General features: G+C 39.0%; 5 protein-coding genes across 6 annotated transcripts; 4 read left to right on the top strand and 1 right to left on the bottom strand.

Annotated features, from left to right (window-relative positions):
- Window positions 1–3,945: 3,945 nt before the first annotated feature.
- On the top strand, window positions 3,946–31,085 carry hspa14 (heat shock protein 14). The gene is made up of 14 exons (XM_023293098.3): window positions 3,946–4,095; window positions 5,844–5,924; window positions 7,392–7,474; window positions 8,347–8,395; window positions 11,429–11,534; window positions 11,612–11,702; window positions 11,816–11,920; window positions 17,236–17,397; window positions 21,671–21,826; window positions 25,179–25,281; window positions 25,470–25,685; window positions 27,219–27,383; window positions 30,742–30,809; window positions 30,885–31,085. Exons 1-14 carry the CDS (start codon window positions 4,039–4,041, stop codon window positions 30,961–30,963), a joined length of 1,521 nt encoding a protein of 506 aa, XP_023148866.2. The 5' UTR covers window positions 3,946–4,038; the 3' UTR covers window positions 30,964–31,085.
- Window positions 31,086–33,301: 2,216 nt separating this feature from the next.
- Window positions 33,302–36,913, bottom strand: prl2 (prolactin 2; the record flags this gene model as incomplete). The annotated part of the gene is given in 4 exon segments (XM_023293101.3): window positions 33,302–33,822; window positions 35,402–35,581; window positions 35,929–36,036; window positions 36,680–36,913. Coding segments are annotated over 4 exon segments (717 nt in total), but the record flags the coding sequence as incomplete, so codon positions are not given.
- A 6,413-nt stretch (window positions 36,914–43,326) lies between these two features.
- Window positions 43,327–71,410, top strand: rint1 (RAD50 interactor 1). 2 transcript variants are annotated; one of them, XM_035940991.2, is made up of 15 exons: window positions 43,327–43,595; window positions 46,449–46,574; window positions 48,443–48,549; window positions 49,816–49,989; window positions 50,139–50,279; window positions 51,353–51,542; window positions 53,583–53,693; window positions 54,222–54,447; window positions 55,854–55,991; window positions 56,248–56,342; window positions 59,346–59,450; window positions 62,378–62,598; window positions 63,860–64,040; window positions 66,385–66,503; window positions 69,904–71,410. In XM_035940991.2, the coding sequence occupies exons 1-15, from the start codon at window positions 43,359–43,361 to the stop codon at window positions 70,115–70,117; spliced, it is 2,385 nt and encodes a 794-aa protein (XP_035796884.1). In that variant the 5' UTR covers window positions 43,327–43,358; the 3' UTR covers window positions 70,118–71,410. The 2 variants fall into 2 exon arrangements, with proteins under 2 accessions (XP_035796884.1, XP_023150098.1); XM_023294330.3 differs by having other exon boundaries at window positions 48,434–48,549.
- Window positions 71,411–76,000: 4,590 nt separating this feature from the next.
- LOC111584966 (magnesium transporter protein 1-like) lies at window positions 76,001–97,465 on the top strand. The gene is made up of 10 exons (XM_035940990.2): window positions 76,001–76,224; window positions 76,631–76,800; window positions 76,877–76,994; window positions 85,062–85,202; window positions 85,360–85,500; window positions 88,787–88,876; window positions 92,140–92,203; window positions 92,849–92,923; window positions 95,630–95,720; window positions 95,833–97,465. The coding sequence occupies exons 1-10, from the start codon at window positions 76,144–76,146 to the stop codon at window positions 95,846–95,848; spliced, it is 987 nt and encodes a 328-aa protein (XP_035796883.2). The 5' UTR covers window positions 76,001–76,143; the 3' UTR covers window positions 95,849–97,465.
- Window positions 97,466–98,947: 1,482 nt separating this feature from the next.
- igbp1 (immunoglobulin (CD79A) binding protein 1) lies at window positions 98,948–107,356 on the top strand. Its single transcript, XM_023294332.3, has 3 exons — window positions 98,948–99,447; window positions 102,289–102,621; window positions 106,771–107,356. Exons 1-3 carry the CDS (start codon window positions 98,971–98,973, stop codon window positions 107,041–107,043), a joined length of 1,083 nt encoding a protein of 360 aa, XP_023150100.2. The 5' UTR covers window positions 98,948–98,970; the 3' UTR covers window positions 107,044–107,356.
- Window positions 107,357–121,298: the final 13,942 nt, after the last annotated feature.

Genomic DNA, 121,298 nt, shown 5'->3' with positions numbered 1-121,298 from the left:
CAGCATATCTCTGCCTTAAAAGGAGGCCACTTTTGTCATACAGTGTGTGCTCTGAATGACCTGAAACAGCTGTTGCCTTCATATTTATCATATCTGGACACACTGTGACATTTGAGACAACATACGATATTAAGACTTTTTTGCATTTTTGACATTTTTGACGACATACAAAAATTTATTTATTTATTTATTTATTTATTTGGACGAGACAGTGCATGTAAATTAACATGCAATCTCATAATAGTTTACACAAGGTTGCAGTAAATATGCCGGATTTAGCACAAGGCTAATGTCCATCCGTTCTCCCACACATAAAAGAAAAAAAAATACAGCGTTGCAGATGTATAAAAAACAACATAGTAAAACAAAGACAATGACAATTAATACTGACTGGGTTAAACCTACCCTAAAAAAGTGCTACTATTTTAGAAAAGTGCTTTCTAGGCATAGCCTTTCATATGAAAAATGAAAAAAGATTATGATGTTTCTTTTATGACATTTTTCACCACACACTACACTGCACGCCTGTGTTCCTAGAAGGCAATTTGAATCGGTAAATTCAGTAATTAGTCAATTAATTGATTTACAATATTTGTATAACACACCGACATATGCATATAGCAAATTACATCAATGTAAAAGTCTAATTGTGTAAACAGCAAGTTTTGCTTGTCTTGTTGACATATTTTAGGTTAATGTTGACACGGTTTAAGAGCTGCTGATTATTGCTTGTATGGCAATCAAGAGAAAATACATCCTAATGTTTACTGATATATTCAGAGGGAGGGGAAGGGAAGAAATGTTTAAGAATTCAGATTAAATTAATTTTCTATACAAGATGTGTTTCAATAATCCCACAGTAAATTAAGGCCTAAGTAATCTAAGTAATTTGAAGACTAATGTAATCTTAAGGACTTTTAGCAGGGAAGAAGAAGACTGAGAAGAATGAATCAGTGGACCAGCAGCAGCATTATGATACATGTGATGTCTCAGGAAAATAAGTGGACTTAAATTTATTTTGACATTTACAATTCATGCACCTGAACATCAAATGGACGTAAGGCCTCCCACATGGAGCGAGGTGGGGAAGACTGTGAAGCAGGCAAGATCAGCATCAGCACCTGGGCCCAATGGAATCTCGTATAGACTCTATAAGAACACTCCCGGAGCCCGTAAATACCTCTGGAAGGTGATGAAGGTGGCTTGGCAGAGGGGAATGATACTGAAAGCATGGAGAAGATCAGGGGGTATTCTGATCCCCAAAGAGAAGGGCTCGTCATCCATCAGCCAGTTTCACCAGATCAGCCTGTTGAATGTAGAGGGAAAGATCTTCTTCAGTGTCCTGGCCCAAAGGCTCTCTAGCGTCTTGCACAGAAACAACTTTGTTGATACATCAGGGCAGAAGATGGGGATCCGGGATTTCTCAGGATGTCTGGAGCATGCCAATGTCATCTGGCACCAGATACAAACTGCCAAAAAGAACGGAGAGACCTACATGTGGTTTTCTTTGAACTTGCCAACGCCTTTGGTTCAGTCCCTCACAAGATCTTAGGGACGGCCTTCATGTATTTTGGTGTACCAAAGCAAGTCACTGATTTGGTCAAGAGCTACTTTCAGGATCTCCAGTTCTGTGTAACATCTGAGAGTGACACCACTGCCCGGCAGCATCTGGAGATTGGCATTATGGCAGGCTGCACAATTTCCCCTCTGGCATTCATCAGTGACTATGGAGTTGGTCATACGTGCATCTCGCTGGGTAAACACAGCAGGAACACATTGGATGGAACACAATAGAAAGTGTGATGCTTTTGTCCTATTTCCTAATCTTATGGAAATGTTTGTTTTCATGGTTGAGGCCAAAGAACATTTTACTGCCTTAGATGGACAATAAAGTTTATTCTTATTTATTCTATTGTATCATTAGTTAACATGAGCTCCATACAGTTTTCTGACATTACACAGTTGTAGAGAAAACACTGCTGTTCTATTTAACATTAAAAGCAGCAGAAAAGTACCACATACCTCTGTAGTACAGCGTGATGGTGGGTAGACCTCAAGAATGTTACTGTTTCTGAAAGAGAAAGAATCATTTCAGCAGATGTTTGTCTGAACTAAAGAACAGAGATATGAACTCAGAACTGAACTGAGAGATTAACATTCATCAGTAACAGAGTTCTGTGGTGGAACATTAACATAGATTTATTTATATCTGCTGATCATAACAACAGGAAGACAGCAGCAGTTAAAAGACTGTAATAATGTTATTGATCCATTATGATTTAATCATCTGTGAACTCCAGGAAACTTAGTTACAGTTAACTTATTTATGACACTGACAAACCTGACTTTGCAGCACTGTGAACACAAAGTCAGGAAACGTAACCTGATATTTACAGAACAACTTTAAAACATGATGTTAGAACATGTTTATTATCAGAGGTTCCAGTCTGATGTTAATTTACAATAATTTCAGCTACAGTGTTGTCCAGATGCGGAGAAGAGTACAAGTTACTCAGATGATTTAACACCAACATGTAGAGTTTATCTCCACTTATGGAGGCTAACGTTGTGAGCAGCAGCGTCAGTAAACAGGGTATGTCTGCAGAGCTGGAGGCTGCACGGAGAGGGCTGCACACGCATTTAGAGCCTTTTTTATAAGTTACAACAGATGATCACTAAAGTGCACAAGTTGCGGTTTAAATGCAGAACTTACTGTTTCAAAGGATGATTTCACTCAAAATACACTTACAATTTAAAAAAAATTTCAAGGAATTTTCCACTTCCATTTTGGCCCCAGTAAGTTTGTCTACAGAGTCGGAGGCTGTACTTTCAGGACCACATAGAGTTTTTAAAGGTTTAATACACCCAAATAGCAAATATTACAATATCGTGACTGGGTTGCTGAGACTTGTGTTAAGCAACATGAAATTTATACGCCTTTATTCATTGTGTTTCGGGCCATGCTTTTATTCTGAAGGAGGTGTGCACCGATACACGGAAGTGAAGTATTCTGTGAGTGTCGGGAATTGTTGGTTGTCGTTTGACGAAGTTCCTAATAAAGATGCGATGGTTATACCAGGGGCTGCACAGTGGTTAGCACTTTGGCCTTGCAGCTAGAAGATACAGGTGGTGAGCGTGAGTGTGATTGTTTGTCTCTATGTGTAGCCCTATGATAGACTGTTACCTGTCCAGGTGTCCCCTGCCTTCAACCCAAGTCAGCTGGGATAGACTCCAGCTCCCTCGTGACCCTAATGAGGATTAAGCATGTATAGATGATGGATGGATGAATGGATGGATGGATGGTTATAACTGTACCATGAAGAGGCCTGGAATTAATTCCTTAACTTGCATTTGAACAAATTGTGTAATTGTCATGTTAAAAATAATGAAATCATGCGTAATGGCCTTTGTGGTGTTGAGATCTCAAATAGCACAGTCTTAAAGGCTGGAGAGGCAATACACACGGGCAACTCTGGAGGCAGGTATATATTTATATTTATTACATACAATAACATTAAATAAAAATAAAAGTTAAATACACAAACACACAAAGGTAAAATAGCTTTATGACTCACTGACATGCATAAATATAAATGTTTATAACGTTATAAAACAAACAGCCCTGCAAAAATTTTAACTCCCACTCCTGCCACACTGACACACATATAAGAATCAAACCTTATTTAACGGTCTGAATGTATTTAAGAAAAATACTACTAACGCATTTGTTAAAATGAACTTTGCCTCCACCATACATTTTATGTGACTGAGGCATTAGTGCTAATGGAATAACAAAATACTAAGTTCTGCAATACTCACGTGGACAAGTTTTCTGCCTAATATTGTCCATACTCAAAGTAAGCAAATCTTGCTAAAGTAAAGTACAATCATCATTTTGTCATTGTTATGTTATAGTTGCTGGTACATTCACAGAAAGTGCAAGCTTTTGTTCTGGAAAGGTTCTACCGGAAGTTGTCCGTCACAGTGCGCCAACATCCGCGGTCACGTGATCCAACCTTTCCCGTTCACATTAGCAGCATGGCAGCGATCGGAGTCCACTTCGGTTATACATGTGCTTGTGTGGCGATATATAAGGTAAGCTGCTGTGACTTTAGCTCCCTGCTGCTCATGTGCCGCGCTCAGATCCATCACTTAGTCACGGATTTGATTTTAACTCTACAATTAAACGACAATGGCGGTTGTTGTTAAGCTGCCGGTAAACTGTCCGTAACACGATGGATAATTTCATGAACGATAGAACTGCAAAATCCTTTCAGATACTACTGTAAAAACACTGCGATATCCACATTTGCCAGTCAAAGTCCTACGTTAAAGCTAGAAAGTACGTTGCATTTTTCCGTGATAGGCACAAAGGCACAGTGCAAGATAGACCTGTCTGAATATAAATGAATGAAAAGGTAGAACCAATAGCACTCCAGATGGTTCTTGGTAACATTTAATGCAATGTGCCGTTTTGTTTTTAGAACAACTCACCGTGGGTCTGAAGCCTTGTATCGCGATGGATATAATTATATTTTAAAAAACATCCCTTCATGATACTGGTTGTAATAGTATTCATTCTAACGGTTGAATTTATCTCGATTTTTCCTGCATTATCTATTATTCACTATTGCTTAACAAATTGGATTCTAAGTGATTGGAAGTCACTTAGAATTTACTGCTTTTTTTCTTTTTTTTTGCTTTGATATTGCTGTGATTCAAAATCGTCCTAGGCCCTATGAAATTGTTTTGGGTATTAAATATTCAAAAACTGTCTTTGGATCCAGACAACAGAGTAACTCATAATAAAAGGAATCTTTGCTGCCCTTTAAGATATGTATGTTTGAAGGCACTGTTTCATTTTTATCTTGTATTGCTAAAAAGTGCATTTTTTCCCCTCTGTATACACAGAATGAGGTATAATGGCAAAGTGAAAGAATGTTTTTAGAAATCTAAAACTGGAATGTGTCATAGACAAAAGCATTCAGATCCTCTCATTTGGCTCTCTAAATTGTGGTCAAGTTGATCTTGTTTGCTTTAATTAACCCATTTATTTGACTGTTGTAGTGACTAGTGGCCTTGATAACTGTGAATTGAAAGAACATAGCAGGAAGGAACCCAGCAGTCACACAAACAGAGCTTCAAAGGTCCTCTACAGGGGTGGACAAACCTGACATAAGCAACAGCACACTCACACACTTCTTGTAAATGTATTCCCTTCCACGAAAAAGATAAGTGGAGGCTTAAATTGTCTGAAGAAAAATAGCAAAACTGGAAAAGTCTCCTTCGTAATCTTAGCAATTAACATCTGGTCTCTGTATCTAGGATACCACTATCAGTTAAAGCAAAAAAGATGCCATAGACTCCCATGTTCGTACAGTAGCTACTGACACTCACATACAAGGATCAAACCTTATTTAACACTCTTTTTCTTATTTTTCATAGTGTTGAGGTTCTGGGCAACACTGGTGTCACCAATGTCTTGCGTTTTTTTTTTTTTTTGTTTTTTTTTTTACACCTCGTATGATCCTGAGATCCTTGAACTTCATCCAATGGTGTAGCAACTGTTTTACAACTTGACTGGCTCAAGCCACTAATTTCCAGAAAAGTAACAAGGTCTCAAAGTTAAAGCAGTTGATGTCAATTCATCCCAACCTGAACAGCAATTTAGGTCAGGTGTGTAGTGCTTGACTTGTTCTTCCTTCAATCCAACAGGGATCATATGGCCGTTGACTGTAGGCCACCACAAGATGCTCCAAGGGACACTGTGAGAACCCTGGCAGAAACTACAATTATAAATCTGTCATTATTAAAGTGTGTGTGTGTGTGTGTGTGTGTTTCAGGATGGACGGGCTGATGTGGTGGCTAATGATGCAGGAGACAGAGTCACTCCAGCTGTGGTGGGCTACAGAGATACTGAGCAGGTATGCTTAACTTCTCTTCAGGGATAATTCTGTTTATTTATACCTGTTGTATTCCTGAGTAATGTGGCTATTGTGACTCTTTTGGCTAGCTATCTTTGCACTTCTCACTTCTGTTGTTGAGACTGCACGAAAGCGCTTGTGAAGCAAAGAGTACAAGCTCCCTGCAGTATTCAAAAGATGGGATTTTGCTAACTTGGGGGAGTACGCTATATGTGTCATTCTTCTTTTTCATTATCAGCATCCAGTTCATGCTTACAGCTGAATTATTCAACTATTTTTTACTGTCAAGTAGTTTTGACAGTGTCTGGACAGAGTCGTGTGTAAGTTAGTAGGGAGATGGCAGGACGCTGTACACCCACACATTCTAGCAAAAGCAATAGTATAGAATTACATCTAAGCTATTGTATGCAAGAAGGACTTTAGGAGTTTTACCAATGACAAGAGGAAGTTTAAACAACTTCAGGTTGGCTGCCTGCCCTTGATGTATTTTTAATAACCTGATTCTAACTCTGAGACAGCAGTCATTATCAAATATCTCTTTTCATTTATAGGAGCTTGATGACCTACAGCCTGGAGAGTCCCATAATCTGAATAGTCCTGTTGAGAACTTTTATGGCAAAACTAGTTGATTCTGCTTTGTTTATGGTTGCGCTGTACACACTGGGAAAGATCATTCATTAAAAAGAGGGCAGCAGGACAGGTGCTGTCATTTTTAACAGCATCAGTCCATTGTTATCAAGTTTAGTGTAAAAAGTCCCCTTGTCTGTTCACAGAGACAACGGATGACATAAATCATCTTATTAGAGTTCATGACTTTTGTCAGAAAACTTTTTCAACATCTTGTTTTCATCAGTTAGCGGCAAGTAAATGATTCCCCCAGCTATGGCAGCCAATGAGACCACAAATTGTCTTTAACAGGACCTTAACTGTCCCATTAACTTAAACTTTAAATGAGAATTCACAGCTTTCATCACTTACACTGCCAGTGACACCGTTTCGTGCCCCTTGCAGTTTAATTCACACTTCCATTATGAGTGCAGTTTCAGTTGTTACTGCAGGAACAGCTTTGACTGTTTGAGTATTTCCATTTCTTTTCATGTCACCAGGCAGCTGCGAGCCCATCTAAATTTTCTTCTGACGATTTTTTACTTTGGTTTGGATTACACTTGGTGAATGCAACATGCTTCTGTAGCATTGTAAGCAGTTGTTTTCTAATATGATATAGAATGTTGTACCTATCGTAGTTGTACTGTATCACCCTGTGCTGCACCATTATACAGTGCTTGTCAAATATTTGTGTATTGTGTTCTTTAGCTTTTTTATTGAGACATAAAAACTTATATGTATGTAGCCTGAGAGCCAGATTATTATTACATGATTGACAGATGTGTTCTGTAACTGTAATGTCTCCGTAGCAAAGTCGTTGTTGCTTTTGTGTGCTTATTGACAGCTTTTTCTCTTCTGCAGATTGTAGGTATAGCAGCAAAGCAAGGACGGGTCCGGAACGCTGCCAACACCGTTGTTAGAGTGAAACAAATACTGGGACGAAGGTGACATACTTACTATACATATTATTTACTAAAATATATATTTTTTCTGCTACATTTTATTTGATATGCCTTGTTGATGCAAGAGGTCAGAGGAGAAAGGCCAGGCGAGTTCAAATGATAGAAAGACAACAGTAACTCGAGTGACTTGTTACAACCATGGTATGCAGAGGACCATCTCTGAACACGAAACATGCCAAACCTTGAAGTCAATGGGCTGGGGCAGCAGAAGACCACACCTAGTGCTTCTCTTGTCAGCTAAGGACAGGAAACTGAGGCTACAATTTCCATGGGCTCACCAAAATTGGACAACAGGAGATTGGGAAAAGTTGCCTGTGACATTGAGATAGTAGGACAAAATTTTGCGTGAACAACATGAAAGCATGGATCCATCCTGCTTTCTATCAACCACTCAGGCTGCTGCTGCTGCCGGTGTAATGGTGTGGGTGATATTTTCTTGGCACACTTTGGTCCCCTTAGTACCAAATGTGCATTGTTTAAATGCCACACCCTACCTGAGTGTTGTTTCTAACCATGTCCATCCCTTTTTGACCACAGTGGATCATCTTCTGAAGGGCAAATTTTCTTGAAACACCAGTAACAAGAAGAACTTGTTACATTTACTTAGTAACTGAACAGCGGTTGCCAAAAATTAGCTACACAATGTCATTTCTGAGAACATTTGCACCTGTAGTACTTAATAATAAGTAGCCTGACTCTTGATTCAAATTCTTGAGGATGCACTCATTGATGATATATAGAACTTGAAATCAGCTAAATAATTGGTCTAATCACCCCTGTCACTCCCTGGACACCTGCATACAGCAGATATGTATTATATTCCTTAACAAGTCTTCCTGTCTCTGTCTGGGTAGGTTCAATGATCCAGAGACACAAACTCACAAAGGAGAGACCAAATGTCAGGTGAGTTTGTTGACAGATAAGGTCTGTGTGTTGTCTATGTACTTTTTAAGAATGTTTTATACCAAAATGTTTAAAAATGCTTGCTTTACAGCAATAGATTTAGTTTGTCTTTTTTCTTATTCTGCTCATACAGTGCTGTTGCTTCAGTCAGGCCTTATGTTTTTTTTTTTTTTTTAGTTTTGTCTTAAAAGCCCCATTCAGACAGGATTTAACCATTACGCTTGACACACTGGTTATTGTACATGCAAACTGGGACATCAACACAGTGCCCTAACCTGTTAGACTGACACATTAGGTGTACTGGACTTGCTGATGTCTTCTCCTAAACTGTAGTTTTCTGTGCTGAGAAAAATACAATATGCACCACTGGTATAACAGTAGAGGAGGTAATGTACAGGAAGTACATCATTTACAGTGATGTGATAAAGTATTTGCCTGATGGTGTCTATTTTCGAGTATTTGTCACACTTAAATGTTCCAGATCATCAAAGTGATATTTAAATTTATTTAATATTAAACAGAGAATACCCACAAAACACAAAATGCAATTTTAAATGATGTGTTAATGAAGTTTTATTGAAAACCGATATCAGTCCTGTGACAAAAGTAATCTTCAAGTTAATAACTGGTTGGTCTGCCCTTAGCAGCAACAACTGCAGTTCAACATTTGCAAAAGCTTGTGATCAGTCTTTTACATGGTGATGGAAGAACTTTGGCCCTCTCTTCTCTGCAGAATAGTTTTAATTTGGCCACATTAGATGGCTTTTGAAGAATGAACTGCCTTTTTAAGGCACCTGAATTGGATTCAAGTCTGCACTTTAACTCAGCCACTCCAAACCCTGTATTTGGTTCTTTCTGAGTCATACAGAGCTGGACTTGCTTGGAGGCTTTGGGTCATTTTCATACTGCATAAACCATTTGTGTTGAGCTTTAGGTCATGAATTGACAGGTGGATATTCTCCAGGATATTTTTCTGATAGAGAGCAGAATTCATGGCTCTGTTAATTATAACAAGTTATCGAAGTATAAGTTATTATGCATAATAGAATGTGGTTAGAATGTCCTTGTTAGTCCCAAATGATTTCAACTTTCTCAGTAAGTATTGTCTCTGATGGCGTTTCTTAAGGATTTCCTCTGTGTTAGAAGACAAACTCAGCAAGTTGTCAGAGGTATTTGTCTTCCTCCACAATCTCCACTGACTCCCCATGTCTGATGGTGGTGACTGCAACAGCCATTTGTCTCTGTTCAGGGGAATCGGTCACTATCATCTCCTTGGTCCTATTTATGTTGAGTTTGAGGCACAAATTCTCACACCACTTAAGAAAATCCTGTGGAGCCGAGTTGTGACGTTGTGAGTGACCAGAGAGCAAAGACATAGAGTGAGTTGGTCGATATGGAATTGTGTAGTAAGCCTCTCGCTAAAATGTGTGGCTGCATGGTGTTAAATACTGATGAAAAGTTTGCATACAGAAGCCCGGTTGAGGTGTTGGGGATTTCCAGATGCTTGTGGATGGTGTTCAGGTTGAGTATCTTTGCATCATCGGTCATGAGTCAGGTTGGTATGCAAACTGCAACGGGCCCATCAGCGGGCCAGTTACCTTGGTAATGTGATCTTTCATGATCCTCTACATAGCCTTCACTACCAGAGAGGTGAGAGCCACAGGATAGGAAGTGTTATCAAGTGTTTACATATGCTGCTGTCGGCACCACTCCGGTCCCTTTGCACCAACTGAAAGCTGGCTAAACTCACAACAGAGTCTGGTATGTTGTTGTCATGCCAGCGATCTTATGTTCCCCATCACAATGGAAGGAAGATATGGCCCATATCTCCTCTTCCTTTTCCACCGGCTCTGAGTCCCAGTATTTCCTCCGCAGTTCTTTGGCAATATCATGTCACTCCCTGTTTGAGCTGCTGCGTTGGAGCTCCTTTTTCCCTTCAATAAATGAAATCATCATTTAAAAAATGCTTGTTGTATTTTCGGGGCTGCACAGTGGTGTAGTGGTTAGCACTTTCACCTTGCAGCTAGAAGATCCCCAGTTCGCGTTCTGGCTTTCCCAGGATCTTTCTGCATGGAGTTTGCATGTTCTCCCTGTGCATGTGTGGCTTTGATTATTCTAAATTTAATGCGAGTGTGATTGTGTGTCTGTATATGTAGCCCTGCGATAGACTGGCGACCTGTCCAGGTGTCCCCTGCCTTTACACAAGTTAGCTGGTTAACCTCCCCGACCCTAGTGAGGATTAAGCGGTATATAGATGATGGATGGATGCTGCATTTTCTTGCATTATCCTTGTCTTATCTAGTTTGATGATCTGAAACATTAAAGTGTGACAAATATGCAGTTTTTCCACTTTTTTTCTGGAGTACATCATGTTTTCCAATTGTGGTAGCAGTCACACTGAAAGAGTGTTGGAAACAGGGAATCCCAATGCTTCCGCATTGATGGATCGTTGAGATGACTGTAGAGATAGACCCATTGACAGACTTGTACCTCCAGCTTGCTTCCTTTTGCAAATGCAGCTTGTGTCATGTTACAAAAATTGTGAGGTACACAATCTCTCAAAACAGCACTAAGGCTCACTGCGTGCCATCAGTAATGTCGTCACTCTTGGCATGGTACCACTGTGCTGTAAATGAGGCGATGAACATTAAGCCACCTAAATACAATAAAGGAATTTAAAAGTTTGCAATATCGTAACATGTGGTCTGTGATAGAATTGGACATTCTGCAGAAATATTGTGTTACCTGTAACCTGTAGGTGTCATACACTACAAGGACATTTCTCAACATAGAATTAAAAATGACAAAACTACCAGCAAGATTACTGTAAAAAGGAAGTCATTTCTGCTGTAATTTTTACTGAGAAAAACGTATTGGACTAAAATCACTGACTGGACAGGTATTATTATATTCATCACCTCCTCCCCTAAAAGAAAAATCCAGTTTGAATGGGGCTTTAGTTGAATTTTTTAAATTTTCAAGCACAAGTGGCTCTACTGAGAAAACAATCTGAGCAATGGTTGCTGTGTTCAGGTTGTGAACAGAGGAGAGAAGCCTTATTATGAGATTACAGCAGGAGAACACCCGCAGTATGTTGCTCCAGAGGACGTTGCTAAACTCATCTTCCACAAAATGAAAGGTAGTTTCAACACATTTATCACACACACACTCTTTGGAAAAACACAGGAGGTTGATTGATGTTCTTTGTTTTTACAGAAACAGCTCAGTCAGCTTTGGGTTCTGATGTAAGCGATGTGGTCATTACTGTCCCTTTCGAGTTTGAACTTAATCAGAAGCGTGCTCTGAGGTAGGCTACATTACTACCTGTTACAACTGTTCCACTGCTTTTTTCTGTGACTCTGAAAGTCTTTCCATTTGAATTTTTAATGAAGTCCACTACTTTGTGTTTGTTTTGTGCAGAGAGGCAGCTGAAGCTGCTGGGTTCCATGTACTGAGGCTGATCCATGAGCCTGCTGCTGCTCTGTTGGCTTATAACATCGGACAGGACGTCTCTTCTGGAAAGAGGTACAGCACTGACGAAAAGGAAGAGTAACGTGTTCCTGGTGCATGTTATTTTTATCAATTGTTAATTTGTTAAATGATTTGCTGATGTTGGTCTTTTCTTCAGAAATCAAGTTGGTCATTGCTCAGAATCAAGAGCAAGAGGGACTTTTCTTGGTTGAGAAGTTGGATAGAGATTTCCTGTGTTGTACTCCTCAGTTCTCATCGTCTTCCATTTCAGTTTTATAATGGTAAAAAAAAAAAAAAAAAAAAAGAGGTCACATTTACATAACATTTCCAGTTTGTCTCGTAAATACTATATACTTTAACTGAGTACATATAACAGTCAGGCATAACATTGTGACTAGGGCTGCAGCTTTCCATTATCTTAGTAATTGAGTGTTCTATCAATTATTCTGATGATTAATCGAGTATTCGGATTCCACGCTTGGCGTTACAGCATCAAAAGTAGGAGTGAGCGTGCTGTGCAACAGAAATAACCGTCCTGGTGGAACACGGGCAGACATCTGTGGTGTATTTTACATATGTAGTATAGTATAGGGGTATTCAACTAAAACTCAAAACCATGAGAACCTGACATGTATTTAGTTGGTGATGTAGATATCTCATAAATATGTTTTTATGTTTGGTCAGTTTAAACTGCTGGTACTGCAGCTGTCAGAACACAAATAAACTGATTAGTTCATTAGTATTTATTACAGAGAATATTCAATCAGTACCTTTAGTTTCACTTTGATTTGGTCACAAAGTAAAGTGATGTCCTTCATTATGGGACAGTGTTAGACCGACATGCACTTCAGTACAATATCATGTTTAAATATATGAGATTTGATAGTTTTATTGTGCAGCTGTCAGTTAGAAATAATCAGCAGCAATGACTGGTATAATAAACACATTACACACGTTTAACAGTTTTCTCCCAGCATTCCTGTCTTACATCATTTCCCAGTTGCAGCTTTTTACAGCCATAAATTTTCATATTCCTCATTGTTCTCCATTAAACAACCTGTTCACAGTCGGTTCATTTTGTGCAGAAAACGGGTCAAGTGGTGCATTAGATGCCCTTGTTTGTGCGGACGAATTTGAAGCTGAAAGTCTGAGTCAACAAAGACAGTTGATAACCACCTTCATACCTGTTAACTCTGACTGAGGTTTTAGTTTTTGTCGAGCCGACTCACACAAGGAAAGCCTGGATATTTTAAGTCCTTCGTAGTTCAGTCCTCTGATCTGCTAAACACTAGAAAAGCTGTGCTGGTTAAAATGGAAGCGTCCCGTCAAATTTAAAATTCCCTTATAATTAATTGATTATAGATCCAGGTCCGTATAGGATAGCGTCAGGATCCAGGCTCGGACCGTAGTCCACCAGTTCATGACCTGCAGTCTAGTATATAGTGGATTAAATGAAGCCTCGATTCAGACAATTTTGCCTTGAGGAATTTTAGCAGTCAAATTACTTGAATAACTCGAGGAATCGTTTCAGCCCCAATTATGACCACTGACAGGTCAAGTGAATGACACTAATTTTCTCTTCATCATGACACTTGTTAGTGGGTTGGAGATATTAGGCAGCAAGTGAGCATTGTACTCTCAAAGTTGAAGCAGGAAAAATGGGTCAGTGTAAGGATTTGAGCAAGTTTGACAAGGGCCAAATTGTGATGGCTAGATTAGGTCAGAGCATCTCTTAAACTAAAGCTCTTGTGGGGTGTTCCCGGTCTGCAGTGGTCAGGATCTATCAAAAGTGGTCCAAAGAAGAAACAGTGGTGAACCGGCGACAGGGTCATGGTACTCATTGATGCACGTGGGGAGCGAAGGCTGGCCTGTGTGGTTCAATCCGACAGACGAACTACTGTTGCTCAGATTGCTGAAGAAGTTGATGCTAGTTCTGATAGAAAGGTGTCAGAATACGCATTGCATCGCAGTTTGTTGCGTATGGGGCTGCATAGCTGCATACCAGTCAGGGTGCTTATGCTGACCCCTGTGCACCGCACCTTTTACATCACATGGATGTGTGAGTGTGTCGCTTCTCTGGGGAATACATGGCACCAGGATGCATTATGGGAATCAGGCAAACCAGCGGAGGCAGCGTGATGCTGTCAGCAATATTCTGCTGGGAAACCCCGGGTCCTCCATCCATGTGGATGTTACTTTGACACGTACCACCTACCTAAGCATCGTTGTAGACCATGTACACCTTTTCATGGAAGCGGTATTCCCTGATGGCTGTGGCCTCTTTCAGCAGGATATTGTGCCGTGCCACTAAGCAAAAATGGTTCAGGAATGGTTTGAGGAGCACAACAATCAGTTTGAGGTGTTGGCTTGGTCTCCAAATTCCCCAGATCTCAATCCAATCCAGCATCTGTGGGATGTGCTGGACAAACAGGTCCGATCCATGGAGGCCCCACCTATGGAGGCCCCACCTCACAACTTCCAGGACTTCAAGGATCTGCTGCTAACATGTTGGTGCCAGATACCACAGAACACCTTCAGGGTCTAGTGGAGTCCATGTCTTGATGGGTCAGGGCTGTTTTGGCAGCAGAAGGGGGAACAACACAATATTAGGAAGGTGATCATAATGTTATGCCTGATCTGTGTATGTTCAAAAACATATAAGCCACAGACGTGCATTAACAAAAGTCTTATATAATAAAGATCAATAGTAAAGATCACTTTAGCACTTAATTACACTTAATGCTAGTTCTTTTAGAGAGGCTATTTTATTTTTTTTTCTGGCAACAGACATGTACTTGTCCTGTATCTTTCAAGTAAAGACATCACACACTACATTTGCAAACAGCAAATAAACACCTAATTCAGAGATAACTTTACATATTAAAACATGAAGAAGTAGTGGGGTTTTCAGCATATTTAAAGAAACAAATACTTCATTACTTTGAAACAGATAAGATGAGCCAATATTATTCCCACAGCAGTGAAATTGCAGTGATACAGCAACAAAGAGGATAGTACAAAAATGTAGGGACATCAGTGGAAAAATAGAAATAAACAAGGACTATACAGAAATACTGTTGCTATTGTACAGATTATTCTACATGTAGAAATTCAGATATTGCACAGATTCCTCTGAATGTGCAAAAATAACGATATTGACATGGTTGTTCTATCTTTAGAAAAACACTGATTCTTCCATGAGAACAAAATACTGCTATTTAAGATACTGGTCTTGCACAAATTCTACTGATTTTGCACAAAGTCTTCAGTCATTAGAAAATACAGATATGGCATGGATTCTTGTATATGGAAGAACAATAGATTTTTGTGCACAGTCATTTAACTGTCCAGAATGTTCATATTGTGCAGATCTGAATGATATGCAGTGATGTTGCACTAGAGCATACATGAGCGTTTTTCTATGTGTGGTCTACTGGGAGCAGTGCTGGTTGTCTGACAGCCACTGGAAGGAAGGACCTGCAGTATCTTTCATTCACACGCTGTGGGAAAAACAGCTTGTCACTGAAGGTGCTGCTCAGTGCTGTCAGAGTGTCCTGCAGAGGATGAGACATGTTCTTCACCGTGCTGACCATCATATCCACTGCGTTGGGAGGTCATCCCATGACAGAGGTGAACTTTCTTTACCAGCCAGTTAAATGTTTTCGTGTCTGCTGCAGAAATGCTGCTGTCCCTGCAATAGCAGAGAAATCGCTGATGGCACCATAAAGTCAAAAAATGACTCTGCACTCAGAAAGACCTGGGTCTCCCCAACAGATGAGAGTCTACTCCTTTTTACTCCGTCAGTGAGGCAGAGCCTTGGCATTGGTTTGTCTGCCTGTTTGTCTCTTTGTTAGCAACATTACTCAAAAACGGATTAATGGATTTTGATGACATTTTCAGGGAAGGTCAGAAATGACACAAATACCAATTGATTAGATTTTGGCAGTGATGCGGCTTATAGTCTGGATCCACGGATTTTTCAAACAGTTCAGCCGTCAGAAATGATGCAGTGACTGAGCAGCCTTGGTGAAGTACTGCACTCTCTGAGTGCTTTTCTAGTTTGTACTGTTATCATTGTTGTCCAACCAGTCCAATTTCTTGCTCAGGTAAACAGCCAGGTATGTAGAAGATGCCACCATCTCAGTCAGCTCCCCAGATGTCCACTAGTGTAGGCTGAGTGTGTTTGCACCTGAGGAAGATCACCTGTTCCGTGGTTTTCCCAGCATTGATCTGGAAGTGGTTCTGCTGGCACCAGTCTACAAAGCCCTGAGTCAGTTCTCTTTACTTTTTATCATCCCCGTCTGCGATGAGGCCAATGATTGTAGAGACGTCAAAGAACTTCCCCAAGTGACAAGGTGACTTAGTTGTATGTGATGTCTGTCATATAAATGGTGAAGAGGAAAGGAAATGGAGCTTTTCAGTCATTTTTATCAGCAAAAATATTAATGACTGTAGCGCTACTTTGTGGAAAAAGTAAGTACACACACGTCCTCCTGAAGCTAGTTTTGCCCATTTTAAAAGAAATCTTGTAGGCATTTTGCGTAATTGTGCACTACTGAAATGATCACTCTTCAATGCAGAATTCCTTCAGTTGCAAGATATTTGTAGGTACTGTTGATTTCACATCCTTCCACAAAATTTTAGTGGCATTAAAATCTAGGCTTTTTCTGATTATAAATGCATGCACTTTTGTTCAGATCAACAACACTGTCACCTGCAGGTCCTGTGATCAAATATTTGGGCTCCTGAAGACCTCTTTTCACACCTATGTTTTGCTCTTTTGTTGAGTTTGCTGGGGCAGCTAGTTGTTGTTTTGTTGTTCATGTAAAACATTGAAATAACTACAATTTTTTTCCTGTCACAGATTTTGGCCCATCACCATCTGCAGTCGTCTCTTCAGTTGTTGATAGTCACCATTGCATGTCACTAACTTTGTTTCCTCTCTCTGCCATAGTTTGTGTTTTGTCCTTTCTGTAGGTGACTCTGGCTGTAGAGCTACCTGTTTCTGATCTGTCCTCACAGACCTTCAAATTGTTTGTTTTCCTCTGCATTGTTAGTCTGTCTTTCATCTCCTTTCATCCAAGGGAAACGTTGGATGTGTTGGGGATTTCACCTGACTATATGAAGTGCTTGAGCTGACATATGCTGTGAATTGGCGCTATATAAATAAAACTGATTTGAATTGAATAGAGTAGTCACCACTTTTGTCTCTTCCAACATAAAGTCATTAATGCAATTTTCCATGATTCCGATGTGGAACATTTCTTGTTTACTTATTGTTTTTGTTATATCCTTTTTGAGTCAATGGACTCATTATGGCATTAGAACTAATTCCAGGTGATTTGTCCTTATATATATTATGTTGACAGCCATGTCCTGGTGTACAAGTTGGGAGGGACGTCCCTGAGTGTAACAGTGCTGCAGGTCAATGGAGGAATGTTCCGGGTTCTCAACACTCACACTGACCACAGCATCGGAGGGGAGAGTTTCACCCAGGCCTTAGCCCAGCATCTTGCCTCAGAGTTTAAACGGTAGGTACTATGTCTGTTGCTGGTTTTTAAAGCTGTCTGTATAGTTTGTAAATGTTTCCTAACAAATGTGATTGTGGACAATTGTGAAAACAGTTATATTTAGCATTACGTTTCACTTTCATACAAGCTCTAGATTTATATGACAGATATACACCCAGACACCCACCTGACAGATGTTTACACCCAGTAGCTTTGATGCTACAATAATCCAAGACGTGTTCAGTACATATTTAAACTGAGCAGCCACAACATTAAAACCGCTGATGGGTGAAGTGAATAACACTGATCGTATCATCACAGGTCAGGGTTCTGTTTGGATATCTTTGGTCCTGACATTTCTAGGTGTTCCTATAAGATGTTGGTAATGGCACTTCCCAACACCAGCAGCCTTTCCCAGCAGAACAATGCACTTGGGCTGTCCTGATCAGTTGGCATAATCAACTGTCAGTGCTCAAAATGTGTGAGTTTTTCTATTGTACTTCATTGTAACTAATGTTTATTATTTGAGTATCACTACGCAATTGTTGTATGAAGGCATCAGTGTTTTTTGACTCCAGTCAATTGTCTACTTCACTTAGCAGTGCAGTTTTAGAAAACAGTGGAGGGGACAAAAGCTGACTTGGCAAATGTAATGGTTTATAAAGAACCAAGGCTTTGACAGTAGGGGTGTACCTCAAATGAGATATCCAAAGTTTAGATGGCACACCACAACAGCATTAATGCAATGCAACACCTTAAGAGAAACACCCAGGCTCCTCTTGGTGCTCTTGCATACGGTATTTTTACATGGCCAAACTTAAGGTTCTCCATTACATATATTTCTGTCTGTTTTCAGAGAGTATGACATATTGGTGGAAAAGGGGCTTATTAAGACTACATGTTAATCAAGCTGTTGCTATGTAATACTAAAATCCTTATTTTACAATCGTGACGATGTCTGACCAATTTAACATACACAAGAGCTGAAGACAACCAACTACAGTGAATTTGACTCGTATTTTTTCCAAAATTCTAAACTACAACCAAAGTCAGAGAGCAGTTGCACAACAAAGAAAAAAAGAAGTTGCTGTAGCTGGTCTGTGGTTTTTCACCTGAAGGAGGCTGACAGAGCCTTGGATTTATTTTTGAGTTGCACTGCCGACTTAAGTAGCATTTTTCATTTATTTTGCTTGTGATGGAGTTTCCGGCTCTGCTCGACAGTTTTGTGCTTTAGGAGGAAAATAATTGTTTAGTGGATTTGATTCATCTGTAAAATAGTTAGAAGGTTAATTAATGGTACAAAGGTTGTTAGTGGCAGCCCTACACTGTACCCAGACACACTGTAAAAACTCCTGAGGAACCTTAATAAGTGTCCAGAGGTTTGACCTGGCTTTCCAGTTCAGTTCACTTTGTTCTGAATGTTTCAGAGCAAACCCTCAGGATCCACTGCTAACATCCTGATGTGAAACACCTCAAGGCACTGTTGGATTCTGTGTCCATGCCCCAGTGACTCAAATCTCTTTTTTTTTCCTACAATATCTTTATTGTCAAGTTTTTATAAATTATCAACAGAACACAAATATATGCAAACACCCACACATTGCACCATCATAACTCATTATCTATATTTTTCTGTAATTTCTTAGCATAACAAAAGAAAATAATAATAAAATAAACAATAAAAAAATAAAAATCAGTAAGTAACGGTCAAGTAAATTAAAGTAATTAGAATCATGATATCAAAATGGAACATATAAAATACAAGTCATCTAGATACAGGTCAGATAGACAAATGCATTATTTTAAGCAGGTCTCATGTTCCCTTCTGTCAACATGGCCATGTATAGTTCCCAGAGTTTATTGAAGTCTTTTCCTTTGCCCTTGGTGATAGATGTCAGTCGTTCTAGTCCAATGCAACTCAGCAGTTCCTTTGTCCACATTCCCAATGTAGGAGTGTCCATACTTTTCCAACAGAGTGCAGTGGCTCTCCTGGCCTGTAGAAGTCTAAAGTCCAGCATTTATGTCTGGTTTGATGTTTATGAAAAGTCCTTTGGGTATATTCCAAGTATGCACACTTTTGCACTTGGGGGCACATTAGTTTTAAACATTTCTGATAGACATTTTAAGACATCTTTCCAGAATTTTTAAATGTATCTACATTTTCATAAACAAATAGAGTGACTTTTTCATAGTCCACAAAAGAGAAGATCCAGGCACTCATCGTTTGCAAATATGAGGATTTTTAATGGAGGGCCAGGAACATTAAAAAGCACACCAACGCGTGTCGGCTTACGCCTTCATCAGGATGTGAATACTCACAGACAAAGAGAGCACCTAATTATAGTCAATGTCTCCAGGTGTGCAGTCACATGACTGACAGGTCTAATGTAATACCTTTGTCAAGCTCTAGATGTAGACAATGGGCACAGAGAGCAGGAGTTTACAAGAGAATACAAATTTAACAGAAAAACTCAAGGTTTTACAAAAAACGTCAAAATCTTCATTGAGGCCAGGGTACACTGTGGCACTGAGTTCATGTATCCAGTAAGCTTCCCTCTGCCTAAGGCGGAGGACTTTGTCACTTTCAGGTTCAGAAAAAGAACTGAAGGACTTCCACCTCTATGTGAATGGTCTCAATGTTAACCTGAAATTAGATCTCAAGTATGATCTGAACTGTATACATTTTCTTGATTTGAATATTACAAAAGATGACCAAGGCAGCATTCATACGTCTATTTTCCGGAAACCAACAGATCGCAATACAGTGCTACATGCGGAGAGTTTCCATCCTCCTTGGTTAATTGACAATATTCCTAAAGGACAAATACAACGACTCAGACGTATATGTGACTCTGACCAGGATTTTATCAAGCAATCAAGGGACATGCAGGCACGCTTTGTTCAGAGAAGGTATCCACAGAAGCTGCTGTCTCAAGCTCACACTAGAGCGTTGTCTTTGAAGAGGACTGAACTGCTCACTCCCAAACCTAAAAATGTCCAAGCACAAAAGCCGTTTTTTGTTACACGTTACAGTAAGGAGGCTATCTTGGTCAAAAAGGTTATACAAAAAAATTGGGATATTATTGTGAGTGATCCTCTTTTAAGACAGGTGTTCCCTGAGCCCCCAGGAGTAAGTTTCCGAAGAGCTCCTACAATCAAGGACCGATTAGTTAGGAGCTATCTTCCTTCATCTAAACCCACTACATGGCTTTCCCGTCCAAAAGGGAACTTTCCTTGTGGCCACTGTAGGTATTGTGATAACTTGATAAAAACTAATACTTTTATAGATATTGGTAAGAGCAGAACTTATTTCATTAACTCTTTTGTCAACTGTCAAACAACCCATGTAGTGTACCGCCTCCAATGCCCATGTGGATGTTTTTATGTGGGGCTTACTAAAAGAAGGTTGAGGGATAGGGTGGCTGAACACTGCTATGCCATTCGCTCAAAAAACCAAAACTACCCCATGGCAAGACACTATATGGATATACATGACTGTAATGACTCTACTCTAAAAGTGTTGGCACTTGAAGTTATCACTATGGATGCAAGGGGCGGTGACAAAGTCCTCCGCCTTAGGCAGAGGGAAGCTTACTGGATACATGAACTCAGTGCCACAGTGTACCCTGGCCTCAATGAAGATTTTGACCTTTCTTGTTTTTTGTAAAACCTTGAGTTTTTCTGTTAAATTTGTATTCTCTTGTAAACTCCTGCTCTCTGTGCCCATTGTCTACATCTAGAGCTTGACAAAGGTATTACATTAGACCTGTCAGTCATGTGACTGCACACCTGGAGACATTGACTATAATTAGGTGCTCTCTTTGTCTGTGAGTATTCACATCCTGATGAAGGCGTAAGCCGACACGCGTTGGTGTGCTTTTTAATGTTCCTGGCCCTCCATTAAAAATCCTCATATTTGCAAACGATGAGTGCCTGGATCTTCTCTTTTGTGGACTATTACTATTGCCGTTTCCCATGAGCACCTTCGTATTGCAGGATACCAGAAGCTCCCTGTTATTTCTTTTCAGAGTGACTTTTTCATTTGAACATTTAGAGCAGGTGTCTGGGATTTTAGCTCAAAGCTCTTTTGGTGCCACTAGAGACACCTATGTGATAGGATGGTGGTTTTAATGTTGTGCTTTATGTGTGCATGAAATGATGAATAGAGCAGACAGAGAGCTCTGTAGATACACACAAACACACACACACCAGAACCAATGAAAGTGTGTTCAGACTTCTTGTATATGAGTCCTCCTAATCTTCCTGATGCCATTTGTCTGTGTGTGTCGTGCAGCACCTTTAAACATGATGTGAGCAGTAATGCTCGGGCGATGCTGAAGCTGATGAACGGCGCAGACATGGCCAAGCACTCCTTGTCCTCCTTGGGATCAGCCAACTGTTTTGTTGACTCTCTGCATGACGGCATTGACTTTGAATGCAATGTCTCGAGGTGAGCCGCTATGCTGACACCCTGATTACAACACAGCAAATGAGACAATGATAAAGATGGGATGCTAAACAACATGAAACAAGAATAGATGTGGATGCTGGATGGATTGAGGGATATGTCTGAGATGTGTTTCAGTCAATCTGATGGCAACTAAACGAGTCAACTACATATGTGAATACGCTTCCTGGTCGCTTATCCATAAAATATGTGCCTGGAAACTTACCAGGCTGGACCTAGTAACATTTTCATGTAGCTTTTATCACGGCATAAGTGTGTACCAAGCCGTCACATTAACAAATAGAAACACACAAGCAATGTACTTTGAGTGACATGATTCAAGGAAGGATTTTTCCACATTTCAGCAACAATAGTGTTCGTCCGAAAACACCACGGAAACGTGTGCAAAAATGACAACACACCTTTTTCATGCACTTTGCTCTACAGTTTCAAAATGAAATGTCTGTTAAAATGATACCTTGCTGCGATAAAAAAGACACTTACCGTACTTTCCGGACTACAAGCCGCTACTTTTTTCTCACGCGTTGAACCCTGCGGCTTATACAATGATGCAGCTAATGTGTAGATTGTTACGGGCGAGCTTCATGCCATCAATACGTTTAGCCTCATCACATCAGACCAATACAATTACTGAACAGGTCACATGGACCAATGAAACTGTTTGAATTAAATCAAACGCACTCATACTAAATTCTTCAGATCAGTCATTCTGTGCTTCATGCACACACCCTCATCATGGAAAACACACAAAGAAATGCATATGATGCAGCTTTTAAGTTAAAGGCAATCGATCTGCCTGTCGAAGAAGGAAATAGAGCTGCTGCACGTTGGAGTCGGCAGAGTGAAGAACTGGTTCAATGTGTTTTACTGCCACGTTGCTGGCGTGTTACAGGCACTGTTTGGAAAAAGCATTTATTTAATTAAAAGTAAAAAAGATCTTTCTATGTAAATATCTCATGTTTACAACATGGCCTATATATGTACAATTTTTTTTTTCTTTTTAAATTTAGTGTTTGCGGCTTATATTCAGGTGTGTCAATAGTCCGGAAATAACGGTATCTTAATATCATATTGAAGAAAGATAATACTCACCAATAATGAATGTAATCCCAATGTCTTTCCCCACAAGATGTTAAGAGAATCTGATGTTTGTCTCTTACAGCCATTTGGAATTATGTTACTCTACATTTATTTAATCCTTGCATTAACAGACAGCAGCAGGATTCATATGCATGTCTCCAAAGAAAGAGAGCTGCACACGTTTGCACACTGAACAACAGCACCAGTAAATAACTACAGTTTTATAATTAGAAATTATTGCCAAGAGCGGACCAGTCTTGACCACAATCAGACGACAGGTTCCACTGTGTCGGTCTACATGGCTTCACATCAGACGGATGAGCTGTCACACACAGAAGGATGGTTTAGTTTCAAGCTGTTTAGGACTATTTCTTCGTGCTTTATTACAAACCTGCAGCATCAGACTGAGCGTCACACCTGGTGAAGGTGTGGTGTCTTGTGTTTTCACCTCAAAGCGGGCAAAGAAACGATTAGGTTCCTCTGCCAGTGAGGCGCCACCGTCAGCTGTTGCGAGGTTGCTAGTCCTGTAGTGAGTGATGTGCTGGATGTCCTGCCTCACTCATCAGGGTCATTTTCCTTGATGTGATCCTCAGTCTTCCTCCTGTAGGCCCCTTTAGCCTTTCTGATGCCTCTCTTCATGCTGGCTCTAGCAACTCTTTGTAGAACCTTGACTTTCTTTGTCATCCAGGACTTCTGATTGAGGTACACCTGGATGTGTTTTGTTGACAGTTACATTGTCAACACAGTTCTGTTTGAGTACAGTCGATGAGTTCTCCTGCAGGTCCTGATGCTCAAAGATGTCCTGCAGGCTCCTACAGGCCATGTATTTACAGTTCTTATGGTGTATTAAGCTTTTCTTTTAAGGGCCTTGTATACTGGGGAGAAAAGTAGGCTATGTACAAGTGATCTGACTGACCTATGTGTAGAGGCGGTGTTGATTTAAAGTCTTTCTTGATGTTAGAATAAGATTTATCCAGCATGTTTTCCCATCTTGATTGATGTTTTGCTCAAATTTCAAGAGAACTCTCTTAAAAGCTGTGTGGTTAAGATCCCCAACTCTGATATGAGCTGCCTTTGGATATCTGCTCTGTTGAAAGATTATAGTGCTGTGTAAGTAATCTAATGCTATGCTAGCATTAGCATTCAGTAGAAAGCAAATAGCTGTGACTATAACAATAGCAAACTGTTGTGGAAGGTAAATGGGCCTGCACTGAACTGTCAGGGACTCCAAATCATGAGAACAGTGACTGTTTATGATTTTGACATTAGTGCAACAGTTGTGGTGAACTGCAGACTACATCTGACGGTGAGCCAACTGTATAATGATTTTGGTGGATGTAGCCTCCAAAATATGAAAACTGTTGAAATAACTGCTCTTTAAATTGTTTAGACAAAAATAAAACCTTCACGAAGCTACGACTTACTGCATAACTGATGCATTAGACTACATTAGTTTCAACAAAAGGATAGCTCACAAAAACTGCTGCAGATATTGAAAACTAGACACTACTGAAAATGAAATCACAACTGCTACATCTGAATGAGTGTGGTAAACACACAAACGGTTTGTTCAGAGCAGAATGAACAGGGTGTCCAAAAAAATTTGACATCATTTCATCACCTAATAATTTCTTTTAAATTTGTTTGCTCTTTTTGCTCAAAAAAGTGGAATCATTTTTGATTTATTTATTCATCATCATCATCATCATCATCATCATCATCATCATCATCATCATCATCATTATTATTATTATTTATAGCATGCAATTTCTTTCTGGGGGGTTAAAGGACTGGTCTGTATCCCACCACTTCCCACATGTAGAAGAACTCATGGAGAGAATCACTGAGGCTCTGGAGAACGTTGCACATGACATGCTGCAGTGAGTGTGGCAGGAACTCCACCACTGACTTGATGTGTGCCGTGTCACAAGCGGTGCACACATTGAATATCTGCAATAGCTTTGGAACATTGTAAAATTACCATCCCCCAGAATTTTTCATTTGAAATTGGTAGAATAAAACATTTTGTGTCCAAAATAAATCCTATTAAGCATCATTTCTCCTGACCATGTAGTCACTCTGACATGGACATCTCAAATGATGTCAGTTTTTTGGGACACCCTGTATAATAATGCTGTTTTGTCTTTATAAGAATCAGTAATCGTCACTGTTATGATATGCAGAACAATTTTTATCTGCATGCTTTTATGGACAAAGGGTAAATAAATTATTAAAGCTTCAGTTTTTTTTTCAGAGCCAGATTTGAGCTACTCTGCTCCTCACTCCTCAACAAAAGCATCCAGCCAATTCAACTACTACTGGAGAAGGCAGGACTTTCTGCCAGAAACATTAACAAGGTATGCTTTCATTAAATTTCACTGTTTGAAGTGACCCAGTTGTAGTTACAGTTGTTGCTATTATTTAAACAACAGCTGCCTTTTTTATGATAGTGAATTCTGTGAATTAAAAGAACGAGTCAGCAATAATAACCTTTAGTCCATCAAAATGCAAGATTCTTTTCAGATGTAGAATATGTATGTTTCAGGTGGTCCTTTGCGGTGGTTCAGCCAGGATCCCTCGTCTCCAGCAGATGATGCGTGAGATGTTTCCTGATGTAGACCTTCTCAGCTCAGCACCTCCTGATGAGGTGATTGCTGTGGGAGCAGCCCTGGAAGCAGGCTTACTGGTTGGCAGCGATGGCTTTGTCCTTGAGGAAGAATCTGTCACCGTGGATGTTTCTGCCGCTGACATACTAATCAAGGTATACTTGTCAGAACCTCACAGTATATTCTATATAATTGTAAACAGTGAAAATATCAACTAGAAAAGCACTCAGGGAGCGCAATACTCTGCCAAACCTGCTCCTTGGCATTGTCAGAAATGCAGCAGATTTTTGTAGAAATGCAACATTTATTATTATTGATAATCAGAAATCATGGCACTATAGAATGTGGCCATTTAATATAGATGTACCCACAAATAAAATGACGTTTCGCTGAGCACAGGCGTGCGTTATACATGTCTACGTTACGTACGGATACTGAATCGCGTGACCTAAATATGCGTAAATTACTCTTATAAAGGTCTGTTGATCAGTTCATCACTTTTGGCAAGCCTTTGTTTTGCTAGTGTTAAAATAACCATTCCCATGATTTTATTTTGAAGATGTATTTTTTAATGTTATCGACATTTATTTTTGGCACCAGTCCCGCGGCACAGGAAGTGATTATCTAAAAAGCGGGTTCTTGATGTAAGGAAGACACTGCCAAAATGTCTGAAAATTCACGTGAAGATGGAAGGAAAACTCCCCCACAATTTAACCAGTTGTTTCTTGTATCATTTCTGACGGAGAAGTCCTGATAAGACAGTTGTAGGATCAATCATGTGATCGTCAGCAAGCAGCTGACGTAGAGTTCACTTGTCATAGTTACAGTGACGCCATGCTGTCCGCTGTATCTGGCAATGGGAAATCTTTAACAAAGCCGTGGATCTAGACTGTAAGTTGCATCAATGCCAAAATCTAATCACTTGGTCCTTGTGTCATTTCTTACCATCCCTGAAAATTTCATCCAAATCTGTTAGTCCATTTTTGAGTAATGTTACACACGGACAGACAGACGGATTCACAGACAAATGTACACCGATCGTCACATAACTCCACCGCATTCCTTGGCGGAGTAATAATCTTTATGTTTGGAAGTGCTAAGCTGTAAATGTTTTTATTCTAAGTGGGTTTAACTCCTAATACCAATGTTGTATTTTATATATCATTTTAACAGAAGACAAATCATGTAGATTTTTGCATGTGCTAAATGTAAATGTTTTTATTCTCTAAGTTGGTCTGATTCATTATACATGTATATCCATCAACCACAATGTTAAAATCCTTAGCAGGTCATCCAAGTAACTGGCATTGTTCATCTTGTTACAATGCATGGCTCTGCTGGGAAACCTTTGATCCTAGCATTGCTTGGGATGTAACCTCACTGCATACCATCAACTGAAACATTGGCGTAGTACACCCTCCTCCATGGGAACAGCACTCCCCAGTACCAATGGCCTCCCTAATATGGACAAGGGACTCAGACACCACATGTAACTTATAGGACCCAAAGGATCTACTGCCAACACTCCAGTGCACCCCTGGCAGTTCCATGTCAATGCCCCAATTATTCATAGTGGTGTTGACATCATGAGTGGAATCTACACAATGTTAGACCAGTGGTTTTAATGTTGGTATATATAATATGTAAATCTTGTTCTTTTCTGTCTGGCTTGGTGGTGTGTGTTGCAGGAGATGGATGAATCTGGGGCTGAGATTTTCACTCCTCTCCTTCCATCTGGCACGCCTCTTCCTGCCCGCAGACATCACGTCCTGAGTGGAAGTGGGAAGCAGTCCTCCCTCGGTTTGGAGATTTATCAGAGATTTGTCGTGGAGCAGCCAGAAAAGCTATCTAAGGTATAGAAAATAATGAACCCTAGATGGAACGTCAGACCATTCCTACTACTAGTAGTACCTGGCACTGATGAGTAGTGATGGCTACCACAACCTGGTATTAAACAGGCTTCAGAGTTGAATCATTAAACTCTGTTATCAGCTTTACTGTTGCTACTAGACAAATTCAGAAAATAGTTTTTCTCTTTATTAATGCTACACAAACACGGTTTTGCACATTTTACCCACCGACGCTTTCTAATTTGTGTAATACGCATTTTTACTGTCTTTCAACCCAGAAGAGAATCTTCTGTGTCAAACTCTGTGTGCAGGTGGTGGAGCCAGCTTTTTCTCAAATGCTGCAGCTCGGTGCAGCACATACACACTTTCTTAGTGGCGTAGAGAAGTAAACGTTCAAAACTGTGGTTACACTTCACTAGAGTTGATGCTGACAGTTCTCATTCCCACCAGTGCAGTGCAGCAAGTCATTCAGGTGGAATGGTTGAACCATGGTCAGTCTGTACTAGAGCTGAAATGATGACTGTTTTCTCTGCTCATGGGAAACAGCACATGGAGATAAAATCACTTGGTTTCATCTTGGACAATTCTGACATTAGAGCACCTGATTTCTTTTCAGTCTGAGAGCACTGCAGCCACCGAGCAGCATCTGGCTGGTTGGTTTGTCCTGGTGCTACCAGTAAAAGAGTTAGTCTGGAGCCCTGACAGCCAGTGTGGTTACAGATGTTTTTCTTGTTTATTCTGAGGCTACTGGAAAAGGAACTATATTCACATACACTAGTCCGACTAACCAGATGTAGACTGCGGGTATAAACCTGCCATTGACTTCTATTTCAGGTGTCTTTTTCCTGTCCTTCTGCTATCTGCAAGACTAGGCTAAAAATTACCAAAATGTATGTCCCTCTGCTCTACAGTAATACAGCAGATAAACTCTCATCAATAAAACCAGTTAATGTTATAATTTCCAAGCTCTGCTGTATGAGCAAAACCTCTTTGGTTCTATCTGCCTTTTTCAGCTGGTGTTAGCATTGCTGCAACTATGCATTCTCTTCACTACACAGCAGCCACTCAGATGTATTAAACAAGTATATCTATATTGAATTCTATTCATTTATACAACACCAAATCGTAACACATGCCATCTCAGGGTAAACATTTTAAGGCCATCAACTGAAGGACAGCAATCCCTTTTGAGCAAGCAATCAGTCAGTCAGCAGGGTGGAAAAACTCCTTTGAACAGGAACAAATTTCAGATAGAACCAGACTCAGGGAGAGCAGCTGTCTGTGTTGGCCAGTTGGGGTGAGAGGAAGGAGGTGAGATAAAGGTTAGGGTGAAGGGAGAGTAAAGACAGAAAAAACTAGAAAAGCACTCAGAGAGTGCAGTACTCCGCCAAGGCTGCTCAGTTGACGTATCATTTCCGACGGATGAACTCTTTAATAAAAAATGACCTTGTGCTGAGCACAGGCGTATGTTATGCATGTGCACGTTATGTATGGATACTGAATTGTGTGTAAATTACTCTTATAAAGGTCTACTGATCAGTTCATAACTTTTGGCAAGCCTTTGTTTTGCTACTGTTAAAATAACTGTTCCCTCCATGCTTTTATTTTGAAGGCATATTTTTAATGTTATGGGCTTTTATTTTTTCACCATTCCAGCGGCACAGGAAGTGTTTATCTAAGAAGCGGTTTCTTGACATGACGAAGACGCTGCCGAAAAGTCCAAAAATTCATATAAAGATGAAAGAAAACGGTTCCACGCTGTTGCTGTCTAGCAAAGGATGTGTCTAAACTTAGAAGCACCTAGCTGGAATGGAGACGAGCTCTTACTGTGAAGAAATGAGTGAAGGACAGAAAGGTGAATTTGTGTTCAAAATAAGGCTGACGGCTGAACGTAAATAAAGGCTTTGTGAAACATCAGGAGCTTCACCATTGTCTGGCTGGGGTTTGCTATATTGCGTAACCTAAATATGTAGCGGACGGCAGGAATTGATGGGACTCAGAAACACCCCACAGTTTAATCATTTGTTCCTTGTATGATTTCCAACTGATAAATCACAGTCATTTTGTAGTAGGATCACAATAATGTGATGTCAGCAGGTAACTGACACAGTGTTCACATTGTGGTTACAGCGACGCCGTACCGGCTGCTATATCTCCCAATGGGAAATCTTTTACAAAGCCGTGGATCCAGACTATAAGCTGCATCACTGCCAAAATCTAATCACTTGGTCCCTTGTGTCATTTCTGACCTTCCATGAAAATTTCATCCAAATCCGTTTGTCCGTTTTTGAGTAATGTTTCAGACAGACAGACAAACAAATGTGCGCCGATTGTCACATAACTCTGCCGTTCCTTGGCGGAGTAATGAGCACCAAGAAACAATAAACACTGAGTAGGTTGCTCGAGCCAGTAATCACAGAACAGAAACATGCGGCTCCAGTGCTAGAGAGGTGCTCAGTGCATCATGAGAAGTCACAGACCTTTGCAGCCAATCATTTGGGTCCTGTGAGTTACAGGAAGAGGTCTCTGTGGATCAGGCTCATTCTGGTGAAAGCCATGGACACTGAACGGTAGTTTAAGTTAGGATTTAGGGAAGCGCCAGTCTAAAACCTTAATTTTAGCCTGATTTAGCTATTTCTTTACCACTTTTGATGTGTGTTTGCAGTCATTTCTTGCTGGAACGCCGTACTGCATTCAGGCTGATGATTTTAGGTTTTCCTGAATAATGTGGAGGCAATCTTTCTTTTTTGTTATTCTGTTTACCTTGTCTTCTCCAAACATATTGCTGGTCATTCTGGCCAAATAGCTCAGTTTTTTTCATTTGACTACAGAATGTTCCTTCAGAAAGCTTTTTCTTTGTCCATGTGATTGGCAGCAAAATTCAGTAGAGCTTTAAGGTGTGGTTTCTGAGGTGACAGCCTCTCAGACCATGGCAATATACACACACTCAGCTGTAGACATTGACACCTGTTTCCAGCAGCTTCTAATTCATAGCAGAAATATGGTTGACCCTTGAACAGTCTGACCAAAAATGTAAACTTTTTGAATTGAAAATGCAATCTAAAGCGATATTACAAGTTGAAAAAGTAAAGGGTGCGGTATACTTAACGGCTTGACGATTTGAATGTGAATACCTGCAGTTCATGCCTAAAGAACTGACAATATATACGGTAATTCTCTGTAAAAGCAGGAAATACCGGAAGCTGTAAATAGCAACATACTGTAGCAAGTTTATAGAAATGTGTTGAGAATTTGTCTGTATCTATAAAAAGGGAAATTGATAAAAAAAAGAATGATGAATTACTATTATTGATCATTTAATTTGACCATTTTTCTGCTGATTTGTGTATACAATGTACAGATTGTCTTTAGAGACCTGCAGCCCAGAGAAGAGAACCACAACATTGACATAGTGGTGACTATGAAAAGGTATGTTCCTTTCCGGATCAGTGCATGGGCCACTTCATGAGATAGCTGTGATATCACTGTTTCTGTATGTTTCAGGGATGGATCCATTCATGTTTCCTGTGTAGAACAGACAACTGGAAAGTCAGAGGTCATCACCATAACAGCAGCATCATGAAGCCACAGATCCACAGTCAAAACCATATTTTGGCACAGTGTTGTTGGTGCAGTTTTGTTTTTTGTTTTTTTCTGTTTTTCACTCAATAAACATAGCAAACTCAAACTAAATGGATAAATCTATTACCTTGTGGATTTCTGTACATTCTTAGAATAATGGTGAATGCAAGTACCTACTTATTTCCAGTCGGTATTTCAAAATTCTGTACAAAAGGGTTTGACATTGTAGACTTATCTGTCAAACACTACCATCAGGAAAGCATCTGATAGGTCCAAAATGTATTCAGCTTTCAGAAGTGTTTAAAGAGGCGCCAACTGGCAGCCAGATGCCCCTAGTAGTGACAGTAATGTTTTGATAGAGGCAACAATATTTAGTTTGCCATGGCTGAATCAATGTGGCTGTCAACATTTTATCTTACTAAAAGTCACTCATAACTCACAAATGCTGCATGTTCAGCCAGAGGCAGCAGGGTAGTGCAGTGATTAGTACTGTCGCCTCACAGCTAGAAGGCTCCTGGGCCTCTGTTGGAATCTTTCTGTGTGAAGTCAGCATGTTCTCACTGTGCCTGCATGGATTCTCACCAGATGCTCTGGCTTCGTCCCTCTGTCCAAAGACATGCTGAGGTTAACTGGTGACTCTAAATAGGCCACAGGTGAAAGTATGAGCATCCCTGATAGTCTTTCTCTCTGTGACAGCCTTGTCATAGACCGCAGACCTGTCCAGAGTGAACTCTGCCTTCACTCTAAGTCAGCTAGGATAGACTCCCAACACCTACACTCCCCTCCAAAAGTACTGGAACAGAATAGTGCTCAATGTCTATGTTCAGTTTCTGATTTGGGTTTTGCTGTGCAGACTGCATCTATAGCTAGAGGTATAACCAACATGGAAACCAGAGAGCTGTCTATGGGTGAAAAACAAGCAACTGTAAAGCCGAGTGAAGATGGAAAATCACTCAGTCATTCCACAAACATTGGCCATAATCAGTACACCCATTTGGAATGTCCTGAAGAAGAAAGGAATCACTGGTGGACTCAGTAACAGATGTTGAACAAGTAGAACAAGGGAAAACAGCAGCAGTTGATGACAGAAACATTGTGAGAGCTGTAAAGAAAGACTCTACCTCCAACAACCTCCAGAGGGCAGGAGTGAAGATATCACAATGTACTGTTGGAGAAGAGTTCAAGAACAAAAGTACAGAGGCTACACCAGAAGATCAAACCAATCACGAGCAAGAAGAACAGGAAGGCCAGACTGCAATTTTCCAAAAAAGTACAGAGATGAGCCTCAGAAATTCTGGGAAAAGTTTTATGGACTGATGGGACAAAGATGAACCTTTATCAAAGTGATGGAAAGGCTAAAGTTTGGAGAAATGTTTGATCCCAAACATACAAGCTCATCTGTGAAAAAGTGGAGGTAATGCCATGGCTTTGGCTTGCATGGTTCTTCCGGGACTGGATCATTCATTCATTCATTCATTCATTCAGCATTTAGCCTTTGTGTGAAAGATGGTGTGGTGTGAATATTTTTACTTTTGACATACAGATTGCAGTTCTCAGGAGTTTTACTACAAGAAGGAAATGTCACCATATGGCTTATGTGCTACACTGGCTTTCAGTAAGTATTAGAATTAATTTTACATTCATACTCATTTTAAGGACCTGCATGGTGTGAGACCCCAGTATCTGACATATTTGCAAACTGTGAATTGGGTAGACTGCTCAGGTCATCTGGAACAAAACGTGTGGTTATTTCCCAGGTCTACTGATAAAACTGCGTTGTACCTTTCTGCTCCAAGCTGCTGGAACAACCTACCAAATCACATTTCACATGCTCCACCACCACCAAACTTTTTGAAACCAAACTAAAAGCATCTTTGAAGCTGCACTTTAGTGGTCTGGTATGTCATTCTTCATAACTATTGCCAATCAGCATATTGCATCAAGAGCACGGAATGAAGAGGTGAATATTTTTGCTAGAATGTGGCTACACCTTTAAAAAATTGTTCCATGTTACATACTCATGATCTGGACTGTGTACATTAAAAGAGTTGTTGGAGATGGTTGCTCCTGACAACTACATTATAGGAGTTTGGGGATTTTGACCTCTGGCCACCAGTAACTTTCAGTGCATGTAAGGTGTATGAATGTTTTATTTGGACAGATCATCCTTTCCTAGGTGAACTTTAGGCGTCAGAGAACAAGGTATCATGTGGATTGTCAGGATTCTCTGTTGGCTTGAGGGTGACAGATGTAGTGCTTTGCATGGAGCCGTTTCTTTTCCTGTAGGTGTTTCCCAGTAGAAATGACAGAAAAAACATTTTTTCTTGAAATATTTATATATTATTACTATATTTCAACATGATATGCATTTTTAAGGAGTGTATCATGACATGTATTATTGTAAATCCATCCTGTCTGCCTTCATTTAATGTTTCCTAAGGATGGACTATATAATATCAGGAATTACAGACAGGATGGACAGAGTCTTTGGGTTCCAATAGCACTTCAGTCATGATAGAAGTGAACATGTGTGTGTCAGGTAACATCTGATGCTCTGTATATAGAAAACACAACAAAAACTACAGCTTTATCTGTGTAGTTCACATTTCCATTCTAATGCTGATATTTCAGAAGATTGAGCACAATCCCCATTGTTGTTCGGCCTTTAACATCCATGCTCCGGAACAATTCGACACTTAAGGATCTTCAGGTAGTTCTGGACCTTGTTAGAATCTCGGCGAAAGCAGTAGAGAAGATCATAGTCTTTCATGAGGCGCCACTCAGCACTGTCAGATGCCAGCAAAGCCTCAGGAGAAGCCAGGTTGCTGACAGAGTTACTTATTATTCCCAACATCTGCATCTAAAGCAAAAAGGACACACATAAGCATGGCATCTTCCAACCACTACTACTCATTTTCTGAAAGAAGACATGTCATGGTTTTTAAATATATACAGATTCTGGAAAAGAACAGGTACATTCACTCAAATGAGGTCTAAATACCAGATATTCTTTATAGAAATCTTTTATGTCTTGATTTTTACTGAATTAATATGTATTTCACTGGTTTAAATGTGCAATTACAAAAGAGAATCAATACATTTCACAAGAAATATAAACTAACAATACTCATACTAGACATCCCATGACCCCAGAAGACAGGGAGAAGAAAGTCTCAATGACTGGTCTGTACTTACAAGCAAATGTTAACAGTATGTCAGCCCAACATTTTAAAACTCTTGCTACAAAATAGAAAATTTGAGCACACAACAAAAGCACAGTCATAGAAATAATGATGTCAACTAAACATACATGTTACTAAGTTTATTTTACAGTTTTTCAGCTTATAGCAAGTCATACCATTTCAAGACATGTTGACAATGGCTTTGAACATTTGGTTTAATTAGTATATAATAGTATATAAGTCTTCACTAAGTTTTCAATGTTACCTGTTGCTCTCTGCTAAAACAAAGAAATTAGGCAGTAAGTGTGGTCTATTCTGTGCAGATTATGGCTAGAGCCAAATAATAAGTCAACTGAGACTGAACAGTGCACCTGGGGTTTATTGTGTGACATAAGGACCTTTTTCCTTTTCATTTACTTTGATTATGTGACCTGACAATAAACTATATTTTACTGAGGTAGAATGCAATCACACATTCAGAGCTTTGCGACTACAAAGTACTTTACAATCTGTCCTTTAGTTAGATTATGTTCATTTTGTCATTTCTTATTATAGAATAGTGTTACTTTTAAACTGACAACTAAACAAGGAAAGTATGATTTTACCTTGCTGACATATTTTGACTGTATCTGCAGTCTTCTTCAGAGCGTCATCTGATGTATGATGACGTGACCTTTTTATCACGTGGCCGATCTGACAGATCTGTCAGAATCTGTCATCACACGTCAGATGACGCTCTGAAGAAGACTGCAGATACAGTCGAAACATGTCAGCAAGGTAAAATCATACTTTCCTTGTTTAGTTGTCGGTTTAAAAGTAACACTATTCTATAATCTGTCATTTACTCATTCATACACCCCCATACAAATTCCCAGCTGAACAGAGGCAGAGGCCATTACAGCATGAACTTAAATTGTATCTGTAGAGATGTGAAAATGAGGACCACTACGAAAGCTTTTTGATTACACAATATATAAAATAAATGTACATTTAGGCTTCACTTAAAAAACAATGCAAATGTTCTTTCACAGACTAGTCTAATTTTCCTGTTGAAATTAATGTTTTTATTTGTACTAAGCTTACTTCTATCTCAACTGGAATGTGGTGTTTCAAAAAATAGAGTTGCCTTGTAAGATGTCCGCCTGCCACCATGAGCAACTTGAGGTTTAGTGTCTTACCCAAGGACACTTTGAACCGCTAACCTTAACATTAGTGGACAGCACACTCTATCACCTGAGAAATATAGACATACAGTACCTTCTCAACCACTTTCTGTACACCTTTGCGTAGCTCATGCACCATGTCACTCATTTCAAGAGATTTATTGGAGCTGAAGTTATTAAAGTCGTGGTGGTGAGCCATGCTCTGGTGGAAATGCCACAAAGGATCTCTCCATGCCACCAGGAGCTTTAGAATCACCTCCGTCAGTTCTTCTCTCTGCAGTGATAACAGGTGAACAAATAATGCATTTAAAACACAGTTCAGACTGTCCTTCAGTCATTGCAGTTGTGTGTCTACATTCATACCACTGATAGTTTTTTGGAATAGTAGAATGATGCGAAAATAAAAGTGAAAGGACACAATAGGAAAAAATTAGATTTAAGTAATGTAGATGATACATAGAAACTTTGGGAAATTAAAAATGTTTTCAACATCCATATGGTGACTTGTACATGAAAACAAAGGAAGGAAAATATAAAGGATGAGAGAATTCTCTATTCTTATTGTAAATATGGACAGTTGATGCCAATAAAAGGAGATGACTATTAGAAAGGTTAATTCACCGCCATTCTCTGAGCATTCTCTTTGCCATTTGGGGTCAGGATGGATGACGTGTGACAGTTGCGACTGACCCGGCCAATCTGATTCTTACTGGGCAGGAAGTAAAGCTCCTGACAGGAGAAACATGAATGAAATATCGGAGGTCAGGTGTCATCTAAATGTCAGCCGTAGCTAGAGTACAGAAGTGGTGAATGAAATAGTAGAATGGCCTGTTATCTATGTGCGTGCTTGTGTGTGTGTGCGTGTGTGTGTGTGTGTTGTGCCTTACTGCCTGTTTATTAAGTACATTAAGTCAAGCTAAGTCAGTCTAACAAAGGTAGAGCTTTGAGAGAATTTAATGAGGTGTTGATTCATTCCATTATTTTGTCCAACCCATGTAGATACATAAGAGGTAAAATAATGTAAACATCCTGTAAAGTTTAACAGGAAAACAGACAACATCCTCCCAAATAATCATACCAGTTCAGAAATTTGATCACTAACTGATCATTAAGGTAAAGCGGAGCAGCAGAAGTATTGCATTTTACTATTATAATAGACTGACTAGTTTTTGCTGGGTGTACCTATTAACTGGTAATTAAGTGTATTTATGCTGTTTCCTGGTTGAGCACTATGTATAAAAATGTTACATCATGTTAAAGGAGCATCTACGAAATGTCAGAGTAACACTTTCAAGTTGAACAAACAAACTTATTCATTGATAATTCATTTGTTAGAAAAGTATTTTCAGGTAATTTGCATGAGGAGACTTACAAACTCGGAGTGGAGGTCATTTGAAATGCCATGCATCCTGGCTGAGTGCTGAATGACCCGGTCAAACAGGTTGGCCAGGGAGAGAACGTGGCACCCAGCCTGGGCATTGGTGCAGAGGGGTGCTGCATCCACAGTGGTCAGCTTGCCACAGAACACCAGACAGACCAGCATCGCCCACACAGCACAGACTAGGAGGAACCAAAGACCAACGGAAGATCAAGAAAATAAATATGAAAACAAAACATTGATGAACGGGAAAAAAATCCAAAATTCACAAGTCTGCAACCTGAATTATATCTGAGTCTTTGAAAAACAGTCCCACTGAAAGTGTGGGCTTTTAAATAAACAGGATGAAAAACCAAGAATTAAATTTAAAAAAGACACAATGTTAACATGGAGTCGTTGTTTGGAGAAAATGGATGGGTTAATAGGAAGAGAGCAGTAAGATATGTCCAGAATGACAGTCCTTCCTGTTGGTTCCTTCATGCAAAGCTCTTAAATACCTGCCTGATCGGATGTTTCCTGGCATCCTTCAAGATGCGGTGGGGTTCCTGTCTTGTCTTACAGTGGAGAGCGTAGAAGTGTTTCTATTCAAAGACCCCAGAAGTTTTGAATGAGGGTCGCTGACTGAAAATTTCCCTTTTACACTTCGATATCAAGGAGAAGGAGGGAGAGAGAGAGAGGGTGGGGCAAGAAGTAAAACTGGCCACTTCTACCTACCCTGCTGCTCTCTGTGTGTGTGTGTGTGTGTGTGTGTGTGTGTGTGTGTGTGTGTGTGTGTGTGTGTGTGTGTGTGTGTGTGTGTGTGTGTGTGTGTGTCAGTGTGCACAGGTGAGTCAAAGAGAATATTATGATGAAGTAACCTTAAGTGTCCTGCAAGGGTGATGACATCATCAAACTACGACGTCATTCCCATGGAGCTTCTGGCTGTGTAGCAGTTGACGCTACACTAGCTGACAGTTGGTGAGTTGCTCCAGTACTTTTATTAATATTTGTATGTAATACAGACAAGACATTTTAGACAGTTTAATAAAAGGTCATAGAAGATAGGAGGTAAATACGAGCTCAGAATCACACCAAACGGCAGCAGTTAATAAATTACATTATGTTCAACAAGTCAGAAGAATAGCATCAGATACTTGTAGACGCGATCAGTTTCTCTCTATTATAGGCTATTAACCTGTCACCTGTTAGTGAGCTATAATCAGTTGGCTAATAGAAGTATGACAGAAAATGTAAAAGGTTATGAATTCCAAGGACAGTGTATGTTCATTGAAGAAGCTGGTGCATTACTATTGGGACAGTAGCCTATCACTGGTAGCAGCTATATTGTTAACAATACGACAGAGTTTCCATACATAGAAAATGCATATTGTACTTTTTTTTATGTGTCAGATACCCTAGAAGATGCGTTTGACGCTATCTTTGGGGGCACTTGAAGGCCTTGGTGTATCAGGTGAAGACATGAGACATAAATCATCTCCAGGAATGTATCACCAACACCATTACAAGCAGAACTTCAACTGTGCTAATGCAAGTTCAGCAACAGTGAGAAACACGTATGAATATGTTTTTTTTTTTTCAAACAATGGTAATCATACAGAGCACATTATATAAATAAAAATGGTTGTCCAACATAAAATGTTTATTTTTCCTATGTATGGAAGCTTATGGCCCACCCTGTACATGCACTTCTTGCAGTAATAGACACAGCAGCAAAAACTGGGATTTTAGAAAAGCTTTGATGAACTTGATTTTTGTTTTAACAAAACTTTCAGTATAAGATGTGTTGGAGATTTAGGTTTAAAAAAAAATACACAGAACACTGTGTAAAAGCAGACCATGCACTGTGTGTGTGATCATGAATGACAGCATCTGGCTTAGAGCATGAATGGCAGTGGCAGGAAACACACTCTGAGGCCACTCTGAGTGGACGTGATCAGTTTTAGTCCTTAGAGGAGGTAAAGTTTTAGTTAAACAATGTAGTTGCAATTCAAAAAATACAAAAAAAAAAAAACCCTTAAAGAATATTTTTAATATGAAATACTTGGACCCTAAATTAAAAGAACATTATTTCTGTTTAACTTTCATAACTGATTGAGCAGGTATGAATAGCTTTATAATAAAAACTAAAATATTGCTAAACAGAACAGAGTATTGGCGTTTCAAAATTGTTCCCCAGATATAACAAAAAAAAAAGTTTTTTTAAAAAAAATATGGACACATTTTTCAATTTTGAACCTCACTTTTTTGGCATAAACTTTTGTTTGGAGAATTTTCATGCAATTTTGCAAAATTTTTTAGGAAACTATCACTGCATTTGGTCATTACAATGACATCACCATGACCAAATATATCTGCTGAAATAGTTAGATTTTTCTAGTAGTAAAATTTGAATACCTTGACACACAGTGCTTAACAAGTTTATAAGACTACCACCCAGTGTAAGGTTTTTGCCTCCTCTGCCCTAAATTAACACTATTGCCCCTGCTTGAGTTCTGCCCGTCTTCCTCAGATTGTTGCATTTAGTTTTGGAACTTTCTTGCCTTCTTGCCTTTACCTGCTTCCTGTATTTTAGTTGTTTTTTTTTTTTTTTTTTTAAATCTGTCTTTGGTAATTAAGTTATTTTTGAATTGGCTAGGAATAAAGGTCACTTTTTGCTTCAAACCTGCTTTTGCATTCACATTTGAGACCTCTTCTGAGACATCCAGGGACTCAGTGTTCCCATTCTATCTTCAGGATCTAAAGACGACAGAAGGACCAGGCTCTCTTTCAGTGATGATTTAACAATGGAAATCATTGAAGATAAGTTTCTTTGACACCTTTACAGATACAATGAATCTAACTTCTACATCCATCCTTCTGGTCCATTAGCCTTGCTTCCAGATTGATCTGGAGCCTTAGTATGTTCTGTGTTCTATGCCTTGTATGCTTTCCTTTGCCTCAACAAATCTTTCTTCGGTCTTGTCTCTCTAATTCATTTCTTCCTTAATTTCCCTTGGTGTGTCACTGCTCTCTGTGATGGCATGGATGTGCGTATGTTTCACTCTGTGCAGGTTTCAGCAACGATCAGACGCTGGGGCTCCACGTGACACAGCTGCACGTTTACAAGCACACTTGCATATACATGGAGAAGTAGTGTTGTTGGGCAGATACTCTTGTGCTGTCATTTTACGACTGACCTGCAGAGTAACAGGGTGACTATCAGATTCATACATGGCCACAGGCCAGCACCCTCACAGACTTTGGCCTTTTACTCCATATTTACAGCACAATAATTTTCATCATGAAGACTGACCAGCAACTCAAGCTACCATATGTGGTAGTATGGGGTTTGGTTTATCTTTTTAAGAGCTATATATTCAATTGATAACTTTCGTGGTAAAATCAGCACTGTCACCTGATACATCGGTAAAGTTGGGATTTATTTAACTGTCAAAATACATCTGACATAGTGTATGCCTGATTTATTTGTGACCCTAAAAAATGTACACTACCAGTCAAAAATTTGGACACACCTTCTCATTCAATGGTTTTTATTTAGTTATTTTATACATTGCTGATTAATACAGAAGAGATCAAAACTATAAAAGAATGCATATGGAATTATGTTGTAAACAAAAAAGTGTTCTTCAGTTTTAATCTACAATCTAAAAAATAATACAAATAAATAAAAAGCATTAAATGAGAATGTGTGAGTTTGTGGTGTTGTTGTGTATTTTATTAAAACACTTTCCAGGGACATTTTGCACAACAATGGCACTAATTTCCTGTAGTACCATAGCTATCCACTTCAACCTGCCCATAACTAATTGTACACATTTGTTTTATGGTTTTTGGTAGATAATGTAACATTCCTTTGTCACAATGATGGAGACTGTTGATAGAGACAAATTGGATTGACTTTTTAAAGACCTCCTCCCATAAAATAAATACATTTACCTTTGCATTGTAAGGGCTTTATTGGAAATTACCTCTCTCTTGTGCCACAGGGCAGTATCTGTGTCTTCTCTTCAATTGATAGTGTGTCTTTTACTAAAGTGCCACCTGCTTGTTGTCAGTTCTTTCCTCAGCAGTTTGAGATCCTGCCTGTGAGTTATGTTCCACGTGTTCTTGTTGACTTTGGGGGTATGGTCTTTTTAAGAATATTGGTTTCAAATAGTGCAGTCTGCAGTCTATCGGGAGGCTGCCAACATTGTCCAATACAAACTGGCATGAACATATTGGAATAAACAGGTTCTGTTTTCTCCTGGAAGCTATATTTCCAGGCTGTCATTATGTCTTTGTCTTGTTGTCAGCTGCCTTATTCACACTGTCAGATATGAAAACAAGTACCAAACAGTTTGAAGCTATGTAAACAAAAAATACATTGCATCTTAACACATTTTAACTTATGGAACTTTAACTTAAAAAAACCCACAATGATCACTGAAATAACTTGAAACTGACAAAAGTAATAATAAACAAAAAATTACTGAAAATTTACTAATGAAAATTAGACATTGCTTTTGAATTGTGGTTCAACAGAATCATTTTAAAAAACAAACTTCCTTCCTGCTGCAGTCAGACTGTACAATCAAGCTCCCAGTAGCTCAGCTCACCTGCTTACAAACTGTGCAATAAAAATGCAAATAATGATGCTGTGTAATTTTGTAGGAATTTTGCTGTAAAAATGTATATTTCTTGTCCCCTGCAAAGATTATGTGCCACATGCAGCAAAGTAGCCCCACAACTTAACCCAGCTTCCTCCATGTAGGTAAAGTGTCCTTTTCTTTGTCTCTTTGTTCTCAGTTTCAAATTACTTCAGTGAACACTGTGGGTTTTTCCTTCTTTAACAGAAGAGTAACGACAATTTTGTCCAGCTCCTTAACTTCAAGATAATATTTTTTACTTCAATTTATTCATCCTCAGTTCTTCATTGACTTGGCCTATACTTGCCTCAGTGTTTAAGCTAGTGATGTGACTGTGTCAAATGACTGTACAACTTTCAGTAGGTGCTTTATGAACTCACCTTGTCTCACATTCTCAGTAACAGATGAGGACTACCTGCTGTTCCATTTGTAGCGACTGTTTCTGATATAAAGCTCGGTAATGTTGATAGATTTTATGTCATATTACATCTGAGCTATGATGCTAATTGCTTTACGGCACTGTTTGCTTTCAGGGATACAATGCAAATATACTCCAAACTAGATTCCTGGCTCTTAACAACTACAGTTAACTTAAACCATTTTAAACTGTTTTAGATGTGCTCACCTTTCTCTTGAAAGGAATTACTTAGCAGCTGTTTTTGCTCAGTTTGTTTCAAAAAGGTAGCTTTTGCAGTTTAGAGCATAATGATGCATGATATTTACTGGTAATAGACAATACTATTGCATTGCTCTGCTTCTAATGTTTAAATGTTTTGTATTTCTAATATCGTAGTTTAGACCACCTCAATTTATGGACGGGATTTATTTATTTATTTATTTCTCTTTATATTTACACATTTATTTCCTTATGTATTTATTTATTTATTTCTCTTTGTATTTACACATTTATTTCCCTATTTATTTATTTATTTATTTCTCTTAGTATTTCCCTATTTATTTCCCTATTTATTTATTTATTTATTTCTCTTGGTATTTCCCTATTTATTTATTTATTTATATTTATATTTACACATTTATTTCGTTATTTATTTATTTATTTATTCATTTATTTCTCTTTGTATTTACACATTTATTTATTTATTTATTTATTTATTTATATTTTATTGTGGCACTCCTGTGACTCCATATTTATGGAGTCACAGGAGTGTCACAATAAAATACATATAAATAATAAGGAAAGAAATGTGCAAATATAAAGAGAAACAAAAAATGAAAAAATAAATACATAACAAATAAATAAATGTGTAAATATAAAGTGAAATAAGTAAATAAGAAAATAAATGTGTAATTACACATATTTACACATTTATTTCCTTATTTTTAACGGATTTATTTATTTATCCTTTTATTTATTTCTCTTTATATTTATGCATTTATTTCCTTCTTTCTTTCTTTATTTATTTGTCTTTATATTTACACACTTATTTCCTTATTTATTTATTTCTCTTTATATTTACACATTTATTTCCTTATTTATTTATTTCTCTTCATATTTACACATTTATTTCCTTATTTATTTATCTAGATTTTATTGTGGCACTCCTGTGACTCCATACTTATATGTTTGACATCCCTGGTAAAAATAATCGGAGTAGATGAGTCGAGGTGGTGACGTGATCAAGGACGCCGGTGTTCTGATTGCACATTAACGATACGTTCTCCCGTTCTCAGGAGTCCCTACTTCCGAGTCTGTACTTGCCAAGTACGCAAGTACAGACTTGCATGACTTATGGACTGATTCTTCGGTGCCGACGTGGCCATAGTAAGGCAAAGATGGCCATGTTTTTAAGACCCGCGTACCCCGTAAACTATGCTGGTGGAACAAAGGTGGAGCAGTAATTACTAAACAGCAAGGTTGACACGTGTATCAAATAATTTTTTTTTAAATCACAAGTGGACAAGGACTTAATAAAAGAATATGGGCATACAGTGCTGCGTAAGCACTCCAGGAGGCGGTGACCGGGCTGCGTGGGTACTAGAAACGAGCGCCTCCTCCTAGCAGTGAGTGACAACAGTGGAGAAGGAAAATGGCTGCACCCATAACAGCACCGCCAGAGAACACCATGGAAGTGACAGATTACTTTGTAAAACCTGCTTACTCAACCAGACAAAGTACGGAATCTTTCTCAGCAGATTCGGAGGAACTACAAGACTATGTAGTGAATTTTCTGGACAAACAAGTTGGCAGCGAAACGCAATTCCTGACGAATGTTGGGGACCTGCTGGAAAACCTGACAGCGGAGAACAGCGCACTGGAAGAGCAGGTGAACCAACAGCTTTGACGTTTGTTTGAACGTATATAAAGTCAGACATCCCTCTTATCACCTCCTAGATTTACTAATACTTCGTGGGACCTCAATTTAAAGGAGATAGTTTTGCTCATTGTATACATCTAATAACGTCTCTGTAATTGGGCTAACTGTCTCACAGTGCTTTCTCTATAGACTATATGTACCTTCCAGATGATCTGTAGACTATTATTTTGAAGCCTCGAGTTGGGAACGTAGCCGTTATCATTTTGGTCATTTGAACCCGGACGGGATTAGCGAGGGGCGGATCTGGCTGAGAACTCGAGCACACTGGGTTCAGCCATACGGTAGAGGCTAGTCAATCACATATTAGCCATGCCCTAAAGCTACCTCACCGTCTATTTTCCTCCAAATTTACTAAATGGTCACCACGCTCTGTTAAATGAGATTTATTATTTTTATTATTATTATTATTATTATTATTATTATTACCTTTATGTAACCAGGTTTGTCCCATTGAGATCCAAGATCTCTTTTACAAGAGAGACCTGGCCAAGAATGGCAGTACATGCGGTTGAAAACAACAGTTTTAACACACAATCACATTTAAACATAGACTTAAAAATACAAATAATTAATATTACAAGATTAATTAAAATAAAACATTTGCTCTCAATTAAAACGTTTGCACTCCAAAAGCCTGCATATGATTGGATTGATCATAGCCTTAAATGCATTCAGAGAATCCAGACTTTGGAGTTTGAGCTCTGACCGCAAAATCGTCCATGTAGTTGGAGCAGCAAATCTAAAAGCATTCTTCCCCATTTCCGTTCTGATCTTAGGAACAGTGAAATGCAGAAAGTCCTGCGAGCAGAGGCTGTAGGCCCTATTATTCCTGATTAAAAGAGAGGATAAATAAGATGCGATCATCTGAAGAATAGCCTTATAAATCAAGACATACCAGTGTTTGAGGCTGCGGACTTGTAAAGACGGCAAATTTAATTTAGACTACAAGACACAGTGATGCGTTGAAGCTCCACAGTTTGTAATAAATCTCAAAGCACCATGATACACACTATCCAGGACGTGGAGGCACTGAGCGGAGACATTCATATATAACACATCACCATAATCAATAATTGGAAGAAAAGTTGACTCCACCATTTTCAGTTTCACTCTAGAAGAAAAGCAACACTTATTTTGGAAAAAAAATCCAAGTAGTAGTCCGAGTAGTATTCTCCTAGACTACTAGACAGTTGAACATATTTTTGCAACCAGATGAGTTGAATGCACCTGTCATTAGAACCTATTTCCAACTTTCCTTCACTTTCGGGACTAAAGGCTACATCCACTTTTCTATACAGTCGAAGTCAGAGTGTGTGTTTTGTGTGTATGGGAAAAGGTGTAATTATAGTCCCAGTTGCAGACTATGGCTACAATTACTTGTGTGGAATGGCACCAAAGCTTCCTTTGTTTTTGTTTATAGTTAAAGTGTTGTAAGTAACTTTAAAACAAACTAGAACATTTCAGAAGACTTTTGAGTGTGCCAATGTCACTGCTGCCAGTTGGTATGTCCTGCTATAATTATATATAAGATTTACAAAGTACTGTTTGATGAGCTCCTTCACAGAGATTTTGTTTGGACAGTATAGCAAAGGGTGAAGACATGAGATGGCTGTTTGTTTGGAAAAGCAGCATTTTTTTACAGCTAACTAAGGACTTAGCTAAAACCACACACATATGTTAACTTTCTTCCTTTAGCCTTGTCAGAGTTTTGTTCCTTTTGAAAGAAAAAAGCAACATGCGGCTGCTATAGATCCTTATACCACTGTTACCTGGGAAGAAACTCTTATTTAGAAGTTTAGCCCAACAGATATGGAGCCACTAAAAACACTACGGTTTACGGATCGTGATCTGGGACACGTTAGAACCTGTCTTTGCTTTGTTAATATCATTAGTAACAGCTGTGTGGATTTTCCTTGAAGCTGCTGTTGCATATATCCTGCTGATAGAGCTGCTAAACATTATACATTGCTGATGGAGGCAGCCATGTTTGGAGTCCTCGTTTAGTCCGGTATCAATCAGCCAGTCACCTGTCAGTCAGTGGTTGGTGATCCCTGCCTTTTTATTGGAAGAGAACGGAGTGGGGAGAAGACACAGACTGTGTCTGAAATATCCATTCACTCCCTACTATCTGCTCACTATCTAGGAACCACTACAAAGTGAACTATATTGTGTATGATTTATGAAAAAACATAAATCCTGCAGCAGTGACACTCACACTGGATGTAACGTGACAAAAAATGAATACATGTTTAACTATAAATTGTTCATGTAGATTAGAAATTGTGTGGTGGTCAAAGTTAACTCACTGTTTCCCAAACAAATTCTTCTTCTTTCATGTTTTTATGACAGGTGGTGTAATAAATTAGTTAAGCACTGTATGTACTGACAAGTCATTTGGGTTATTGATCTCAGAAAAAATGTTGCAGTGTGGATGCATTATTCAGCAGATTTGCATCTTCTCATTTCTTAGAAAAGGTGAGAGTTACAGTTGCAAGTCTATCACAGAGCAACACAGAGAGATAGACCAACCAAGCACAGACCCCAGGCCAAGATTCAAACCTAGGAGGCAACAGTACTAGCTAGTGCATCAGTCAAGGATATTTCATGTCTTTACCCTGAAAAGCTCCTTGTTTGCTTTGGCTATATGTTTAGGATAGTTGCCCTGTGAAAGGCAAAATGTTGTCCAGTGAGATTTGATGCAAATGTAAGCATACAGATCACTCCTTTATATTGCTGTACCTCCCCCGTTGCTTCCACTAACAGTAAAATCATCAATAAATAACATTTATTTGTGTCATCCAGGTTTTGACTGTATCCAGTTCTGTGCCTCCTAAAGTTTCTGAAGCACTGTCTGCTGCAGAGGGTTGCAGATCTTCCCTGGAGGACCTGCTGCAGAGAGAGCAACTTATTTTCAACATGCTACATCAGGTAGAGCTACCATTAATCATGCTAAATACTGGGGTCAGTGCAGTCCTTGTAGGTAACTGCCAGTACCCAAGGACAGATATAGTTAACTTAATTCAGCACATCATTCTGAGTCCAAACAAATTTTTCCGTGACACATTTATTTATATATTTCAGAATGTGAGAAACATCTAAAATCTCAAATAGGCAAAATTAGTGATCAATCTTACAGGCACAGCAGTGCAACACTTGGGCTTGAGTTGACCTCAGAAACAGATGTTGGACATAAGTGTCCACCACACTATAATACCCATTTAGAGGTATTTACAATAACTGTTCATAATGCAGTGTAAAATTAACAAATCGAAGTTACGTAAACAGAGTAGCAGATCAATAATTTGACTAAATATGTGCTGTGAAGCCTACAGGGCTGGTTTACATGTCTGCTTTTACAAGCGTGGCAGCAGCTTACATGCTAGAATAGCGTTGCTTTTAAACCGACAACCCAATAAGGAAAGTACGGTTTTACCTTGCTGACATGATAAAAAGGACACGCCATCACACGTCAGATGCAGTCGAAACATGTCAGCAAGGTAAACCATACTTTCCTTATTAAATTGCTGGTTTAAAAGTAACACTAATCTATAATAAGAAACGACAAAATGAACATAATCCAACAACCTTGCATGCTGTTCACTGTATAGGTGTGCTGACAATTTTACATAGTATTTTACATCATGCTTCCAGATGAGATGTATTGAGATTGTTGTAACAGATACCTTCCAACCTGGAATGCTCAAATGTGAGTTCACTAAAATCCTAATGACAAAAATGCTGCAATTTGCTTAGAGTTAGTCCTCATTTAAATTTAAGTTTTTATCTGCCTTGTTAATATGGCACTGTCATTTGATTAAAAATTGAGGTCTAATTTCTAAAGAACTAAAGCTTGTTAGCGCTCATCAGTACACGTGGCAAAACCTACTTCATCTGTACACTTGGAGTCCAGCTGGACCCCAGTAGTATTTCATCTGTTTCACATTTCTGTACCTTTCCATATCCTCTCAATATATATTTTCTTAAAACGTGTGTCGTCTATAGATACAAATATGAAAGAAACAATGAAATTATTATTGATGATTACTGACAGGTATTGCTTACAATATTAGTGTAAGAACTCCTGAATTGAAATGAAACACAATGCAACTGTAACAGTCATCACAAAAGCAGCAAAACACAAATATACATAAATAAAAGATGCACAGTTCAGCTGGGGTCCCCATGTACCCCAAAAAATTTTTCTATATATACACCACAAACCTGGTTGGAATCAAATAAGCTTTAGTGTATGAGATGGCAACTATGTGGGTGACAGCTACCTAAAGGGACTGAAAAATCCAACTTACAAATAAAAAAATATGACAAATTTTATACCCCTGGGGTCCACATGGACCCCAGATGTACTGATGAGGGTTAAACAAAAAAATGCGGTGAATTCATTATTATCTATTGTAACAACAGTGTTTTTGTAATGTGTTAGCCTTTTATTTAAAAAATGCTTTGTAAAAAATGTTTTTTCTCCATTTGTGGCGTTGGTCACAAGAAACAAAAAGGTTATATATGGTCATTCAGCAATGTACACAACTTCCAATGCTAAATATTTGTTTACAGTTCACTGCTGCTTTCCAACATTGTTGCCATGGAGACTATGGGTATCTTACATATGAGATGCAAAAAATTCTGTAAGCATTAAGAATCATTACTGATCTTAACTGTAATGCAAGTAACATTCCAGATTCTATTTCTCACAGACACTATAAAGTTCTTTTTGTAGCGCTTTTCTGAGTGATATATTGTTTCTCTTGATTAATTTTTCCATTTCCTAGCACCGACAGGTGGCTCAGCCTTGGATGGATAATCTTCGCCAGACATGTAACCAAGTCGACACTATAGAGAGACACATGAAATATCTGCGGTGCCTTCAACATATAGAGGAACTCAGGTACCGTAAACAGAAATAAAGAGATGGGGAGATGTGTGTGAACAAACATGGAGGAGGAGGTAGACATAACAGTGTAATTAAAAGAAGCCACCTGAAAGCAAAGCACAGCTTAGAGTATTTTGAATTAGTAGCCTGAGCCATTAATTTAAGTTTTAAATTTGGATAGACACAGGTAATAATCAGATCTACCACTATGCTGAACTTTGACACACAGGACTGTATACTGTAATTATTTTTAGAATGAATACACTTACAATCATGGGGAAGGTGATGAAGCTTATACATCAGACTTGGTGGCAGTTTTAATGGAATCCTGTTACAAACAAAATGTGAATCAACATTGAGTACTCAATTTCTGCAGCACTAAGGCAGTCAAAAAGAGCTGATGGCTGTATTCATACCTGGTATTAACATGTGTCTTGGATGATCCAATTATAAGCAGACAGCTTCCAATATGTCAGTTCCCACCATACAATACAATGTGTGTCATGCATTACAAATGACTGTGATTGGTTCTCACTTCCGTGCTGAAGATGCAAATAAACACATCATTTCTGTTTGAAAGACCAAATGGCAGAGCCCTGCATGGATCCAGTTAGCAAATGCACATCTGACACACGATTCAACACTTACGCTTCACACCTCAAGTCACTTCACACTTCAGCCTTCTACAAATTGAATGACTATCAATAGCCACTGGTACCTGACCTGATGCAGGGCTCTGCGAAATGCATTGTTGTTTTTTACTGGCCGAAGCCACGTCAGTTGTGTAGGAGGTCCTACAATGTGGCCCAGGACTGATTTGCGTACACATGACTAAAGAAACTTGGACATACGTAGCCCAGACCAACTCTGAATGTAATTTGAGTGATTGGATCTCAAGCAGTCCTGAGCACCTTCACGCCTGTGCTTAGAGCTGTCCTCTCCATCGGATCACTCAAGATGAATGATAATGCCAGGTGTGAACAGGATTGAAGATACCCACTATAATGCTTTGTACAAGGCTTTGCCTAGTATTGTTAACTTAGTTCCCTAAGCTGGTCTCCAATGACAGACTTACAACTTGATTTAAGTTAGTTGAAAAGAAGAATGAGGAATACATGAAAACATGAATCAAAGTTTCTCAGAACAGAGAAGCAGCAGAGTTAGTTCTGTCAACAACTTGTGTGTGAGAGGCTTTTTTTCCTCACACAAGCAAAACTATTTTGCCACCAGTATTGCACCCATGACAGAAGCAGTAATGTGCAAAGAAATGTTTTTTTGCAGTGCTGCAGTCCAGCAGTGTCTAATGACCAGCAGTATCCAGGAAGCCATAAAGGCAGTAGACAGCATGGCAGTGCTGGACTGTGGACTAAACCAGTCCGGATGTTCCCACCTCCAAAACTTCCTCCGAGAAACACTTTGCTTCTGGCATAAGATCATCAAGGATCGACTGGCCAGGTATGTCTCCCATCATTTCCCCCTCGCAGTCCTTTTATGTCACTTTGTGTCTAAATGTGGTATAGTTCAGAAATGCAAGATGCATAACGCATCGTCACACTACACTCACTAAGTGGGCTAAATTATCATTTTCTTGAATTCTTTCATAGTGATTTTGAGAAAATATTGGCGCAACTTCATTGGCCGATCATCTCCCCTCCTACTCAGTCACCGATACCAGCTGCCAATTATCAGGAGATCAGCAGCCAACTGGAGCTGCTTGTCACACAGCTGCTTGCCTTGCAGACCTCGTATCCTTCCATCTAAAGGTGCACAGAAGCTACAAACAGAAGCAATGTATTCTACAAATTATTTTAATATAAACTTATAGTACTCGCCACAATGTTTGTGACAAAGATGCAGTCAATTCAGTTACAAACAAAAACTTTATTTGTCCCATGGGGGTAATTTAAGAAACCTGTTTGCCATGTTCTCCATCGTTTTTAGTTTGTAATCAAAAATTCATATTTTATTACACTTTGTACCTTAATTTCAAGGAACCATAATTAGGTTACGCAAGTGTTTGTAGTCATTTTGGTGTGCTTAATTGTGTCATTAGTGCAGGTGTAAGCTTCTAAGCTTATTGTAATTATTCAGCATGAGTATTAGAGTTGTCCAACCAGGAGTCGAAGAAGCCCTTATTAGGCTGAAAAACAAGACTGAAATAGTAGGGCGTCCAGATAGCTCAACTGGTTGAGCGGGCGACCCATGAACCGGGGCTGGGTTCGATTCCAGCTCATGGCTCTTTGCTGCAGGTCTTCCCCCATTCTGTTCTCCTACTTCCTATCTGCCTGTCAACTTATCCTGTCAAATAAAAGCCAAAAATGGTCAAAAAATAACTTAAGAAAGAATAAAATAGTAAGCCACATTTGCCAGTCCATAAGATTACCAAATCATTATAAAGGACAATTTATGGGCACACATTAAGAAGACAGTGTATACTGGTGTACCCAATAATTGCAGAGAGATTGCAAAGAACACTCCTTTATATCCAATGCCATCTCCCTCCTAAACTCTGGAAAGAAAAGGCCATTATTTTCTTCTTTAGATTATTTTCTCAGTTTTTTTAACAGTTCATTTTTTGTTTTTACTGTGTACTGATATTTTCAGTTGGCATTTATGTGCTCTGTGTTTGATGTGTGCTAAATAAATGCATGTCCCTGCTGCCTAACTAATTGCCCTAATGTTGAATGATTGGTATCATTTTACACAGATTTTCATGGTCCTCAAAATTACATGATTAAGGCTTCCAGCAGGATTGCAACTAAGGACTCGCTGGCTTTGAAACACTGTATGTGCTTGTTTCTTTAACTTTCCCTGGCAGTGATGACATCATATCACAGAGGGCTTTGGCCTCATGTCAAGGTCTACCCTCAACCCAGCTTGTGTCTTCAGCCACATGTCTGTTGCAAGCTCCTCCCCTCTGCCTGCCCATCCAGATCATGCTGCTGCCACTCAGGAGGAGGTTCAAATACCACTTCTATGGAAATCGACAGACAAATTCCCTCAGCAAGGTCTGTCACACACAGAGCACCCATCACACCTAAGTGTGCGTACAGTCATAAATGTCAGACACAGGAACCAGTAACATTGACGTAGAAATTGCAGCTGTAATTCATCGGATACTTTGATACTCTAATTCTTTTAATGATAACTGTTTTAAATGCTATTTCAGTTCCATGGAAAACACATAATGGCATCGTACCTTTCTTAGATAAGTAGGACTACAAAGTACCAAGTAGCAACCAGACAAAATCCCTGCAAATCTCCCCATCCAAATCATAAGGACACAAATCCTGCTGACTGTCAAGGAGCACTTGAAGACTGAGAAAACCAAGCGTTATGCAATGTTACAAGAAGCTCTTGAAAACATTGTCACATCAGGTTTTGCGCAAGCGTATAGTGTCCATGCAAACTGTCTTGTTGCTGTTTGTTACAGCAATAGAGCATAGCAAATGCTAAGTTATTCTGAGAATCAGCTTTTCATTCACAATTGCTAAGGTGGTATCATTATAACAAAAGATTTTGTATTCATCTCAAAACAAATGAAATAAAGTTGTTACTAGTGGTCCCACACTATAGCGGTTATTGGGGTCTATGTCACCAGCTAGCACTGTAACATATTGTGAGCATGGGTTTCCATTTTCACCTAAGAATATCAGATAAAAGAGAAGGATGGAATAAAGGGGGAAAATATAATTCAGGACTTATTCATTATGATGGATGGTTTTTCGAAACATTTATAATATAACTGATTTTCAAATTTATGATACTCCTAAACTAAACTACACTACCAGTCAAAAGTTTGGACACATGTTCTCATGTAATGGTTTTCCTTTATTTTCATGACTATTTACATTGTAGAATCTCACTGAACGCATCAAAACTATGAATGAACACATGGATTTATGTAGGAAACAAAAAAAGTGAAATAATTCAAAACATGTTTTATATTTTAGATTTTTTGCTTTGATTACTGCTTTGTACACTCTTGGATTCTGTGGATGAGCTTCATGAGGTAGAAACTGAAATGGTTTTCCAACAGTCTTGAAGGAGTTTCCAGAGATGCTGAGTATTTGTTGGCCCTTTTGCCTTCACTCTGCGGTCAATCTCTTAACTTAACCAGGATGCAAAAAGATTCCCCTTATACATCTTACCATTTAAACCCACTGATAGTAGTTTAACTTATACATGTTACTAAGAAATTCGAAAACCTTTTCCAAACCAAGTTTGTCCTCCTCTTAACTCACACTAAGGATGATTTGGAACACTGGTCCTTGCTACATCTCTCTTTAGCTGCGAGAATTAGCTCAATTAAGATGAGTACCTTGCCGAAAAATGTATATCTCTTTCAGTGCTTACCTATTTTTCTTCTTATTGCAATTTTAAAAAAGATTGACAGCATGCTTCTATCTGTGGGTAAAACAAAACTCAGAGAATGTGAAAACAGCTTCTACAGAGGCCTAAACTGGATGGAGGTTTAGTGTTACCAGACTTCAGATACTATTATTGGGCTGCTAATCTTAGGATCACTCACTACTGCTGGCAGTAAACTTGATTGTTAAATGGTTTGGAAATCACCTCAGGACATATTTTCAATGTCTGTATCTTTCTGGAAAAACTAATTCACCATTCACCCCCACTTCCACTAGTAAGTCAGCACTCAGAGCTGATCTGTTCATAATTTTCCATTCTTTACACAATTCAGTTTCCATGTGTATAACCAAATTTAACATTTAATTGAATATCCTCAAGGATAGACTTTTTGAAAATGTGTTGGGTTAGCTCCCTGAAGTGAAATGATGTCTTTCCCCTTTTTTAAGTGGCTGTTCAAAACGGCTCTAAACACTACTGTCCTATAGTACATAGTTAGCAAAACCTTACTTTTAACTCTGAAAATATTGGCAAGTTGTGCAGCAAGCTCTAATTTGTTGATGTTGTTTAATATCTATAATTTTTCCAGAGAAAGATTAGTTTCACAAGTACAAAATTGTCATCTGTCAAAGACTTGTCTTTTTAACTTCATAATCATCCTCTATCTGTGCATTTTTCAGCCCGAGTGGTACCTCACGCAGGTTCTCATGTGGATGGGGAACAATTCAGCTTTCATGGAAGAAAAGATCCAACCTATCTTGGACCGAGCGGAGGCGAGCTTCAGTGCCAGGGTAAGCTGTTTCATTTTCATCCAAAGAAGTATTCTTTTTTTAAATGCAGTTTTTATCAGATCAAACTATTCTTCTGTTTTTCATGCTGAAAAGGCCATTGAATACTTGTGAACAAGTATTTGGACATGAGCCACAGGCGTGATGCTTTGTGCACTGTGCTAATCAAGACTACTTAAGAGTTTTACTTGCCTGTATGAATATTCTCTTTAAGTTTATTTTGCATCTTCAGTGGTCATTTCAGTTAATAGACAATTTTCTTACCACTGACGCTCAATTTCATTAGTAAGTCATTAAATGACAATATAAAAATTTTATTGGAAATAGTGATAAACCTGTTGCTTTAATTTAAGATTTCAACAAGAACTCAAAACCTTCCTCAGCATAGTATTTATTTCAGTCTGTTTATGATGTGTAGTTTCTATAGTATCTCAAGAAATGTTGCTGGGCTATCAACAAATATAACTGGTAAGTGTCTGTGGTCACCTGATTTTTAGCTAACACCAATTACTGCTTTGTGTTTGTGGGTAGGTGGAGTTGTGTCGTGGCTTGTTGTCTCTAGTCCAGGAGAAGGTGGCCAGCGATGCTTCCAGGCTGTTGTATGATGATGTGCTCTTCTGTCACTTGGTGGAGGAGGTGCTTCAATTTGAGAAGGAGCTACGAAGCAACCATTTGTACCCAGCAGTGCTGCCTGGTCTGCTTCACCTCCTGCTTGAGGATGCGGTCCTTCAGAAATGGCTCACTGTGGAAAAGAAGAGTGAGTTGTTGAGTATGAGGATACTTAGCTGCACAGTTAATGTATGTACTGTTGGCATAGTTCATTATTATTCAGCTAGCTTGCTATTATTAAGTTGACTGCAATTATGTTTGTATTACAATGAGCCCATGTTAGTTTTACTGTGCCAACTACACTAATACTTACTACATCAAGGAAAGAGTGCTTCACTCCTTCTGTCGTAACATGAATAGGATCATTTTATCTTCTGGTACCTGGTGCAACAGTGGCGCAGTAAATTTCTTTTACTGATGATAATGCAATCTCAACACACACAGAATCTAACCAATCATCTTCTTGCTGTAATTTTAGTAATTCAGTTACAGAATTGGTTATGTTTATTCTTTGCTTACTTGTGTTACATACAAAGTACTCTGTACACACATGGTAGACAAATAGTAACTGGTAAAATTTGCCAGTTCTTTCCAAAGATGAATGATTGAGCTTGGAGTATCAGAGTTGCGAAGTGGCAGGAGCAATATTTTGCACCCCTGATTCTGGAACTAAATCATCCATCCATCCATCCATCCATCCATCCATCCATCCATCCATCCATCCATACAATGCACACCTAGCAGCAGTCATAAAAATGTGTGTAACGCAGGTCCTTTGATGGATAGTGCAGTGTTATGCTGTCTCCTGATTGGTGACGGTTATTTTTCATATATGCTGCATGGGTGTGAGGGTGATGGGCTTCGTGCATACAGCACCGTGAAGAAGTATTTGCAACCTTGCAGATATCTTCTATTTTTGAATACTTGTCACACTAAGATGTTTCAGGTCATCAAACTAATTTTAATGTAAGACAAAGATAATCCAAGAAAACTCAAAATGTAGTTTTTAAATAATGATTTCATTAACAGGGGAGCAGTTCCACAAACTGGGTGCAGCCACAGAAAAGACACGGTCAGCCCTTTTTCTGAGGCTGGATCTGGCAACTTTAAGGACCATCTGACCTCAGCAATAAAACTGGAGCATGGACAGCTAAAAGCTCAGATAAATAAGAAGGTGGCAACCCATTTAACAAGCAAGGCCTAACATTCTAGACCCAGAGGTTTAACTTTCGCTACAGATATACCATAGCCAACTCATAATAAATTCATTATTTTTCGGACACAAATACATTATTTGGACACGTTTAGAGTTTAAACAGTAGAATACAAATGATTGGTATTCCTACAGCTTGCTGCCTCAATAACTGGTATCCACAAAACTCAATATTGAGGCAAAAAAAGCGCTGCAATAGCACCAAAATTAAGTTTCACACAGTATCCAATTGCATACAGATGTACCACAAGTCACATCAGATATGCAATCTGCATACGCTCAGTAAGTTTGAGTTTCAGTGGAATTGCATCTTTCAATACATTGTGTTTTCTTCTGTTTAGTGGCAGTGGAAAAAATGGATGCCATGCTGTCAGCTGAGGGAGCCTGGAGCTCTCAGTATAAAGATATCAGTGATATGGATGAGCTGAAGGCTCCTGATTGTGCTGAGACATTCATGACTCTGCTTCAGGTCATCACTGGTAAGACTACTTCTTTCAGTCATTCTAAGCTTTTCAGTACACTTTTTCATGTTGAACACATAAATGTTATACCTCTGGTTTTTGTTTTCCTCTCCAAATTGTCAGAACAGCATTTGTGCTATTATTGAGTTGACATGCCAGTTGACATGAAAGCCAGTCAACTGGCATTAAAAACCATGCCATGGTCAAAGTCACCAAGATCTGATCTTTTTTTGTGGATGCTTACTCTTTTTTTTTTTTTTATTGCTTTATTCAGAGCGGTACCGGGCCTTACCCTGTCCTTCTGCGCAATTGAAGTTTTTGGAGCTGCAGAGAGAACTCGTGGATGACTTCCGCATACGACTCACACAGGTAATATTGAATAACAAGCCCTCTAAAAATGAACCAAAGAAAGTGACTTCTGTAGCAATACTGTTAACGAAGGAGAGGCTGTTGAGGGAACATAAAGTGTTCTCACAGTGTGGTCCAGTACACCTTGGGCTTGATGGCAGAGACTGGTACTAAAAAAATGTGCCAAGGAAGAGGCCATAAAACAAACACTAACTGAAGCAGATGTCAGGAACCTCAAGGTTTTAGGTACTAGAGATAGAAGGAAGACCACTGCTGATCTTCAGTCAGAGATTAATGCTTCTAGATCAGAATCTGAGTTTCCAGAATGATCATAAGTAGACACCTAAGGAACAAGGACAATAGCTGCTATGAAGCCATTATTGAGGCCTGCAAACATCCAAAAATGTTCAATATTTGCCAGGGAGCACAAACACTGGACTGTAGATGAGTGTAAGGAGGTACTCTGGACAGACGAGTCCAAGTTGGAACTCTTTGTCAGCATTGTCGTGTACATGTCCACAGAAAAGCTGGAGAACATTTTGATGCTAGATGCATCACAGTGAAACATGGTGGAGATTCCATTATGGTATGGGGTGTCATTTGTGGAAACAGCCTGGGAAAATTAGTTAAAATGGATGGTATCATGAACAAGAAGGTCTACCAAAACATCTTGGTACATCATGGAATCCCTTCTGGATTGAACCTGATTGGTTTTGGGTTTATAGACCAAGAAGACAACGACCCCAAGCAGACTTCAAAGCTGTGCAGAGACTACTGGACCAAGAAAAGGGAATCTGGAGTGCTGGAACTGATGGACTGGCCAAGTCAAAGTCTAGACTTGAATCCATTGAACAGATCTGGGATTTATTAAATTCAAAAACAGATGGCACAATAATTTCATCCAAAGCAAGTCTTTGGGAACAACTAGAAACTATTTAAGTTTAATAACAAAAGAGACTGTCGAAAAGTAGAACAGAAGCGATTTTGGACCATTCCAATCTGTATGAGAGACTGAGAGTAAGATTTTCAAATGAACTGTAACTAGGTTTAGGTCTCTGGTTCATTATTAAGCTAGAGTGGTAGATTGCTGCTACTCCTCCTCAGCCTGTGGTTCAAGGAATATGACAGTTAGTATGACGAGGAGGAGTTGATTCATTTAGACTAACAAATTCTTCCTGCTGCAACCAGGTTTCAGTCAAACAGAACAAATCCGTCTGGTGATCAGTTATCAAATCATTTACTAACAGAGGTTTAGATGAGAGAGACCTAACATCTAACAGTCCACATTTAACTGTCCTGTTTATTCACTCTGATGAAATAGTGGTAATAATTTTATTAGATTTTTTTGTTTACTATTTCTTTTGTTTATTTTTGATTTGTTTAGTTTATTGAATTTTGGTGGTCGGGGGACAGACACAGTCTCAGTGAAGTTAACTGAATTACTGGAGGGTGACAGATGTGAGGAGACTGCAGAGAGGTGTGGAAGACTACAACTCTGCATCCTGGTCTTAATTCTGGATCACTCACTGTTTTAAACACACTCAAATTAACAACTGTATTTTCTCAGAACCCTATTTGGATGGTAATAATCCTTGAATTTACAGCAATAAATCGCACAGCATTTGGCATAATTCCGCTAAAGTAGATGTCTGTGTCTGTAATGCTTTACAAAATTTAGGAAATGATTCTTTTATTGTGTATTCGAATGACGTGCCAATGCAATGGAGGGAAGATACCTTGATTTTAATTCCACACAGGATAAATTATCTTGTTAATCATTTAAAGCAGACATTGTAAAAAAAAAAAAAAAAAAAAAAAAATGGAATGGCAATAATGTTCCATTCCTGTATAATAATTTGGCTTGACCTGGAAAGATAGGCCAAATTTCACAAACTTTGGAACAGTTTTTTCACTTTAAAGCAACTGGACTGCTCTTTTAGGTTCATGTAGATGTTTCACCTCTCATCCCAAAGACTTCTTCAGTTCTGAACTTCTTTAGAGGACTCTAGTTACTTTTTACTGAAGCTCCTAAGATTTGAATGAGTAGATGTGTCTACTTGTGACTTTACTTTATACTTGCCACATTGAAATAATGGCTGACCTTTGTTTTGTTTTAAAAACTAAATGATCCAAATATTGTAGGCTGTGACTCTCTAAAATGCTGATCAGCTTAAAATATTTATGTATAAACAATGGTTTAAGTGGAACCTTTTTCTAATGCATTATAAAGATAATCATCCATAAATGATTTTACGATTATTTAGGATGCACATTATGACATTGATTGTCATATATTAATGTGAAAAGAATGCACATTTTGTTTAAAATACTGGATATACAATTTCCATTCTTACACACAGTGTATGAGTGAACATTCTTCTGCCTCTGACCTCTCTACACTAAGACACCAACAAATGTAGACATCTATAGGTTGCGGCTTTGTTTTGGATGGTTATTCTATTGCACAATATCTCAGGGAGAAGTTTTAACACTCACTGATTTTCCATTCATCTGATGAAACAACAGAGTAGAGTGTAATAGATGAGTCTGATGTATGTAGTATTGAATGAAGTGTACATCATTTTACAGCTAAAGTAATCAGCCATCAGAAAGATTTGTTATTTACAATGCAGAGAGATTAAAAATCGAATTCTGCTTAATATTTTAATGTGATTATGCAGTTGTATACACTCACAGGCACAACTGTGGAGTATGATGGGCTGTTGTTTGGTTGACTCATTGTATCATATTCTAACATGTGAAGTCACCAGTAACTAGTTTTAAACTCCAAGTCGACTTGTCTTTTGTGGATTTTATTAGGTCCCGTGTAAAGTCATCAATTTTATGAACATCCAAGTCATGATGCAAGCATACACCTCTGCCTTCCCTGCAGTTTTGTCCATTTTTGTGTATATTTTACGATTTGACAGTAGTTTTTATATCATATTAATTGAATTGAAAGAGAGAGAGTGAGAAATGAATGAATGAGGCAGTGGTGGTTACCATGGTTACTGTTCTTTCCAGGTGATGAAGGAGGAGTCTCGCTGCCCACTGGGTGTCCGCTACTGTGCCATCCTTAATGCTGTCAACTACATTTCCACCATCTTGGGAGACTGGGCAGACAATGTGGTATGTGGGTTTTAGAAAATGTATATCATTTTGCCCATAACATGGGTAGAATTTGTAGAATTGATTTAGTCCCGACATTGCAGGACCATCCGGTGTCACTTGATGACACTGTGAGTCCATGTTAGAAATGTGAATATTTTGGTAAATATTAACATTTGGCACTATAGATCATATCACGTTCTAAATTCAGAGTCTGAATCAGTTAACCTATTGGGGAGCTAATCCAGCAGTTAACACTGAGGGTCTGAATGTGTTTACACTTTCTGGAATCTCGCAGCAAAGCTCAACAATATGCAGGACGAAAATGTGTAGTGTTGCACCGCGCAGCAACTGGGAATTTGTCAGGTAGGCATTTTAAAATAAAGCGTGCAGCGACCAGTAGGCCTGATCAACCTCCATTGCTACAGAACAGCTTTAAGTTGTTAGCCCATTTCTTGTTCCCTGAAAATTGCCTTTTTGTGTAATTCTGAAATGTATGTTATTTTTCAGTTTTGGGTAACCTTACCTTTTTTTTGAATAGACATATACATTTTTATAACTTAAAATTTTATAAAATTTGAAATGAGACATATAGAAAAAGTGATTTGGATGATTTAAAGCCTGGATTTAGTTCAGTTTTCCCACTGTATGGCACATAACATAGGCATAAATAGTTCAAGGACCTTCAAAAAGTTGAAAATCCATAGATTCATTGTTTTCATAATTTTTGAGTCTGATAAATGGTGTAATTTTGATGGGTCTTTCTTTCAGAATATACATTTTTATTTCTTAAACATATTTTTTTTATAAACTGAAAATTTGTAATTAAATTATTGAAAGACAGACAGATAAACCAATGCTAACAGTCACATAACTGCGCTAAGGCTCTGTCTCCTGGACAGACTAATAACTAAAAAAACAAAAATGTTTAATTTCTATGTATCTGCATTTTTCATGTCTTCTACATTCACAGACGACTGCAAACTCAAAGTGCAATTATAGTGATTATATTAAACATTTTAATATAATTTAATTAACAGGTGTGCCTTGTCAAGAGTCAGTTTGTGTAATTTCTTGCCTTCTTAATGTGTTTGAGACCTTCAGTTGTGTTGTGCAGAGGTAGGGTTAATACACACTGGATAGCTCTATTTGACTACTGTTGTAATCCATAGTATGGCAAGAACCACTCGACTCTCCATCATTACTTTGAGACATAAAGTTAAGTCGATCCAGAAAATTTCAAGAACTTTGGAAGTATCCCCAAGTGCAGTCACAAAACCCATCAAATGCTACGATTAAACTGGCTCTTATGAGGATTGCCCCAGGAAAGGAAGACCAAGAGTCCCCTCTGCTGCTGAGAAAAAGTTCATCCGAGTCTCCAGCCTCAGAAACTACAAGTTAACAGCATCTCAGATTAGAGCCCAGATAAATTCTTCAGAGTTCAAGTAGTAGACACATCTCTACATCAACTGTTCAGAGGAGACTGTGAGTGAATCAGGTCTTCATGGTGGAATTGCTGCAAAGAAGCCACTACTGAGGATGAACAGCAAGAATAGGAGAATTGTTTGGGCCAAGAAACACAAGGAATGGATGTAGCTGGATTATGTTCATTTTGTCATTTCTTACTTTACAATTCCATGAACTAGGACGAAGGGCCCTGCACCCTCTCGCACACCCGGGAGTCCATCCTCCAGAGACCATCGGAAGGCAGGACACGTGACCGGCCTGACAGACTCTGACAGATGTGTCAGGCCGGTCACCTGATAAAATGACACGTCATCAAACATCAGATGGAACATGTCAGCAAGTTAAAAACCATCTTTTCCTTAGTTTTCAGTTAAAAAAAGTAATGCTATTCTACAAGGAATGGACCCTCATTCAGTGGAAATCTGTGCTTTGGTCTGACGAGTCCAAGTTTGAGATTTTTGGCTCCAACCCCCATGTTTTTGTGAAAGGCAGAAAAGGTGAATGGATGGTCTCTACATGCATGGTTCCCACCATGAAGCATGGAGGAGGAGGTGTGACGGTGTGGGGGTGATTTTCTGGTGATACTGTTGGTGATTTATTCAAAATTAAATGCACACTGAACCAGCATGGCTACCACAGCATCCTGCAACGACATACCATCCTATCTGGTTTGCGCTTAGTGGGACCATCATTTATTTTTCAACAGGACAATGACCCCAAACACACCTCCAGGCTGTGGAAGGACTATCTGACCAAGAAGGAGATGATGGAGTGCTGCGTCAGATGATCTGGCCTCCACAGTCACCTGACCTAAACCCAATCCAGATGGTTTGGGATGAGATGGACCGCAGAGTGAAGGCAAAAGGGCCAACAAATGTGCAGCACCTCTGGGAACTCCTTCAAGACTGTTGGAGAACCATTTCAGGACACTCCCTAGCGCTGCTGATTGAAAGAATGCCAAGAGTGTCCAAAGGTGTCATCATCCTAAAAGGGGGCTACTTTAAAGAATATAAAATACAAAAGATATTCTGTTTGCTCAACACTTGTTTGTTTACGTAATTCCATGTGTGTTCTTTCATAGTTTTGATGTCTTCAGTCTTAATCTACAATGTAGAAAATAATAAAAATAAATAAAAACCATTGAATGAGAAAGTGTTTTGACTCGTACTATGTGCGTGTGGGTAAATAAAAATAAATAATACCAGAAATTAGAAGAGTTATCAAATGATTCACAATTTGTCTCATCAAACAATAAGTAAATAACCATGTGAATCTAGGCAAAGTTAATTGCCATTACTAAATGCTTTTCAAACTGAGACACATACATACGGAAAAGAACTGTGCTTTGCTCTCTATACCTTTCCTAAAATATAACCCTCTGTCATGTGAGAGTGAGCTGCATTGAGCAGTCAGAAAATGGCGATATTTGTTACTTTCTTACTAACAATTGTGTGTTTGACGTTTCCATTTTCTTTCTTCAGTTTTTCCTACAGCTGCAGCAGGCTGCAGTTTCACATGGTGAGGAGATGGTGCTGAGAGGCCAAGGTACGATGGAAGTGGGACGCCTGGCTTCACTGGAAGGTTCTCTGTTTGATGGTCTTTTGGCATTGCTGGATCGATTGAAAGGAGACATGTTGGGAAGGCTGCTGGAATGGACCATGAGAGAAATCACAGAAAAAGCCAAACCATACTGCCAAGATAGGTGAGAGCCTGTTGATGAGTACTTTATTAGTTGGTGTCTTTGAGCTTTATAGCGCTAGTTTGGGTAGCTCTATCCTCATAGTTTAAAGAAATAATACTTACATACCCTATGAAGGCTAAAATTTACTTTGTTGTGTAACTGATGTAAAGGCATTTGACAGTAGCACTGAGTCCCTACTGAAAGTATTTAGATACCTTCACTTTCTGAACAGTTTGTGTTGTAAAATGAATTTTTAATGGATAAAACTGACATTTTAACCATAATGGCTCCAACACTTTTAGTCTAAGCTGTTGGCCTACAGGGAAGTATACTTTTTCACCCCTTTCTGAACCAAGGTGTAATGTACGTGAATATGACGACATAGAATACATTCCTCAAAACTTACATCATTATGAATATTATCAGAGTGGCGAGAAGAAGGTGGTGTTTGGGCAGTAGCTGCTTTTTCTGCCAGTCAAGAGGAAGACTGTTGTAAAGAGCTATGTTGTCTGTCGGCAGATGTTCAAGGTAAGCACACTGATTATTGTTAATAAGATGTACTCGTATGTCAGTGATGTTAGAGATTGGCATCCACCAGCATCACGCACTTGACATATTATTTGAGCATTCATGTAATTTATGTCATTCATCATATCATTATAGTATATTAAGATTCTAATGCATTGTACAGTAATTACAGCTGTCAGATAAATGTAAAAATACAATATTTCCCTCTGAAATGCAATGGAGTCTTCATAGAAAATAGAGAACTTAACAATAAACATGGGCTGATATTTGGACTTAACTGTTCTGAATCTGTGCAGTATCAATAGAATCTGTTCAATATCAATATATATTTTTTAATAACGTGTTCTACTCATGGAAGAAGGGTTAGGGGTTAGTCACTGTCTTTCTACATAGAGTATAACCCTGTGCAGAATTGTTATTTTCCATTAACTAAGACTGAACAGCTACTAACAGACAGTAGAGCTCTTTACAATAAATTGTCTTCCTCTTGGCTGGTGGAGACAGCAGTTGCTGTACAGACACAACTACTCAACACCTCTCTGACTGTCTTCATGTCGATTTACATTTTGAGTAATGTCTTTTATACGTTCCTCCTCATGTACGTTACACTTGAAATCAAGCAAAGACTGAAAAGAAGGCATGTTTATCTCACTGTAAGTCTACAGATCAAGACTGCTGCTCTCTTTCCCTGTCCAAAGAATAAGGGTTGGTTCTAATTAATGAATTTCCTGCTTTTGTTCTGTTGTTCTTTTAGATGGTTGTCCCTGCCATCCCAGCATGACCAGTCTACCATGACCCTGTCCAGTACAGCATGTCCCATGATGTTATGTGTGAGGGACAGATTGTTGAACCTTCATAATGTTCTGAGTCTCTCACTGTTCCAACTGGCTTGGCAGGGTCTGGCGGAGAGACTTGACAACTTTCTGTACCAAAATGTAAGAGATGAATACCCAAAAACCCCAAGATACTTTTTGTTTTTTTCAAAACATAATAGCCACAAACTTTAACTTAGATATGATACAGGAAAGCTCTTTGACTTCCAATTCAAACACTGTGTTGCAGGTGGGTAGAGATGACTGCATTAATATTGACTAAAACATAGTGGCTCCAAGGTTCGTCTACTAGGCTGCTGGTTCAGTGTTGGGTTCCTCCAGTTTATGTGCTGAACTGTACAAGCAAGCTGCAGCAGCTGTCTGCAGTCACACCTGCAGTTTCTCCAGGAATTGCCCATTCTAGTTAGTGTGATTGGTTGCAATAGTGTAATTGCGTAGCAGTCAAGCTATTGTTATTTTCACTCGTTATTATAATTTTTGTATCATCTTCCGTGAGTTTTTTGACATTCAGTGACTCCAAAATGCTTGAAGCTAGAAAGATGGATCTGAAACTAAAATTGAAGGCATACTGATGACATGTTTATAATGTAAAAATGTCCAAAATTGTCAGTCTCAACAACTCATGTTTGAAGTAAAAATGCTAAAATCACAGATGAAAAGCTTTATTGTTTGAGTAACAGACCAACTAATAAGGATTTGGTCAGTGAATTAATTAATTAATTTTGTCTGACTCATTTGAAAATGCAACCCTTGTAAAATTGTCTGATGGTGATAGGCAGACTCTTACTTCAAATATGTCATCTAAGTTTGCTTGAAATAATTTTTATAATTATTACCTTATCTTGATCATTTTTTTGTGTACATGTTTTTTTTGTGGAATTAAAAGCAATGCAGTGAGTTTAAGCTACTTTACAATACAATTCAAAAAACTTGTTTTGTCCCCTGGAGGCAATTTAGGGAACGTAGAGCAGTTGGATTAACAAAAAAATAATTTAAGGTTCGGATTGAACGAACATAAATAAGTTCAGTGCCATGTCTGTGATGTATGGAACATGCAATGTCCCAATGCAAAGGGGGGGATCACAAGCTGGATGGGCAAGGAGGGGCCCGGTGGGGGAAGGCAGAGGGGCAGTGATGGCTGGGAGTTGCTGAGCTGAACAGCTCTGGGAACAAGGGTTGCTTACCTTGACACTCAATGAAGGAAAAGTTGAATGTCCTTAGGATGTTCCTGCTGACACAAAAAAAGAGTTGGGCTTCCTCGTTAGGTACTGCCGCTGCTGCTGGCATTTTCGAAAGATCTCCTCAGTAATGGAGGCAGTTTTGAATGTGTAGTCAAAAATTCATCTGCTTGCTGAAGAAGGTCATCACCATCTCTTCACCATCGCTGCAGGGAAGATTTATCACAACACTCCACCAACTCACGGAGTGCATGGCATCTGCATAGTTACCTAGATGACAGTGTGGGTGGGTAGAGCTGCAGTCATCAGTTTAGAGGATGAAGGGCACAGGTGAGAGGATGCAGTCCAGAGGGAAGCCAGTAAAGGTGAAGGAGAGTTTGGAGAAAGTGTTGACCTGTTAGTCAGAAAGTCTGTGGTTCACAGGATTAGCTGTAGTAGTTATTTCTCTGTAGTTTACTGAGATAAACTCAACAGAAAGCCAAGTTCAGTTCCATGTTGCAGTCAATGTAAGTTAGAAGTGATACAATGTCCTGGTCAGCCCAGAAACAAAACAAAAAATAATATTAAAACACTACATACATATATAAATAAAGCTGCTCTGTGAGTTGTCTGTTCAACCACACAAACAGTGACCCAGACGTTTAGTTTTTTCTTTTGTTTTTGTGTATTTAGTTCAGCTAAAGTAGCTTAAACTCCTACTTTCCTACTTAACAGTAACTGTTCATTGCAGCTTTTTCATTCATATTGCAATTGTCCCATCCCATTAATGGCATCCTTTGTCAGTTTGTCCAGCATTTCTTCTGATCATTTATTTGTACAATCAAAATGTTGCCTGTCTTATCACATAGACACCATTCTGGGGTAAACGTAATGTTTTGGTACTTACATGTACTTCATCTGACTCTTATGTCTCACAGCTGCCACGCTGTGTTCTTCGGTGCACACAGCTACATCTCTTAGGGATTATAGTGTAAATGATGTTTTAAAAAAAGCCTCCTTGTCAACAGCCACAGCATTTGTGCTGCACTCTGCTATTGTGAATGACAATTAACAGTCTTAAATAACATTAACAGTCTTAAACAACACCCCACTCGTATCCGTTTCTTTTCAGATAATTTTTGCAGTTGCTGGTAATGAAAAATAGACACACATAGCTAGTCCACTTGTTCTCTAGAGGCCTTTGCCGCTAATTGGCTGATTTACAGTACAGTATGTGGCTACTCCAGTATGCCTTTGATTGTCTCAATGTGTTCATGTGTTTCTGTCAGGTGATCCTGTGCAATCATTTCAGTGATGGTGGGGCAGCTCAGCTTCAGTTCGACATGACCAGAAACCTGTTTCCTCTCTTTGGCCACTACTGCAAAAGACCTGAAAACTTCTTTAAGCAGTAAGTATGTGTGTGTGTGTGTCTGGGTGCGTCTTCATGTGTGTGTGTGAGGCATCGTAATTGCATGTTTTTCCTACAGATTAATGATCTTAATAGATTAATACTGTACATGTACTTAATGTTACTAAAGCTGTAACATATAGTGACATATCTATCTATTTAATATGTCAAACATGAATAGAAAATAAATATATTGATAGTGATATTGATTTTACTGGTATGGTACTGGATCAAGCCAGGAATAATAGCAGTTGGACTGCTCTGATCACCATCCAGCAGGCACAGATACATTACACTGAGTGGCTGTGGCAGGCTTGGGCAGCCACTCTGCCATTGCTGACCCCAGCCAGGACTCCTGCCATAGTTGTCCTGTCTTCTGCAACTAAACATAAGTTATTATCAGATGCTGAGTCCGAAAAGGAATCCAGAACAGTGCTTGTACTACAGCGTACTTTTGCTGCTGTATGCAGCTATCACATAGTAAGACAGAGAAGAGTTTATGCAGTTTATCCTACTGATCATTGATAAAATATATGGAATTGCCCATCCTTTTTATGAATGCTGTTGAATTATTGAGTTGAATTTATTTTACATCCTTTTCACAGTTTCAGGCACCGCTAAATGAAATTTGCTTAAAGACATGTAAAACATCATGCAAGTTTATTGGTTAAATTAATATAAGCTTGTCAAAATATTTACATATGCAATTGGGGAAAAAAATAAAGGGACAGATTAGAGATTTTAAAAAATGAATTGTTAATCAATGAACTGTTATTAATAATTTACCCAGTTAAATGCATATTAACCAATACTCGTATGCAAAATGCTGTCTAGGTGACCTGTAGGGTTCACAGTGTTTACTAGTTGAACTAAACTAGTGAAAACCAAGATGCTTTTCAGTCACATTAGCTAAACAAAATGCTAATGACCAAGTGGGGAAGAAGCATGCATTGATGCTTACAAAGGCTCTCTACTTCAAAATACAAAATCTAACCAATCAGGACTCAGGATTTTGTCGTTATCCTATTTTTTGCATGCTGCACAGGAATTGGCACGTTGACTTCAGAAACTGTAATAAATGAACTGGTGTCCACTCGTTTAACTGGTAAAGATCTGTTTCACCATGCTCAGTAACTGGTGAGCTTAGAAAGAGTCACTAGTTAACTAGTAAGTGCTAAAATGTCCATTAGTTTGGGTGTGTTTGACCATAGTAGTTAACTAGTGAGGGACACAAGTTTTTTTTATTAACTAGTAAGAGCCTAAATGTCCACGTGTTACACAGGTTGGGTTCTTTTGTATTCTAGTTTCGCAAGTTAACCAGTTAAACACACTATCCTTGAACACACTGTCCAAAAAGTGTAACTACTAAACAAGTAATGACATGGAAAGCTGTTAAACATTTATTCAGTATCCTATGGAAAGTCATTTGAGCATTTATTCCGTATCTTTGATATCAGGCGTCAGTTTTCTCTCCAAGTGAGGTCTTTGCCAGCGCTGCTTAGACATTTGATTGCACTAGATCAGTATTTTGTTATCTTTTATTAACACACTACACACCATAGGGTTTAGGGTTGCTGTAAATAAAGGTATTCTTAAAAAGCCTCCAACTGATCCAGGTTTTTAACCAAATATGGATTAAAGATCCAGTATTTGTTTTTGTTTCCCAAATCCTTGAAATAGTTGTTGCATGTCAATTATGTATCTTTTCATTACAAATATTATGTTGGAAGATTTTCAATTAGGATTTACATTAAATCAACTAATTTCTGTATGTTAGTCCTGCATTTGACTCCAGTGATCATATTTCATGACATTTTATTCAGCCATACATTTTGTGCTTTATTATCAAGATGTCTACACTATTATTACTATGGAGCAGTGCTTTCAGAGTGGAGGCCTACTTATGGTTCCTAGAGATTCCAAAAGTATAAAGATGGGCCTATATTCCTCATATGGGGGACCAGCTTGGGTTTGGGAGGCAGACACCCTCTCTCTAATGAAGATAGGCTTGAAAGGTTTTTTTTTGATAAAACTTATACTTTGGACTGACTCAGATGATACTGAGCCGTTCCTTAGTTCTACTACTGGGTGCATCCCATAGGATAGCAGTGGCCAATGCAGTCCATCCATCCATGATCTTATCCATATTAGGACACTGTGAGTTGTGTAAGATTAACCAAACACAGGACTGTCACCAAAAAAGATTGAAGTGTGAGAGCTATTCTTTTTTTTTTTTTTTTTTAAATAATATTTTATACATGTTGATGTATTTTCACTTGCTGTTCTGATGTGTTGCCATTTTTAGTCACTGCTTTTGTTTATGTTTAAAAAAAAAAAAAAAACTACTTGGTTAAGATTAGGGACAGATTATAAAATACACCCTTGCAAACACCAACCACAAAGCTTCAGTTGTTTTCTAGATTGCTAGGGTGATGAGGTGTGCCACAAGAATACCCCCCGCCCCCAAAAAATGTAAGCATCTTAGAATTTAACAGACCTTCTTGTGAAAATAATACGTTTTGCAGACATTTTGATGGGATGAAACAGGACTGCAACGATGATCACTATTAGAAACTTCTCTCTGAAACAGTGAAAGTGATACCTGTTATCAGTCTGTAGAGCTGTTTCTAAACTCTACTTTTTATTTTATTTATTTGGTCAAGACAGTGCATACTAATTAACATACAATCTCATTATAGTTTACACAAGGTTGCAGTAAATACGGCGGATTTAGCACAAGGCTAATTTCCATCCATTGTCCCACACATAAAAGAAAGAAAGAAAAAAAATATATATGTATATGTGTATATGTGTATATATGTATATGTGTGTGTGTGTGTGTGTGTGTGTGTGTGTGTGTGTGTGTGTGTGTATATATAAAAAATACAGCGTTACAGACGTATAAAAAACAATATAGTAAAACAAAGACAATTAATATTGACTGGGTTAAACCTGCCCTACTATTTTAGAAAAGTGCTTTCAAGGCATAGCCTGTTGTAAAGTGCATATAGTTAAAGAGCCTGTTTTTAAAATATCTGATTTTAAAGTGCCTGAATTTAAAAGGCTAAGCAAACCTACACTGTCTTGTTATATCAAAGAACCATGCCATCCAGTGCAACAGAAGCCTGTAAGTTTTCATCTCACACAAGTGTGATTTGGAAACATTCGGCTTTTTTTCCATACCATGTATGTATGTATTTTTTTTAAACAGATATTACTATTATAACGCCAGATGGGATGGAATGATCAGCAGTCAAAAAACTACACAAACAAAATATCTGTATTGTATGAGGAGTTTTAAGAAAGACGATTGAATTAAGAGCCAGTGTGAAAGGGATAACTTTGGTTCACTTAGCATTCAGATTTATTATGTATTAATCTTCTCTCTTTCTTTCTGCAGTGTTAAAGAAGCATGTCTCATCTTGTGTCTTAATGTGGGCTCCGCTATTCTACTAAGGACTCTACTTAACGAGTCAGAAGAGGAGATGAGAGATTGGACAGGTGCAGGGGACCCTTCACCAGAGGCTGCACTGAATGAGTTAGGGGTTTACTGTCTGGCGCCCTGTGATGTGTTGATTCTCCTCAGTCTCAGGACCTCATGGCCTGGACAATAACACCCCCTGGTGGCGGTAGTATTGCTGTGGCATGTACATCAGAATAGCTACTGGACAAATTTTCCTTCCTACATTTTTGTCATTGGCTTTAATGGCCCAATCTGTTAAACATCTATTTTTATTGTATTTTGTGGTTGTTATGTGTTTCCAGGTGTAAATTAAAAGCTGTTCAGATAATACGATTACTTCTGCCATCCCGTAACGGAAGCTGTGCTGTAAATTCAGCAGTATTTCCATGTCAAATCATCACTCAAAGAAAGTTAGAAGTGATACAATGTCCTGGTCCAACACTCATATTTATGTTTGTCAATCACAGATGCAAAGAGCATTTTCTTCCTAAAGGGGATGGGAACAGCTATAGGTCATGGTTTTTAGAACTACTGACACTGCAACAGCTCATACAAAACAGTGCCTAAACACGGATTTTACAGTCATGATGAAATGAACAATCTTTGCAGTATGTTCTGTGAGTTTTTCATATGATGTTCAGTCAGTTAATGGTCCAGCATTTTCATATGTACCATTATGTTTGCATCATTTCTGTGGACTTACTGTGACCTGAGTTGACTAAACTATACCACCAGTATGCTTTTTGTTCTTATGTAAATGACATCTGCCCAGTATGCTAACTAATTAAACATGAAAATTAAATAAGAGAACTTAATTCATCCAGATTTTTTTATAAATATACAGTATCCATGCAGCATACATAGTTTAAAATGCATTTGAATACATTATACCTAGTAAATAGAAGTAAGAGATGTAGCCTAATAGATCTGACACACACAGATTTTCACAAGTTATTTCACTTGAATAATGAGTCTGTTATTATTATAACTGTTATTCAGTTGATACACTTAAATTCCGAATAAAGTTTTAAGGTGCCCTTAAAAACTGAATTTCTATTGACTTTAAGTGTTGCTCACCAGAACACATTGTATCCACACAGCCCAACAGAGGGGTGATGTGCTTACATAACACTGTTAATATCTACAGCACTGGTTAAGGCAATAATTGAACTTACAGCATACACACAAACACATTCTGTTTGTACACACCTTACAGTCAACATGGCTGAGATATCTGAGATGCCATCCTGTTTGTGTGCTATTTTAGAAATCTGCCAAAAACTTGTTTCAAACTAAAAATGATTTTATTAGGCAAATAACAAACTGAAACAACTAATAGTCGACAGTCTCTTGTTATTGAGTTCCAGATAGTTTCTAGCTGTTCCCAAAGACTTGCTTTGGATGAAACTTTTGAATTCAATAAATCCCACATCTGTTCAATGGATTCAAGTCTGGACTTTGACTTGGCCAGTCCATCAGTTCCAGTACTCCAGATTCCTTTTTCTTGGTCAAGTAGTCTCTGCACAGCTTTGAAGTCTGCTTGGGGTCGTTGTCTTCTTGGTATATGAACCCACAACCAATCAGGTTCAAACCAGAAGGGATTCCATGATGTACCAAGATGTTTTGGTAGACCTTCTTGTTCATGATAGCATCCATTTTAACTAATTTTCCCATGCTGTTTCCACAAATGAAACCCCATACCATAATGGAATCTCCACCATGTTTCACTGTGATGCAACTAGCATCAAAACGTTCTCCAGCTTTTCTGCAGACATAAATGCAATGCTGCTGACAGAAGAGTTAAAACTTGGACTCGTCTGTCCAGAGAACCTTCCTCCAGTCATCTACAGTCCAGTGTTTGTGCTCGCTGGCAGATTTTGAACATTGTTGGATGTTTTCAGGCCTCAATAATGACTTCTTAGCAGCTCTTCATCCCTTTAATCTTTGTTCCTTCAGTTGTCTGCTTACGGTCATTCTGGAGACTTTTCAGATTCTGATCTAGAAGCATTAACATCTGCCTGAAGATCAGCAGTGGTCTTCCTTCTGTCTCTAGTACCTAAAACCTTGAAGTGCCTGACATCTGCTTCAGTTAGCGTTTGTTTTTGGCCTCTTTTTTGGCACATTTTGTAAGTACCAGTCTCTGCCATTGAGTCCAAAGCATACGTGACCACGGTATGAGAACACTTTATGTCTCAAAGACTCATCCAGCATCATGAAGTGCTTTAATTCGGACTCAGTCTTCCTCAGTGAGTTCCCTAAGCTTCACCATTTTGAACAGGAGTGAGAAATTTCAAACGGAATTCACATTTTTATACTCAAATTAGAGGCCAGCACACTGGAATTCTAGGAGAAGTCAGAAATTAATCAAGAATAACATACAATCACTAAAACATTTTTTCCGTTCAGGAATACAAGCAAATAACTGTAATTTGGCATCTCAATCAAATAATAATGCTTTAATATATTTTTTCTGCTTTTTTGTGAAACAGTAAATTTGAAAATTCATGGATAACAACAATAATTATATTTTAGCATCAAAGATATCATTTTGATTAAAGAGCTTGCAGATACAGGTGGATTAACCATTACAGAAACATAAAAAAATATTTTGATTATCAGCAATAGTGTTAATTTAGGGCAGCGATGGCAAACACCTTACACTGGGTGGTGGTCTAATAAGTTTTTTAAGCACTGTATGTGCTGTGGGGTTAATGAAGGGAGAAACAGTATGCATTAATATAAAAAGTGCTTGATTGCATCAGACCAGTAATTGATTCTCTTGCGGAGGGTGGAAGTTCCATACAATGACCTCCCTTGTCAGAAGACTAATATTACGTCTCTAACACAAATACTTATCAATGATGGCGTTCCTGAAGCATGTTGCTGTGCTCACTTCTCTCTGAGTTGGCAGGAGTCATAGAAACACTTTGGGCAACAGATAAGTTTTTGCTTCTGAATATGTTCAGATATGATAAAGGAAAAGTTGTTTCAAGCCACTTTGTGACAGGAAATTATGTCTCTTTAAAAACAAACAAAAACGGGGATAACACAAGTCGAAGAATTAGAGATAGAAAGTGGATCTGGAAAAATAATTTTTATTTACTGTTTACTCAAAACAAACATCATGCAACAATACAAAAGGGTAACAAAATGTAGAGGAGCAAAGTGCTTGAGGGCACTAAATGAAAAGAATTTAACAAATTAAGGAATGGCTGACCTTCGTGATTAAAACAAAAATATGAACAAAACATCTATTAATCTTTTTTTAATGGGATTAGCAAATAATCTACAGAGTGCCTTACAGAGAAAAAACTGCCTGTGTGCAAAGCCTAAAGGGTACCTCAAACTTACATAAGCCCTCATACCTCCCATCACATACGTTTTAAAGTCTTAACAAAGAGTCAATATAATTTAGCACAGCTCAGGGAGGCAGCGTGCCCACAAAGGAGAAGCCAAGTAAAACAGAGTGAGCTTCAGCTAGCGCCCTTCTTTATTTATGGCCCTGAATACTGATAGGCTGTCTCAAGTTAGTAGTTGCCATATGTACAACTTCCTTGATTCACACAGGTGGAGAGCAATCAGAGCTTCTACCAGCTAAAATAATAATAATAATAATAAATTTTATTTATAAAGCGCTTTTCCAAAAACTCAAAGACGCTGAATGAAACACAGTGGAAGATAACATGAAGACTGTTACACCTGTGATGGCTGTGTGTGGGGAAAAGGACCTTTGTACATCCTTTGTGTCCGGATGGTGTGGATTGATTACACCTGATCAACGACTGAGCTCCAGAATCCCACCTGGCACTCATGAGGAGTAATGAACCTGGAGCTCCAGAACTCCTCCCAGCCCTGGTCCTTCCCAGCTTGGATTGGTCCACCACCACGACTCCTCCTCCCACAATCACTGCACAGGTCGATATACTTACAACCAAGCCTCTCAGTAGAGGTGGCTGGTATTTGTGACCAGTCACCCTGGTGCCTCTGTGTATGGTTTGTATTCCTGTGTAGTCCATCGGTCCATAAACACTTGTGGTGGGTACTATGGACGAATTTAGAGCTTCTGTTGGCCGCTGCTGATTTGGTGTGGAGTCCAAAGTCTCAGTGGAGAGTTAGGTAAAGGCAACACTTGCTGTGACTTATTTGCTAAATAACAAAAATAAAAAGTAGCTTTCTGCTGGAATCAGTCTTGATATTGTTGATCTCTTTTAATTTACCAATTGCAGCATGCCCAGAAGGGAAAGGATCAAGAGAGACAAAGAAAGGGATCTACAGCAGGCCGTCCAGGGAAGAAGCTCTCTGCTCTCCTGGATTTAAAAAAAAAACATCTAAGGAGGATGAGGAGACACATCATGATCATGAAGAAGAAAGTCAGTCATGTTAAGTGTTTAGGGCCTTTTCCTCTAATTTTACTGAGATATCTTAAAAGCTGTTCCTGATTTATTTTGTCAACACAAAGTGATTTGATGGAACTAAATCAAGCATTAGGCTGTATTAGCAAAATATATTATTTTGTACTAACCATGAGTTACTTCTACATTACAACAATGCAGTAATTTTGTATTTACATTGATAGGCTATTATTAAAACTTTGACAATGATAACTTAAATACGCTATTAAAATGTGTCTTCAGAACACAACTGTCTAAGTAGGGAATTGAACTTAGGTCATGGCATTTACAGTCTGGTGTGGCGATCTTAGTGTTGTAATGCATTGACTTCTCATTAAGCAGTCTTATCTAATAAACATATTTGGTTCTTTCTGCTGTCCAGCAATAGGCCATTTACTGGCATGGTTGATGAGGGAGATAAATCAGCAGACACAGATAACAGAGAAGCAGAAATGTCAGAGTCCAGAGCAGAGCCAGGTTTATTGACAGTTATAGAAACAGTGCTCCCTGATGATCAACATGAGGGAGAGGTGGAAGGAAGATCCTCCATAGATCAAGACAGACATGAGCAAGAACTAGCTGTTTGTGAAAGAGATGACAATTGCAAAGATTGCTTTTATGCAATACTCAACAGATCCTTTGCATGTGAAAGCATATCACCTTAAATGCAGTGACAGCTACATTAACATGTGCTGCAATGTAGGCCCTTGTCAACCAGATATGACATATTCCAAAGAAGGGCGGTCATTCCAGAAACACTGGTTTTCTGGAAATGTGTAGCTGGAATACTCCCCCACTGCTGATTCAGTTCATCGTTTGAGTTGTCGGCTTTTCCTCTCCGAAGAAAAGTATAAACGTAGGGTCAATATTCTCTGGGTACTAGATTCAAACGCACTGTAATTCAATCTTTAGGATCAATCTGTCCAACTTCTGATACAGAAAAATCAGCACCACTGTGGGCATTTTAACACACTGCCAGATTCAGTTCCACCTTTTAGACTGGAATTATAGGCTCTGATGTACTTACTGCAGCACTGCCAACAATAGTTGTTGCTGTAACTTAATTTCCTTTCAACAGAGTATCTAATCTTTAGATATTCGTGTATTTTTTAAAATTCCCCCTCTGTGGATCATCAGAACTTCAGAGCATTTATTCAGAAATTCTCAACACAGACAAATGACAATACAGGAGGATCGACCAGAACATGTTATGAGGGGGAGACGCATAATTTTAGTCAGCTTAGCTGCAACTGCCAGAAAATGTATCCCTCCTCTATAATCCTCAGGTGATGTACAAACATTAATAAGGGAAACATATGAATATCTGCCAACTAAATTGTTACCAAACAATTTCTTCACCAATATGTTTGCAAAGGTGTGTAATAACATATTTTAAAGTATTGAAATTCAACTCCTTTCTTCTTCTTTCCTTAACTTCTCTTTATAGGTGTCGCATACAGTGACGTAATTTCTGTAACTTCCTGTTGACTGCAGCTTTGTCTCCGCCCCCCGCTGCTGCCGCTGCACTTGTCTGCTGTTTTGGCGAACCGCAGTAAATCTCGGACGGGTCTGTTATTTAAACGTCTAAAAGTGCATCACAAACGGACTGCTGTCTTGCTGGTCTCTGCTGTTAAAGTTCTGGAACCAAAAAAAAAAAAAAAAAAAAAAGCTCATTGCAGACAGCGGAGATGACGTAGCTCCTTGTCCGTTTACAGCAGAGAGCAGACCAATGGGAAGCTGACAGGAGAGTTGTGATCAGTCGACAGTAGCGTGGATTTTCAGCAGAATGTTTAGGAACGGTTTCCTGTTGCTGCTCATGTCCGTCGTTTTCTACCATGAACATGCTAACGCACAGAAGAAAAAGGAGGTAATATGCCTTCAGTAACCCAACGCGCACAAAGTTCAGAAAGTTTGAGTAAAGTTTTTGTCACTTTTGCAAAGCCGGCTGTCGTCCGACTCCGTGCCAGTCGTCTCTGCTAACTTAAGCTAGCAGTAACCCGAAATTTGCTCAACGCTTTAGCTCATTAAGTATGGCAGTAAATGATAGGCAAATTTTCAACAAAGTTCATTAATCAGATCTTAGCTCACAAGCACTAGTAACTTGTGCTAAACCGACTTACTGCTTGTTAACTTGCTGTTGGACTGGCCGTAATTAAACAGTCATTCTGAGGTGAAGGCACTCCTTCATAAAGCCTCAGTGACTTTTATTTAAGTGTCATCAGCTGTATGTTTAATAGAAGGGCGTTTGGTCTTGTTGTCTGTGTCGTGTGTAGACTCTGCTGTCAGAGAAGGTGACTCAGATGATGGAGTGGGCCTCCAAGCGTTCGGTGATCAGAATGAATGGAGATAAGTTTCGTCGCTTTGTGAAGGCTCCTCCCAGAAACTACTCAGTGGTCATCATGTTCACAGCGCTGCAGCCACAGAGACAGTGTGGGGTCTGCAGGTAAGAGGCAGTAACAGTAGGAACGTCTATTGCTGAATTTATAATTTATGGATTTATTTGCATCTTTTTTTTTCAGACAAGCTGATGAGGAGTTCCAGGTGCTGGCTAATTCCTGGCGTTATTCCTCGGCCTTTACTAACAGAGTCTTCTTTGCGTCTGTCGATTTCGATGAAGGATCAGATGTCTTTCAGATGGTGAGACAACTTCTTTTGCTCCAAGAGTGGAGATTGTCTTTTTGTTTTATGTAACTTTTCCGTCCATAAGAAAACAACACCAACATTTGCTGACCAGTACACCCTTAGCTTTAGAACAGTAGCTAGTCAGTAATTTGAGTCCCCCAGTCATGTCATATGGTTTGAGACAAGAAGAGAACTATTTAGTTTTAAAATTGTACATTTATTTATTCTCTGCACTTTTAAGGCTATGCCAGAGATCTAAGTGTTTTGCCATACAACTGAATTTACAAAAAATGTAGATTAAAACAAAATGCAAATCATATAAACCCTTTCATTTATTTCAAATGGTACAAGGGTAATGGATAAAATGTTGAAACTCAGACGTTTTAAGTGTTGTTTGAGAAGTATTTCCTCGTTTTGATTTTGATGCTAGCAAAGCATTTCAGAAACATTGGGACAGAGGCATGACTCTTTCTAACATAAACTCTAAGTACTTTGGGACTGAGGAGATGATTTGCTGCAGTTCTGAAAGCTAATTCTTTTTCTATTCCTGCTTGGTACAGGATTTCAGCTTTGTAGCAGTTTTGGACCCTCTATTTTTCATTTCATTACGTGCTAAATGTCTTCATTGAGCTACAGGTCAGGACAGTAGACAGGCTAGTTCAGCAGACTCTTTACCTATGAAGACACACTATTGGAATGTCTGCACAATGTAAAAGTATCATCTTGCTGAAATTAGAAAGGTATTCCCTGGAAAAAATGTCTGCTTGTCAGCACATGTTTCTCCAAAACCTTTTTAGCATTGTTCAGCATTACTGATTTCTTCAGGCTTCATGTTGTCATATGCACTCATGGCATCACGCTGACTTTTGTGATGTTTACGGATAACAAGCGAGTTGGTCCCTCTCCTCATTATCCCTCAAGACACGTGTCCAGTTTTCCACTAGAATTTCTATTTTGATTGGTCAGACCACAGAAGAATTTTTCTTCAGTCTGTGATCAGTGCGTTTCGGCCAATAGAGGGTGGTATTGTGTGTGAATGTTGTTTACATCAGTTTTTTTTTCATGACAGTGTTACCTGCCTTTGTGATGTACAGACAATAGTTTTCAGAAGTGCTTATGTTGAGCGTTTTCATTTTTTGAGATAGAAAACAAACTGCTTCTCTCCAGTTAAGCTGTTTATTTTCTAATATCAGTGTCTCAAAAGAATCTTGTACGAGGACCGTTTCTGTTTGGAACAGCTTCCCAGAAAAGGATAAAGTCTGACATGAACAAGACGTTTTATACATTATGGTGAAATGTGATTAGTTATAGAACATAAACATATAGTTCAAACAATGAAATGTGATTGGCTAAAGGTGGGGATAAACCATGGTTTAGACTTAGCTCTCCCATTAGTTGGTGCACAGATATGTCCATATCTCTTGGCACACAATTCATCCAATCTCCAGGAGTAAAAAGAACCCTCCTGCAAACTTCTAGCTCTCTACCGGTTAGTCTTATTCCTTTGTTAGCTGAGATGTGATGTAGCCATTAGTGGTATTACATAGAGAGGATGCAGGTGTCCCTTAAGGAAGATTATTATGGTTTTCTCCCTCAGACAACCTTGAGTTGGCAGTTTCAGTGCAATTAGTTGTTACCTTGTAAGGAAATAGGAATGTGCTGCTTATCAAAGCCAGAACTCTATATTTGTTAGTGTGTGTACGTGTAGAAGAGGAAACATTTTTTGTAAGTGGCTGTAACTTTCCAGCCTGACCTGTCTGTGTCCATCAGAGCTTGGAGTCAGAGCTTAGCTCCATCTCTTCCCTTTTAAAAGTCAAGCACAACTCGTGCATTCATTGCACATTAAATGGTTATTATTATCAATAATTTAGCACTCATATGTAATATCAGTTTCAGTGTTCAGTTAGTAGTACCTTAAAAAATAAATCTTAACTCTTTCCAGTCCATGCAGTGGTTTCCAACCAAGAACAGTGTCTTTATGCAGTTCTGCCTGAGTTCCTGAAGATCACACACCTTTAATATTGATTTTTGGCCCTGTCTTTTCTGTACAGGAATTTCTTGAGATTTTCTGCATTTTTTAAATTATATTTGTACCGTAGATAATGAAATTGCTAAATTCTTGACACTAGTATGCTGGGAAATGTGTTTCTTAAATTGACCTGTTAGCTCATGCAGTTTTTCACAGAGCTGTGAACCACTCTCCATCTTTTACCCACTCATGTTACCGACCTATTCCCAATCAACCTGATTATTTGTGAGATGTTCAGCCTGGTGTTTTTGTTTTTTGTTTATTTAGTTGCTTGTGTTTTAAGCATTACACAACTTTTCTGGTCTTTTATCACCCCAGACACCCATTTTTTGTAACACGATTCTAGTATCAATATAAAAATTAGCATAAGACAAAATTAGTGTTTCAACAAATGTATATGTTGTTTTCGTACTATTCTCAATGAAATATAAAATTATTATGATTTGCATTTTTATATTTACATTTTACAAATCTTACCAACTTTTTTGGAACCTGTCTTACAAAGTTTTCACTGGAGCTTTTTCCAAATCACTAATGTATTCATCAAACACAAGAAGACTAAATAATGTTCTCTGTAAAAGGGATAGATTACCCCTGAACTTATGACACATAGTGTCAGTAAAGCTGGAGTATGCACTCTATTCCAGAAACATTTTTTGTTGTGTTCCTTCAAGATTTCTTTCCAACCTGACAGCAATCAATAAGTCACCTGTTCTGATGATAAGAAGCTAAAAACAACAACTCTGTTATCTGTGACAGTCACAGTTCTGTAAATAGCCGTCTGGTCTTTGCATTCAGATAATATGAGATGATTGTGTGGCTAGCCTGACTGTCTGACTCCATACCTGCCTAACTGCACCCACTCTGCCCGTGGACTCACTGTTTGTCATTGGAGTCTCCTGTAAGGCCATCAAAGCATTAATACCTTCACCTCAGCACAAAAATCAAAGATAAGATAACAAGTAGCTACAACAAATAGCGTATGTTCTGGATTTGACAACCACCAGGATATGCCTCGTAACAGCAGTGCTAAAATGCATGCACACATGATCATTGATTGACTAGACCTGCTGGTTACGATGTAAAATAGATGGCTGCATCAGAGCCAGAGGAGCAAAATTTTAAATGAATAGACTTTGTTGGGAATCAGTTCAACAAAATTATCAATAGCGGAACCAATAACATCAAAACGTATTGATCCTCTGGTCTTTTAGCCCCAGTGCCTGTTTAATACTGGTTTTGGTACCCATTTTTAGTAATAACTGTTACTGGGTTTGCCTTAGCCAGTCCGACCTAAGTGGTCCTGGTACCGGGACAAGATCTCATTTAAACTGATCTACAACTGCCATGTTGAGAAGGTCTGTACTGTAGTGTGTGTGTGTAGCCCAAGCCCAAGGAAGCACAGTGTTGAGGTTAAAGTCATTTGGATAAGTGGATCTCAAGAAACATTAAACTGCAGTTGGTGGGATGGCAGGAGCTCAGTGATGTAACAATGTCATCGATAGCGACATCCTGCAGAAATGGCTGCAGATCAGCTGCAGCCACTGAGCACTGATTCCCTTGTAGAACTAACTGCAGCTAAAAAACCTCACCCAGGATCATGTAATATTTTAGATGAAACAGGGAAACTGTATGGTGGTCCGCAAGCTCAGCAAACTGGAAATGGCTGATCATGCCAGTACAACCGGTGGTGCATAAAGCCAAAGCATCCCAGAGTGCTTTGTGAGACTGCATCATCCTTTTTTATCTCTAGCTAAGCATAATATAGACTATTACCATTATTAACACGCAAAGTGTGGTCTGTTAGTAGTACCACGTAAAATTGATTTTCCAAATGTTTCTTGATCACTGCTTATGTACAAAGTAATTTCTGGACTGCTGTTATGGTAACATAATGTATGTCCTCTCTTGTTTTTGTTTACTTTTATGGATATGTAAGAATGATACCATTGTTGCAGTCTGTAGATCATTTCAGTCTTTTTCCTGGCTACATATTGATACAGATACTTTTGCCAGTCATTTTGCTAACTGCATATTACTTCAGTTATTGAAAATCATAAACATTTTACATTTTATGTCAGTATTTATGTTAAAATATTGATTCTCTAGTTCAAGGAAAGAGTTGCTTTCACATACAGCTAATGACGTAAATCTGTGTCCTTTTAAACTTGAGATTGAATAGTTTTCTGATTTGGTATCTGACAAATAGGGCCTATCATTAGGGTTCAAACTCCAAAGAAGTCCACTATTCATTTTACTATAATCCTTCTGATGCTGGGGCTCAAATTGTCATGAGCTGGTTACGTCTACTTTTTGGACTTTGATTGTATCAACATTGAATTTGGTGTACATTGTGGAACTGAAATGCCTGATAAATGAGCAAGATTAACCAAAAAACATAGTAGCCATTGACTAAAACTCCTAGCAAACAGTGGGACTTGGCAGGAAGTTGTCCATAACTCATTGACTGTTGGGCAATGTTCAGAACATTTGCTGAAGCACATCAAGCCAACCCATAGGGGGCAGTATATATGTGTACTTTAGAGCCCACTGTACACAATTTTACCAGTTTTAGTACACGTCTGCTTGTTATAAGGGTGTTATTTACTCTGTAACTTGCAATTTTGTTTAGACTAAAGTGAAAATGCTAATTTTTAGTGGTTGTCTTACAGATAGTTAAGCCTCCTCAAAATCATTACATATATTTAGAAGTTTTCTAAATTGTCTAGATTTTTCTAGACTGTCTATTGCAGCCAAGTTACCATAAAATGTTCAAATCTTGACCAAATTTGTCACAAGTTTTCTACAGCTCTAGAGGCTGCATTTTCAGGACTGCACTCGTCAGCCCGCACTTCTAGGGCTGTACATCTAGATCTCTTTGTTTTGAGATAGTGCTGCTTATCACAATGAATAATAGCCAAAGTGCTAGACTTACGGTTTTCAAGACTGATTACACCCGGATTACTACTTAGTACTTAATTTTAATGACTTGCTCAATACGTTTTCCACACAGAGTAAAACTTGATGTCCAAGTACTCATAGTTTCAAATGTTATTCCATCCAAAATAATACTTATAGTCTCAGTTTTACTCCACCCAAACAGTACTGTCTAACAAGTTACGGATTTAAAGGTTTAGTCAAGACATAACACTACTTATTGTCCAAGTTCCTATCATTTTACACGTGCTCTCTAAATAACAAATTATAGAAAATCTTTTTTCTACCAAAAACACCACATTCTTTCTGTAATTTAACTTGTTTACAAGGAGTTGCATTTGGACAAACTCTGTACTTAGTGTTGCAAAATCTTGCAGAAATAGCCTCAAACGGCTGCACCAAACAAAAATGTAGGATAAATGTGTCGACTGCAACACACCTAATGGTAGAAACTACACTTTATGATTAAAAGCGCACTTGTTAATTTAGGGATACCACTTAAGTATGGTGTCAAGGCCACTTAAGAGACCTTTATTAAGAATATTTCAGGTTCAATAATCAATAATTAATCAAATCTACTTGTATTGTTCAGTCTCATTATGAAAGTCGTAAACTCTGATTTCATTGATTTCCAGTTCCCAAAACAAAGAAGTACACAGTTGAACTGATGATAATTATACACAAACATTAATTAACTAATACTATGAACGAACGATAAACAACAATGACGTAACAAAAACAGACAGTGAGTAAATGAATGAATAAATGCAGTTAAATAAACTAGTGAACTGTGATCGTCACTGGAAACAGTTGGTAGAAAGGTGATGAATTTAGAATCACTCTTTAGTTGGAAAACCAGATATAATTTGTGAATTCCCTTGTTTAGCAGAAGGAAAGTGATACTTGCTTAGCCTTTGTATGAGGGAGGGGGAGGCTGCTGCAGGATGTGGAGCTGTGATGATCTGCTGGATGAGTTGGCTCAGGAAGGCTGAACAAGAAAGAACTTTGGGAGGTTTGCCTTGCAAAAGTGTGCTGAAGTAAAAACAGAGTCAAAGCTCATAGTTATCAAGAAAACGTTCGCACTGTTGTAGTATTAAAGTTAATTTGAGCAGTCAAACATTAAGTACAATATAGAAAAACAAAGCCCTAGTTTAAAGTTGAGTCATGCACTTCTTTAAGCCATCATAAAGGAACCTAATTTTAAGCCTTTGTTTTAGTTTAACTTTTATGAAAAAGCCAGTTTCAAAAATCTTTTTTTTTTTTTTTTTTTTTTTGCCCAACATTCTCCCAATCTTCTCTTTGTTCTCAAGAGCCTGGTTCTATTGGTAAGTCGAGTAGCATTCCAGTCACTTTCCTCTATATATAAAGTTTTGGAGCCAACTTTAAATCAGCATCTAACCAATCATGGACGTGTTCCTCCAACGGGGTGGTGTTAAGGTTCACTATCCAGGAGAGGTCAGAGGCCAAATACATTTAGAACTTACTCTTAGCTCATTTCTTGAATGTAGAATTCTAGCTGTTCAATATTTATGATGGTCACAGATCTGAAATAACACTGAATAAATGATTAAAATGACACCAAACACATTATGTTTATCTCATATGGTTCCTGAGATAATAATAAAAGGTGTAAGGGAGTTTTTTTCTTGCCACTGTTGCCTTGGGGCTTGCTCTGTAGGTTCAGGTATATCGATTCTGTAAAGCGTCTTGAGACAATTTAAATTGTAATTGGTGCTATTTAAATAAAATTGAATTGAACTGAATTGAACATAAGAATAAACTTAAAAATTGTAGACTTTAGGATACGTAGAAGTACACTTATAACATGGCTAAACAAACAAGCATATACATTCAATGATCAGAAAATAAGACCCAAGAAGTATATATGCGTAGAGTAAAAAAATCTCTCTGCCTATATGGCTGTGGTCTGACAGAGAAGAGGGGTGTTGTGTTGTGTGAGCTTCTCCACAAGCACTTCAGATTCCATGTGTTCTTCTTCCATGCTGGTCCTGATCAACCTGGTATCAGAGACTGAGTCCAGATCATCACTCCGGTGATGCTGCATTTCCTTAATATTCTTAATTAAACTGTTTAATTCATTCCTGCATAGTAATTTCTGTGTGTTAGATAGGGTGATCAGAAGGTCAGAATGCCAATCTGCTTCTGCAGAGGTGTGGTTTTCCTCACAGTTGACACTTCATGACCCTTATCGGATTCTAGTGGAGGTAGGAGGCATCCTGTTGTCTCCCAGAGAGCCAGTAGTGGTCCTTTAGTAGTAAACCTTCGATCAGCAGATGTTCCATTTGGAGGTGAACTTTGGGTTAGTTGTCTTCTGAAATGGCGTCTTTGGGAAAGGGTCTTTGGATCTTTGTGTGTTGCTCTGGAATGTTCTGCTCCTCAGTACGCTACATTGTCATAGTTATCTATCTATACAGAAAGCAACAACACCCCCACCCAAAACAACTCCAGTAATCCCCACTGCTGGAGGTCTCAGAAACATTTTCCAGAGAGAGAGACAGTGATGGGTATTAATAGACAGTGACAGTGAATGATCGACACATGCACAGCGAGCGACTGCATCCACACACATTGTTCATTTTGACATTCTTTTATCATCTTCTGAAGTTTAATTAATGCGTTAGTTGTAACTAATTATCAACACAGAGTTGGGCTAGACACTATTGTGCTACTGCGCCGTTGAATAAATAAATAAGCAAAAAAGCTGAGCTGGTTTCACTGCAAGCTATCATTAGCTCAAACGTGACAGTTTGCAGTACCTAATGACTAGTGAAAGCATAGTTTTTTTTGCAACTTTTGTAGAACTTTCAGAAGCCCACAGCTGAAAGAACGTACATTACTGCTGTACAGGTGCTCAGTTACTTTGGCCAATTACTGCTAGAACCCTCTAAGTGTCAGAAAAACAAGTATTTAAGACATGGTTGTAATTAACTTGATTTGTGTCCAAACTTTGAACCTATTAAATGAGCTGGATGCGTCATTCAAATTTTATAAGTGGATGTAATTAAATATTATTGAAGCCCACTGCTGCACATGTAATGTTTAATATATAATTATATTTAATATATAATGTTTTGACTGTATTTGTGTGTTTGCAGCTAAATATGAATTCTGCTCCGACCTTCCTCCACTTCCCATCCAAAGGAAAACCTCGCAGGTCTGATACATACGAGCTGCAGGTCAGAGGCTTTGCAGCTGAGCAACTGGCTAGATGGGTGGCAGACAGGACAGATGTACAGGTAAGAATACAACATTTTGTGAAATCTAAGTGACCAGGACCTGAGATCCATCACTGTTTTTGCTATGATGAACTAAATCTTGACTCAGAGCTTTCGACAGTTGCACACTAGGATGATAGGTGCCTGTGATGATTTTAGTCACATTTGTCCGTTTCAGATTCGTGTCATCCGTCCTCCCAACTATGCGGGGCCTCTACTGCTGGGCTTTCTTCTGGCAGTGATTGGAGGACTGGCATATCTACGAAGACACAATTTGGAGTTTCTCTTTAACAGGAATGTCTGGGCCTTTTCTGCACTGGTAACAACAACCAACACATGCACATGCAGCTTTACACAGATAAGGACAGTAGGTAGTCCTCCAAAAGCAGTAATGATATACGAGTTACTTTAAAAAAGATGACAGTCTGTGCCTATAAAAACAAAAACTACACCATATAAGCATTTGTATAACTTTTACATTTTGTATGGCTGCTACATTGGTCAGGTCTGTCTTGTTAAAAAAGATCTCTAATCTCAATGGGACTTCCTGGTTAAATAAAGGTAAATAAATAAATAATAATAATAGACACCATAACCATCAAAGTAGCCATCTTACACATCAACAGCAATTCACAGGGTCCTTGCCACACTTGCAACATTCCCTGGTGCATTGAGGACCATTTGAGATGCACACATGATCTTTTCCACTGTGTCAAAACTATGAATGTCCTGGAGCAAGATGTGTAGCTGTGATGATCTGCTGGATGAGTTGGTTCAGGAACACAAAGACAAAGAGGCACTTTGGCATAGACTTAGACATGTCTGCATTGCAAGAAAGTGCCGAAGTAAAAGCACGAAGAGCCGATGCTCATAGTTTAAAGAAAATATTTGCGCTGCTGCATTATTAAAGTTAACTTAAGAAGTCAAACTTTAAGTAAAACATAGGGAAACAAAGTCAAACTTAAATTATAGAAAAGAACCTGTAACAATTGTATGAAAAAGGTGTGGAAAATTACTAAAGTAACAAGCTCTAGTTTAAAGTTAAGTCAAATGTTTGTTTAAGTCATCATAAAAGAACCTGTTTTTAAGTGTTTTGTTTTAGGTCAGGTTTTAAGCCATTTTTAGTTTAAGCCATCATTTTCAGTCCTCCTTTCATTCCAGTGACTGTCTTTTATACAGAAAGTTTTGGAGCCAAATTCAAAACGGCATCTAACCAATCATGGATGTGTTCCTGTCAAGGAGTGGTGTTTAACTTTGCTGTCCAGGAGAGGTCAGAGGCCAAATACCTTTAGAACTAACATTAAGTTAATTTCTTAAATGTTCAAATCCAACTGATAAATATCTGTGATGGTCACAGATGTAAAATATCACTGAATAGTGAATCAGACAATTTCAAACATAAGATGTTTCTCTCATGCTGTTTCTGAGATAATATAAAAAGTGTAAACATGCATACAAACTGTGGAATTTCAGGATATTGGAAAGTAAACTTCTAATATAATTCAGTCTGTACATGCTTTCCAATGGCGGAGCCCAAACACAGTAGGAAGTCATAGTCTCTGCTGACATACTGCACTATGTTGACATACTGTGCTCAGTACAACTCAGGAATAATCACTAATACGGTACCACAGCATGATCTGCAACCGCTGTTTCCTCGTACTTTCTGTGTTAGATGTGAGGGGAAATGCAGATTGCTGTTTACCTATTGTGGTATGAACAGAGCCACCTCCATGGTCTACTTTTCGGCCTCCACACATGGACAGAGAAGAGCATGAATTGGCCATAAAAACAGTGTTAACATCTGTCCCCCTGAAACTTTCACCACCAGTAACATCTTAAGTCACCCCTGACCTGGCAGCTCAACAACCATTGTGGGGGAACTTGGCAAAACCATTGTTATTTTGCTTTGAAACCTGGCTGTTTCACAAATATTTACACATTACTATAGTAGTTACACTACTATTGACAAACATACTAAATGTAGGTATTTGTAAGTAAACCCCTTTGAGACATGCGACCTGTCCTGTTTATCTGATCGCAACTGAACATGCCTAATTTATGTCTGACAATGCACCCTGTTTTGTTGCTGCCAATCTTTTTAAAAAGTCATGTCAACAAATTTAATAGGTCAGACCTAGTAACATTTCCTCTGTGCTTTCAACATGGCACAAGTCAAGAACTACACCATCATAAACAGGTAGACATGCACAAGGTACTTTGAGTTGTGTAATGTGATTTAGGGAAGGTTTTTTTCTACATTTCCGCACCCATATTCCCCAAAAACATCACAGAAAGCACTTAATACACAGTTTGTGTGCCACAATCACACCACACTCTTCACTACAATTATATATCTATTAGGCTACTAAAGGAAATCTACAGAAAAATCAACTTTACTCTGATTAAACTGTACAATAGCAAAGATAGCCACCAGTAATGAATGCAGTCAGTTTTCTTTCCCTCCACAAAATGGAGCTGAAATTTGTTGCTTCAAGCTGTTTAGGGCTGTTCCCTGAGGTTATTATATACCTGCAGCATCAGACAGCAGTAGGTCCAAATGTGCATCTCTGAAGGCAAAGAGTTGCGGACATTTGTGCAGGTGGAACGGTTACAGCACCGGTCACTTCATTAATTTTTTCTAACTCTAAATGATCCCTGAGAGAACGTGTAGAGCTGATCAGTCCGGGCCAGGATCTTATAGCAAGTCACACCTGGTATACCTGCTTGTCTTCACCTCAGACAGATAAGCTGTCACAAGCAGAATGGCAGTGTAGTTTCTTGTTGTTAAAGACTTAATCGTCTTGGTTTATTACGTACCTGGAGCATCAGACAGCTACTTCTATCAGTAGTCAGAAATGTTACACATCTAATGTCTTTCAGTGTTTTCGCATGACAGTGTCATGATAGTGGCAGCTATCAAAAGTACCATCATATGTGCCAGTTAAAGTGAAACAAGGTGTGACCTATTTTGATTGTGATTTTTTACCATGGTGACCTAGAAACCCAAAAAACTACACAATTAGTGGGAAAACATGAGCAAATCATTTACAGAGAAAAAACAAGAAAACCTTCCACACAAAGACGATAAAGATCCAGACCCAGAACATCTTGAATAAGGCATTAAGATCCTGAGGACGGTCACAGGTCCCAAAATGAGTGATGGCCCAGCACAGTGAAGTGTGAATGAGACAGATATAAAATATATAGAGAGATAGGCACACCAGCATCAAGTAATACAAGCGTAGAGCTAGAATCCAAATCCAAAGCAAGCAGAGGATCATTAACTTTATGATGTGCAGTTTCAGTGAAGTGAAAAGAACCTGGAAGCAGACTAAAAACAATGACAAAAATTTCTGTTGGATAACTGGACTGACCGTTGCTTAGGCTCAACTGTTTATGGGACATGTATGTGACATTACATTATCGTTTATGTCTGCATGGTGATTTTTGAAGTAATTGTGTGTACAAATTTATAAAAAACAACATCATTGAATGTTATTTTTGAATGCTTTTATCCAAAAGCAGAGTGAAATACAGAATGAATACCCAGCAGTATTTAGCTTTGGATTACACAAGTATGTGTGTTTTTCCTTGTGTTTCAGTGCTTTGTCCTAATCATGACTTCGGGCCAGATGTGGAACCACATCAGAGGACCACCTTATGCTCACAAGAACCCCAGCACAGGACAAGTTGTAAGGCAATATCACAAAATTCACAATATACTGTATACTCACTCACTAGGGAGTTGCTTTCCCATCTTTAATCAAGTGTGGTCTTTCCGATTGATAGCACTATTGATTAATTTCTGTTCCGAATTAGATTTTCCTCCAAACCTTGCCCCCTCTCTCAAATAGCCTGTGCTTTGCTACCAACTTACTAATGTTCAAAACTGTTCGTCTGCAGTCAGAAATTCCAAGGTTACTAATTAGAAATTCATAGCTGCACAGATTTCTTTTGGTTCAGTTTAAGCGTATCTCCTCATACCTGAGAAATTTCTGCTCTCGAATTTTTTTACCGCAACCTTATTCTGCTACATCACTACAAAGTAAGAGTGACGAGGCTACCCACGACCACTCGCTTATTCAGGAAGTAGTCTCCTGAGGCAGAGCAGGTTCTGAGAGACTGCTTTGAATCTACAGACTGGGATGTACTGCAGGGATCCCACAGTGGGGACATCGAGGCGGCTGTAAACTGCACTACAGACTACATTAACTTTTGTATGGACGCCGTTGTTCCAGTAAGAACTGTGCGCTGCTACGCCAACAAAAATCCCTGAATCATAAGTGACATCAAGGGCCTTCTGAACCAGAAAAAGAGGGCCTTTAAAGACGGTGATCAGTAGGAGCTAAAGTGCATGCTGATGGAACTCAGAGTCTGGCTCAGGGAGGCGAAGGAGCAGTACAGAAAGAAGTTGAAGCAGAAGCTGCAGAATAACAGCATGAAAAAGGTGTGGGGACGAGATGAAGATCATCACCGGCTGCAGCTTGACGAGGAGAGACACCACTGAAGGAGACGTGGGAGGAGCAAACCAGCTGAACAACTTCTTCAACAGGTTCAACCTCCCTAACTCACTCTCACCCCAGATGACTGCATCTCTCACCCACCCCTCTGCTGACATCAGTACAGTGGAGAACATTCCTCCACCCAAGATCACAGCAGCCCAGGTGTGCAGAGAGCTGAGGAGGCTACATCTCAGCAAGGCAGCGGGTCCAGATGAAGTATATCCACAACTGCTGAAAGCCTGTGCGATGGAGTTGGAAACCCTCTACAACGCATCTTCAACCTGAGCCTGGAACGGGGAATGATCCCTCAGCTGTGGAAAACTTCCCGCATCATTCCAGTCCTGAAGAAACCACGACCTGAAGAGCTGAACGACTACAGACCGGTCTCTCTGACGTCACATGTGATGAAGACCATGGAGCGGCTGCTGCTAGACCACCTGAGGCCACATGTCCACCATGCCCCCGACCCTTTGCAGTTTGCATATCAGGAGAAGGTGGGGGTCGAGAATGCCATTGTCTACACGATACACCAATCCCTCTCTCACTTAGGCAGGAGCATCAGCGCTGAGAGAATCACATTTTTGGACTTCTCCAGCACCTTCACTACCATCCAGCCTCAGCTGTTTGGGGACAAACTGACAGAGATGGGAGTAGGCTCATTCTTGCTAGCATGAAAAACAAACTACCTGACAAGCGGACCTCGATATGTATGACTTGGGGACTGCAGGTCTGACACTGGTCAGCAGCACCGAAGTACCACAGTGGACTGTGCTTTCTCTGGTCCTGTTAACCCTGCACACATGGGACGTCAAAGACAACTCTGAGTCCTGCCATGTGCAAAAGTTCGTGGACAGTACTGCTATTGTGGGCTGTGTAAGGAGTGGACAGGAGGAGGAGTACAGGAAACTGATCCAGGACTTTGTCACATAGTGTGACTTCAACCATCTGCACCTCAACACCACCAAGACCAAAGAGATGGTGGTAAACTTCAGGAGGCCCAGACCACACCTGGAGCCCTTGACTGTGTAGAGGTTGTACAGACCTATAAATACCTGGGAGTACAGTTGGACAACAAACCTGACTGGACTGCCAACACAGATGCTCTGTGCAGGAGAGGACAAAGCCCGTTGTACTTCCTCAGAAGACTGGCATCCTTCAACATTTGCAGAAAGCTGCTGCAGATGTTCTACCAGACTGTGGAGACGAGCGCCCTCTTCTATGCAGCAGTGTCGTGGGGGAGGCAGGCAACATTAACAAGAGGGACGCCACATGTCTGCACAAACTGGTGAGAAAGGCAGGCTCTGTCTTTGGCTCAGAACTGGACAGTTGTACGTCTGTGTCAGAGCGATGGGAGCTGAACAGGCTCCTGACAGTCATGGACAACCCACTGCATGGCATCATCTCCAAGCAGAGGAGCAGCTTCAGTGATAGGCTGCTGTCATTGTCCTGCTCCACTGATAGACTAAGGAGATCCTTCCTCCCTCGAGCCATGTGGCTCTTCAACTCCACCAGGTGGGAAATGGAGTTAGGAACTGTACAGCACACTGATCACCATGCATCTTAAACTATGTATCCTGAACTGTACCGGACTTTTAACTTATATTCTCTTTATTGTATTTTGCAAGTGTTTTATCTTTCATGTGTAGATTCTGCTGGAACCTGTGAATTTCCCAACAGGGAGGAATGAAGTATCTAAACTAATCTAATCAAACTGAAAGGCCACGCTTTTGTTTAAAGAAAGTAACTCCATAACTCACAATGTAGCATACTGACCCAAATATAAGTCAACAACTACAGTTCTACAACAATACACCCTACCAATATCTGTCTTTGGTAAAAAAGACTATCAAGATAGGAAACACTTTAAAGTTCATCCTGTTGGGATAGTTTTCATAAAATACTATTAACAATGAGTTCTGATTCTGAAAGCCTTGTCTCTTCTTTGCTAATCATGAAGTGTATTCCATCTATCAGTCATAGACTCACACTCTTTTCTGTCATGTTCATAAACCTGTCAGAATTTTTCTACATCCAATTTTTCATATTCCAGAGCTCTTTCTTTTTAAACTCACCATTGATGACAGCTGTTGGACAGATTTTCTTGCAGTAGACTGAGAGACGCTGTGAAATTGCTTTCAGCTATCATGACTTTGTCGTTTGTGGCAGCAAAACATTACATGAGCCTTCAGAAATTGATTCCGGTTAAAGTTGACTAGCCACATAGTTTAATGTTGACTTAATCTGAAAAGCTCATAATAAACAGACTGAAAAGACTTAAGGCTACATGTAACCCACATTTCAACACTTTCTGTAGAGGAACATGCTACTCTGATACACTGTTGGTCTTATAAGATGGTCGATGTTATTTTCATTGGGTAGTGCTACTTTCCAGGAAAAAATACTTTATTGTATTTGTTCCAATATACTAATGTATGAACTATCTGTGTTTTCAGAGTTACATCCACGGTAGCAGTCAAGCCCAGTTTGTGGCAGAGACACACATCATCCTACTCTTCAGTATCCTTCAGCTGTGTGTATACTCTCACGGAACAATGAATGCTAAAGCAGAAGTCTTATCTCTGTTGATGTCTTGCAAAATGCACAGATAAAAAAAAAAGTCCTGACAGCAAACTGGTGAAACAAATCAGTGTGACCTTTTTGCTATATGCTGGAGGTTCTTCATGCACCACCAAAACATCTCAGGTTTGGTGAGGCATGGACTCTACAAGATCTCTGAAGGTGCCCGGCAGTTTCTGGCACTAACACTGTGTGCACAGAGAAGGAATTTTAGTAATCTGTTGCAAAAATGTCTGACTTCTGTGTTAATCAAAGCAGCTAGTAACACCTCTGACATGTCAAAAATAAGCATTCACTTACCATGTAATGTTTCACAGACTCTGACATCTACAATTCTCACAATATAATCAACGTTATTAACTTTATCCATGAATGGTCAGAGTGTTTGTGGTGTTTTCTTAGTGATTTGTATCCCTATGGAGAATCGTATCCCCTTCATCCCCAAAGTAAAAGCTTTTTAATGTTTCCTCAGAGCATCAGGTTTGGCCTTGTTCTTCACTTCTCTTTTTTGCTTATTTTTATAGCACAGTTCACAGTCTGTAGAAGACTGACATGTACATGTATAAACCTTGACATCACTGTCAGATGCCGCTGTTACCATGGGAATAGTGCTGCTGTGTGAGGCTGCTACTTCTGACATGGACATTGGAAAGAGGAAAAGTATGCACACACATATTTTCCATCTTTTTTGTATCACTCTTGATCATTTCATGAACTTGTCCAAGTGTTTACTGCTCACTGAGACCATTTTCTATGTGCCAACCAGGGAGCACCCATAACATGCACCAATTAGTGACAGCATTAAAAACACCTTCCTAATGTTGCGCAAGTCCACGTTGTGCCGCCAAAACAGCTCTGGTTTGCTGGGAAGTAAACATGAGCTCTCTAGTAGTGTCCTATGTTGTTTGGCATTGGTATACTGGAAGCACATCCCTTGGGTCCCGCTGTTTGGAACCTCTGTGGCATTGGGCTTGATCTGGTGCATTCCACAGATGCTCAGTCAGAGTGCTATTTGGGGAGTTTGTCACTTAAGTTGTTCCTGAGCACTTTTTGGCAGTGGAGCAAGGCACATTGTCCTGCTGGAGAAAGCTACTGGAAATGGCACGAGTGTTTTGTATGGAACAATGCTTATGTGGGTCGTACATGTCAAAGTAACATCCACATGAACGCAGGACCCAAATTCCTCAGCAGGACATTGCATTGTTGCATTGTAACGTGACGATCAGTGTCATTCCCTTCACCTCATTGAAGCATAGATTTTCTTCTACATCATTCTAAAATAGTTGCTAAATAATTATACGTATACTGAAAGAATTCTTCTGTCATTTCCGCATCCAGCTGAAGCTATTTCTTTGTATAGTTATTGATGTGCAATCGATGAACAATCAAGTCCACTGTCTTTGTTGTGCAAAAAAGCATTCTAAAGATCAGCTAAAGCAAGTAGAGGCTTTAGCATTGTGAGTTAGACCAAATTGTTTTGTTTGTTTTTTTTTTTTTTAAGTTGACTGCCCATGGTCAAATTGAAAGGTACCAATTGGGTTGTCCTTGATATACATTTTGGCTTATATCATGTTAAGGAGGGACCAGTTTCTGACCAATAAGAACATGAGAAACTCCATAGGCATGAGATCATTGTCATAGGATAGACTTGACAGCTGTCACAGTAATCACCTGGGTGTTAAATGATTAAGGGTATAACACATCAGTAAAGGTGTGATAGAGACCAAAGGCATGAATTTCCTGCTCGTGTGCTCACATAATAATCTCCATTTATCCAATGGACAAGGACAAGTAATGGTTGTATCACAAAACAGTAGAGCGATTCAGATTTAGTCACGTCAACATAAATTGACTATAATTTCAAATGGCTGAAGTCTATTTAAAGAAATTCACATTGTACAATTGCCAAGTAGTAGTTGAATTTACTAATTTACCAAGTTTTCTAAGATACTAAGATGTTCCACTCTGAGATCGCATCTGGGAACTACCACAACAATAATGTGAAAAATATGCTTGGAGGAAAATTTAGTTTGCAACTGGCCTACCGTGAGCGTTAGCCAGCATATCGACACTTGCAGTTATACCACAGAATTTCTGCATCTCAGCCTGATACAACTCTGTTGGTTTGTTCAAGTAATTACAGGGGGTCCTCCACTTACATTGGAGTTCCGTTGCTACGGTGTGATGCAAGTCGATTTTCTCCATAATTCGGAATGCCGGTGAAAATGTAAACAAAACCGTTACGTGCATCCTGATATGGCAAAAATGTAAACAAAGCTGTTATGTGAATCACGTTATGATCAGTTCTTTGGAAAAGTCATGAATACCAACGACTTTCATGCATGTATGAATCATTTTACAAGAAGATAACAGAATAGTGTAACAGACTGATATTGTTGATGTTGAGGTTTCGATGTTATTTGTTCATTTCCAGATTTGCCTAATGTCAGTGAACGTGTCATGTTTAGTTAGTTCACCTCTGATTGGCTGAGAGTCAGCAGTAGTGTGTGTGTGGAGCTGGGAATGGCGGTTAATTCTGGAGCTAAGTTATGGGGTTTTTCTAGTTATTCTGGCGTTGGCTACGACCCACAGTAACCTGTGTGAAGGTTCAATAAACGACCAGAGAACCAGATAAAGTCTCACTCATTCATCACAGAGGATCGCTACAATATGCTGACCTGTTTTTACAACTTCATTCATAATGATGTTCGTTGGTGATGTTCGTCAGTGTTTCGACCTGTTCGGAACATTTTATTATATCTAATTTCACTTCCATGGAGATGCCATCAGAAGAGTCTGACTTACGCCTGGGAGCCATAATGAAAGGCAGAAAGTTAGTGAATGTAACACAATCCAAGGTGGCGTACAACCGGAGAATGTAAACAAATCCGTCTTATAGCTCCATGTGATGACGTATTTGTCTGCTCCGCTCATCAACTAGTCCCACGGACCCAGTTCTGACGTAACGACAAAACGCCGTAAGTCGATGACATCGTAAACCGAGGACCACCTGTATATTGAATTAACCTTGAGGGACATTATGGTACTGTAAGTTCCACCCTGCTCAGTGTGGTCATAGTTTCTGTCTGAGGTAGCCATTTTCACAACTTGCAAAACAACTTTTGGCAGAGGATTAATTCAACAAATACGTGTTGCTATGTAAAATATGTATTTTAACTGAAAATCTACATATGGAATTATTTAAGAGATAAGAGTTGAAAAGAATAACCTATATTTCTGTAACTCAGTCTTGTTTGCTGTCGCTTCCGACAGTTTATTACTGGTCTCTCTCGCTCTCTCTCTCTTTGTGTGTGTGTGTGTTTGTGTCTCTGTTTGGGTGTGTTTGTGTGTCTTTGTGTGTGTCAGTCATGTGCATAGCAGGTATTGGCCTGGTGATGCTGTTCTTCAGCTGGCTGTTGTCCATTTTCAGAGCTAAGTACCATGGATACCCATACAGGTAGGAACAGGTGGACACATTCATATCAGTTCACTCTGTTTTGTCTGCTGTGAATGGCTTGGATAGTGCCTTCATGTTTTGCCTTCTGAAAGTTTTCTTGTCTCTGTTGTAGCTTCCTGATGAGTTAAGGCTGATGAGAATCCTGCAGTTCCAAAGCAAGTGTAAACTTAAGGAGAGGAAGTTCTCAAGTGCCATTAACAGCGTGTTGTCTACTGCAGCAATGCAGAACTTTTTCCCAAACTATAATTTGATGTTTAATATGCTGAATTAAAAGTTGGACACAGTGTGCCTTTACAAAATACCAGCAAGCAATACATTTGCCAAGAACAGAGCTTTCATCACCACTGTGCATTCTAAACTGTCAAGTGCCAAAAGACGTCTTCTATATTTGAATTGTTAAAAATCTTAATATCTAAAATATATTGTTTTTCATTCGTATTAGTTTATGCCTGATGGAAATAAAAATCCTAGTATTATTTTATTTTGAAAATCAGGGACTGCGAAAAAGTATTTTTTTTCTTTACAGATTGTTCTTCTAATATAACCACATATGAGCCAAGAGACATCGCCAGGGAAAATGGTACTGCTAGCATCAGTTTGCAGGCTAAACAGCTAGTCAGCTACAGCACAATAAAGCTCATGGAAATTACTTGGAAATATCACTTCAGTTAGAGGCTTTCTGCTCTGCGATACTACTGCTAGCAAAACAGTCTGTTGACTGCTTGTAAGCTACAGGGCAAGTTTGCTAATTATGTGTCAAGTTCAGCCTGCATGACATACCCCTCCTGCCATTAAGAAATAGGGTCCTTTTTGATATTGCTCAAATACCCTTTTTACTATTTGATAAGTAGCAGTATACTTATAAACCACCTTTTCAAACTGTACTGAAAAAGAATGACCAAATATGATGTCTGTTTGACTGTAAAGTAAGATCTTGGTATCCTACAACATATGGTCTCAAGATCTGGCAATTAAGCAGGACTCTCTTTAAATATTGTGATATTTTATATAGTACAATCTCCAAAGGAAAGTTTCTGGTAAATCAACACAAACCAGTTTATGGCCAATAAAGCCTGGAGCTGTTGATGCCCCTGCAGCACATTTACTTTTCATCAGTGAATCCTATCCCTAATCCTGGTTAGTAATTTCCCCCCGATGGTTCCTAGTAACAACAACAGTGTTCAAGGTTCAGTAGTTGGTATTTGTAGGTCTTCTTGGTATTTTCCGCTAGGGCTCAAGAGAAACGCAGTATTTCCCAAAACTGCGTAAAACATTATTTTTTAGAAGCAATGCAGAAATGTTAAGCAATAATCAACATAGTCCCCGTAAATCCAGCCATATTATGAAGCAGTCTTTCGTAACCCCATTCAGTTTCTAATGTCCCAATAAGAAAAACCAATTAGTATGAAAAAAATGTTAAAGAATGACAGAAAGCAATGTTTATGTAAAATACTTTTGTTCTTTCCTGCTGTTTTTATGATGTAATACCAGTAGATGTCAAATCAATTTTTCACACTTCATTTTTTTTCTTCTTAAGTGAGATTGGCGTGACCCCAGGGCAAGATGACATTTTGTACTGTACATACGTCAGGGCAAGTATTCAAACTTGCAAGACTTGCCATAGAGGTCTGCATTCTTTGTGTGTAAAATCAAGTTTTAAATGTTTGTGGTTGCCATATCAGGTTGTATAAAGAGAAATAATTGATCTGAGGTGATTGTTTCTGATAAAAAGTGCCTTAACTGCCTTTGTCTATTTCTTGTTGATTTTTGGAGAGAGCCCCAATGCCTTCATACCATAATGGAATCTCCACCATGTTTCACTATGGGTCAGTGCATCTACATCAAAATATTGTCCAGATTTTCTGTGGACATAAACACGACAATGCAGCCTGAAGAGTTCAGATTTGGACTCGCCCATCCAGAGTACCTTCCTACAGTCATCTGCAGTCCAGTGTTTGTGCTCCCTGGTAAATTTGAGGTGTTTTGGATGTTTGCAGACCTCAATAATGACTTCTTTGCAGCTGTTCTTCCCTTTAATTCTTTTTCCTTCAGTTGTCTGCTTATGGTCATTCTGGAGACTTTCTCGAACACAAACTTGAGCCAGCACACTGGAATTCTCTGAGAAGTCAGAAATGAATCAAAAATAACATACAACCACTGAAACATTTCTGTTCAGGAATCCAAGCAAATAACTAATTTGGCATCTCAGTCAAAAAATAATAATGTGCTTTACAAGTCATATCTGCTTTTTTGTGAAAAGTAAATTTGCATTCTTGGATAACAGTAATTATATTTTACCATTAAAAATATAATTTTGATTAAACAGCTTGCAGATATTGGCGAATTAACCATCATAGAAACAAAAATATATTTTGGTAATCAGCAGTACTGTTAATTTATTGCAGTGGTGGCAAACACCTTACACTGGGTGGTGGTGTAATAAATTTAAGCACTATACACTCACTGGCCACTTCATTAGGTACACCTTGCTAGTTAAAGGTTGGATCCCCATTTGCCTTCAGAACTGCCTTAATTATTAATGGCATACTTTCAACAAGGTGTTCGAAACATTCCTCAGGTTTTGATCCATATTGACATGATAGCATCACACAGTTGCTGTAGATTTGTTGGCTGCACATCCATGATGCCCATCTCCTGTTCCACCACATCCCAAAGGTTCTATTGATAATAAAAATAATAATCTACAATAATCTACATATTTACTGTAAAATAAATGTGCGAATATGTATCTATACAGGTGTGTTTGTTTATATACCTATATCTATATATATTTATCTATATATCTATATATCTATCTATATCTATCTATCTATCTATCTATCTATCTATCTATCTATCTATCTATCTATCTATATCTATATATCTATATATCTATATCTATATCTATATATATATATATATATATATATATATATATATGTGTATATGTATGTTCTATAACAACAACAACAACAACAATAATAATAATAATAATAATAATAATAAACCCCAGGGTTTCAATAGGGTCTTCGCACCATTCAGTGCTCGGACCCTAATAATTTATTTTGACATATTATGTGGCTGGGTTTTTTAAGTGGCGGAAACGGGCTTCCATCCTGATACGAGTGTTTTGTGGTTAAATAAAGTGTGGTTGTAATGTCTGGCCTGTGGTGGGCAGTAACGGTCCTTGAACCTGCACCAGCCGCAAAAATATAAAACGAAGAAGACTGAACCCGGAAAATAAACCAAAATGGCGGAACGTAAAAACAGCAACGATGCTGGAGAGCAAACGCATCCAGACGCAGAACCACCTAAATTGTCAGACTTGCTGGACCGTGGCTGGAAGATATTTGAGGAGGTGGACAGTACAAATGAACCCCTTGGCTCAAACAGTATTCAGGTCAGAGTTAAACGCGGTGTTGATGTTTTAGAAGAAGCGTCCAGAATGGTCGCTCAGCTCGACCTCTTCAGCCGCAATGAAGAGCTGGAGGAGATAGCCACGGCAGACCTGAAGTATCTGCTGCTGCCCGCCCTGTTAGGAGCTCTGATTATGAAGCAGACCAGCCGGGACAAACGACTGGAGATAGTGCAAACAGCCCGGGATTACTTCATGGATTTCTTGAGGAGATGTAGAGAGTATAACATATCACAGTTTAAACTGCCAAACCCGACGAATGCAAATACTAGTCCTGACAATGCATCAGAAAATGGAAACTCCGAAGCCAAGGTAAGATGTTTTAACTATTATTTTCAATGATTGGAAATCAAATCAGTAATGCTTTACAGTTTTAAAAGGTGACAATGTATCATCCGCTTATTTTCATAATATCCTGTATTGTCGTAGGCCATGACAGCAAAGTTTTCAGGAGCTTAAGGACAAATTCAGTTTGCAGAAACAAAACCATCGACTACATCAATCACCTTAAAGAGCATATGAGGTTAGACCTCGTGAAAAGTCTTTCCAAAAGTACCTGAGCCTTAAGTAACTTAACCCTAATAAGCCTCAGGGACATGCCTTTTATCGATGTTTTTTGTAATACACATAAATATCATTTTGTACGTTATGCATAAGACATACATTTTTGGAATCAGGGAATTTACAAATTTCAACCTCAGCTCCTGTAATACATAAATATAATATAAACAAAATATGCTTTGTCATTAATGCTTACTGTTTTTCACCAGATTGTGCTTTTTTTTTTTAACCTATTTGACCTCTGGAGCAAATGAATGCTTATTTCAGTTTCTGCTGTATTGTAGAGCACTGCAGTGGAATAAATGTACACAGCTAAAATGGTTCTGAGGTGTTTGTAAGCAATTTAACGTGATGTATTTCTTGTTATTGCTGTGCCATAAACATACAGAATCGTGACCTCAGACTTCAAATACTTAATGGTGTTTTGTGTACTGTTGAGCCCCTTTTCGACATCAGGCAGGGAACGTGATAGTATGTGTTTTTCTGGGATACGTGCTTTCTATATATTTTCTTTAGCTCAAGAATGTTAAACAGAATGAAACCATATGTTGAAACGTTTACTTTAGCCATCATTCATCACAGGTTGACCTGTGGGTTAACCTAAAGGGACTAGGGACCTCCTGGCTCCCTCTTTCTCTCTTTCTTCTTCTCACGCAATGTATTCTAATCTATGCCAGATGTTGAAACCTATAAAGATCTAGTCATTGTAACTCTCTTCATTCATCCACCGCATGATGCTTGAATCACGAGCTCGTCCGTATTAAATGTACTCTTAATTTGATCTACCTGTGTCATCTCTTCATTGATGAACATCCACCTTCAGATCAACATCATTTCAGAACGTTGTTAGCTTCATCAATCCGTTGACAGCATTCATAGTCTTTCACACATAAGCTGTGTCCCAGTTCAGAGACTCCATCCTTCACAGGCTGCATTTGATTGGTCATTTTTCCCTTGCAGTTTTCCACACTTCATTATGCAAACCTTTATTTCCACTTGTGCACACCTTTTCATTCAATGGTTTTTGTTTATTTTATTTATTTTCTACATTGTAGATTAATACTGAAGACATCAAAACTATGAGTGAACACACATGGAATTATGTAGTAAACAAAAAAAGTGTTAAACAAACCAGAATATGTTTTGGGGGCTTGGGCAAGAAACAAGGAATGGACGTCAGGAGAGTGGAAATCTGTACTTTGGTCTGAGGAGTCCTAATTTTGAATTTTTGGTTCAAACTGCCATGTCTTTGTGAGACACAGAAAGGCTGTTTAAGGGCTATTTGACAAAGAAGGAGAGTGATGGAGTGCTGCATCAGATGACCTGGATTCCACAATCAGCCGACCTAAACCCAGTTGAGATTGTTTGGGATGAGTTGGACCAGAGAATGAAGGAAAATCACCCAACGAGTGCTCAGCACCTCTGGGAAGTCCTTCAAGACTGTTGGAAAACTATAACAGGTTGCTACCTCATGAAGCTCATGGAGACAATGCCAAGAGTGTGGAAAGCTGTCATCAAAGCAAAAGGAGGCTACTTCAAAGAATCTAAAATAAAATACATATTCTGGTTTGTGGGGCTGCACAGTGGCGTAGTGGTTAGCACTTTCGCCTTGCAGCAAGAAGGTCCCTGGTTCGCGTCCCGGCTTTCCCGGGATCTTTCTGCATGGAGTTTGCATGTTCTCCCTGTGCATGCGTGGGTTCTCTCCGGGTACTCCGGCTTCCTCCCACAGTCCAAAAATATGCTGAGGTTAATTGATCATTCTAAATTGCCCGTAGTTGTGAATGTGAGAGTGCTTGTTTGTCTTTGTATGTGGCCCTGCGACAGACTGGTGACCTGTCTAGGGTGTCCCCTGCCTTCACCCGAGTCAGCTGGGATAGACTCCAGCCCCCCCGGCGACCCTAGTGAGGAATAAGCGGTGTATAGATAATGGATGGATGGATTCTGGTTTGTTGAACACTTTTTTGTGTGTTACATAATTCCATATGTGTTCTTTCATAGTTTTCATGTCTTCAGTTTTAATCTACAATGTAGTAAAAATGAGTAAAAACCATTGAATGAGATGGTGTGTCAAAGCATTTGACTGGTACTGTACGTTGACATTTAGCTTGTGAAAATAAAATGAGCTTTAATGAAATGGCCATTTTGCTTTTAAGAGCAAAAATAGCTGATCAATTAATCAATAGAAAAAATGTGCAAGTCCATAACTGCCAAGGAAGAAGGATCATCCATCATCTACACACCGCTTAATCCTCATTAGAGTCAGGGGGGACTGGAGTCCATCCCAGCTGACTGAGGGTGAAGGCAGGGGACACCTGGACAGGTAACAGTCTGTCACAGGGCTACATACAGAGATAAACAGTCACACTCATATTCACACCTACGGACAATTTAGAATCATCAATTAACCTCAGCATGTTTTTGGAGATCTCAGGCCCAGGCCGGGACACGAACCAGGGATCTTCTAGCTGAGGCGACAGTGCTACCCACTGACACACTGTGCAGCCCAAGAAGGATCATTGCAAGTGTAATTTGGAGCAAGGTAAATTTGAATCTGCTAATTCTCTGAACTGTTGTTTGTTGCTTTTGTTTCAGTCTGTCCCCTGCTCATCAGACCTGGTTAGCATGGGAGCACAACGACAAGCGAAGATTGAACGGTATCGCCAGAAAAAGCTGCTGGAGGCCAGGTTGTCAGACATGCGTAGAGCTGTGGACAGCGGGCAGGCTGATGATGAAGTGAGCAGAGATTTTTACCTTCTGAATGTCCAGAGATGGATCACCGTGTGCTTGGAGGAAATAGAGAGCATTGATCAGGAGGTGGAGATTCTCGGAAAGATGGATGTTCTGAGGCAGTGTCCTGTGAAGCAGCCAACTCGGCCTTCCCATCATCCCATCAAACCTTTCATCCTTACCAAGGATGCTGTACAGGTAAGACTGTGTTTGGGAGCACAGCGGGAGCCAGATCCAAATCAAGATAAAATTATGGTGGACACACAATGCCACTACTATCTAATACCAAAAAATATAACTGCATCTCATTAATAGCTTGATTAAAAAGTAGCTGTGTAATCAATTACTGAGTATAAATATGAAAAACAAATAAACCAAGTGCATATAAATGTGTTGCTTGTGCTAGCCCCTCAGTAGGGATGTTATATTGTTAAAATAGTAATGGTATTGCTACTTTTACTGATATCACTTATCAGTGTAGTCTTTTAACAGAACTCTTCTTAGTTGTTTTTGTAATTTTTAAGAGTAAAAATTTAACAAATTAAGGGCATAATTACACTGCTCTAGGGCTCCGGCTATCGATTATTTTAGTAATTGAGTATTCTATCAATTATTCTGACAATTAATCAAGTAATCGGATTCTGCACTAGGCATGCGCGTTACAGCATCAAAAGCGGAAGTGAGCGCGCTGTGCAACAGAAATAACCGTCCTGGGCACACATATTCTATAGTACAGGTGTATTGTACATATATAGTATAGTACAGGAGTATTGTACATGTATAGTATAGTACAGGTGTATTGTACATATGTAGTATAGTACAGGGGTATTGTACATGTATAGTATAGTACAGTGGTATTGTACATGTACAGTATAGTACAGGCGTATTGTACATGCATAGTATAGTACAGTGGTATTGTACATGCATAGTATAGTACAGTGGTATTGTACATGTATAGTATAGTACAGGCGTATTGTACATGCATAGTATAGTACAGTGGTATTGTACATGTATAGTATAGTACAGGCGTATTGTACATGCATAGTATAGTACAGTGGTATTGTACATGTATAGTATAGTACAGGCGTATTGTGCATGTGTAGTATAGTACAGGTGTATTGTACATGTATAGCATAGTACAGTGGTATTGTACATGTATAGTATAGTACAGGAGTATTGTACATGCATAGTATAGTACAGTGGTATTGTACATGTATAGCATAGTACAGTGGTATTGTACATGTATAGTATAGTACAGGCATATTGTACCTGTATAGTATAGTACAGGCATATTGTACATGTATAGTATAGTACAGGTGTATTGTACATGTATAGTATAGTACAGGCGTATTGTACATGTATAGTATAGTACAGTGGTATTGTACATGTATAGTATAGTACAGTGGTATTGTACATGCATAGTATAGTACAGTGGTATTGTACATGCATAGTATTGTACATGCATAGTATAGTACAGTGGTATTGTACATGTATAGTATAGTACAGTGGTATTGTACATGTATAGTATAGTACAGTGGTATTGTACATGTATAGTATAGTACAGTGGTATTGTACATGTATAGTATAGTACAGGCGTATTGTACATGTATAGTATAGTACAGGCATATTGTACCTGTATAGTATAGTACAGGCATATTGTACATGTATAGTATAGTACAGTGGTATTGTACATGCATAGTATAGTACAGTGGTATTGTACATGTATAGTATAGTACAGGCATATTGTACATGTATAGTATCGTACAGGGGTATTGTACATGTATAGTATAGTACAGGGGTATTGTACATATATAGTCCTATATGACTGTAATCCTACTACAAATCGACCGCCGTGGACTTAACAGTCAGAAATTATACAGCGACTGAGAAGCCTTGGCGGAATACGGCACTCTCTGCGTGCTGGTATGTACGGAGCCCCTCTGGTGACATGGTTAAAAAATAAATAAATTGTGACCACAATATAGCTATAACGTGCGCACGAAATACTAATTCGTTCACACGAAATACTAATTCGTGGCCACGAAATACTAATTTGTGGCCACAAAATAGGTATAATGTGTGAGTTCGGTAAAGTTGGAAAGATATTCACAGATTCGGACTTCTGGCATCAATAACTCATGAGATATACGTTGTAAAAACATAAATGATGCCTCTTTCAAATTGTTGTAAGCTAAACAATGTGCTACGAGGCCAGTTTAATCAAAAGTCGCTGTCTTTCCAGCTGCAGAATAACATTGATGTCTATGAGCAGCCGGCTGTGCGACGAGTGAACAGGGACCGTCTGCAAATAGCAAAACCGCTGCAACAGCGAAGAGAGACACTACACAAGTATTCAATAACTGCACTCTTATTTACTGTAGTGTCACCAAAATCACTGCAGCCATCAGTTGTTCCTACTGGTCATACTACAACTCTTGGTTTGATATTAAATATGAAAATCTGAATTTTAAGGAATTTTTATAGTAAATAAAATTCAATTACTTCACTCTTATGTACTACAGTGTCACCAAAATCACTGGAGCTATCAGTTGGCTCCTGCTGATCATACTACAACTCTTGGTTTGATATTTAACTATTTTTCATGATTTTAAGGATTTTTATTAGTATTGAAATTGTTGTTATATATCTCAAATATTTTTTGTTGTAACAGATAAAAGTGCTCAACCATTTTTTTTGGTAGATTGTGGAACATTAATAACCAAAAGTAATTGAATTTTATTTTATTTGGGTTGTTTATTGTCATGTGAAGTTGTGCACACTATTTACTGTGCATGCTTGTGTGTAAAGTTTAAGGATTATGAGTAAATTAGCTTTGATGGCTCTTTTCTTGATGTATGTGGGGCTATATTTTTAGATCCACAGTGCACCTGTTTGTCTAAATACATGATACTGAATAGTAATGGAACTTGGACTCCTCATCAAAGAGAGGATCAGATAACACCAATATACCAAACTAAACTGTTTAGACTGTCTCCTCAAGTACTGACAATTGGGAAGAAAGACAATAAGATGTCTTCTTACAAGGCTGCAGCGTTAACTGATTCATTTAAACCATAATATTAAACCGCTAATAATATTTTCCAAGTTAAGGACTGTACGGACAATACTTGGAAGAAAAAACCTGAAGGTATGATCAGTAGGACCCTTTTGATGGTTGGATGGAGTTTATTTTTTCTGCAGTGTTTAAGAGTTAAGTTATTGAATTATTTTCTTTTTTAATCTAGCACCAAATAAAGAGTTGTAGTATGACCAGCATGAGCCAATTGATGGCTGCAGTGATTTTGGTGACACTGTAGTACATAAGAGTGAAGTAATTGAATATTTGTGTAGTGCCTCTCTTCGCTGTTGCAGCGGTTTTGCTATTTGCAGACGGTCCCTGTTCACTCGTCGCCCAGCCAGCTGCTCATAGACATCAATGTTATTTCTGCAGCATGAAAGACAGCGACTTTTGATAAAACTGGCCTTGTAGCACATTGTCTAGCTTACAACGATTTGAAAGAGGCATCGTTTATGTTTTTACAACGTATATCTCATGAGTTATTGATGCCAGAAGTCCGAATCTGTGAATATCTTTCCAACTTTACCGAACTCACATCATTATACCTATTTCGTGGCCACAAATTAGTATTTCGTGTGCACTTTGTACCTAATTCGTGACCACAAACTAGTATTTTGTGGCCACGACATGGTGCCTGAATATTTTAAGCCATGAAAACATACAGTTACGCATAGAAAAGCTTTATTTTTTCCTACACCACTCGCGGTCGACTTAGGATCAGTCCGCGATCGACTGGTTGGGCACTCCTGGCCTACAGGGTCGTTTTAGCTTGCCAGCGCTTTGCATACATTTGTCATTGTAGGGTACATGTGGATGATGGATCTATTCCTGTAGCTTAGAAGAATTTCAAGGAGAGAGGGACCCAGTGTTGGGCCAGGCAGAAGGACTGTTTTGCACCATATATTCCAAGTAGCAGTCAGATTTAATTCTGTATTTGGTGTTGTGTCCACAGCGTGATGTGGGTAATTCCAGGTTTCCCTTGAGTTATCTACCCGCTTACAGGGAGTCCTTTGAACATAGCGTGCCTGCACAGGGTTATTCAACTCCTCTTGGCATAAATCAGAAAGTTTGGGTAATGGACAGGCCTCTTTCTGTAGCAAAGACAGCTGTCTTTAAAGCTCCAAGAACAGCTGAACATATATGGGTTCAAATGATGGTCCAGTTCCAGCCTCACATCTCAGAAAAAGTATTTTTTTCCTCACATTGAGTAACTACCAAATCATTCCCTGTAACCATGTGTAATGACATGTGTTTACTTCACCCCTCAGGCTCAGGTATTCGGGGCTGGTTATCCTAGCCTACCCACCATGACAGTAGATGACTGGTATGAGCAGCACAGAAAACATGGAGCCCTGCCTGACCAGGGTATACCTAGGAAGGTAGCTGCGAAGGAGGACACTGATGTACAGGAGATGGAAGAAGAAGAAAAGGAGAAAAAGGCTGAAAATGATGATGAGGAGTCTCTGCTGAAAGCCAGAAACTGGGATGACTGGAAAGACACTCACCGCAAAGGTTATGGAAACCGCCAGAACATGGGCTAATTCATCCCAACAAAATATGTGTCCAAACCAACCTACTTCTATATTAAATTCTATTCTAATCAGCCCTCGAAGTGGATGTTTGTCACATTTCTAATCCTTAAAATTGTTGAGTTTCAGAAGGTCACCAAACCAAGAAAAAATGCAGAGCACTGTCAAACAAACCTATTCATTGATTAGTTATTTTGCAGCTTGACACTGAACTGATTTTCTCATGTTTCATTTGCTATTGCCATTTACAATGTTGGATTCAACAGTCCTCTGTGTTGTAATGTTTATGAGTCTCATTAAAAATGTGTAATTTGGCTTGACTGAACCCTGCTATGATGCTAGTGTTTTTGCTGTGTTGGGTTTATTCCCCTAATTCTGTCATTGGAAAATGAAGAGATTCTATATACAGTATATTGACAAAAGTATTAGGACACCCCTCCAAATAACTGGATTCAGGTGTTCCAATCACTTCCATGGTTAAAGGTGTATAATATCAAGCACCTCGTCATGCAGACTGCTTGTACAAACATTTATGAAAGCATGAGTCACTCTCAGGAGCTCAGTGGATTCAAGCGTGGTACCATGATAGGTTGCCACCTGTGCAATAAGTCCATTTGTGAAATTTCCACGATACTAAATATTCCGCAGTCAGCTTTTAGTGGTATTATAGTGAAAGCAACTGGGAACAACAGTGGCTCAGCCATGAAGGGATAGGCCATGTCAAATCACAGAGCAGGGTCAGCAGATGCTGAGGCGCACAGAAATCACCAGTTTTCTGAAGAGTCAGTAGCTACAGACCTCCAAACTTTGTGTGGCCTTCAGATGAGCTCAGGAGCAGCGTAGAGAGCTTCATGGAATGGGCTTCCATGGCTGAGCCGCTGCATCCAAGCCTGACATCACCAAATGCAATGCCAAGTGTTCTTCTGTGATGAATTGCGCTTCTCTGTCTGGCAGTCCTGACCTCAACCCAAGAGAAGACTGGGGATGAAGTAGAGTGGAGACTGAGAGCCAGGCCTTCTCATATAACATCAGTGCCTGACCTCACAAATGGGCTTCTGGAAGAATGGTCAAAAATTCCCATAAATACACTCCTAAAGCTTGTGGAAAGCCTTCCCGGAAGAGTCGAGGCTGTTATAGCTGCTAGGGGTGGGTCAACTCTGTATCAAACCTTACAGGTTAAGAATGGGATGTCATTAAAGATGTGCTTGAAAAGGCAGGCGTCCCAATACTTTTGGCAATATTGTGTGTGTGTGTGTGTGCGCGCGCGTGTGTGTGTCTAATTTACTAATAAATTAAAAGTATGTTTGAATATCTTCCTTTTTCAACTTTTGAACAGGTATTTGAGGACCTCAAGTCTATACATTTTACATAGTTGTGAGTCAAACTTTCCACCTGTCTTAACAAAAAGTGTTGGATCCCCAACTATGAAGACTTATATGGTTTATTAGATTGGAACACTCATAGTGTTTGCAAACATAACCGGAAAGAAGACAGCGTACAGGGCATTACTAAAAATGTACATCAACATGAAGATGATCAGGGAACTTTTTAGAAAGAGGTATCTGTGCAGCTGCTGCTGTCTCTGCTACTTGACTGACAGGGTGTAACAAGCTCTACTTTCTGTCAGCAGCTGTTCAAGGTAAGCGCATGAACCAAAATTGTTTAATCTTAAAATGGATTCCATCTAATATCAATAATGTCAAAGATCTCCATTCACCATCTTTGTATACTTTACACATTATGAGAACATACAGTATAACTTCCTTTATCCTGTCTCCAGCTCACTGTGGCCATTTCTCAATATGCTATAATACTTGTCCATACTTCTGTTCTTATGAACTTGTGAAACATCATCAGTGGTGTTCTAATTCAAAGTAGGCATTCAGCTAAGTGCAGATAAAATTCCCACATGCTCTGCCTGCATTATGAGGATGCACAGGGAGCAGACTTGTGAACCTGGGATAGCAAAGTACCCCACAATGCATTCTGCACACTCTGATGGCAAAGGCTGAGGAGAAAACTCACAACTGTAAAGTAATACTTTTTTAAAATGACTACTTTTATGTTGTAAAATGTGGCAAGGATCTTTGTCTTCATGAGCTGTGGTACAACTTTGATCTATTTGTTCAAATATCTATTATTGTGAATTAAAATTAATATTTAAGCAGTACTTATATTCAAGGGATGGCTGAAGGAGCCCAGACTGTCGTAAGTGGAAGGCTTCACAGGCCGTTAGATCATGTGTAGCGCCTCAAACTCAAGCATCCATCCATGGGCTCCTTGCAGGAGAAGATATTGGCCTGCAACCACCAGCTGCCAAATGCTGTTCAAATTTGATGTGTTCACATCATTTGAGCAGATGAAGCTGGCCAGCCCGGCCTTAACCAAACAAGGCTACGCAAACAGAAGAGACTGGATAATCTCAAGAAGAAACTCAAGGAGAGGATCATGCACTAAAACACCATTTGTGTATCAAACAGTTGATAAAGAAGCAGCATGCAGTCTCTCTGATGATGTAGTTCTGCCCTGGGATGTGCAGGGAGATGGTAAGCCGAGTGTTTTTCCAACAATCCTTGTCAAAATCTCTCAGCCATTATGAGATTTTGACAAATTCCATTCATTTCTGTCCTATTTAAGTTTGTGTTTGTTTTTTTATTTACATTATTTGCAGTTTTACCGGCAAAACTGTCACGTTGGTGTCAGCTAAAATAAAATTTGCACCATTTGGTTAACTGTCTCCATACCTCTTCCTCTCATAATGATAGTAGTGAAAGTGGTAGCCTCCAATAAAAACAAAGACAGCATAATCCTAATTTTTAAAAACTTTTTAAAAAATATTTCCTCTACCACCAGTAGATGATGGTAGAGCATCAAGGGTTGTCCAAGCTTGATGAGCTTGGACAACCCTGATGTTAGAAGATAATTTAATGTTTTTGTTTTCTCATCTGTTCTCGTAAAGTAGTTGTTTGCTTCCGCTTGAAGAGGCGACTGTTTGATCAAGTCATGCTCGTCAGACGTGAAGGAGATGACTCAGCATTATCAATATGTAAGAATGACATAGAGCAAACTGGACAACCCCCTTCACAAAACTGAAGAGGACATCAAAAACCACAGTAAATTATTTTCTATGAAATTTAACAACCTTTAATCACTTACCCAGCTATGATGTTTTCAGAAAAATGTACAGCCTCAGAATCATGTATTCAAACTACATGTTTCAAGCTTCAATGTTGCTTTTTTTAAAAAAATTAATATTAAACCTTTTATTACTTTTCACTTTCATCTCATCTACAACCACAGAAGAGGGATGCAGGGGACTGCACTGCTGTCTTCTCTGCACAAGCACCACATTCTTCTGGAGAAACTGAGCTCTGTTTTGACATGGACTCATCTTTCCTCGTTTGCCGAAGACAAAGAGCATTTTGAAGAGGAAAGTGAACAGGATGACAGCATTTCAGAGCTTTCAGAAGAAAACATGTAAAGTGGCTGTCTATACATGGCAGCATTTCATGTGTTAACACATTCACACATGGCAAGCTACCATGAAAAGTTAGCACAACCATGAGGAGCAATTTGAACAGTGCGGGAAAATGTATTTAGACCACTTTGTGAACATGCTCCTTTAAAAGTTCTGTACTCCAACTTGACTGTCAAAAAATGTGTAGATTGTCAGAAAATGTACTTCTGTATGAAATTTAAAAGGATGTTTAGTAAAATTTAGTATTCCTGTGATGTTTTAGATTACTGGTACTGCTGTACCAGTCTAACATGTATGTTTAAAATATTCTGGATGAAGGAGATTACAGGAAGATTACAACAGTGTCATTTTACCACCTAAGTACACAACTGAATTGTAGTATTTTTTAGTTTTTTTAAGTGCAGTTGTCTTTTAAACCCTCTCTGACAACACAAGACCACATTTTAACTCCAGTAAATAAAAAAGTTTTAATAGGATTTTGTTAAATGCTGATTTATTATTCTGTTCCAACCACATTTTATTAGTTCCAATATCCAATGAAATGCATTCAAATTTAGCCTATGTATGTAGCTTACGTATTCTGTCAGACAACACAAAGCCTCGTATGAAATTAACACTCGCTGTAAGAATGCTAGAAATGCTAATTCTGAACACATGAATGAGTGCAATGCTGAAATTGTTTTCCTGAGGAAAGAAAGCAGCCGGTAAGGATGTCCTCAGTGTTAGGGTTAGGAGAGTGTGAAACAGGGTTCAACCAGGAAAAAGCATTTTTAATGAGGTCACTCGTAAGTCAAAAAAAAATTGCCATTGAAGAATTTACCCACTATGTTTCACAAAATCATTTTAATTTCATTTTGTCCAATTGAGCTTCACATAACTTCTCGAAAACTATGCTAAAACTTTGTCATAGGACAAAACACGATCCATCTCCACAAGTACACTTGGAAGGTCTAATTTTCTGTGGCCCCTTTTCCTGTTGCCTAGACCAAAGACAGAAAAGTGATCAGAATCAGCTTTAATGGCCAAGTACGTACACAACATGCAAAGAATTTGGTTTCAGCTGTTGGTGTCACACTAGGAATATGGAAGAGAATAATAAAAGATAAAGAAACAATAGAAAAAGGAACAGGGAGGAAAAAATGTCGTAAAATTAAATATAACACAATATATACAGAATTTACAGCTAGAAAGGAATGTATAAACACATTAGCAAAATGATAATTGCATGATGCAGTGCAAAAAGCAGAGAATGCTGTTCATGATGAAAAAAAATACTGTACATGTCAATTGGAATACTGTCTAATGTACAGGTGTGGAGGAATGGCTCAGCTGTTTATTACAGTGATGGCAGTGGGGAAGAAACTGTTTTGGTGTCTGATGGTTTTTGTGTACAGGGCTCTGTAGCGCCTGCCAGAGGGGAGGGGGGAGACAGTTTATGTCCGGGGTGAGTGGGGTCTCTTATGATGCTCCCTCTTCCTGGTTCTAGTGGAGTACAGTTCCTGGATGGAGGGCAGGGGGGCTCCGATGATGTTTTCTGCAGTACGTACTGTGCACTGTAGTCAGTTTCTGTCCTGCTGTGTGGTTGATCCAAACCACACAGTGACAGAGGTGCACTGGACAGATTGCAGTGAAATACATCCTCTGCTGAGCCTTTTTCAGGATGGAGTGGATGTTCATCTCTCACTGCAGGTCCTGAAAGATTATAGTCCCCAGGAGCTGGAAGGACTCCACAGCTATGATGTGATGTGTTTAGCCACCTGTCCATCCATTTTCAATCATGATCATGCCTTTGTTACTTTTACTTGAATACATTTTTGGCACTCTGTATTTAACCGAACTATAAAACAGTACCTCCTCCACCACAACTAAAAACAACGTGGTGTGAAACTTCATTTCATCTTACGCACCACTACGTTGCAACCCTCACCTATGGTCATGAGCTCTGGGTAGTGACCGAAAAGAACAAGATCGTGGATGCAAGCGGCCGAAATGAAAGAAAACTATGACCTGAACCTATTCCACAACATCAATTACCATGGAGATCTAGCTAGTTTAAAAGAGAGCCCCCTTCGTGACACTGAAAACTCTGGCTTTAGGTTCAGCATACCTGCTTAACCCGCTAATCTTGCCTTGTAGTACAGCCCTAAGGGTCTTTGTTAGTCAACTGCCTATGTAGTTCTCTAGAGGAACTCGTCTTTCCAGGAGATTTTGACCTTGAAGTTCTTTCACCTGCATGTTCAAAGTCACTGGACTGGTGTGCAAGAAAATCTGCTCCAAGTAAAGGCATTTCTGTGTATCTTGTGTATTGTCTTGCTTGCCTGTGTATGCAAAAGAAAGACAAGGGCAAGTGATAATATTGAATACATTTTAGTGTTTATTGGATTAGGCAAATTTTCTTTCCAGACTAACACACCTGCAGGTTTGAACCTGAACACACAGGGTCAGCTGTACATTGGCATTGGCAAATATTCAGTGTAGTTCCCAAGGTTTGTTGATGCACATGTGGTGCAAAATCTGGTCGAATCCTACAGCTGGGATAACCTAGGACAGTGAAACAACACTCTAGTGGAACAAATTGTGGCTGTTTTTATGACTTTTTTTCACTGTTTTGTGTAACTTTAAGGAGGTGTGACAGCTTTAGGCAGCTGGAAGGTCAGGGGTTTAAGACCAACCACCACCAACCTGCCTCTATTGGGCCCTTAATCCTGGCTTCAGGGATGCTATTGTGTGACTGACCACAGCTTCCTATATATCAATTAGTTCAAATAACAACTAATCAAAGGAAAACATAGTAAATCATAAAGTTCATACACACAAAACAACTCAAGTATGAACAACAGTGTGGTCAACAACACAGCAAAAGTCAGTCTCTGTCCTCATTTACATCAGAAGCACTGTAAACAATGTCATCTTGCAGATAAAATCAAACTCCAGTCCCTCACACCTGTCCAGAAAGCTACTTCATGCCTAATTGTTATCTGTGAGATGTGTTGGACTCAAAGCAAAAGTGCTGCACAGTACCACCAACCAAACTTGACCAAGAACACTGTACAGTATACCTCTAAAAAGGACTTGAACAGGATTACCTCAAAACAAAAATGTTGAATAATAAACTAAAGAACTGATGGAGTCATGAGTTGCTGGTTCACTTGCTACTAACTGAACAGAGTTTACCTCTCAACAAATGAAAGGGAGAGATAAATAACTACCCACCACAGCACATTAATAGAGCAAACTTTGCAAAAAACAGAACTGAATTAACAATAATTAAATAATAATGTAATATGTTTGGGATTTTTAGGAAAATGAATAACACTTTTCATACATAAAAGATTATATAGTTCTGTTTTTAATCTAAGTATATATGTGGAACTGGAGTATTCCCTGCATTAACAAAGTGCAACAGCATTGACAGAATGTGTTATCAACAGTCCTATTAATCATTACGGATCTCTAAGCATCACATTCAAATTGAGAAGTTGTTTTAAGTGGTAAACTTGATTTAAATTTACCATTAAACTGAACATTTATCAGTGGATGCAACTCTTGCTCTCATTCTCGCTGGATGTTGTTCTTACAACAGTAATTTTCCTGCTCTGTATAGAAACAGCAGAGGTAAAACCCAGATCACTGAGCACATTAAACCACATTTCATTTGTCATTATCACACAATCAGTCCTTCTTCTTGAGACAGAGAGTCCAAACTGAGCCAGATTCCAAGATAATCTCACCACCAGTACTCCCAGTATGATCATAACGGTGTAGAATGCCCTCTGCTTTGATTGGTCAGCCCTCTCCCTGCCCCCGCCCTGTTCCCCTGGACCTGGACGAATCAGAACACAGAGAACAGAAAGGCCGCAGAAGGAGTTGACTGTTAAAGATGATATTGTGGGGAAAAAAATTGCAATGGTGGTCAAACTGTCCATGTGCATCAAACTCCCCCCTACAACAGAAAGCAGCCAGACACAGCTGATGCTAATGTTTCTGATTCTGATTCCTCTCTCTTTTCTCAGGCTCAGGTAGGTGATGGGATGAACCACAGCCAGGTAGCGCTCCACACAGCTCAGGACGTGGAAGAACATCTCTCCATACCAGGTATATACAGAAAGTAACAGCCCGACTATTATGATCAACCCTTTGATTGGGTTAGGAGATACCCATTTTCCATTGGATTTGGGTCACTTTTAACCCATGTTGTGCATCAGAAGAACACAAAAGACAAACACAAAAGAAAGTATCCCACTAACATTAAGATTAAATCCTCTCTGCAGATACCACAAATCACAAGGACAGACCCAAAGACACCAATCAGCTCCATGGTAACCATGTTGTAGGTGAAGCTGTCAGAGTGACTCATGGTTGCTACTGAGGAGGTAGTTTGTCTCCATTGTTGGAGACCACGATAGATGATGAAGGTGGAGAGAGGTAGGTAGGGGGAGGATGATGGTATACGAGGTGAAGTGGAAGGAGCTTGGTCTGGGCATGAGACAATGTATGTAAAAAAAAGGCTGTTGGAGTTGATGGAGAAAAAGTTTTTTTGAAGAAAGGATGGACCGGATGATGAAGATGAGTTCACTGAAAAGTCTGGAACACAAAATGAGGATGGATTAAACACATAAATTACATCTATCTTTCAATATGGGGAAGAAGAGGGATGTCCTTTACTGTGATTTACCCAATTATTTTCCCGGTAAACCTTTTGGCTCTTTTTACTCCACCAAGGAGTGCGGTGGTGTTATGTAATGATCTGTGTCTGTCTGTCTGTCTGTCAGCAACATTACTCAAAAACGGACTCACGGATTTGGATGAAATTTTCTTGGAAGGTCAGAGATGACACAAGGACTAAGTGATTAGATTTTGGCAGTGATGTAGCTTATTGTTTGGATCCACGGATTTGTTAAAATTTCTGTATCATTGTGAGATAGCGTCACAGCGTCACTGTAACCATGACAAGAAGTGAACACTATGTCAGCTGCCTGCTGACAGTTGCATGATTGTGATCCTACTACAAATCCACCACTGTGGACTTATCAGGACTTATCCATCAGAAATGATACAAGGAACAACTGATTAAATTGTGGGGGTGTTTCTGAGTCCCATCAATTCCTGCCACCCACTACATATTTAGGTCACATGATTCAGTATCTGTACATAACGTACACATGCATAACACACACTTGTGCTCAGCGCAAGGTCATTTTGTTTGTGGGTACATTTATATTAAATGGCCACATTCTGTGGTGCCGTGATTTCTGATCATCAATAAGTAATTAAGAAATTAATTCCAGGGTTCTTCATGGAACAAGTACAACCACCGCATCTGTATTAGGAACTTCATCAACATAGACTGCCAAATGACAAGTAACAATTTCCCGGCACTCACAGAAAAATTCACTTCCGCATGTCAGTGCACATATTCTTCAGAATAAAAGCATGGCTCAAAACACAATGAGTAAAGGCATAGAAATTTCATGTTGCTTAACACTAATAAAAAAATGCTGCATTTTTACAAATATGCTGCATTTCTGACAATGCCAGATGGGGGAATGAACAGCCTTGGCAGAGTACTGCACTTTCTGAGTGCTTTTCTTGTTTATTGTTTGTGACCATATGTTCTTCTGTGGGAAGTCTCTCTGTCCAGATTTCACCAATCAGCTCATTGGATATTTTTCTTCCAACACACTAATTTACCTGCTCTGTGCAGAAACAACAGAGGTAACACCAGAGTACTGGGAAGATTAGACCAGAAATTACATATCATTGTCACACAAACAAAGCTTTCTCCTGAAATATTCAATACAGCCCAAATCAGATTCCCAGTAAACCTCAACACCAGTACTCCCAGTATGACCATAATGGTGTAGAATGCCCTCTGCTTTGATTGGTCAACCCTCTCCCTGCTCTCACCCTGTTCCACTGGACCCGGATGAATCAGAACACAGAGAACAGAAAGGCTGCAGAAGGAGACGACTGTTAAAGAAAATAGCACGAGGCAGAGATCCACAATGGTGGTAACATTTTCCACCATCCCCAAACCCATCCGCACAAAACAAAGCAGCCAGACGCAGCTGATGCTGATGTTTCTGATTCTGATCCCTCTCTCTTTTCTCAGGCTCAGGTAGGTGATGGGATGAACCACAGCCAGGTAGCGCTCCACACAGGTCAGGACGTGGAAGAACATCTCTCCATACCAGGTAAATACATGAAGTAAGACCCCGACTACTATTATGATTAAATGATAGCTGTAGATACCACAGCAGCAGAGGAGACATCCAAAGACACCAATCAGCTCCATGGTGACCATGTTGTAGGTGAAGCTGTCAGAGTGACTCATGGTTGCTGCTGAGGAGGTGGTTTGTCTCCATTGTTGGAGACCATGATAGATGATGAAGATGGAGAGAGGGAGGAGGAGGAGGATGTTGGTGGTGAAGAACAATGTGAAGATGAAGGAGCTTGGTCTGGTGACGTAACACTTCATAGACAGAGAGATAAAGTTGATGGAGGAGAGGTTTGGATGAAGAAGGGAGTCATTGAAGGATGAGGAGGAGTTTACTGACATCTGGAGGAGAAAAAAAAACATGACAGTCAAATTAAATCACATCTGTCATTGTGTTTTAGAAGAATGACGTTTCCTCTACCACAGGGAATTTTGAACCCCATGAAAACATATTTCATTGTCACTAAATTGTCCTTCACCTCTTCCTTAATTTCCACACTCCTAGCGGAAAACTATATCCCTTAAACAATCCTGGCTCTGTAGAGTGTACACGATGTATATAGTAATATATCTTATGATATAAAACAATTTGTAATCACATCATAACCAGATTTTTACCTCCTACTATGTTGCTGATTTAAATTACCTTCATGAACCACAGAAAACATGAAACCACTGAATCCTGCAGAATATTGACCCAGATTACCTGCAGTTGTGTATCAGAACCACTAGATGTCAGTAAACAATCTGCATCAAAGTCATGGAGACACACCTTAAAGGTATTATTTTAACGTTAGCGGTAACTTTAATACAGACTGAGTCACTCAGTGTTTCACACTGTCCAGCATCAATACAGACTGTAGGCTGGTTTGGTTTCATACAATGATCGTTTTCAGGAAACTAATCAGTGTTTGAATTCTAACAGCACTGATTCAACACATATTCAGTAAGAAACTAAAATTCCCACAGACCCCCTGCAGTTCTACCAGCTGAAATGTCATTCAACACAATGCTGCTCAGCTCCTTGTTCAGTTGGGAGCAGGGTTGGTTCATTGGTAGGGGATGGAGATGGACACACACACCTGATAAGTCAATTTACAAATATATTCTAGTGTTTAATATCAAGCAAACCAGTTGATGTAAAATTATCCACCTTTTATTACAGCTATGTCATTTTTTAGTGATGCACACATTCATAAATCAAGAAATAAAATAAACAAATAATAATATATGTAATTGAGACAGGATGAAGATGAGAAAAGAATATTTTACTATGTAGTATTATTACTTTTACCTCAGTAACTGTTCGGATTACTGCTTCCAGCACTGTCTTGGACTAATCAGCAAGTTTAATTTCACCACTCACAGACTACATCTACCTTTCTTCATCAAAATAAATAAACAAAATAACATGTTGTGATTTTTTCATTGTTTTGTTTTCTCTCATCCTTTTGTTTCTTTCTTTGGAAAACAGATTTGCCTTTAGAAAAGCCGAGACATCGACACTCCTCACTCACAGTTCACGCCTGGTTCGAGGTTGGAAGTGGTTCATACAAACAGAGATTATTTTATAAATCCCTATTGATAAAGAATTTAATTTTAAAATAAATTTTAGCTGATATTCTAATAATCAATTTCCTCTGTCAGTAACAGGTCCTTGAAATCATCCTCTCAACATGAACTAAAACCTGATAATAGATTTAAAGGACACCCACCTTATCAGCAGTGTTTCTTTCTGACCTTCCTCCTGCTGCGTTACAGAGTCACAGACTGTTGGAAACTGAGATCTGATTCAGATATACACAACTTTAAAACATCAGTGTGTGTAGCGGGTGGAAGGACAGCTGTGAGGGGTTTTGCATGTTTTTCGTCATTATTTTTCTTACCATTTGTTTCTTTAGGCAAATATTCTCCTGGCTCTCTCCTTTTCCAGGGAGACCAGAGCCTTGTTCAACAATATGTCAGTGCTTAATGATCTGCTCATTAAGGTGAACTTTTGGCAGAATTCAAATGATTTTTATATAACCAGAGGCAGACATGCAAATCAAATAAAGTGACTGAGCCCAGAGCGGCTGTCCTTGTTATTTCATTCAGATAGGAGCCTGCAGATAAATGATCACTTAGAAAAGATAACATGTGGTTGAGTTTTCTTGTTTTGTTTCAGGCAGTGCTTGTTGGACTGTCATGCAAATAATCATCAACAGCAGAGTTAATATGTTTAGATGATGAAATAACTTTTAAAATGAGTGAAACATATTTTGTTTCTGACACTTTTTGCTATCTGTCTTTATTGTACAGGTTTAAGAAGTTTCATAGAAAGTCTGGTCACATTTAAAGGGAGTAACAGTCAGCAGCACAGACAAATGAATTAAAACCAGAAAATGAAAGAGATGATAACGGGAGAGAGCAATGTCACCTACAAGAAAGAGCATCAGTGAATAAAAATAATCTTTAACAATAAATAAAACAAGGCCTCACAACATCTAATCTGAATTTAAAATGTACTTATATTGAACCAAAGCATCCAATTTACCTCCGAACTTTCTGAAATGGCCATCTCTCTCCTACACTCTTGTCTCAGGAAACAGATATGAGAAGATTCATCTTTACTTTATGCATTTACCGGTGTCAAAGATAATACATCACCTGGAAATAATTAAAGAGAAATTAACATGATGAGTCAGTAGAGGGACAAAACAGGTCAAAGATTGTAATATCAACTGGAGAAAAGAGTTAGAATCATTTCATCGTCTTCCATCAGCTCACAACTTTTAGAATTTGACACAATTTTGAAACTGCAAATGTGAATAAAAATAAAAACTACTGATGGACAAGAATGTATTTTATATGTACAGATATTTTCAGTAACATTCATAGATTACAACTTCTGTCTGATGAATTTCAACAGCTTTTAAACTGATGATTTATTAAACTAATCTATTAAGATGAAGAGCCAAAAGAGTTCAAATGATGTGCAGACAGTCAGACAGTCCCAGTTATCTATGTGCTCTGTGAGTGTTTCTGTGTTCATGGTTGTGTTATTTCAGTCACACCTGTGACTGTTGTTTGCTGAAATATGGTGCTTTACAATAACTATCACACTACTTAAAATAATATATTTAAATGAAGGAAAATAAAAGTTGTTGTGGTGTTCTGTAGATCTGTTGTGTAGGACTAAATGTTGAGATCCCTTTCTGCATACATGAGACACCTAAGACTGTGTGGGATGGTCCAGTGAGTGAGGGCATCCTCTGGGTTATCAAGTGGGTGCCCTCCTTCCTCGGTGTTTGACTGAAAGGCCCATGACACCTCCAGGGGTTCAGCAGCGTATCCCAGGTTCACCCCCTAGATGCCATCTACTCACCTGAAGGCCCAGGTGGAGTCCTTGCTCTTCATCCACAGCCACTGACTTCCCTTTTCAGCGGCTCTGGAGAGGTCCTTGATCGCCTGACAATGGGCCTTCCCGCGCACTCCCATCTCCTGGAGAAGCCTGGATACGGTGGCTACAATGCCTCTGCAGCCTGCTTCAACTGGTCGGACCCTCACCTTCCAGCCTCACTGTTTTGCATCAGCGGCAAGCTCCATATATCTCAGCTTCTTGTGCTTTCCTCAGTAGAGGAGACATAGGTGATGGGCTCAGTGATGTAAACGTGTCTAAGTGAAACTGACCGTAGCACTAGGTCTGGTCGTAGATTGGCGGATGCGATCTCAGGTGGGAAGCAGAGCTTTTGGTCCAGGTCTACCAGCATCTTACATTCGCAAGCCCCTCTCAACTGCCCAGGATCTGGTCTGGAGGTGGCGAGACAGGCTTGACCCTCACCCTCCTGGACAAATGTTGTTTCTTGCCATCGGGACGACGTGGGTGGAAGCGCATTGACACTCCTCCTCTGCGTTTCCAGCACTAATGCCAGGCACTTTAGCACCTGGTTTTGCTGGCAGGTGTAATGACCTTGGGTGAGGTTAAAGGCTGTTACACCTGGCAGCAACAGAAATGCAGTCAAGAAACAACAACCTCCAGGTAGCAACCTGCACATTGATATGATGAGTTATTCCAGAGATATACATCGTGCAGGCTGTAAGTCCTGCTTTGTTCTATCAAAAATTATTAATTTTAATGACGGTGTCCTGTGTGCAAATATCCCAATAATAAAATAATTCCCTCAGACACTAATTTGTAGGGGCCCGTTGCTGTATCCCAGGCTTAACACCAACCAAGATGACTGATTTGTTTAAACACTTCTGAATGAGCAGCGCATTTCCCCCTCTTATAGTAGAATGACAACGAAGTGCAGTCAGGCTATTCTCCTGTGAGGACAGATCTGACTATGAGAGATGATATTTATATGTAAACATTTTGGGCTGCTAGTAATTTGTTGATTTGCCCTTATTAAGGACTGTGTTTTAACTAATCAGACCTTCTGATTTCTCAGTAAAGTTTTTTAGTCAACATTTGTTGTTTTTAAAAGTGCTTTATAAATGATTTTGCTTGTTTTATGGTTATTTGCATGCTGTTAATGATTATTTTACAGCTGATGGAGTCCAGCATGTTTGGTACGAGCCTGCCCAGGACTA

The sequence above is a fragment of the Amphiprion ocellaris genome, chromosome 13, assembly GCF_022539595.1.
Source record: "Amphiprion ocellaris isolate individual 3 ecotype Okinawa chromosome 13, ASM2253959v1, whole genome shotgun sequence".
Taxonomy (NCBI): Eukaryota; Metazoa; Chordata; class Actinopteri; family Pomacentridae; genus Amphiprion; species Amphiprion ocellaris.
This window is presented reverse-complemented; position numbering and strand designations above follow the sequence as displayed.

Excerpts from the sequence above, each read along its gene's own strand:
- hspa14 (XM_023293098.3), top strand. The coding sequence starts at position 4,039 with ATGGCAGCGATCGGAGTCCACTTCGGTTATACATGTGCTTGTGTGGCG. Across the intron at positions 4,096-5,843 it reads CTTGTGTGGCGATATATAAG|GATGGACGGGCTGATGTGGT; the intron begins GTAAGCTGCTGT and ends TGTGTGTTTCAG. Across the intron at positions 11,535-11,611 it reads CATCTTCCACAAAATGAAAG|AAACAGCTCAGTCAGCTTTG; the intron begins GTAGTTTCAACA and ends TTGTTTTTACAG.
- rint1 (XM_023294330.3), top strand. The coding sequence starts at position 43,359 with ATGGCTGCACCCATAACAGCACCGCCAGAGAACACCATGGAAGTGACA. Across the intron at positions 51,543-53,582 it reads AGACAAATTCCCTCAGCAAG|CCCGAGTGGTACCTCACGCA; the intron begins GTCTGTCACACA and ends TGCATTTTTCAG. Across the intron at positions 64,041-66,384 it reads ACAACTTTCTGTACCAAAAT|GTGATCCTGTGCAATCATTT; the intron begins GTAAGAGATGAA and ends TGTTTCTGTCAG.
- igbp1 (XM_023294332.3), top strand. The coding sequence starts at position 98,971 with ATGGCGGAACGTAAAAACAGCAACGATGCTGGAGAGCAAACGCATCCA. Across the intron at positions 99,448-102,288 it reads ATGGAAACTCCGAAGCCAAG|TCTGTCCCCTGCTCATCAGA; the intron begins GTAAGATGTTTT and ends CTTTTGTTTCAG. Across the intron at positions 102,622-106,770 it reads TTACCAAGGATGCTGTACAG|GCTCAGGTATTCGGGGCTGG; the intron begins GTAAGACTGTGT and ends TTCACCCCTCAG.
- LOC111584966 (XM_035940990.2), top strand. The coding sequence starts at position 76,144 with ATGTTTAGGAACGGTTTCCTGTTGCTGCTCATGTCCGTCGTTTTCTAC. Across the intron at positions 85,501-88,786 it reads TCTGGGCCTTTTCTGCACTG|TGCTTTGTCCTAATCATGAC; the intron begins GTAACAACAACC and ends CTTGTGTTTCAG. Across the intron at positions 92,924-95,629 it reads GGACATTGGAAAGAGGAAAA|TCATGTGCATAGCAGGTATT; the intron begins GTATGCACACAC and ends TGTGTGTGTCAG.